At 53.8% G+C, this 137,044-nt stretch overlaps 6 protein-coding genes and 1 long non-coding RNA gene across 19 annotated transcripts; 6 read left to right on the plus strand and 1 right to left on the minus strand.

The window, feature by feature from the left end:
* Window positions 1-6,259: 6,259 nt before the first annotated feature.
* Window positions 6,260-31,956, plus strand: CORO2B (coronin 2B). Of its 4 annotated transcripts, XM_053988645.1 has the most exons (14): window positions 6,260-6,355; window positions 12,440-12,528; window positions 14,892-14,945; window positions 17,780-17,980; window positions 24,266-24,382; window positions 25,270-25,419; window positions 26,561-26,725; window positions 27,213-27,329; window positions 27,629-27,733; window positions 28,111-28,207; window positions 28,695-28,807; window positions 29,273-29,363; window positions 29,449-29,588; window positions 30,487-31,956. In XM_053988645.1, the coding sequence occupies exons 3-14, from the start codon at window positions 14,898-14,900 to the stop codon at window positions 30,616-30,618; spliced, it is 1,476 nt and encodes a 491-aa protein (XP_053844620.1). In that variant the 5' UTR covers window positions 6,260-6,355; window positions 12,440-12,528; window positions 14,892-14,897; the 3' UTR covers window positions 30,619-31,956. The 4 variants fall into 4 exon arrangements, with proteins under 4 accessions (XP_053844620.1, XP_053844622.1, XP_053844621.1 ...); XM_053988647.1 differs by lacking the exon at window positions 14,892-14,945; XM_053988646.1 differs by lacking the exon at window positions 12,440-12,528.
* A 1,624-nt stretch (window positions 31,957-33,580) lies between these two features.
* On the minus strand, window positions 33,581-47,301 carry ANP32A (acidic nuclear phosphoprotein 32 family member A). 5 transcript variants are annotated; one of them, XM_053988658.1, is made up of 8 exons: window positions 47,106-47,301; window positions 39,700-39,849; window positions 39,464-39,586; window positions 37,916-38,114; window positions 35,674-35,760; window positions 34,755-34,852; window positions 33,985-34,045; window positions 33,581-33,864 (listed from the first exon to the last, which is right to left on the minus strand). In XM_053988658.1, exons 1-8 carry the CDS (start codon window positions 47,157-47,159, stop codon window positions 33,803-33,805), a joined length of 834 nt encoding a protein of 277 aa, XP_053844633.1. In that variant the 5' UTR covers window positions 47,160-47,301; the 3' UTR covers window positions 33,581-33,802. The 5 variants fall into 5 exon arrangements, with proteins under 5 accessions (XP_053844633.1, XP_053844632.1, XP_053844630.1 ...); XM_053988657.1 differs by having other exon boundaries at window positions 35,674-35,772; XM_053988655.1 differs by lacking the exon at window positions 47,106-47,301 and adding an exon at window positions 45,303-45,487.
* Window positions 45,532-49,715, plus strand: LOC128813483 (uncharacterized). 4 transcript variants are annotated; one of them, XR_008439050.1, is made up of 5 exons: window positions 45,532-45,841; window positions 46,533-46,913; window positions 48,766-48,856; window positions 49,009-49,121; window positions 49,319-49,715. It is a non-coding gene; the product is annotated as an uncharacterized LOC128813483 (long non-coding RNA). The 4 variants fall into 4 exon arrangements; XR_008439053.1 differs by lacking the exons at window positions 45,532-45,841; window positions 46,533-46,913 and adding an exon at window positions 47,330-47,540; XR_008439051.1 differs by lacking the exons at window positions 45,532-45,841; window positions 46,533-46,913 and adding an exon at window positions 47,548-47,651.
* A 3,662-nt stretch (window positions 49,716-53,377) lies between these two features.
* Window positions 53,378-65,743, plus strand: NOX5 (NADPH oxidase 5). The gene is made up of 16 exons (XM_053987917.1): window positions 53,378-53,497; window positions 54,233-54,383; window positions 55,797-56,007; window positions 56,307-56,811; window positions 57,421-57,574; window positions 58,863-59,035; window positions 59,526-59,708; window positions 60,274-60,406; window positions 61,055-61,179; window positions 61,805-61,900; window positions 62,108-62,149; window positions 62,449-62,573; window positions 63,348-63,432; window positions 64,081-64,180; window positions 64,277-64,443; window positions 65,528-65,743. Exons 1-16 carry the CDS (start codon window positions 53,378-53,380, stop codon window positions 65,657-65,659), a joined length of 2,502 nt encoding a protein of 833 aa, XP_053843892.1. The 3' UTR covers window positions 65,660-65,743.
* A 1,971-nt stretch (window positions 65,744-67,714) lies between these two features.
* On the plus strand, window positions 67,715-79,983 carry GLCE (glucuronic acid epimerase). 3 transcript variants are annotated; one of them, XM_053988642.1, is made up of 5 exons: window positions 67,715-67,804; window positions 68,325-68,421; window positions 69,929-70,421; window positions 74,557-74,674; window positions 75,739-79,983. In XM_053988642.1, exons 3-5 carry the CDS (start codon window positions 69,941-69,943, stop codon window positions 76,937-76,939), a joined length of 1,800 nt encoding a protein of 599 aa, XP_053844617.1. In that variant the 5' UTR covers window positions 67,715-67,804; window positions 68,325-68,421; window positions 69,929-69,940; the 3' UTR covers window positions 76,940-79,983. The 3 variants fall into 3 exon arrangements, with proteins under 3 accessions (XP_053844617.1, XP_053844619.1, XP_053844618.1); XM_053988644.1 differs by having other exon boundaries at window positions 74,557-74,805; window positions 75,739-76,854; XM_053988643.1 differs by lacking the exon at window positions 67,715-67,804 and adding an exon at window positions 67,833-67,852.
* A 5,135-nt stretch (window positions 79,984-85,118) lies between these two features.
* PAQR5 (progestin and adipoQ receptor family member 5) lies at window positions 85,119-91,275 on the plus strand. The gene is made up of 7 exons (XM_053987918.1): window positions 85,119-85,166; window positions 86,014-86,141; window positions 86,698-86,906; window positions 88,172-88,298; window positions 88,783-88,879; window positions 89,835-89,976; window positions 90,976-91,275. Exons 1-7 carry the CDS (start codon window positions 85,119-85,121, stop codon window positions 91,197-91,199), a joined length of 975 nt encoding a protein of 324 aa, XP_053843893.1. The 3' UTR covers window positions 91,200-91,275.
* Window positions 91,276-93,757: 2,482 nt separating this feature from the next.
* Window positions 93,758-117,817, plus strand: KIF23 (kinesin family member 23). The gene is made up of 24 exons (XM_053988662.1): window positions 93,758-93,843; window positions 94,014-94,077; window positions 96,141-96,269; window positions 97,308-97,413; window positions 99,136-99,272; window positions 100,062-100,171; window positions 101,823-101,993; window positions 103,080-103,121; window positions 104,223-104,335; window positions 104,576-104,697; window positions 105,081-105,183; window positions 105,489-105,568; window positions 105,654-105,773; window positions 106,413-106,572; window positions 107,309-107,476; window positions 107,707-107,864; window positions 108,121-108,294; window positions 109,434-109,613; window positions 110,571-110,858; window positions 114,472-114,702; window positions 115,522-115,604; window positions 115,998-116,079; window positions 116,323-116,393; window positions 117,170-117,817. The coding sequence occupies exons 1-24, from the start codon at window positions 93,833-93,835 to the stop codon at window positions 117,183-117,185; spliced, it is 2,919 nt and encodes a 972-aa protein (XP_053844637.1). The 5' UTR covers window positions 93,758-93,832; the 3' UTR covers window positions 117,186-117,817.
* Window positions 117,818-137,044: the final 19,227 nt, after the last annotated feature.

Consider the following 137,044-nt stretch of genomic DNA (forward strand, 5'->3'; position numbering starts at 1 on the left):
CCCTCCCTGTCATCCCAGGGAAATTTGGGAACGCTCCTGGAGCCAGGGGAAAACCAGGAGCCGAGCCAAAGGTGTCGGGTTTGCCTTTAAAATTCCCGTTGGAGCCAAGTGCCGAACTCATCCATCAAACATCGGATCCAGGCATGGAAAATGCTCCTTCCATTCCCTGGGCTGGCTTCCAACAGGATTCCTGCCAGGAGCCTTTTCCATGCTCCCCTCCGGCTGTTTTCCGAGCTGCCACCGGATCCCGCAGTCCAAATCCAGCTTTTCCCCGGCAGACGGGAACGGGGCAGCCGTCAATTCCCTTCTCGTGGAATTCCATATCCATGCAGGAGCCTGGGAAACCCCAGGATGAGGAGGGGTGGGAAAGGAGCGCCCTGTGGAATTCCAGAGGTTCAGGTGGGATTCCCGCTGGGAGGCTCCGTGCTGCCCTCATCCCCATTCCAGGGACGCCGCTCCCTACAGGAGATGAATTACGGGATATGAAAACTCTGGGAATTTCCTGGAAGCTCCCACAGCTCAGGGAGTCCATGGGATCCAAATGCTGTTGGATTGGGAATATTCCCCATAAACCTGGATGCTGGCGCAGGATTTATCCCAAAATTTTTTTCCCACTTTCCCCCTCTGATTCCTTGAGCTTTATCCATTGGCATTGGAAAAAGAGAGGAATTTTGCTGGATAATTCCAGGGCCTCACCATAACTCTCAGTCCATGAAGGATGCTGGGAAAATATTGGGAAAAGGTTGGGAAAACGTTGGATTTGGGAATGGGGATGGAGCAGAGCCACCCACACACGGAGATTCCCACCTGAGTCCAGCTGGATTCCATGGGATTTTTGTAATCTCCTTGGATTTTCCCACGAATCCCTCATTTAATCCTCTCCTGCCAGGGTTTCCCGGGATCCCACAGCTTCCTCTTCCTCCATCCCGCTGCTTTTCCACTTCCAAATAAATCCGGATGGGCGGGAAATAAGGAAGCTGGGATAGGCACTAAATATAGATACACAAAAATTATGGAATCCTGGAATGGTTTGGGTGGGAAGGAAACTTAAACCCATCCCATTCCATGGGCAGGGACAATTCCCACTGTCCCAGGTGGCTCCAAGCCTCATCCAACCTGTTCTTGGACACTCAAATTCCCCAAATCCCTCTTTTTTTCCTCCAAGATCTCTTCCCTGGATCCCTTGCCTTGCTCCCTTTCCGTCATCCTCTCCCAGGCTTTTCCCATCCTACGGAATCCACACTTCCACCCACAGCTTCCATCCCCAGGAATTCCCAATCCTGGTGATCTCCAGAGGATTGGAATCTGAGGGCACCACTTGGATTTGGGAATTTCAGCTCCCACTTCCCTCTCCCGTTCCTTTGGAAGTGATTTTTCCACTGGGAAGAGCTTCTCCCCCAAATCCACACTTCCCAGGAATTCCCAGTCCTGGTGATCTCCAGCTGTTTGGAAGCTGAGGGCACCACTTGGGATTGGGAATTTCAGCTCCCACTGGGAGGAGCTGCCTGGTCTCCGATCCCTTCTCCCCTTGGAATTTTCATTTGTGCTCCACATTCACTTCATACTTGGAATGAGTCAAGGCGGCTCCAAATTCCCCTCCCAGTGAAAAATCGGGATCTTTTCCAGGGATAATGGGAACCAGCTGCCGGCGGCAGAGCAGACGGAGCCGTTTGTTCCCGCTCCCGGTGGAACCAATGGAATCATCTCCCTTTCAAATCCCGGGATTTGGGTTATCCGTGCGCTCCCAGCGCCAGGTATTGTTATTCCAGAGGAACTTCCACCCGAAGGGACGAGCGCCCGGCCCTGGACTTCTCCATAAATTATCCACTCTGGAATCCAAACAGCAGCCTCCGGATAATTGGCGGCCGCGGATATTCCAGGACTCTCCGGGTGTTGTATCCATGGTTTTCCCGTTCCTCTGTAATTGTGGGCAGAGCCAGGGACGTGCCGGGATTCGGCCACGCGGCTCCGGAATGTCCCGGAGCAGGAATCCCTGGAAGGGTCACGGCAGTAGCTCCGGGGGTTTTTCCCTAAGGATCAGGTTTTGCCAAGGAGGATCATCCATCCTTCATTTCAGAGGGAATGGTGGCACTGAGGAAGAGCTGGAAAAGCTGGAATTGTCCCACCTGTCCCTGGTGGGGGTCGGGATTGCGGAGATAACGGATCTCCATGAAAGGTTGGGATCACCAATCCAATGGAAAGATTGGGATCATCAATCCGATGGAAAGATTGGGATCATCAATCCAATGGAAAGATTGGGATCATCAATCTGATGGAAAGATTGGGATCATCAATCCAATGGAAACACTGGGATCCCCAATCCCGCTCTGCTCTTCCCGCATTCCCAGCCAGCCAGGTGGGAATTTTCCCGAGGATTTTTTTTTTTAATTGCTCACATCCAGCCCGGCAGCGCCAGGAAACAAAATTCCGGGATAACCCCAGGGGTGGGATGAGGGAAGATGGAAAATGATCCATGGTGGATCCATGGTGGGTTGTGGATGCGGAAAACCGGGAAATTTTGGGAATGGTTTCATTCCTTATCGCGGCTCAGATCCCTGATCCTGAGTTCCTACGGAATTCCGCTCATCCCAAGGGATGTCCCGCGTCCCCGCGGTGACCACACCCGTGCTCCCGGCGAGATTCCCATTCCAGGATTTCCGCAGCGATTCCCTCCCGGCAGCGCCAGGAGAGGGAGCCCGAGGCGCTCCCGGATCCAGGAATTCTCCGCTGCACGAGGCCGCATCCAGCGGGATCCGCTCCTCCCATTCCCGGGACACGCCGCGGGTCGGGAATTCCAGCCGGGATTCTGCTGCACGACTCTGGGAATGAGGCTCCCGGATCCAGTCCCGCAGGAGCAATTCCCGTTGGCCTTCCCGTGGGAATCCTCCTGGGCTGCGGGAGACATTCCAGAGGGCGCCGGCACCAATCCGGATCTCTGCTCCTGCTGGGAATTCAGGGATCTCTGCTCCTGCTGGGAATTCAGGGATCATTGGTATTGCTGGAATTCAGGGATGCTCATGGGAATTCAGGGATCTCTGGTGCTGGTGGGAATTCAGGGATGCTGGTGGGAATTCAGGGATCTCTGGGGCCGCTGGGAATTCAGGGATGCTGATGGAAAAGCGGGAATCTCCGGTGCCGATGGAGAAGCTGCTCCAGCTGGAGGAGGCCGGGACACAGCGCCCGGATCCTGCTCGGTGCCGGCGGGAGAGCGGAACCCTTGGAATTCTTTCCAGGTGCTGAGCATCTCCCTCTCCCGGGATCACAGCAGGATCATGGATGTTGTCCAGGAAAACAAATCCAGCTGGGAGCTGGAACGGGATCCCACCAAACATTCCGAGCCAAACCTGAGGCGCAAAATCCCTGGGATGTTTCCCTGCCCTCCCCAGTATTCCCAAAGCTGGGATTTGGGATTGCAGGGCTCTCCTGGTGGAGCCTGAGCTGTTTTCCTGGCCATGCCAGAGGAATTCCCTCTGGGAAGGGAATTGTCCCATCCTCGGCAGTGCTGCAAATTCCCAAATTCCCACCCCATTCCCAGCATTCCCACTCCTCCCAGCTCGGATGAGGCTTTCCCAGCTTTCCCAACTCCCAGCCCCTTTCCCAATATTTCTGGGCTCCTCCCAAGCTGCATTTGGGATTTGGGAGATGCTGGGATTTCCCCCAACGTGGAAAATCGGGATCCATCCATCACCACATTCCCGGCATCCTCCCAGCTCCAGGCACCTTCCCAGCCTTCCCTTCCCATCCTACCTTTCCCAGTTATCCCAGCTCAGCTCCCAGTTTTTTTCCAAGTTTTCCGAGTTTTTCCAAGCAGTTCATTGGGATAATTAATTCCCCCTCTGGGATGAGGCAGCCGGGACACGGAGCTGCTCCAAGGCTTTGGAAAACCGGGATTCTCCTCCTCCAGCTTTTCCAGGCCTGGATATTCCCTGTCCTGAGCTCTGCTTCATTCCAAGCATCCTCTCGGATCCTTTGGATCCCGGGAAAACGGAGGATTTTTGGGAAAAGGTCACGGCCGGGTGGGTCGGGATTTAGCGGTGGCTGATGTCATTAATTCCCTGTTAATTGCATTAACCTTTCCCACACTTCCCAGCCCAGCTCACGTGGTTTATCCTTAAAAATAGTTGATTTTCAAGGAATATTTGGGATTTTTCCTCCTCTTGTCATCAGATCCATTGGTTTTTTACAGGGAAGCTCAGAATAAAACTCATCTTCCGTCGGATTCTTGGCGGAATAATCTCCTTATAAAAGGGAAATCTTTGGGTTTGGGGCTGTGCTTTTCTTCCAGGAGGATTGGGAGTGCCTTTGGAATTGGCCTGGAGTTGTTTGAAATAAATAAAATTAAATGGAGGAAAAAATAAATAAATAAAAAAAATTTTAAAAAAATTAATAATAATTAATCAAAATGAAAATTAATCCTGGAGATTCCAGGCCTGGGCTGCATCCTGGTTTCATTCCCTGGAAACAATGAGATTAAATGTTTATTTTTTTCCCCCCTAAATATTTATCCCCAATATTCATTTGTCATCCCAGAGATTTTTAAATACTGGGAGGAAATTCCCAGATTTGGGGCCTGCAAGGTGACACAGCCACAGGTGGCAGGGACGCTCCTCAATTCCTTTATCCCATATTAGAATCCCCCAAATTCCCCCGCATCTCTTTGGCATCGATGCCTTCGGCAGCGGGATTTCCTTGGTGGAGAGAGCAGGAATTGGGATAAAATTCTCCAGGATTTTTTCCCTTTGGGGCCTGGATTTTGGGGTTATTTGGACACAACGATGTCCTAAATTATTCCGAGTGTCACTTCCAGCTGGGCCTGGAAAACGGAGCTGCCAGCCCTGCTGGTGTCACTGTCGAGAATAAAAAAGTCCGTAAAAAAATCTCCTTTTCCAAGCGGATGGATCCTTCTGGGCGCTGCAGCAGCCTGGAATATCCCGGAATATCGAAATATCCATGGATTCTTTAATTTCCATGGAATGTCCATCCCCCTGGATCCCAGGCCTGGGATGGGATGGGCTTTCAGCTCCTTCCCAGCTCAGCATTCCAGGATTTCCTGGCGCTGTCGGGAGGGGAGGGAGCCGGGCCATGTCGCGACAGCGGCGAATCCTCGGCGACACCGCGCGTTTGTCGCGGCCCCTCCCAGAATGGCCGCGCTGGTGGCACCGGGGCGGCCGCGCGGCTCGCGAAGGGTTAAACTGAACCGGGGCAGAACCGCGGCTCGCGAAGGGTTAAACTGAACCGGGACCGAACCGCGGCTCCCAAAGGGTTAAACTGAACCGGGGCAGAACCGCGGCTCCCAAAGAGTTAAACTGAACCGGGACCGAACCGCGGCTCGCGAAGGGTTAAACTGAACCGGGACCGAACCGCGGCTCGCGAAGGGTTAAACTGAACCGGGGCAGAACCGCGGCTCGTGAAGGGTTAAACTGAACCGGGGCAGAACCGCGGCTCGCGAAGGGTTAAACTGAACCGGGACAGAACCGCGGCTCGCAAAGGGTTAAACTGAACCGGGACCGAACCGCGGCTCCCAAAGGGTTAAACTGAACCGGGACCGAACCGCGGCTCGCAAAGGGTTAAACTGAACCGGGACAGAACCGCGGCTCTCAAAGGGTTAAACCGGCACCGGGGCCGCACCAGAACCGGGGCTCCCGAAGGGTCCAATCGGAACCGGGACCGGACCCGAACCGGGGCTCCCGGAGGGTTCAATCGGAACCGGGACCGGACCCGAACCGGGGCTCCCGGAGGGTTCAATCGGAACCGGGACCGGACCCGAACCGGGGCTCCCGGAGGGTTCAATCGGAACCGGGACCGGACCCGAACCGGGGCTCCCGGAGGGTTCAATCGGCACCGGGATCGGACCCGAACCGGGGCTCCTAAAGGGTTAAACCGGCACCGGGACCGGACCCGAACCGGGGCTCCCGAAGGGTTCAATCGGAACCGGGGCTCCCGAAGGGTTCAATCGGAACCGGGACCGGACCCGAACCGGGGCTCTCAAAGGGTTCAATCGGAACCGGGACCGGACCCGAACCGAGGCTCCCGAAGGGCTCAATCGGCCCCGGGGCTGTGGAAGGGTTAAGGCGGCTCCGGGGCCGTGCCGGGCCCCCCCGCGCCGGGCCGGGCCGGGCCGGGCCGCTCCCCCCGGGGGCGGTGCGGGGCTGACATCACGGCCCCGCCGCGCCGAGCACCGGCCGAGCTGCGGGCAGCGCTCGGCAGCGGGCACACCCCACCCTCCTCCTCCTCCTCCTCCTCCTCCTCCTCCTCCTCCTCCTCCTCGCTTCTCCTCCTCCTCCTCCGGCTCCTTCCCCGTCTCCTCCGGCGTTCCTCGCTCCGCCGGCCGCGCCAGCCGCATGCCCGTGCCGAGGTAAGGAGCTGCCCTCCGCCGCCGCGGTGCCCGCAAGGTGCCGGGCCCGGCCGCCGCAGCCTCCCCCGCCCGGCCCGGCCTCCCGCCGAGCCTCCGCCGCTCCCCGCGCTTCGATCGCGGCCGAGCCCCTCCCGCGGCCGCGGCCGCTCCGGCCCCGCAGCTCTGCTGCAGTTTTAACCCTTGGAGGGGGCGGCGGTGCGGGGCGAGCACCCCCGGCGGGCGGGACAGCCCCGGAGCCGCTCCGAGCGCGGCTGGAGCCCCAAACCGGGCATCGCCCCCGGAGCGAGCATCCCGCGGACCGAGCGTCCGCCCCCGAAACGCGCATCCAGCGGACCGAGCATCCGCCCTAAACCGCGCATCCCCCCTAAACCGGGCATCCGCCCTAAACCGCGCATCCCCCGGACCGCGCGTCCCCCCTAAACCGGGCATCCCCCCTAAACCGCGCATCCCCCCCAAAACGCGCATCCCCCCTAAACCACGCATCCTCCGGACCGCGCATCCCCCCCAAAACGCGCATCCCCCGGACCGCGCATCCCCCCCAAAACGCGCATCCGCCCCCAAACCGCGCATCCACCGGGCCGAGCATCCCCCGGACCGCGCATCCGCCCCCAAACCGCGCATCCGCCCCCAAACCGCGCATCCCCCAAACCGCGCATCCCCCCCAAACCGCGCATCCCCCCCAAACCGCGCATCCCCAAACCGCGCATCCCCCCCGGCCCGCGGTCCAGCCCTCCCGGGGGTCGCGCATCCCCCGGGACCCCTCCCTAGGCCGCTGCTTCCCGGACCTCTACAGGTGGCTGGAAGGGCGTGGAAAACCTCGGGAATGGCTCCGGGAGCTCGCGGGGAGGGGCCGGGAGGCCCCAGATCCATCCCGGAGCAGCTCCCGGATTCCTGCGGGGAAGGTTTTGCTTCCTGGGGGTTGGTCCCGTCTCTTCCCGTCCCTGATCCCTGGGAGCTGATCCCGCTCTCCCATCCCTGATCCCGCTCTCCCATCCCGTGGCCGAGGTTGTGCCCCTGGAGCGGTCCCGAGCCCCTGGATCCTGCTGGATTTGGGATCAGGGAGCAAAGGGGCCAGTTCCAGAGGAGCCCTGGGATTTGGGATCAGGGAGGTCCAAGCCTGAGCCAATTCCAGACTGGGGGATCCCTGGGATTTGGGATCAGGGAGCTCCAAGCCTGTCCCAGCCCGAGGGTGTGGCCCAGCCATGACTTTGGGAGGTCACCAGACATTCCAGGGAATCAGCCTTGGGAAAGGTCATGGAGCGGGAAGGGTCTGGAATGACCTCAGTGGGCTCTGGGAATGGGATTGATGATCCCATAAAAGCCCTGGGCTGTGCCACAGACTGGGAAAGGCTGGAATATATTGGGAATGACACTGGGTTGGTGCACTGGGAATGGGAGGCAGCGGGACTGGAGCTGATCCCTCTCCAAATCCTGGACTGGGATTTGGGAATGTCCAAATAACCCCAGTGAGAACAGGGAGAATCCCTCTTTCCCATTTTTTTTCTTCCTTAGGAAAAAACCTGTGGGATGTCACCAGCGCTGCCTTTGGGGGTGGGAATTCCCAGGTGCCATTCCCAATCTGTGCCAGAATCCCTGGAAAAGTGTGTTCCCAGCAATTCTGGAGAGGGATTGATGAGCAGGCCGGAATTTGGGATATAAATCCGCAATGGGGATCAAAGAACCCCAAATTCCTGGATATCCAGGGGTGCAGTTGGAAGCCAGGCTGGGAATTTGGAGCGTTAATTCCCAGGGTTTTTTTTTTGGAGTGGGAACAGATTTATCCCAGGAAAAGGCCCCAGGAAAAGAACCTGCAGCAGGATGGGGAATTTTCTGTTGATTTTCAGGGAATGGATGAGAAAACAGAAAAGTTTTCCATCTTCTGTCCCAAAATTCCCTCTGTTTGATCCAGGCTTTCCCTATGGATTTTATCTCCTGCAACGTGGATGGATGAAATCCTAAGAAATTCCAGGAGCAGCTTCCTGACCTGGCCCAGCATCAATTCCAGGGTTTTTCCAGGCAAAACTGGGACAGAGATCCGGGGAATGTCAGTCCCTGGGCATTCCCTGGATGTGGAGAGGGAAAAGGGAAGTGGGACAAGGAGCTGTGAGAGGCTTTTCCGGGATGGACTTGGCTTTCCGGAGTCAGCGTGGATCCGGGAAAAGCTCCGGTGATCCAGAGCTGCAGGGAACGGTGGGATTTGGGGATGGGAATTGTTCCCACAGAAAGGCAGGAAAAGGGGGAGCCCCAGGGAATTCCTGGATCCGCATCCTGCCCCAGCTGCCGGCCTTATCCGGGACAGGAATTTGGGATTCTCCTGCAACAACTCCTCCCACGCCGGGGCCGCTTCCCAGCGGAGCTGGAAACCTCGGATAAGCTTTTCCAAAGTTTGTAAATATTCCCGAGCCATTCGTCCTGGGAGGAAAATCCAGCTGAAAATCGGGAGCAGGGCCCTACAGGCAGGCGGAGGCACCAAGAGCTTTTCCTGGGATTTGGAGGGCTGGGGAAAGGCTTGGAGGGGGCTGGAATATTTCCTGGATCCATCCCTGTCCCGACCACCCCCTCCCTTCCCACGGGAAGGAGCAGCCGGAGCTGCAGCTCCTGGGGAATTTGGGACCAGGGAATTAAAAATAGGATGGAGCTGGATCCATGGGAATGCTGGGAGAGCCCACGCCTCGCTCTGGGAGCTGCCCAAATCCCCTGGAATCGTGCCGTGGATACCATGGAATGGCCACTCCAGCTTTTTTTCCCCAGCTTCCAGAAGATCTGGAGGAATCCAGGATAATTCTTCCGTGCTGTGGAGTCTGGTTTGGTCTCCGTGCCTTGGAAAGGGAAAAGGATCCCAAATTTTGGGAATTCTTATCCCTCAGCCTGGATAACTCTCCCAGGAAGCTGAGGGAAGGAACGTGAGTCAGGATGGGAACGGAAATGGCTGGAAAGAGATTCCTTTGCCATGAAAATGGGAATCCTTGGGAATGTCCAGGTGGGAATATCCAGGTGGGAATTCTGCGGTCAGGGAGGGGCCGGAGAATTTAACCTTGGATCAGGAGTTCCCAACTCCCACCCATTCCAGAGGCTGCTCCCAAATCCCAAATGAACAAATTACTGGGATCTGGGGGCGTGGTCATTTCGGGAAGAGGAATTTGAGATGGTTGGAATTTTTCCCGAGAAACGCTGTTGAAAGGAGGATGGTCTGGGATGATCCCATGGCAAAATCATGGAGCCGGGATCCGAAGGAGTGGGAACATCCAAAGGAATGGGAACATCCAAAGGAAATGGAGCCAAACCCAGATCCCAGAGAGGAAATTCCAACTATTCCCTGTCGGGATCAAATAAAAGCTGCCCTACGGAAGTTCTCCATGGCTGGGAGGTTGGAACGCCGGGATATTCCCGGTGGGAATTCTCGGTGTCCTCTGCCACCTTGGAAGGGCAGATGTCGTGGCTGGAGCAAATGCTGATCCATGGAAAAGCTGATACCGGATCAATCCGCGGGGAGCGCGATGGAATGGCTGGGCTGTGCTAGCAGGGAATTGGGATTGGGAGAACACGGATTGCTTTCCCGGGAATACGGGATGAAGGCTTCTCCGGGGGCTTGCTAAAAATGGATTTGATGGAACAGCCTGTCCTTGAGAATTCCAAATATTCCAAAGGGGCTCCAGGAGAGCTGGAGAGGGATTTGGGATAAGGGATGGAGGGACAGGACACAGGGAATGGATCCCACTGCCAGAGGGCAGGGATGGGTGGGATACTGGGAAGGAATTCCTGGCTGGGAGGGGCTGGGATGGAATTCCCAGAGAAGCTGTGGCTGCCCCTGGATCCCTGAAAGTGTCCAAGGCCTGGGCTTGGAGCATCCTGGGATAGTGACAGAGAATCCATGGAATGTGGGAAGTGGGACGTTTCCTCATTATTCCTTAAAATATGGGATTATTCCTATATTTTAAGGAATAATTTTATTCCTAAAATTATTCCTTAAAGATATGCCTCATTATTCCTTAAAATCCTTTCCTTTCCTTCTCCTTTCCTTTCCTTTCCTTTCCTTTCCTTCCTTTCCTTTCCTTTCCTTTCCTTTCCTTTCCTTTCCTTTCCTTTCCTTTCCTTTCCTTTCCTTTCCTTTCCTTTCCTTCCTTTCCTTTCCTTTTTCCTTCCTTTCTTCCTTTCCTTTCCTTTTTCCTTTCCTTTCCTTTCCTTTCCTTTCCTTTCCTTTCCTTTCCTTTCCTTTCCTTCCCTTCCCTTCCCTTTCCCTTCCCTTCCCTTCCCTTCCCTTCCCTTCCCTATCCCTTCCCTTCCCTTCCTTCCTTCCCTTCCCTTCCCTTCCCTCTCCCTTCCCTTCCTTCCCTTTCCTTCCCTTCCCTTCCCTTTTCCCTTTTCCCTTTTCCCTTTTCCCTTTTCCCTTTTCCCTTTTCCCTTTTCCCTTTTCCCTTTTCCCTCATTCCCAAATTCTCCATAAAACCTGGGAAAAGCCCAGCTGGGGTCACCAATCTTTGGGACCGCTGGGGGTTGGGAACAGGGATAAGGAGCCGTTGGAATCCGGAAAAGGAAAATCCCTGTTCCAAGACAAATTCCCCTCATCCAAGGCAACTCCAGCCCTTGGCTTTTTAATGAGTTTTAATTGGGATTCCGTGCAATTAATTGGGATTCCGTGCAATTAATTGGGATTCAAAGGAATTAATTGGGGTCGTTAACGGGGCCTGGCGGGATCGCCGGGATCCGTAACTCACACCCAGCCGAGCAGGCTCATTCCCAAACCCCCTTCCCTCTCTTTTCCATGGAATTTTATCAAACCATGAATAGTTCCATTCATCCGGATTCCTATCTCCCGAGTCATTCCCTAAATCTGGCAGCTGGGGGGGAAAAAACATCTCCGGATGGAGGGAGGCAGCTGCTCCGGTGCCCCCCAAATCCACGGATTCCGGCGCACCCGGCGCCGTGCCAAGGCCGCTCCCAGAAATCCCGCGCTCCTTTGTTCGTGGCAAAGCCGCTGGCAAAGGCTCCAGCCACGGATCTCCGGCTGGAATGGGGCTGGGAAAAGCTCCGGGAGCGGAAAGGCCGTGCCAGGGAAAGGCTGGAGCGGTCAAGGCGTTGTTGGAGAGCGGAAAAATTGGGATTAAATCAGGATAAACTGGGAATAAATGAACTGGGACCTGAGCGCAGATTGGGGTCTGGCTGTGGGAGATCCGGTTTGATGGAAATGTGGGAATGCTGGGAATGGTGGCAGCCACATCCCCGTATCCAAGCTTTTCCAACCTCATCTAAAATCCAAGGAAATTCAGGATCAGGCTGGGAGCTGTGTCCGCCCTTCCCATGGATCCAGAACTCTCATGGATGAGACTGGCTCGGTCCCGCTCATTCCAATGGGAAAAGTGACTTTTCCCCTTCTCTGACTTCCCTAAAACCCCTTCAAGTTAGGAAAAATCGTGGAATATTTTTTTTCCCCGCAAGGAAACAGAATTCCACGGAGCTCAGCCCCATCCTGATGGAATCCCGACTGGGAATTTTCCCCCTCTGGAAGTGGTGGTTCCTCCAAGCAACTCCCTGCTGTGCAAATCCCAACAAATTACGCAAAATAATGATGGGAAAATTATGGAAAAAATGATGGAAATATCCTCCTGCGCCAAAAGCTTGGGAAGAGCCACGCTCCAGCAAAATTCCCTCTTGTGCATCCCGGGAAGCTGCTGGGATGTTTGGGATAGGGCGGTGCCAGGAGCAGGGATCGTTTGGATTTGGGAATGGGAATGAGCTGAAAGGCTGAGCCACATTCCAGGAACATCCAAGGAAAGCTTGGATAGGGCTTGGAGCTATCTGGGATAGGGGAAATGTCCCTGCCCATGGAATGGGATGGGGTTTAAGGTCCATTCCAGAATTCCAGGATTCCATGATTTCCCGGGATGCTGCTTGGCAAAGCCTGACCCACTGGCAATGCCGGATCCGGATCCCTGTGGATCCCAACCCTTGGAATGCCACCGGGGGCTGGAATTAATTCCCAAAGTCCTCCGGATCGTTATCCCTGTTCCCCAATTTTGGCGACGCCGCGGTTCGGGATCGATCCCATTTGGAACTTGGGATCCAAAGGGTTTCCCTCTTTTCCAGGCTCCCGGAGCAGCCCTGATTCCCTGAGCTCCGCGTCCATCCCGGGCGATCCGGAGGCGCGCCGACCAGCCCGGAGCCGAGCAGGGCAGGTGAGGATCCCGAGGGATGGGAACATTCCCGGGATTCGGTGCCAATCTCCCATCCCATCTCATCCCAAATTTCTCCACTGGAAGCTGGGAATGCAGTTCCATGGTTTTTTATCCATAGGATTGCAGCAGCTTCCACGGATTTCCTCCCAGAACTTGGGATAACTCCGTTATCCCAAAAAATCTCTGCGGATCAAATCCGTGGGATGTTCAGGTCTTTGTGGAATGAGGAAGAAGGAAATTAATTAAGGAAATCATCCAAAATGGATGGAAAAAATTGGCAGGATCAGAATTCCACGCAGGCTCATCCAGAGGGATCTCAGCTCCCGGTGGGATCATCCCAACCTCTGGAAAAGGGAATCTTGGGTGAAGAGCAGGGAACCCCGATTCCCAAAAAAAACCCAAGGAAAACCTGGGGAAAAGCGGGGATTTGAGGCACACCCTGGGGCAGGGGAGGGACATCGCGGCCGCTGCTCCCGGAATAACGAGGAAAACAAGGAGAACAAGGAAAAAAAGGAAAACGAGGCTCCCTTGCCTTTCTCCGGAGGGTTCCGCTCACGCCGGGAGCCGGAGCACAAGGAAAAGCTTGTCCAGGATTCCCGAGGCTCGGGAAGGGCGGTCGGTGCCATCCCGTGACCTTCAGCCTCCTCCGGCGCTTCCCGGGAAACGGGAATGTGCAGCCTGGAATATTGACTGGATCCTGCTCGTTTCCCTTCCTCTTTTATTGGTGGATTTGGTTGTTGTCGTTCCTTGATTTCTGCTGGAGAAGTCTGGGAGAAACTTCCCCAAAAAAATCTTTTCGGGATTTTGGGTTTGGAGCCACCCCAGGGTGCTCATTCCCGGGAATATTTGGAATTCTTTACATGGGAAGGGAGAGCTGTCCCAGCTGCTTCCCGGAGCGCTGTTCCCTGCTTTGGAAAAATCCCAGGAAAAAGAAATTTTCCAGGATAAACAAATCTCCCTGTCCCGTGCAAACTGGGGCTTGGAAAGGGATTTTTTCCAGGCTATCCCAATGTTTCTGCTCCCGGTGGATTTTTTTCCCCACAATTTTTTGATCCTCTCCCACCCAGCACCTCCCTAAGGAATTTTTCCCCATGGGATGCCTTTTCCCTGACAATTCCATCCCTTTGAGTCCCACTTTAAAGTGGCCTTTCCCCCTTTTTCCCATTAAAAAGCTGACTTTGGGAAAGGTTGGATTGATGGGATCTTCCCACCGGAGGCTTTTTTTCGGGATAGATCCAAACTGCTGGATCCCAGACGGAAAATCCCGTTGGATCCAAGGATTTGTGATGGGATGTGAAATCATTCTCATGGATGAATCCCTGGCGCACTCTCATTCCAACGGGAAAAGCGTCTTTTCCCTGTCTCTGACTTCCCAAAAAGTCGGGAAAAAGCCTGGAATATTTTTTTTCCCCTCAAGGAAACGGAATTCCAAGGATCTGGAGGAGGGAAAATTCCTGGGGGTGGTGCCCCAGGGCAGCTCCGGGGGCTGGGAATGTTTTGTTCTCCATCCGGAGCTTCCCGAGGTGGGAAGGACTCAGAAAACAGAGTGGGAGCACAACTGGGCTTGCTTCCGGAATTTTTGCCGGAGTAGGAATTTTGGGATTGTTCTCGGCACGTGGGGCCTGGGAAAGTTTGGTTTTCCTCCTCCAGAAGTTTTCCCAGAGGGAAAATGATCCAAACTCGGCTCCCTGAGGGTGCCAGGGATGCTTTTTGCACCTTTCCAAGAATTCCATGAGATCCGTGGAAACTTGGGAAGCAGCTCCAGGATCCAGGAGGGATGAGGATTCCTGGGAATAGCTCAGCTCCGTCCGGCCTCTCTTGGAGCTTTTTCCCAGCGCTTGGGAAGAGCAGAGGCCATTCCCAGGATTTCTAGGAAGTCGAAATCCTTGAAAAGTCGAAGTCCAGGGAAATCCCAGGCTGGAAAAACCTCAGCTGGGAGATTCCCAGCCGGAATTGTCCCACCTCCCACTTTCCATGGATTCTGTCGCGATCCCAGGCTGCTCTGAGCCCCAATCCAGCCTCACCTTGAACATTCCAAGGATCCAGGGGCAGCCATGGCTTCTCTGGGAATTCCATCCTGACCACTCCCCACTTTCCTAGGGAAGCATTCCTTCCCAAATCCCATAATCCCACTTTTTGAGCTACAAATCCATGATTTTTATGGAATCCCTTCGTCCTCTAGAAGGACTTTGGCAGCCATGTGGAATTCTCCAAAAGCGGGAGGAGGAAACGGGATTGGAACCACCAAAAATTCCCTGCTGGAGGTCGGATCCCGGCCCTCCGGAGCAGCAGGAAGGGTTGGGGTGTTTTCCCTGGAATTCCTGGGAAATGAATGGAATTTTTTCCTTTCCCTCTCTGCACAGAGCTCCATGAGGGACCTGCACAAGTCTGAGGTGCTGGGGAGCAAGCGCGGCCTGGTGAGTGTCCTGAGCCGGGAATTCCCACCCGGCTGCGACAAAATCCATGGAAAACTCATCCCGAGCCAGCCCAGAGCCCCCCAGGGGCCGGCTCCGCTCCAGAGATCCCTCGGAACAAAGGGAATTCACGGCATTCCCACCCCACATCCCGCATTTCTTTGGGGTTTCCCTCTTGGGTTGGAGCGTCGATCCCGTGGCAAAGTTGGATCGGGAATTCCAGACCCATGGCTGGGCTGGATTGGGAATTCCAGCCTGCTCCTTCTCCTGAGTTTTCCCCTCCCAGTGGGAAAAATTCCTGGATTGGGATGGGGACGTGGCTTTGGAGGGGCTCTCCCAGCGCGTTTTGAGGTTTTCCAGCCTGGATTTCAATCCCAAAAAATTCTAGGATATCAACCCCAAAATATCCCCGGGCTCCAGCTGGGCAGGATCTGGGATCGCCCCCAAATCCATTCCCAAACTGACCAAATCCTTTGGGATTTAATCCCTGAGGCTCCCAAATCCCTTGGTCCTGATGCTCCCAGGTGCAGATTCCATGTGGAATCCACTGGAAATTTGGGATCACAGCTCTATCCCGGGAATCCCCCCAGGAACGTGGCACGGCAGTGAGTCCAGAGGGGATTTCTCCCTAAAAATCCCAAATTTTAACTTTTTTTCCCCCTGTTTTCTGCACAAGGGAATTACGGGATGTCCGTGGGCTGGGATTGGGCAGCTCCAGCTCCTTCCCGGCAATTCCAGATCCTTGATTTTCCTCTGGAAAAGCGGCTCCTGTTTGTGCCCAGCCTTAATGAGCCATTGATGCTGGAAATGTCAAACTCCAGCATTCCTGACCTTTCCCATGGAAAAAAAATCTTCCAGGGATGCCCCGGATCCGGAGGGAGGGAGGGAAAACAACCCCACGCCCGGGGCTGGGATCGGCTTGGATTTGGGATTTCTACAAAATCCCCAAATTCCTACAAAACTCAGCCTTGATTTTATCCAGAAAATCCCAGGCAGGGAATTTTTGTCACAACCTCTGTGCCAGGAGGGAGGCAGGAAAACCGGGAATAATGGGATTTGGGAAGGGCTCCGTCTCCCGAATCCCCTTCCTGAAAATCTCGGCATTTTTCACGTTGGATTTCCTTTTCCCGATGATTTTTCCAAACAAATCCCTCTTCTTTCCCCTGCTACTCAACCAAATTCATTGGAAGAACGAGGGAAGATCCCTTTATTCCCATTAAAAATCCTCAGGACTTGGGAAGTGCCACGGTGACAACACAAAAGCTGCTGGATGGGCACAATTCCAAGGAAAAAAAGGAAGGGAAGGGAGGAATTTTCCCTCCCAAAAAATTCCAGGTGGAGGCAGGAACGAATTTCTCCGTGAGCTCGAACGCTCGGGGCGGATTACCGGGAGCTATTTTTAGGATATCCAGGTTTTTTCGGGATTAGGGCCGGGGCTGTGCCTGTTGTTGTGGCCAGAGCTCCTTTCCCGATTTTTCCCTCGCTCCCGCTGTTTCCAAGACTCCCGAGGGATGAAAGGATCCTTTGAAAAGCCAAACACACGGAGACAAGAGCTGCTCCCGCTGCTGCTCCGGGAAAGGCCGGAGCTGCCAGGAACGCGGGAAAATGTCCAAGCACGGCTGGGGGGTTGTTCCTGGGTTCTTTTCCCAGTTTTCCAGGCATTGCTATTCCCAGGGAATGAGGGCAGAGCTGCTGGGGGGTTCTTTTCCCAGTTTTCCAGGCATTGCTATTCCCAGGGAATGAGGGCAGAGCTGCTGGGGGGTTCTTTTCCCAGTTTTCCAGGCATTGCTATTCCCAGGGAATGAGGGCAGAGCTGCTGGGGGGTTCTTTTCCCAGTTTTCCAGGCGTTGCTATTCCCAGGGAATGAGGGCAGAGCTGCTGGGGGGTTCTTTTCCCAGTTTTCCAGGCGTTGCTATTCCCAGGGAATGAGGGCAGAGCTGATGGAATTTCAGTCCCAGGATCTTTTTTTCCCCCTGTTTTCCAGGCACTGCTATTCCCAGGGAATGAGGGCAGAGCTGGGGATTTACTCCTGAGTCCTTTTCCAGCAGGATTCATCCGGAGCTTCCAGGATCAGCTCATGGATCCTTGGGATCCCTGCTGGATCCTGGGCTGCTCCATGCAGGAAAACCTGCGGAAAACATGGAATATCCCCAGCACTCCCTCCGTCCCCCTCCCGCCCCAATTCCCGCTCTCCCGCCATCCATTTCCAAGCCATCACCTTCCGAGCCGGAATTCCTTTGTCGTGTGCGCCCAGGCGTGTCCCAGATGAGCATTCCCGCTCCAAAGGGGAGCAGCTGGAATTCTGCGGCTTTCCCAGCCTTTGGGAGCCCTTCCAGCACCGGGGCGGTGCCGTAGGTTTTTTGGGAATGTTCCTGTTGGAATGGGCCCATCCCAATGCTTCCATGTCTCACCAGGTAAAAACAGGAAAGCAACCAGGAATGGTTTTTTTGGGAATGATTTTTTTTTTGGGAATGCTGAGCCTGCTTTTAATGCCTTTTGGGAGCTATTCCAGCACTGGGAGAATGCTTTCCAATTTTTGGGAATGTTCGTGTTGGAATGGGCCCATCCTGATGCTTCCGTGTCCATGGTAAAAACAGGAGAGCAACCAGGAGTGGTTTTTTTGGGAATGCTTGTTTTGGGAATGCTGAGCTTTCTTTTTGAGCCTGTTAGGAGCTATTCCTTGCTCCAGGGGATGCTTTCGATTTTTCGGGAATGCTCGTGCTGGAATGGGCCCATCCCAACGCTTCCATGTCCACGGTAAAAACGCAAGAACAACCAGGAACGTGGGGTTTGTTTTTTTTTTTTCCGGGAATGCCGATCCCTGCGTTTCCCCGCAGATGTCATGGCGGCCGCAGTACCGCAGCTCCAAGTTCCGGAATGTTTACGGGAAGGCGGCGAGCCGGGAGCACTGCTTCGACGGAATTCCCATCACCAAGAACGTCCACGACAACCATTTCTGCGCCGTCAACGCGCGCTTCCTCGCCATCGTCACCGAGAGCGCCGGCGGCGGCTCCTTCCTCGTCATCCCGCTGGAGCAGGTGAGATTCCCCACGGGAATTCCCAAAAAAGTGTCCAGATCTCCTTTTCCTGGGGTTTCCTCATCATCCTGCTGGAGCAGGTGAGATTCCAGATGGGAATTCCCAAAAAAACATCCAAATCTCCTTTTCCTGGGGTTTCCTCATCATCCTGCTGGAGCAAGTGAGATTCCCAATGGGAATTCCCAAAAAAAGTGTCCAGATCTCCTTTTCCTGGGGTTTCCTCATCATCCTGCTGGAGCAGGTGAGATTCCCGATGGGAATTCCCATATGGAGCCATCTCAAAGTGTCCGAATCTTTTCCCGGATGGGATTCCCAAAGTGTCCCAATTCCTACTGCTTTTCCTTGGGTTTCCTCTTCATCCTGCTGGAGCAGGTGAGATTCCTGATGGGAATTCCCAAAAAAACATCCAAATCTTTTCCTGGGGTTTCCTCATCATTCCCCTGGAGCAGGTGAGATTCCCCACGGGAATTCCCAAAAAAGTCTCCAGATCTCCTTTTCCTGGGGTTTCCTCATCATCCTGCTGGAGCAGGTGAGATTCCCAACAGGAATTCCCAAAAAAGTCTCCAGATCTCCTTTTCCTGGGGTTTCCTCATCATCCTGCTGGAGCAGGTGAGATTCCCAACAGGAATTCCCAAAAAAGTGTCCAGATCTCCTTTTCCTGGGGTTTCCTCATCATCCTGCTGGAGCAGGTGAGATTCCAGATGGGAATTCCCAAAAAAACATCCAAATCTCCTTTTCCTGGGGTTTCCTCGTCATTCTGCTGGAGCAGGTGAGATTCCCGATGGGATTCCCAAGGTGTCCAAATTCCTGCTGCTTTTTCTGGGGTTTCCTCGTGGCTCCTGGGAATGGGATTCCCAGTTGGAGCCATCCCAAAATATCCAAACCCCTGCTGCTTTTCCTGGGGTTTCATGTGGAGCTGGTACATTGGGAATTTTTAAGGAGGAATTCAAACATCCCGTCAAAGCATTTTTGGAACCTCTCCAGGAGATTTTCCGGCATTTTGGACACTGGGAATGTCTCCAGCCTGTCCCATCCCAGTGCCAGGTGCCACTCGGATCCTGGGATTCCAAGGAATCAGCTCCTTGCAATCTCATCCCACTGCTCCTTCCCTTTCTTTGGGTTTTCCAGGGAATGGCTGGAGGCACGCCAGGGATTTAAGGTTGGATTTTTGGGAAAGACTCCTCATCCAGAGGGTGGTTGGGCACTGGAACAGCTCCGTTCCGTGGGAAAAGCAGGATTTATCCCTCTCATCTGTAATCCAGCTGGGATCTTCCTCCTCCTCTTCCTCCCTTTCCCTTCTCCATCCAAGATTCCCCCTGCTTTTCCCAGGAATTCCCCTGGGATCTGCCCGTCTGAAGTTGAAATTCCCATCAATCCAACGGCTGCTCCGGCCGATCCCGTGGGATCCGCGGCTCCCGGGAAAAGCGGCGGCGGCGACCTTGAGCCTGGAATTTACCTTGGATAGGGAAAGGGGAGTGTTTTGACGGGAAGAGAATCCATTAAAATGAGATCAAAGGAATTTTTCCAGGGAGGGAGGCCCTGGCACAATTCCCAGGAAAGCTGTTGCTTCCCTGTCCCGGGAATGTTCAAGGCCAGGTTGAAGCAACCTGGGATGTTGGAGTGGGATAAAATCCCTTCCCACCCGACCCATTCCTGAATCCGGGGATTCTTGGATTGCTCCCAGAATTCGGGTACTCCCCTGGGATATTCCTGCATTCTGAGCGGGAATCCACATCCCATCCCCAGAAACCTGCAGCTCTGGGATGCTCCCAGCCTCATTCCCAGGAGGAATTTTGCCATGGAAGAGCTGCATTGCCAAATTCCCAGATCCCAAATTCCAGCTGGGAAGGGAAGCTGGGAGAAGGGGGAGCTCTGCCTGGTTTTTTCTCCCATCCCATCATTCCTTTGCCCCTTTCCCTGTGCAACATTCCCGCCTCTCCTGAATTCCTCGTTCATTCCGGAGGCAGCTCCAGATGGAAGGAATTCTAATCAGGATTTAATTGCAGAGCACAGCTTGAGCCTCATTAATATTCCCAGAAAAAAAAACATGGGAGCTTTGTCTGAGCACCCGGAGCGCTCCAGCTCCGGCCTCATCCCAGCTCCTTCCTCATGGATCCCAGCTGGAATCACCATCCACACGCCCTCGATCCCAAATCCAGAGGAACAACCCCGCATTCCCAGCAAATCCCACTTTTTCCCTGGCAAAATCCCGGTGGGATAAAAGCAGGGATCCCTAAAAAAGGGATCCTCCGAAATCCTGGGATATCCAGCTGGTCAATCCCGCCTGGAGTGGCCCTGGATGCTGGAGGAGTTAATAAATTCCCAATTTTTTTTTTTTTTTTTTCCGGAGCCTGATTAGCTCATTAAGGAGAAACTCATTTTCCTTGGAAATCAGCAGCTCCCTAATTAATTGTGATCCATAATTAGAAGCTAATGAAGGTAACCCAGATACCGCGGAGCTGCTCCGTGGATTTGCTGCTGTATTTTTGGATCTTTTCCCTGGATTTTGCCCTCAGCAAAGCTCCTGGAATCTGGGCCGGGCCATCTGCTCATCCCAAATCCACATCCCGGCGTTTTCATGGAGTGATCCAAGGGATGTGTGGGTTGGGAAGAGGGAGTTTTGCTCCTCCTTCCTCCCAAATTCCGGAGCCTCGGGATTGGGAATGAGCCTGTCCCCAGCACCAGGATAAAAATATCCCAAGGGAGTGGGTGAAGGATCAGGAAGAGCAGGATTGGCTCCATAGGAATGGGAGAATCCCGGAATCCTGGAAAGGACCTTGAAGCTCATTCCATTCTGTGGACAGCACAGGGCTGGATTTGGGATGGGAAAAAGGCTGGATTTGGGATGGGACAAGGACAATTCCTACTATCCCAGGATGCTCCAAGCCCTCTCCAACCTGGCCTTAAGGATTTGGTCGTGGAGGCCCCTTGGAAAATATTCCTTTCTTTTGAGTCAGGGAACAAAATCCTCGGATGCTGCAATTCCATCGGGAAGCAGCTCGGTGCCATCACATCCCATCCTTCTGGAGCTCATCCCGTTCTCCTGGAGCCAGGCTGGGAATGTTCCCCGGGAGAAGGATCCAGAAAATCCTCAGAGCCCCTTGCAGGGCCTAAAGGAGATCTGGGAAAGCTGGAGAGGGATCTGGGATAAGGATTTTGTTGGGATCACCACGGATCCCTTCGCAGGGAATCACTTCCATGGAAACAGAGGGATTTTTGTTCCCGCTGGGAGCGAGGAGTTGTTTTCCAGAGGCAGCTGATGTTCCTTCCCGATGGGAGCGGCAGCGGGAAGGGGCAGCCTCTGTTTATCCGGAGGAAGCTGAAATCCAAACTCCTGCTCCCGTCACTGCCGGGATTGTGGGAATGGCTGGATTTGGGATGGGGGAAAGGCTGGGTTTGGGATAGGATAGGGCTGGATTTGGGATAGGATAGGGCTGGATTTGGGATGGGAAAAAGGCTGGATTTGGGATAGGATGGGGCTAGATTTGGGATGGGGAAAAGGCTGGATTTGGGATGGGATAGGGCTGGATTTGGGATGGGGAAAAGGCTGGATTTGGGACAGGATAGGGCTGGATTTGGGATAGGATAGGGCTGGATTTGGGATGGGAAAAAGGCTGGATTTGGGATAGGATAGGGCTGGATTTGGGATAGGACAGGGCATGGAATTCCCAAACCTTCCCAAGTTCCCTTCCATGTTTTCTTGGGATTTTCCATCCAGGAATGGGATCCGGAGGTGCTGCATCCATCCCTGAGGTTTTCCATGTGGGATTGAAGGATGGAGTGGAATGAAGGGATTTTTCCACATTTGTGGCGCTTTCCAGGGAATGGGAGGGTTCGGAAGTGCTCCTGGGTTGCATTTTCCAAGGGAAAAGCAGGTTTGGGAAATTTCTGATATTGAAATAATTTATCCAAGATTTCCTGCTGGATGGATTTCCGGGAAAAGTGGAATTCAGCCGTGGCCAGGGCGGAGCTGTGCTGCTCCAAGGCTGGGAATTGAGGATCTTTCCCATCCCTTGGATTTGGTGCTGATGGATCCGACGGAAAATTCATCCTGGATTTCCATCAGGGAGGGAAATTCCATCCCTCCTATCCCAGGGATGGCTCTGAGTCCACTGGAATTCCCGGGATTCTCTACACAGATCCTCGGGAGATTCCACAATCCCATTCCCTGATTCTGGCATCCAGAGGGTTTCCATCCCTCTGCCTGTTGCTATTCCAGCCATTCCCAGGGAAAGAATTCCCTCTCCACCCCCCAGTCCCCAAAATTCACCATTTTTCCAAATAATTTTCCCTCTTCCCAACATAACCCAAAGGATTTTCCCTTTTCCAAGTGCTTCAGCAAAGGGAGGGGCGGGAGCTGCCGGAAGATTTCCTCCTTCCAGCCTTTTCCGTGGAAAACCTCGGAGCTGCCGGAGCCGGGAGAGCTCCAGGCTGTCCCTGCGGGGCCGGAATCTGGGTCAGCGAGCTTCCCTCAGCCGGGGATCAGGGATCCAGGGATTAGGATTCACCTTGGATTAACTCTGGCTGTCAGCAACGTCCCGCTGAAAAACGGGATAAAGGCAGCCAGAATCCTGGATTTTTTAGGGATTTTTCCCTTTTATTGCCTTTATTTTTCCTTTGCCTTTTCCAGGTGCCCTGGGAATGGCACATTCCTTGTCCTTTTCCCACTGTGCACAATCAATTTGAATCAAAATTCCGGATTTCTTGGGAAGAAACGATCCCAAATAACCAAACTCGGTGTTCTTAAAATTTTGGGAAAATCCATAAAATCTTCTGGAAAAAGGAATTCACTCGGCTGACTCCTCAAAATAAAAGTGGTGGAATTTGAATTTGTGCTGTTAAAAATTCCATCCACCTGGAATTCTGCGGTTTCTGCAGGAATTTCTGCTGAGGTCAGGGTGTGAATAAAGTCCTGGCAATGCAAATCAGAAATTCGGGAAAAGCGGGATAAGCCGAGCCTTTGGATAAGCGATGGGGGCTGGAATATTTCATATCACAAAGATAAAACCAGGAATTACATCCCAGGAATTCACTGGGAGGCAGAACTAAGGAATTGCTGACATTCCCATGTTTCCTTTTCCTTCTCTGTCTCATCTTTGGGAATTTTCCTTCCCAAATTCCTCCCTGCAGCTCGAGGGAGGAAATGAATCCCAAGAAACCTTGGGAGCGACAGCTCTGGAGCCTGGAGCCGTTCTTGGCCCTGATCCGACTGCCCGGAGCTGCTGAGGGCAGAATTCCCAGCACATTCCTTTGTTCCCAATAAACGGAGCCGGGAGCTCGGCACGGGAAAAGTCAGGAAGGAAAATCCATGAAATATTCAGCGGCTGTGCCGAGCTGACCCAGTTATTCCGCACGCTCCGAGCGCCGCTCCGGCACGGAGCCAGCACGGAGCAGGGAAGGACACCGGGGTGGCATCCGGACACGGAGCTTCCTTGGGAATGGAAAAGGTTCCCATCCCGGTGGGAATCTCCCCAGGAGGCTCCGTAAAAGCTTTGGAAATTCCGCATGGAAAGATTCCCATCCTGTGGGGTCACGGATTGAGGATTAGCAGGAGTTGTGTGATCCCAGAATCTGGGGTTTGTTCCATGGAGGAGAACCTCGGGAAAAGGTGATTCCAAAGTTTGGGAAGGAAATCCAAAATTTGGACGGGAAATTCCAAATGCTTCAACTCCAGGCTGGGTTGGATGAGCTTGGAGCAACCTGGGATAGGGAAAGGATCCTGGGCCATGGCAGGGATTGGGAATGGATCTCCTGGAAGATCTTCCCACCCAAACTGTTCTGGGATTCTGGGATTCACGTGGGATCCAATGGCTTTGGAGCTTCTGGAATCTCTTCCAGTCCTTTCGCCCAAGGATTTGGGTCACGAAAGGAGAGGTTTGGATATTGGGAAAATTCCCTCATGGAAAGGGTTTTCCAGCCCTGTCCCCATTCCCAGAGGGATTGAATATCCCTGTGGATGCAGCCCTTGGGGACATGGATCAGTGCTGGGAATGGTCGGACTCCACGACCTTGGAGCGCTTTTCCAACCCCAATATTCCATGATTCCGTGATTTCCCACTGTGCTCCCAGCTGTCCTTTCCCTGCTCCATGGAGTCTGGAGAAACCCCTTCCCATCCATGGATCAGCTGGGAATACTGGGAATACTGGATAAACCAAATCCCTGGTTTGGCCCATCCCAAACCGAGCTGGAATCTCCCTTCTCCAACAATTTCCCATCCCTGGAAACACCCATTTCTCCCAAAATTTGATGTTTTTCCCGGCGTTTTCCTTGCTTTTCCACTCCAGACCGGCCGGATCGAGCCGAACTATCCCAAAGTTTGTGGTCACCAGGGAAACGTGCTGGACATCAAGTGGAACCCCTTCATTGAGAACATCATCGCCTCCTGCTCCGAGGACACCTCGGTGAGCCGGAATTCCGGGATGCAATTCCCAGATCCATCCATCCTCCCCATCCCATTGATTGCCTGTTTCAATATTTCCATGGCATTTGTTTTGGGAATGCTGAGGGACAGGAGATCAAAGCCAATCCCAAATTGTGCCCAGCCTGGCTCCTGGGCCAGAATTCCCTCCCGTTCTTTTTTTTCCGGACATAAATCCAGAGGATCCAGAGGGTAACTCCCATGAGGAGCAGCTGAGGGAGCTGGGTAATGCTCAGCCTGGAGAAAAATGTGATCCAGAGGGAATTCCAGGCTCTCCACAAGTCCCTGACAGGAGGGGGCAGCTGGGGGAGGTCCCAGGGAAGGTTCGGGTTGGAAATCTCCATGGAGACAATGGAAAAGAGGAGCTAAATCCTGGGAAAATTCCTGGTGGTTTTTAGAGCAGCTAACCTGGAAAACCTGGGAGTTTTTATCCCAAAGGATCCCGAAATGTGGAGTTTGTAGGGTTAGGTTTGGGGGGTTTCAGGACAAGGAAGGGCTGGGAATCTGGGAATTCAGGATGAGGATTCCAACGCCCTGCCTGGATAACGCCATCTACCCTGGCTGGATTTTTCCCAAGGGATCCCAAGGATTCCTTATTTATCCTTGAGAGACAATCAGTAGCAGGGCTGATCCTGAATTCCCAAAAGCTTTTTTTTTTTTTTTTTGGGAAGGAGCTTTCAAGGCCGGGAGTTGGGATGCTCCAAACCCCATTCCAGGTGTGGATCTACCCTGGCTGGGCTTTCCCCCAAGGGATCCCAAGGATTCGTTGTTTATCCTTGAGGGACAATCCGCTGCAGGGCTCATCCTGGAGTTCCTAGACAAGACAGGAATTCAAGGGCGGGAGTTGGGACGCTCCAAACCCCATTCCAGGTGCGGATCTGGGAGATTCCGGAGGGTGGATTGAAGCGGAACATGACGGAGGCGGTGCTGGAGCTGTACGGACACAGCCGCCGGGTCGGGCTCGTGGAGTGGCACCCGACCACCAACAACATCCTCTTCAGCGCCAGCTACGACTACAAGGTCAGGCTTCCTGGGAGTGCCATTCCAAAGGGCTTTCCCGGATTTTGGCGCCTCTGGGAGTCACCCGTGGGTGGCCAGAGTGGGATCGTGGAACGCTGGAACGGTTTGGGTTGGAAGGAACTTAAAGATCATCTCATTCCGCGCTTTCCATAGGCCAGGGAGAGCTTCCATAGGCCAGGGAGACATTCCATGGACCAGGGAGACATTCCGGAGATCAGGAACAGTTGCCATGACCAGAGAGACGTTCCATGGACCAGGAACAGCTTCCACAGATCAGGAACAGCTTCCATGACCAGGGAGACATTCCATAGTCCAGGAACAGCTTCCACAGATCAGGGAGAGCTTCCATAGGCCAGGGAGACATTCCAGAGGCCAGGGAGATGTTCCAGAGATCAAGAACAGCTTCCACAGATCAGGAACAACTTCCATAGACCAGGGAGACATTCCATGGATCGGGAGACATTCCATACATGAGAGAGACATTCCACAGACCAGGAACAACTTCCATAGATCAGGGAGACATTCTATGGATCGGGAGACATTCTATAGATCAGAGAGACATTCCATAGACCAGGAACAGCTTCCACAGACCAGGAACAACTTCCATAGATCAGGAACAGCTTCCATAGACCAGGAACAACTTCCATAGGCCAGGAACACCTTCCAAAAAAACAGGAACACCTCCTGTAGACCAGGAACAGCTTCCACTGGCCAGGGAGACATTCCATGGATCAGGAGACATTCCATAGATCAGGGAGAGCTTCCATAGATCAGGAGCAGCTTCCATAGACCAGGAACAGCTTCCACCGGCCAGGGAGCCATTCCATGGACCAGGAACAGCTTCCATAAACCAGGAACAACTTCCATAGATCAGGGAGACATTCCATGGACCAGGAACAGCTTCCACAGACCAGGAACAACTTCCATAGATCAGGGAGACATTCCATGGACCAGGAACAGCTTCCACAGACCAGGAACAACTTCCATGGATCAGGGAGAGCTTCCATAGACCAGGAACAGCTTCCACAAAAACAGGAACAGCTTCCATAGACCAGGAAGCCATTCCATGGACCAGGAGCAGCTTCCACAGCCCAGGAGGACCTCCCACCATGCCGGGTTGCTCCAAAGGCTCTTCCCGCAGGTGCTGATCTGGAACCTGGACATCGGCGAGCCGGTGAAGATGATCGACTGCCACGGGGACGTGATCCTCTGCATGTCCTTCAACACCGACGGCAGCCTCCTGGCCACCACCTGCAAGGACAAGAAGCTGCGCGTGGTGGAGCCGCGCTCCGGGAGGGTCCTGCAGGTGGGATGGGGCGCTTGGAATGAGGTTTTATTGGGAAGAACCCTATGGAATGTCGGGGAACATCCACCAAGTGCTGCCGGTGCTGGTGGAATCCGGTTGCCAGCCTGGTGGTGGAGGTGGTGGGAAGGGCTTGGCCTCATCCCAAGCAGAGGAGTTTGATTCCGTTGTTAATTGAGGATTTGTGGAAAATGTTGGGAATAAAGGGGAAGGTGCAGGGGATGGTCCAGAGTTGGAGGCTTTGATTCCGTCATTAATTAAGGATTTGTGGAAAACGGTGGGAATAAAGGGGAAGGTGCAGGAGGTTTGGAAGAGGACAGTGGATTCTTCCTGATCCTCGGGAAAATGGGAATTTCGGCTTGCCCAGGGGCAGGTGCCAAAGGACAGAGCTGGAATTTCCCAGGGATGAGGCGAGGGGAGCAAGGAAAGGGCTTTCCTGGGATGAGAGCTGGATCCAAGGGGAATTCCAGAGATCATTCCTGACTTGCAGGAGGCCAGCTGCAAGAACCACCGTGTCAACCGCGTGGTTTTCCTGGGAAGCACCAAACGGCTCCTGACCACGGGAGTGTCCCGCTGGAACACCCGGCAGATCGCCCTCTGGGATCAGGTGGGTGCTGGGATCCCCCTGCTGGAATTCCTGCTCCAACCCTGCCAGGATCCTGCTCCGTCCCTGCTGGAATTCCTGCTCCAACCCTGCCAGGATCATGCTCCGTCCCTGCTGGAATTCCTGCTCCAACCCTGCCAGGATCCTGCTCCGTCCCTGCTGGAATTCCTGTTCCAACCCCAGCGGAATCCCTCTCCATCCCTGCCCACATCCCTGCTGGAATTCCTTCTCCATGCCCACCGGGATCCCGCTCAGCACCACCATTGGGATGCGGCTAACACCGGGATTTTCCTGTTTTCCAGGAGGATTTATCCATGCCCCTGATCGAGGAGGAGATCGATGGGCTCTCGGGGCTCCTCTTCCCGTTCTACGACGCCGACACCCACATGCTGTACCTGGCTGGGAAGGTAGGGATGCACGGAGCATCCGGATGTGGCATTCCCAGAAAATCCCCCAGCATTGCCCAAGGGATTGGGTGGGGCTGAAATTTGGATCCTGGGATGGTTTGTGTGGAAAGGGAGCTTCAAACTCATCCAGGTCCATGCCATGGGACACATTCCATCATCCCAGGCTGCTCCAAGTCCCGTCCAACCCAGGATATTCCAGGGATCCAGAGGCAGACACAGCTTCTCTGAGAATTCCATCCCAGCCGCTCCCCACTCTTCCGGGGAACAATTCCTTCCCAATATCCCATCCATTCCTGCCTTCTAGATGCTCCTAATCCTGTTTTTTTCCACCTTCTCATTTCCAAATCCATTCCCATCCCTCTTCCCTGCTGCTCCAGGGCGACGGCAACATCCGATACTACGAGATCAGCTCGGAAAAGCCCTACCTGAGTTATCTCATGGAATTCCGCTCGCCGGCTCCGCAGAAAGGACTGGGTAAGGCTCCACTTCCCGGAGCAGGGTGGATGGGGAAGGTGCTGGATTGAATGGCACAAGGAAATGGGGTTGGGTTGGGTTTGGATTGGGTTTGGATTGGATTGGTTTGGAATGGGTTTGGATTTGGTTTAGATTGGAATGGGTTTGGATTGGGTTTGGGATTTTCCATGCTGGAATTGCATGGATGGGTGATCCCGGTGCCTCTCCTGTTTGGGATTTTCCATGGTGGGAATTGTGTGGATGGGTGATCCCAGAGCCTCTCTTGTTTGGGATTTTCCATGGTGGGAATTGTGTGGATGGGTGATCCCAGAGCCTCTCTTGTTTGGGATTTTCCATGGTGGGAATTCGTGGATGGGTGATCCCAGTGCCTCTCCTGTTTGGGATTTTCCATGGTGGGAATTGTGTGGATGGCTGATCCCAGTGCTCTCCGGTTTGGGCTTTTCCAAGCTGGAATTTCACGGATGGCTGATCCCGGTGCTCTCCGCAGGGGTGATGCCGAAGCACGGCCTGGACGTCTCCGCCTGTGAAATTTTCCGTTTCTACAAACTCATCACCCTCAAGGGGCTCATCGAGCCCATCTCCATGATTGTCCCGAGGCGGGTGAGTCCTGGAATGTGGGAATGAGCGGGATCCGGAATGTCCGGGCGGCTCCGGAGCCGTGGACATGCCCCACTTTGGCCAATCCCATGCATGGCTTTGTTCCCACCATCCCTGGACCGCTCCATCCTTACTCATCCCATGGAATTTCAAACACAATTTAATGGGAATGTCTTTAGGGAATGTTTCTCCAAGGGGTTGGTCTCACTTGAGTTTTGGGAGTTTTTGGGAAAATATCTCTTGGATCGGGGTTTTCTGGGAAGCAAATCCAGCTGCTGGCCAGGGCTGGGTGGAGGATGTGATCCCAGGTTCTCTGCTCCAGCCAGCACTTCCCAGATTTCCTCCCTGTGCCTGGAGTTTCCTAAATGTTCAGGTCTTTACTCCCTCTGTGGAGCAGGGAATTATTCCTCAATTCCCAGGGAGCAGATTCCCAGTTCCCATTGCTCTTCTCTTCCCATTTTCTCCCAGTCGGAGACGTACCAGGAGGACATTTATCCCATGACTCCGGGGATGGAGCCAGCCCTGACCCCGGACGAGTGGCTCAGTGGGATCAACAGAGGTAAACCCACCAGGGGGTATCCCAAAAATATCCGGGACGTGGGAAAGGGACACCACACCCCGCTGATCCGCCGGCTCTCCCGCAGATCCCATCCTGGTGTCGCTGAAGGAGGGATACAAGAGGAATTCCAAGATCGTCTTCAAGGCGCCGGTGAGGGAGAAGAAAAGCGTGGTGGTCAATGGGATCGACCTCCTGGAGAACGTCCCGCCCCGCACGGAGAACGAGGTGGGGCAGCCCTGGAGTGGGAATGGGAATGGGAATGGGAATGGGATCTGGGGGATGAACCTGGAAAGGCACCGTGCTGCCCGTCTCCATCCCAATGGAGGCGGGAGCATGGGATCCCTCCAGGGATGGGATCCCAGGATCCATTCCATGACCCTTTCCTATGGTGAGAACCTGGCACTCTTCCCAGGGTGGGATCCCTGGATCCATCCCATGACCTTTCCCAGGGTGGGATCCCAGGATCCATCCCATGACCCTTTTACATGGTGGGAAACCTGGATCCATCCCATGACCCTTTCTCAGGGTGGGATCCTGGGATCCATTCCCTGACTCTCTCCCAGGGTGGGATCCTGGGATCCATTCCCTGACTCTCTCCCAGGGTGGGATCCTGGGATCCATTCCAAGACCCTTTCCCATGGTGGGATCCCGGGATCCATCCCCTGACCCTTTCCCATGGTGGGAAATCTGGATCCATCCCCTGACCCTTTCCCATGGTGGGATCCTGGGATCCATTCCATGACCCTTTCCCAGGGTGGGATCCCGGGATCCATCCCCTGACCCTTTCCCAGGGTGGGATCCCGGGATCCATCCCCTGACCCTTTCCCAGGGTGGACACCTTCCACTGTTCCAGGCTGCTCCAACCTGGCCTTGGACACTTCCAGGGATCCAGGGGCAGCCACAGCTTCTCTGGAAATTCCATCCCAGCCCCTGTCCACCCTCCCAGCCGGGAATTCCTTCCCAAAATCCCATCAAAATCTCCCGTCCTTCAGTTCAAATCCATCCCTTGTCCCCAAAACCAGCCGAGGTACAGCCCATTCCCAGCATGGATTTGGCAAAATCCTGGGATGAGCTGATGTGATCCCACCAGCCCCATCCCTTCATCTCCACCCTTGTTTTCCAGCTGCTCCGGATGTTCTTCCGGCAGCAGGACGAGATCCGGCGGCTGAAGGACGAGCTCTCGCAGAAGGACATTCGGATCCGGCAGCTGCAGCTGGAATTAAAGAACTTCCGGAACAGCCCCAAGAACAATTGACTCCAGGGACGTTTTCTAAAGGAATTCCTTTGTTTCTACTCCTGAATTCCTTGGTTCCACTCACCCAGAACACAATTCCAGAGTCCGCGGCTGCCGAGAGCCTGGAATCACGTCCTGCGTGTCTTGTCCGGCACTAATCCCACTCTAACCTGATTCCTGGGAAAGCCTGGAGGCTCCCAGTAAGTCGGAGCCGTGTCCTGTCCGTCGGGATGAGCCAGCCCGGGGCGGATTCCCGGGAAAGCACGAAGCTTCCTTGCTATTAATTTTTTTTCCTATGCAAAAATGTGACAGCGGGAGCAGAACTGGAAAAGGGGCGGGAAGTGGGAAGGGCTTGATCGTCAAAGGGGTTTTCCATGTGGGAATCTGGGATCCTTCCCATGCTGGGAAACTGGGATCATTCCCATGGGAGCAGGACAGGATCCTTCCCGTTCTGGGAATCCAGGATCCTTCCCATGCTGGGACACTGGAATCATTCCCATGGGAGCAGGACAGGATCCTTCCCGTTCTGGGAATCCAGGATCCTTCCCATGCTGGGACACTGGGATCATTCCCATGGGAGCAGGACAGGATTCTTCCACACCTTCCTGTTCTGGGAATCTGGGATCCTTCCCATGCTGGGACACTGGAATCATTCCCAAGGGAGCAGGACAGGATCCTTGCTGTGGTGGGAAACTGGGATCCTTCCCATGATCCTTTCCTATGCTGGGAGCCCACGACTCTTCCCACAGTGGGATCCCGGGATCCTTGCTGTGGTGGGAAACTGGGATCATTCCCATGGTGGGGATTCTGGGATCTATCCCATGGGAGCAGGATAGGATCCTTCCCATGATAGTAACTGGGGATCCATCCCGTGGTGGGAACCTGGGATTCTTCCTGTAGCTGGAGCCTGGGATCTGTCCCAGGATCCTTTCCCATGGTGGGAATCTGGGATCATTCCATGGTGGGGAACTGGGATCATTCCCGTGGTGGAGTCTGGGATCTTTCTCATGGTGGGAATTTGGGATCCTTCTCATGGTGGGATCCTGGGATATTCCTGGGGGTGCTGCCCCAGGGATGGATCCCAAGGATGGATCCCGAGGGATTCACCCGGAGCTTGCCAGGCTCGGCACGCTGGACAATCCCAGGATTGACAGGATTTGCCCAGAGCACAGGGAACGACACCAAACCCCGTTGGTTTTTCCTGGAGATCCCAATTCCCACTCAATCCGAGCTGCTGAAGTTGTTCCCGGTGTCCCGTCCGTGTCCTGCATTCCCCGCTGCGTTCCATGTGCTGTCATTCCCGATTATTTATGCTCCCACGGGATAGTGATGGAATAAAATCTTTTCAGGATACCAGAACCGCGTTCCTGCCTTTCCTTCTCCACCAGGGGCTGGGGGGGATCCCAAGGAAAAGTTCTTGGATGCGCTCCTCTGGAGCAGGGATGGGGGAGAGGCCGAAGATGGATCCTCATTCCAGCATTCCCAGCTCATCCCAGCATTTCCAGGATCCAACTCATTCCAGAGGGAGGAAAACACGGAGCGCTGGCTCTTCCCTGGGATCCAGGAGCTCCTTGTTCCCAGCTTGGCAAAGCCAGGAGAGGATTTTCCAGGAGAAAAGCTCCAGTTTTCCTGGGATAATCCCCCAGAACCCCCCATTCCCGAGGGAAACCATTCCAGGAGCTTCATCCAAAGAATTTTAGGGAGCCAAAGGTGCTAAAAACACCAGGAATTCCCACTTTTCCAGGGCTGCCATTCCTTCTTTTTAGGGAGCCAAAGATGCTAAAAAAATGTGGGAGTTCCCACTTTTCCAGAGCTGCAATTCCTTGTTTTTTTAGGGAGTCAAAGGTGCTAAATAGATCGGGGAATTCCCACTTTTCCAGAGTTGCAATTCCTTCTTTTTTAGGGTGCTAAAAAAACCTGTGACTTCCCACTTTTCCAGGGCAGCCATTCCTTGTTTTCCCAGAAAGAATTCCAGAGGCGGGATTTGTATCAAAAGCTTTATTGAAATTCCTCAAAGCCAAACAGACAAAAACTCCAAAGGTGGCTCTGCCGGGCCCCCAAATTCCCAAAAAAACCTGGAGCCGCTGGATTTCTACACACGGAAGCTTTCCTAGGAAATCCAAGTCACTTCCAAAGGGATTTTTCCCGCAGGATCTGTACATTCCCCAAGGATTTTCCTTGTTTTTTGCCTCCCACAAAGTACGAAAATACAATTTGCAGGAATTTCCATGGAATTTCAGGCATTGCTCCTGGAATTCCTGGCTTTCTGGGTGAAAGAATTGGGATTTTCCATGTGGTTTCTCCTGGATTAGGGGGGGAAATTCCAGAGGGAGCTGATTGGGAAAACGGGGAGGAGTTGGTTTATTCCAAGACCGGGAAATTTGGGAATTTGGGATATTTTTTTGTAGAAATCCCCATTTTTTTTTTCATGCCTGCCATTTCCAGGGATTTGGCTGCACTGGAGCCACGAAAATCCCCCAAAATTCCCCTAAAAACCCCCAAAATTAAAAAACTTCCTAAAAAACTTAAAATTCCCTCCCAAATTAAAGGAAAACTGGGAACACACAACACACAGGGATCGCAAAGTCACCAGCTCCGAACCCATCCCGAAAAATCCAACATTCCCAAAAAACCGTTTGGTCACTATTTACAAAGAGGGAATTCCCAAAGTTGGGAAAAGGGGCTGAAAATGGCAGCATTCCCAAAAAAAATAAAAAAAAACCCCATGGAGCAAGGCACAACTGCCACCCCAGGGAGAAGGCCTGGCTGCCATTCCTGAAAAAACGTGGATTTGGGAATGGCAGAGGTGGAAAAATCCCGGCTCATCCATGGATTTCAGCTCGGTTTTCTCCTTGTTTTGCTTCCGAGATGTCCAAGCTCCGCTCCGAGAATTCCCAACTCAGTTCCTACTCAACTCTTGCAGTTCCAGGGATTCAAGGAAAAGGATCCAAGGAAAAAATTCCCAAAGAATCGGAGGAGGAGCGGCAGTAAAAATAGGATTTTATTCCCTTCCCACCCTCGCTGCTCCCGCTCGGTTCCCACAGCAACGTTACAATCCGGAAAAAAAAAACCAAAAAAAAAAAAAAAAAAAAAAAAAAACCAGGAAAAGAAAAGGAAATCCAAAGGGTCGGGAGTGGGAAAAGGGGGAATTCCGGGATAAAAACAGTCAAATCACAAGAGGGAATTTTTTCCAGGGAAAAGCTGCTCAGTCGTCCTCATCCCCCTCATCCTCAGGCTCTCGTTTCCTCTTCTGACCCCGCTCTTCCTCTGGAAAAAAAGAAAGAATTCCCATTATTCCAGGAGCCACATTCCTGCTTTTCCGGGAATTCCATTTTCCATGGAATTGAGATGGTTTTTCCTTAGGATAAAGTGGGATTGGTTCCATACCAGGCTCCTCCTCGTCCTCCTCGTCATCCACCTCGCCGTCGTTGTAGCCTTCCTCATCCTCCTGGAATTCCAGGAAAAAACAGGATGTAAAGCTTGGGATCAGCCCAGGAGCTTTCCCAGTATCCCATTTTCCAAGGAGGGAAAGTCCTTGGAATGTCCTCAGCAAGGAGCCACTTCCCAGTATTCCCATTTTTAATGGAACAGCAGGAGCTGGCACTGAAATCCCAGGGAATCAATCCCTGAGCTGCAGCTGGGAATGTGGGAATGTGCCATTCCCAAGTTTAGGAAAGCTGCATTGGGATTTATGGGAGTGGGAAAAGCTGGATTGAGGAGGCCCAGGAACATTCCAGAGGGGCAGGAGAGGATTCAGGGCTGGAGGAGAGGGAAAACAAATTCCTGGAATTCTGTTTTCCCCTTTCCCATCCCACCTTCTCTCCTCCAATCCCATTTTCTTTCCTCCCACCCCACTTTCCCCTTTCCCTTTTTTTCCTCCCTCAATTCCATTTTCCCTCCCAAAATCCCATTTTCCTTCCTCCAACCCCATTTCCCCCGCTATAATCCCATTTTTCCTCCTATCCCATCTTCCCCTCCAATTCCACTTTCCCCACCTCCAATCCCATTTTTCACCCCCTCAATCCCATGCCCCCCCATCCCATCCTTCATCCACCCCAGCACAAAGTGAATCCTGAAATTCCTCAAATCCCAGATTTCCTGCCCAGCCCTTCCCAGCCGGATCCCGCCGATTCCCGAGGCGGAATTCCAAGGCTCACCTCCTCCTCTCCGCTCACATCCTCCTCCTCCCCTTCCTCCTCCTCCTCCTCATCCTCCTCATCCTCCACTACCTGAGCGTCATCATCGTATTCCTCCTCTGGAAAAACAAAATCCATGGAAAAAGTTGAGTTTTTTGGAATAATTCCACCCAAAATCTGGGAATCTGAGCAGAGAATTCCCTAGGGATAGCACAGGATTGTCGGGGAATGCAGTCGCTCCAGCTGCTCCACTTCCCACTATTCCCAAGGATTTGGGAGCTGGGGAATCCCAGCTTTTCCAGGAATGGATGGAGGAGAATTTTCCCATCATCCATTGGGAGCCTTCCCATGGACACAGAATTCCAGCCTTTTAGGCGATTCCCAAAATTCCCAGCAGAAAACCAGGAAGTGCCAAGCCCCTGGAGTGTTTTCCATGTGTTTGGGAGCTTTTGGGAACCTTCCTAGAGTTCCCACTCAGCATTCCTGGGAAAAGTGCACATCCAGCTTTTCTGCTGTGCTGCTGGGACGGGAGAATCCAGCAAATTCCCTGGGATCAGCCGGATCCTCATCCTGGGATGGCTCTAGGGGCAGCCAGGGAAAGGTGGTGCCTACAGCACTGGGATTCCCTGGAATTCCAGGCAGTTCCTGGCACAGATCCCCTGGAGCTCCCCGGTGTTTTCCATGCACTTCCCTCATCGAGCAGCTCCCTAATTCCTGCTTTTTTTCCATGCCCATGGAAAAATCCCTTTTCCATGAGGATTTCCACAATTCCAGGACATTCCTTCTTATCCCTGCTCATCCCTGTTCCCGTAATTCCTTCAGTCAATCCCAATCCCACCCCTCCATTCCCCTGATGGAGGAATGGGATTTTCCAGGCCCTGCCCCCTCCTCCCCTCATTCCTTTGGGATGCAGGAATCCCATGGAGCACATCCCACGTACCGTCCTCATCCTCCTCCTCGTCGTCCAGCCCCTCCACGTATCCCTCGGCGTCGGAATCCGGCGCTTCCTTGTCATCCCGGTCTTTCACTAGGGATAAAACTGAGGAAGTTGCTCCTTCAGGCCCTGCCTGGCTCCTTCCCACCATTCCCTCAGGACACCCAGCTCCTTCCCCTCATTCCTTCAGGTCCTTTCCCTCATCTCCTCATTCCTTTGGGACACTGAGGTCCTTTCCCTCATCCCTTCCCTCATTCCCCCATGTCTCTCCCCTCATTCCCTCACTCCTTCCCTCAATTCCCTCATTCTCTCACTCCTTTCCCTCATTCCTTTGGGAGACTGAGGTCCTTTCCCTCATTCCCTCATTTCTTCTCTCATTCCTCCCCCCTCATTCCTTCCTTCCTTCATTCCTTTTCCTCATTCCCTCAGGCCTTTCCCCTCATTCCTTTGGGACATGCAGTTCCTTTCCCTGATTTCTTCCCCTCATTCCCTCAGGACACTCAGGTCTTTCCCTCATTTTTTTGGGACACTGAGGTTCTTCCCCTCATTCCCTCAGGACACCCAGCTCTTCCTCCCACCATTTTTTTGGGACACCAAGGTCCTTCCCTCATTCCCTCAGGACATGGAGATCCTTCCCCCCATTCCCTCAGGACACACAGCTCCTTCTCCCACCATTCCTCCAGGACAATGAGGTCCTTTCCCTCATTCCCTCAATTTCATTTCCCACACTCCCTCACTAAGTTCCCTCCATTCCTTCAGTTTCATCTCCCTCACTCCTTCCCCCCATTCCCTCAGGACACAGAGGTCCTTTCCCTCATCAACTCCTTCCCCTCATTCCTTTGGGACACCAAGATCCTTCCCCTCATTCCCTCAGGTCCCTTCAGGACACAGAGGTCCTTTCCTCATCCCTTCCTCTCATTTCTCCCCTCATTCCCTCGCTCCTTCCCCTCAGGTCCCTTCCCTGGTTCCCTCAGGACACAGAGGTCCTTTCCTCATCCCTTCCCCTCATTTCTTCCCTCATTCCCTCAACTCCTTCCCTTCATTCCTTCACGTCCCTTCCCTGATTCCCTCATGACAGAGGTCCTTTCCCTCATTCCTCCCCTCAATTCCCTCAACTCCTCCCCCTCATCCCTTCCCTCATTCCCTCACTCCTTCCCCTCATTCTTTCAGGACACAGAGGTCCTTTCCCTCATTCCTCCCCTCAATTCCCTCAACTCCTTCCCCTCATTCTCACCCCTCAATTCCCTCAAGTCCTTCCCCTCATCCCTTCCCTCATTCCCTCACTCCTTCCCCTCAATTCCCTCAACGCCTTCCCCTTATTCCCTCAGGACACAGAGGTCCTTTCCCTCATTCCTCCCCTCAATTCCCTCAACTCCTTCCCCTCATTCTCACCCCTCAATTCCCTCAGGTCCTTCCCCTCATCCCTTCCCTCACTCCTTCCCCTCATTCCCTCAACTCCTTCCCCTTATTCCCTCAGGACACAGAGGTCCTTTCCCTCATTCCCTCCCCTCAATTCCCTCATTCCTTCCCCTCATGCCCTCAGGTCCCTTCCCCTCATTCCCTCAACTCCTTCCCCTCATCCCTTCCCTCATTCCCTCACTCCTTCAGGACACAGAGGTCCTTTCCCTCATTCCTCCCCTCAGTTCCCTCATTCCCTCAACTCCTTCCCCTCATTCTCGCCCCTCAATTCCCTCAGGTCCTTCCCCTCATCCCTTCCCTCACTCCTTCCCCTCATTCCCTCAACTCCTTCCCCTTATTCCCTCAGGACACAGAGGTCCTTTCCCTCATTCCCTCCCCTCAATTCCCTCATTCCTTCCCCTCATGCCCTCAGGTCCCTTCCCCTCATTCCGTCAGGACACAGAGGTCCTTTCCCTCATTCCCTCCCCTCAATTCCCTCAACACCTTCCCCTCATTCCCTCAACTCCTTCCCCTCATTCTCACCCCTCAATTCCCTCAAGTCCTTCCCCTCATCCCTTCCCTCATCCCCTCAGGACACAGAGGTCCTTTCCCTCATTCCTCCCCTCAATTCCCTCAACTCCTTCCCCTCATTCCCACCCCTCAATTCCCTCAGGTCCTTCCCCTCATCCCTTCCCTCACTCCTTCCCCTCATTCCCTCAGGACACAGAGGTCCTTTCCCTCACTCCCTCCCCTCAATTCCCTCAACTCCTTCCTCTCATTCCTTCTCTCATTCCCTCAACTCCTTCCCCTCATTCCCAATCCCTCCCGGTGCCGGTTCCCATTCCCGTACCGTCCTCATCCTCCTCCTCGTCGTCCAGCCCCTCCACGTATCCCTCGGCGTCGGAATCCGGCGCTTCCTTGTCGTCCCTGTCGTAGCCGTCCAGGTACGTCAGCTGCGGCAGCAGCTTGAACACGTTTTCTCTGTAGTCGTTCAAGTTGGTCACCTCACAGTTGAACAGGTCTAAGCTCTTCAGGTTTTCCAACTTTTTCTGGGAAAACAAAGGAATTTGGAAGGTTTGCTGGCGCAGGAATTCCCTCCAAAGGCAAGGATCCCGCGGGGAATGTGCTCAAGGGATTCCCGGGGGTGTTTTGGGCTCCCTGGAGATGGCAGGTGTGGGAAAAAAAAAAGAAATTTTTATAAAAAATATCACAAATTCCCAAATTGCCTGACCTTGGAATCAACCAACTCCTCCCCCCTTTCCCAATCAGCTCCCTCTGGAATTTCCACCCCTAGTCCAGGAAAAATCGCTTGGAAAATCCCAATTTCATTTGGGATTTGGGATGGGAAAGGCTCTCCCTGGAGTCCTGCAGCTCCCACATCCAAAGGAATAACTGATAGCCAGGAAAGTATCCCAAAGGAGCCTGATCCAGAATTCCTGCAGATGGAAGCAGGATTGGAGCATTTGGACACAAGAACTTTGCTAAGAGAGGTTTAAAAAATTGAATTATTTTTCCTTAGACTATGGAAAATGAAAAAAACACATGGAAATGGAACAGGAATTTAATTCCTGGAGGTTTTGTGGAATTTTTCTTTGGGAAGAAGTTTGCACTGCTCACAGAACTTGGAAATCCTAAAAATAAAATCCAAAGGAATTGAGTATTAGTATCAAGGCTTATCCATGGATAAGAAATATCAACTCTAAGGGAATATCTCCCTTCACTTTAATGCAGAAAGCACTCAGGGAAAAGGCCTGGGAATGGGAAAACTGGGAGAGCTGGGAGCATTTCCAGGCTTTTCCTTGAATTTACCAGCTCTGCCTTTTCCCTGTGCTGTGGGAAAGCAGATCCAGGAAGGAGCTGCTCCTGGAAGGATTTTCATGGGAATTGTGGTGCCAGGAGATGGATCCAGAGCCTGCGGAATCCTGGGAAGCTGCGGCGATTCCCGCCGGGAATGGGGGAATCCGGCCCCGGCAGCCACTAGAGGGAAGCAGCGGCTCACCGGGAACAGGGACTTGGGATGCGGCCTGGATCCCGGGATTCGCTGGGATTTTGGGAAGGAATGAGGGGGGAAAGGATCTGGCACAGATTCCAGGAGCGACATTCCCTGGAAGCGCCCAAGGCCAGGCTTGCAGCAACCTGGGATAGAGGAAGGAATTCCAAGGGTTTAGAACAGCATGAATCCCATTCCTTGGAGCAAAACCAACTCTCCAGGACTTGGGATGCAGGAATAAATGGGATCTGGGGAAGGATTGAGGGGGGAAAGGCCCTGGCACAGATTCCAGGAGCGACATTCCCTGCAAGCGCCCAAGGCCGGGCTTGCAGCAACCTGGGATAGAGGAAGGAATTCCAAGGGTTTGGAATGGGATGAATGCCATTCCCAGGAGCAATCCCGACTCACCAGAGGTTCTATTGTCCCGAGATCTTTAATTTTGTTGCCGCTTAGGTTTAGGTGCGTGAGGTTCGGACACTTCTCTGCCAACACTTCCAGGCCTCCTGAGATTCTGTTGTCGCTCAGCTCGAGCTGCAAAGGCCCAAAAACATCCTCAAAAATCCCACTTGATCCCGTTTCCAGCCACTTTTCCACACGTGGAGAAGGGGAAAAGGAGGGATTTGGCTCGGGGAGGTGGGATTTACCTTCTTAAGTTTGTTTAACTTTGGTAAGTTTGCAACTGAGGTTAAGCCGACGTTGATTGTGCTGAGGAATTCCAGCTCCTCAAACTCATCCGTGAGGCCCTCGATTTTCCCTTCGTACGACCTGCAGTTGTCCAGAACGAGCTCTTTCACCTGCAAAGGGAAGAAATCAAGGAAAAATAGAAGGAATTTCAGGGAATTGGCAAGAATCAGGAGGTTTCCAGCAGAGAAACGCAGGAGCTTGGGGTTGTGTTGAGATGAAAGCCAAGATCAAGGTAGCGCTCCTGATCCCACACACTGAGGGTAAAAAAAAAATCCCAAAATTCCCCAAATAAACTCCCAAACCACTCATTGGGCTGGAATTTCGATAGAAAACCCCCCAAAAACAAGTGGATCTTTTCCCTCAACGGTGTTTAATTATCAGGATTCTCCAGAGGATCCATTTGGAGATAAATAAAGACATTTTTTTCCCCTCATGTGAGGGAAAAAGCCCCCAAAATTCCCAAAAGAAGTTCCCAAATTACTCATTGGGTTGACATTTAGGTGGAAAATTCATGGATCTCATCCCTCAGTGGTGTTTACTTATCAGGATTCTCCAGAAGACCCATTTGGGATAAATAAAGAGTTTTTTCCCCTCATGTTCCCCACGCACACCAAGAGTTCCCGCCAAAAAAAAAAGGCGGGAAAATTGCAATGGAGGCGAATCCTCCTTATCTCTGTCCCTGCTCTGTTATCTCATCCCAGCACCCTCGGACATGGAGCTTGGGATCCTCACCAGGAAGCTCCAGGTGGGTTTTGCCTCAGAGGAATTTGGGGATTCCTCAAAGGAATTTCGGGAGCTGAGGGGAGCGGGAATGGAGGGAAGGGAATGAGCCCAGCGCTCACCCTGAGGGACAAGCAGCACTGCTCCTGATCCCACACACTGAGGGGAAAAACCCCCTCGAAATTCCCAAATTACTCACTGGGTTGACATTTAGGTGGAAAATTAATTGATCTTTTCCCTCAATGGTGTTTACTTATCTAGATTCTCCAGAGTATCCATTGGGATAAATAAAGAGTTTTTTCCCCTCATGTTCTCCACACACACCAAGAGTTCCCACCAAAAAAAAAAAGGCGGGAAAATTGCAATGGAGGCGAATCCTCCTTATCTGTGTCCCTGCTCTGTTATCTCATCCCAGCACCCTTGGACATGGAGCTGGGAGAGCTTGGGATCCTCACCAGGAAGGTCCAAGTGGGTTTTGCCTCAGAGGAATTTGGGAATTCCTCAAAGGAATTTTGGGAGCTGAGGGGAGTGGGAATGGAGGGAAGGGAAGGGAATGAGCCCAGCGCTCACCCTGAGGGACAAACAGCATTGCTCCTGATCCAGGAGGTGGGATATCCATCCCTCCATCCTCCCTCAGCACGGAAAACAGGGAACTGCACAGAAAACCAGTGAATTAGACAACAATTCCCTCAGGTGTAGAGCGGAGATTTAAGGAAGAGCTGGAAATAGTCTTGGATACAAAGGAAAACCCCTTAGCGCCAAGGCAAATGACCCAACTGCCTTTTTTTCCCCTTTTAATTTGTTTTTTTTTAGAATCGTGGAATGTTTTGGGTTGGAAGGGACTTTAAAGACAATCCCATTCCAACCTTTCCATGGAATTTTTTTATTTGTTTACTCCCCGCTTTTCAGGAAGTTTGGTGCACAAATGCCACATTCCCTCCTTCCCTGTTTCCAGCACTGGGCAAAGGCACAAATCCAACAAATCCATGGAGAAAGCTCCTGGAATCCAAGTTTGGAAAGCTTGGATGAGTTCAGAGACAGTTTGGGAAGAGCAGAGCACATTCCCAACCCTTCCCAAGAGCAACATCACGTTGGTGTTAACTCCCCGAATCCCTGGAAACAACAGCATTCCAAACAAAATTCCAGGATGGCTCCATGCCCTAAGAATCCCCAAGGAAATTCAGGTGTGCCAAAGGAGGGGGAACTGGATTTGTGGGATTTTTCCCAACACCCCACAAGCTCTCTGCCTTCCACGGCACATTCTCTCTCCATAAAAATCTTGGAATTTCAAGGAGGAGAAGCCTTGGGAGAGGCCACCACTTTCCACAGCTTCTCTAACAGGGAACTTTTCCAAGGATTTGTCTCCCCCAAAATTCCAACCAGAGGCGAGAAATTCTCTAGATTCCCCATTCCAATCCCACCTGGAAGCTTGGATGAGCTTCCTACTCAATCCCGGGATTACCGGAGCTGCTCCGAAGGCTCTGATGAGCCAATCCCTCCATCCCAAAAACCCCAAGCTCAGGAACCCAATTAAAACAATTAATTAATTCAATCCCAGCTGCAATTCCAAGCTCTCCATGATCCAACCCCAGGGCAGCTCAGAGCGGTCCCATTCCCGGTGGGAAACAGGGAAGGCTTCCATGGAATATCTCCCAGCAGCTGCTCTGTGTCCGCTCGGCCACAGCTCCGGAGCTCTTCCAGGTTTTCCAGAGCCCTTGGAATTCTGCCCAGGGCAGGGAGGGCAGCAGGTGCCGTGGCCCGTGGCCACCGGGGATTCCCATCCCATGGGATTCCCATCCCAGGGGGATCCTCAGCTGCTGCTGCTGCTCAGGAATGAGGAGCTGACCTGGAGCAGGATCGCATTCCACAGGGAAGGGAGAATTCCCAAGGTTTTTCCATCCTTTTCCTGCACCGGGATAAACAGTGGATGGAATTCCTTCCCCAAACCCCACGGGATTTGGGTATGGATACAGCCCCTCCAAGGCTTTTTTTGGGAATATCCCAAATATTGGGATGGGATAAACTGATTCCTGAGGAAAGCCAGGATCCTTGGGAATGCTCCTTTCCACCTTTCACACCAACTCATCCCAACCGGAACTCCAACCTGGAATCAGAGAATCCTTGGAAAAAACCACTAAACCATGGAATCCAGCCACCGACCCAACCCCACCACTTTTCCAGGATCAAACCTTTCCTGGGAATACCAATTTCCCATTGGGAATATCCGAGATGGCATAAATTGATTCCCAACCAGTTATCCATGAGCATCTCCTGGCTGGGAATGTACAGGGAAGAGAATCCCAAAACTCCCGGGGCAGGGAGAGACACTGCTGGAAAACAGCCACGGAACACGACCCCATTCCCGGGAAATCCAGCAGCCCAATTCCATGGAAATCCTGGGAATCATCCCACAGCAGAGGCAGGGACTGGATGGGGTTAACATGGATACTGGGATCAGGAGCAGAATTCCATTGGCACCTCTATCGGCTGCCAGGGCTTCCCGGGAATTTTCTGGGATTTCTCCAAGCTCCAGTTTATGGGAATTCCCCCTAGCCAAGAAATCCTGTTCCCTTCAGCAGTTCCCACGGGGATACGAGGAATCCAGGATTCCTGAGGAAAGCCGGGATCCTTGGGAACGCGCTCCATTCCCGCCTCTTTCACACCAGCTCATCCAGCTGGAATTCCAACCCAGAATCAGAGAATCCTTGGAAAACACTTGGAAGAATCGATGGAATGCAGCCACCAATCCAACCTTCCCCAGAACACCAAATTCCCATCCCGGGAAGCTCCAACCGGACTCATCCTGGCTTTCCCAAAATTCCCATCGGAATTCCTCCTCTGCTGCAACATCCTTGGAAAACCCCTCCAAGAATCTCAACTTCCAGCATTCCGGGATCCCGGAGGTTGGAAAAGACATCCAGGACAAAGTCCAAGCTGTGCCTGATCCCAGAGCTCCGAGTGTCACTTCCAGGAATTCCCTGGACACTTCCAGGGATGGGAATTCCACAAGGGCTGCCCCTTTCCGATGTTTATCCACCTTTTCCATGGAAAAAATTCCTGCTGATGAGCCTCCCCTGGCATTCGGATGGAATTTTAGGAAGGTTCCTCCCTTTTTTCCAGGAAAAACCAGGAAAAAAGCCGAAGTCTCTCCTTCTCCCCAGTCCATGGGATTCCATCAGGGATCAAACCTTGACTTTTATTCCTCCCAATCCTGGCTTTTAAATTCCCAATATTCTCATTCAAGGCTCTTTTTTTTTTTCCTCTGTAAATTTTAATTCCAAAGAGAAACAGTGGGAAAATCTGTGGAAAAATTCCCTTTAAAATTAATAATGGATTTTAAAAAAAGCTTTCTTCTCTCAGCTGTTTTTCCCATTTTTCCTTTTTTTTTTTTGGCATCCTGCTGGATTTGGTTTTCGCCTCCTGAGAATTCCCCTTTTTTTGGGAAATTCCAAATGTTCTGATGGAATTTGGGGCTGATCAAGGAATTTTTTCCCACATTAAATCAAATTTTCAGGCTGATTTTAACCCCCCAGCAACCCCTGCTTCCCAATATTTGGATTTTCCCTCAGATTTTCCGATAGGAATGAGCACAAAAGTGCCAAAATCTGCCCAGGTGAACACTTCCTGAAGGAAATTAAGAGCAATTAATTAATTATAATTAAAATTAGATTAATAAGAGAAGTAAAACCACAATTTTGCTGTGATTCGTAAATTGAATGGGATAAAAAGTGGGAATAGCTGAGAAAAAAAACTGCCTAAACATCCAAAAATTCCCAATTTTCCAGCAGTAAAATCCACTTTTTTTCCTGACACTGAATTAATATAAAATATAAAGGGAAAATTAAAAAGTTAAACAACAAAAATGAGATTGAGGAAGGAATTTCTCCACAGAATCCACCTGAGGATATTTTTAGGATGTGACTTTCTGGGATTATCCAGTGGAAAAAATTCAGGGAAACAATTCCCAAACTCATCCTGCCCACCCAAAACTCCCTAAAACCCAAGAATAAATGACTTTGGCATCAGTATTCCTGCCAAATCCCAATTCCAGAGGGTGGAATTAGCAGGGTTTTCCTTTAATACTTTAAAGGAACAAAATTCATCCCACAAACTTCATTCCCTAAAAAAACACGTGCTCACAGCTCAGAACACAACAACATTCCCAACTGGAATTTCCAGCTCTCTGCCTGAAAAGCCTGGAAAATTGGGATTTAGAACACTTCGGGGGGATCAAGGCACCAAATTCCCTGAAAATTCCAAGGAAAACCAAGCGGTGAAAGGTGAAATTATCCCGATTTTCCAGCTCCCTGCTGCCCATTCCCTGCCCTGAGTAGCAGGGAACTCCCTCCAGCTCCGAGTTTTCCCAACTTTTTTTTTGGCGTGAGGCAAAAGTGAGCAGAAGCAGCACACAATCCAAGCATGGAAAAGAGGGGGAAATTGAGTTTATCCCTTTGGAGGCTGGTTTTAAACAGCGTTTAAAATGGGGAAGAAACCTCCAGCGATGAGGGCGGTGAGGCGAAATGGGGGCAAAAATGAGCAAAACCAGAAAACTATTTAAAAATCAGTGGGAAAATCGGGGGGGGAAAGCAGGGGAAAATAAGAAAAAACAGGATGAAAAGCAGCAAAACACTTCCCAAGCTCAACGCTGCCTCCCCACAGGGCCCTGCCCAGGAAGGAGGCGGATTCCCCGCTCCGCGCTCCTCACCCGGGAGGACCGCGGGGCTCCTCCCGGTGCTCCCCCGGCCCCGTTCGGACCTCGCGGTGCCTCGAATAGTCAAGAAAACCCCCAATTTTTTTAAAAAAGCTTTTTTTTTTTTTTTTTTTTTTTTAAATTTTATTTTACCCCAACGCGGCCCTCACGAATCTCCTCCCGCCCCGCGGCCGGCGACAAAATGGCAGCGCTGCCCGTCATGTCGGGAGGGCCCCGCCGCAGCCTCCGCAGCGCCTCAGCCCCGGCGCCAGCGGGGCTCCCTCACGGCCCCGCGGGGCCGCCCGCGGCCGAGGCAGCGGCGGCGGCGGGAGGAGGAGGAGGAGGAGGAGGCGGCGGCGGCCGTGAGGGGAAGGCGGGGGGGGGGCAGCACAGAACATGGCGCCGCGTCCTACTTGCGCTGCGGTCGCCTCACGGAGCCCCCCGGCCATGGCGGTTGTACCGCGGGGTTTGCCGTTGAGTCGTCCCCGTTCCTCCCCCCGCTCCCGCTCCCTCTCGCCGTCCTCCTCCTCTTCCTCCTCCTGCTCGCCCAGGAGTTTTTAAACTTTAAAGCGCAGCTTCCGCCGCCCCGCGCCCGCCTTTGTCCCCCCGCCTCCCCCCTCACTCCCCGGAGCACACCGCGCTCGGTTCGGCCGCCGCGTCCCGCCGCGCTGCCCCGGGCGCTGCCCGCTGAGGTACGTTCGCCCCCCGCTCTCCCCTTCCCGCAGCCTCCGGGGGCTCGGGGGACGCGGCGGGGCCGGGGCTCGGTGAAGCCTCCCCGGGCAGCGCCGAGGGCCCGGCGGGGCGGGAGGGGGGGGATGAGGGGAAGGGGCTTCCCCGCCGCGGGTTCGCGCCCCGCCTGCCCCCGGCCACCTCCCGCCCACTCTTTTTGGGGTGGTTTTCCTATTTTTCGCTTATTTCCTCCCCCCGTTATTTTCTTGCTTGTTTTGGGGGTTTTTGTTGGGGTTTTGTTTTTTTGGTTGGCTTTTTTTTTTTTTTTTTTTGTCCTGCCAAAGTTTTTCGCCGTCCCCCGTTTATTCCGCCAGACGCGGAACAACAACCTGAAGTCCGGCCCCGGGGGAAGGAAGGGGGGGAAAAGGGGGAAGAAGGAAAAACACGCACACACATCCAGCCTTTTTGTGCGTGTGTGGGGATGGAGGGGGTGGAGAGTGCGTTCATTTCTTCCAATATTATTTTTTATTATTCTTACGATTATTAGGATTATTATTCAACGCTCGCGCTACCGGCGGCGATGCCCCATCGCCCGCAAAATTAAAAAAAAAAAACAAAAACAAAAACACAACAACAGGGGGAAAAAAAAAGCCCAAACCAAACCCAACCAACGCTAAGCGTCGGTTTCAAAATTCTTTCCTTTTATCTTCTCAGCATCTGGAGAGAGGGAGAGAGAGAGAGAGAGAGAGAGAAAGGGCGCGTTCATGAGGACTACAAAGTTACAAATATGGCTCCCCAGTCTCTCTTGCCTGATCACTGCAAAGAAATGAAGACGCACTTTAAACTAAACCATTCGCAACTCACTCGCGGTCCCTGCCTGCCTCTCCCTAGCCCAGCACCCTGCACAAATATTTGCCAACTAAACACGCCGAGAGAGAGAGCAGCGAGCAACTTATTTTTTATTTAATGCACGGCCAGCCCCTCTCCGAGGCATCGCAGCCCGGCACGGGCAGGAGCAGCCCCGGGGAGCCCCCGAACGTCCCCGGAGCGCCCCGCGCCCCCCAAAGCGGGGGGCACAGCCCCCCGCACACACAGGTAGGCACCTCAAGGGCAGCAGCGGCCCCGCCAACACCTGGCACGCTCCACCCCGCCAAAAAAAAAAAAAAAAAAAAAAAAAAAATTAACCGTGGGATGCCTTTTTATTATTCTCATCATTAGCGTTATTAGCATTAATTTTTTTTTTTTTTTTTTTTTTTTTTTTTTTTTTTTTGGCATTGCATTGCTTACATCTGAGGGCGTCCTGTTCCGCAGCTCTAAGTGGATCCTTTTCTTCATGTCCATGTCCGTGGCTGGCGGGAGGCGCGGAGGGTGCGCGGCTCGGCTGGCGCAGTGACCCCGTGCAGAGCCCCCCGATCGCGGGGCGCGGAGGGACTCGGGCTCGCCCAGCGCCGCTCGGAAGCCCGAGCGCAGCACCGCGGCGCGCACTAACCTGATAACCGCGGGGGCGGGCGCTCCGGGGGCTCCGCCGGGATTGACGGCGCGCTCGGCCAATCGGAGCGCGCCGCTGCCGCGTCTCAGCCAATCAGCGGCGCGAGGCGCGGCGGAAGCCAATGGGGGAGCGGCTGTGCCGGGCAGGGGGACAGCCCGGCGCCGAGCCCAGGCTCATTCCGCGCTGCCGCCTGATGGGGACGGAGCGGCCGCGGCTCCGCCGCGCCGGGCACGGTGCGCGCTGCGCCCTGCGCCCGCCCGAGCCTGGGGGAGGCGCCGGGGTGGGGAGCGGCGGCCAAACCGGAGCCGCCCGGCCAGGGGCGCGCAGCCAGGAGGGAGGGAAAGGTGCGGAGCGAGGCACGGGAATGGCGCGGGCAATGGCGCGGGCCCCGGCGGCGGGGGGCGGGCGGAGCGCGAGCGGCGGGCGGAGCGAGCCGGGCGAGGGAGGGAGGGGCGGCGGCGGCGCTGAGGGGAGGGGGAGCGGCCGGGCCGCCCTCGCTGGGGTCCCCGCGGCCGGGGCCGCCTCGGCGGGCTGGGAGCGGCTCCGGAGGGGAACGGGAGGCGCTGCCCGTGCCCGGAGTACCGGGAGGGTCCCCCCGGGAAGGGCCGCGGCCGGGCGGGGGCGGCGCTGAGGGGAATAGGGAGCGGCCGGGCCGCCCTCGCTGGGGTCCCCGCGGCCGGGGAGCGGCTCCGGAGGGGAACGGGAGGGTCGGGACCGCCGGGAAGGGAAGGGAAGGGAAGGGCAGGAGGATTCCCCCGGGAAGGTCCCTGAGGGGCTGCGGGGCCCGGCTGTGCTGAGGTGGAGCAGGGCCAAGGACGGGAATGCTTCAGTTCCCAGGAAAGATGGGAAGGGATTCATTTTTTTTCCATTGGAGTGCCAGGTGATGGAGTCAGGCTGGAAGAGAGCAGGGTGAGGTGGGATATTGGCAAGGAATTCCTGTCCGGGATGGAATTCCCGGAGAAGCTGTGGCTGCTCCATCCCTGGAATGTCCCAGTGCCAGGTTGGAGCAGCCTGGGATAGGGGAAGGCGTTGGGGTTGGAACTGGATGGGTTTGGGGTCCTTTCCAAGGCAACTCCCAGGAATTTTGAAGGAAAACGGGATACTCCAGGAACAGCAGAATGGGGATGGAGCCGGGCTGGGAATGCTGGAGAAGGGAAGGATCCAGGGAATCCTCAGAGCCTTTTCCAGGGCCTAAAGGAGCTCCAGGAGAGCTGGAGAGGGACTGGGACAAGGAACAGGACACAGGGAATGGCTTCCCACTGGGAAAGGGGAGATTGGGCTGGGATACTGGGAAGGAATTCCTGGCTGGGCTGGAATTCTCAGGGCTCCATCCCTGGGATGTGCCAGGTGGGCTTGGAGCAGCCTGGGATAGTGGGAATGATCCCAGCCCGTGGAACGGGATGAGCTTGAAGCTCCTTCCCATCCCAAACCATTCCCTGCTCCCGGATCCTTTTCCAGGCGCTGCAGGATGAGGATCCAAGCCAAGAGCTGCTCTTTTCCCAGGATTTGGGATTTCCAAACTGTTCCCATCAGCTGGAGCAGAACTCAGGTAAAAAAGTGGTTCCTTCTGAAATCCCTGTTTATCCCTTCCTGCTTTTCCTGGAAAACACAGGGCTGGGAAATCCCAAAGAGCTGTTGGAAAGCATCAAGGGAGCGCTGAAAATCCTTGGAAAACTTGATTTTATCCATGTAATTTTACAGGACAGGATGGGGATAAAGTCTCGGCTGTGAGCATGGAAGAATTCCAGGAATATGGATAAAACCAGCAAGAGTTGTGTTGGGAATGGGATGGGAAAAGCTGGATCCAACTCCAGGTAAAAATTCCAATTTCAGCAACAGAAAACTGCAAAATGTTCCTTTTTTTCGGGATGTTCGAGGGGGTTAGGATGGAAGTTTGGGATTGGCTGAGAAATCCTCGATTGGCATTAATATTCCAAACTTTCCGAAATGTTTGGGATTTGGGAATGAGGCAGAATTTGATCTGAGCTCTGTTTAAACTTCTCCTTTCCAGGTGTCTCCAGAAGTGGCTCCTGGGCTGAACCTTCGGGAATTTTTCATGGAATTTCTGCTCCTGTTGCTGCTGAAAACCTTTGGAAAAGGACTTTTCTCCTGGAGAAAAAAAAAAAAAAAATTGCTGGGACAAGCTGGGATTTCAAAGGAATTTCTGGGAATCCGAAGCTGCTTTTTCCTTTGTTTCTTCCAAAGAAAAATGCGGATTTTGATGGTTTGGAGGTGCAGAAAATTCCTTTTTCTTTTGTTACTGAGGGAATTTATTCCCAGTTCTAAGCCAAAATTCCACGTTTAAAGCTGCTCCTATCATTGTTTGTGTTCCAAGAGTTTGGGAATTAAAAAAAAAATCGGGAATTGTAATATTGGGAATAAATCTGAAGGGATATTTTTCCATGGTACAGCTTTCCTTTTGTGATTTTTAATTCCTGGGGTGTTTTTTTTTCCTGCTTTGTTTTTATAGGAATTTTGAATTTGTGGGGTTGGTTTTTAATGGGAATTGTTGAGATTTTTTTCCCCTTGTTTGTTTTTATCAGGAATTTGGAATTTATGGGATTGGTTTTTAGCAGGAATTTGAGGTTTTTTTCCTTGTTTTTAGCAGGAATTTGTAATGGAATTTGTGGGATTTCTCCTGTTTATTTTTAAGAGGAATTTTGAGTTTGTGGGATTTGTTTTTACCAGGAATTTTTAATGGAATTCCTGGGATTTTTCCTTGTTTATTTTACCACGAATTTTGAAATTGTTTGGATGTGTTTTTAAGGGGAATTTTCAATGGAATTTGTCCTGTCCAGTTTTACCAGGAATTCTGAATTTATGGAATTTTTCCTTGTTAATTTTTAACAGGAATTTGTGGAGTTTATTCCTTGTTAATTTTTCACCGGGAATTTTCAAACTGGGGAATTTTTCCTTGTTTATTTTTAAGAGGAATTTTGAATTTGTGGGATTGTTTTTTTTTTTTTTTTTAACAGGAATTTGAGGGTTTTTCCCCTTGGCTGTTTTAATGGGAATTTTGAATTGATGGGATTCATTTTTACCAGGAATTTCTGGATTTTTTTCCTTGTTTATTTTCCCAGGAATTTTGGTTTTTAGCAGGATTTCTTAATGGAATTTGTGGGATTTTCCCTTGTTTATTTCCCACAGGAAATGGCAAGATTTCCCTTTCTTTTCCCAGGATTCCCTCCCAAATTCCATAGGAATCCTCCTGTTCCCACCCCGCATTCCCAGGGTGCATTCCCATGGAAAATCCCTGGGAATTGTTCGTTCATCCCTTGAATGTCCCTTTGTTTTCCCACACAAAGATTTCCTTCTTTTTATTGGGAACAACTCCCAGCTCTGCACAGCTGGCAATGGAAAAAAAATTCCCAAAAATCCCCCCACTTTGGGATAAAACAAATCCCTGGGATCCAGGAATTCCGTGGAAAACACCCTTGGGATTCCACAGGAATTTCCAAGTTCTGGTTTAACCCCTTAAAATCGGAATTTTTGCAGCATTCCATGGGAAAAAAAGTGGGAAAATCCGATTTAAAAAATTGAGGAAAAGCTGATTTGAAGGTAAAAAATGAGGGGAAAAATTCCAGGATAGCACCAAAATTCCCTAAAAATAGTTGGAAAATGTTACTCCTTTTTTTTTTTTTTTTTAATTATTATTAAATTCTCTTTTCCCTGAGAAAAATTGTGAAATAATTGGAGTATTCCTGGTTTTTCTAATGGAATATTCCAATGTTTTCCTGCTTTACTGGCCTGGATTAATGGGAGAATTTGGGATAAAATCCCCCAAAAACTCAGGATGAGTTAAAAATCCAAGGAATTCTGGGATAATCCTTCAGAATTTAAGGGAGAAAGGGTGGAAAACATGGAAAAATTGAATAAATTTGAAGTAAAATCCACAATTTTTTGGGAATTAAATCACTTTAGATGTGGGGAAGGCTGGAAAATCTGGGATTTTGGGAAAATTTTGCTGTCAGAAATCCATGATGAGAATGAGAAGAAAGTGGGAAAAATTCTTGGAATCCTTGGAAAATTTGAGGGGAAATCGAGGGAGGGAAAAAGCCAATTTTTGGGATAAAAACTTCCAGGGAATTCCAGGAAATTAAAGGATAAAGAAGATTTTGGGAGTGGAGTGAGAAATGGGAAAACTGGGAATGGCAGAATTCCAAGGAATTTCTGGGATCGATGGAGCCATTCCCAAAAACTCCAAGAGGATTCCAATGGAACAGAAAATTTGGGAATTCTGCTCAAATCCCGGCTCGTTGGGATCAGTGCAGAGGTTTTTTTCCCTGGCTGTTTTTCCAGGAATTCCACTCCAGGTTGTTCTTTTTGGGAATTTTGCCCATTCCCTCCTTTTGCCAGGGATAAATCCCACGGGAATGTTGAGTTTCTCTCCTTCCCAGGATTTCCTGGAGCTGCTTCCAGGGGGTTTGGAAGAGCTCCTGGAATTGCTGAGGAGGAGGAAATCCCATGGAATCCTCGGAAAAGTTGGGAACTGGGGGAGGTTTCCTGTAAAAAACAGGGATTGAATTCCTCAGGATGAGGAAATTCCACAGAATCCAAGGAAAGCTTGGGAACGGAGCTGCCATTGCTGCTGGCTCCCATTCCCAACATTCCCACCTGGAATTCCCATTCCTTGGAGCCGGGAAAAGCCCCTTTGGAGCTCCAAATCCCACACGGAGCAGGAGAATTCCTGGTTTTCTCCCTATGGATGCACCTGGATACGGCACAAAGAGCTGGAAAGGCAGCGGGAAAAGGAGGGAACGGCTCCATCCCGGGAAAAACCTTCGGGATCCCGGAAATACCGGGATAAAGGCACGGAGATCCCGGGAAAAAGCTGGAGTTGGGATGGGGAAAAAGCTGGAATTGGAATGGGGGAAAAGGCTGGATTTGGGATTGGGAAAAGGCTGGATTTGGGATGGGGAAAAGGCTGGATTTGGGATTGGGGGAAAAGGCTGGAATTGGGATGGGGAAAAGGCTGGATTTGGGATTGGGAAAAGGCTGGAATTGGGATGGGGAAAGGCTGGATTTGGGATAAGACAGGGCTGGATCAAATCCAATTTATCCCAAGATCCTGGGGGTGTTTGGAATTCTTTGGGATCAGTTCCGTGCTCCAGCAGCTCCTGGCAGTTATTCCGGGCAGGATCCGGGGGCTCGGATGCCTCTGGAACACGGGAATTGGGAATGCTTTTACCTGGATCTGCCGCTGACATTCCCATGGCAACCTCGTCCCGGGCGGATCCGTTCCGGAGGGAATCAAAGGATGGAGGCTGCAGAAGACATTCCCGGTGTGTTCCTGACGGGCCGGAATTCGGGAGCGGATCCCGTGAATGGCGGCTCCAGATGGGTTTGGCAGGAACACAATTCCCGAGGGATGGATGGGACAGGGAACGTCCAGTGCGGGGATTGGCAAAGGGATAAACAACAGCTGGGAAAAGCGGGAGCGGGATGGGCCACGGAGCTGGGCAGGATTTGGGAAGGGAGGGATAATGGGAATGAGCAGGGATTTGGGATTTATCCCAGCTGGACCCAGCCCTCTCCTCGGGAACGCCGCGGGCTTTTCCAGGATTTCCCTTTGGATTCTCCCCGGATCTGTTGGAGGTGAACGGGAGAGGCTGGAGATGGGAAAAGGCTCCTGGAACTTGGATTTTCCTTTGGATCCTGGAGAAATCTGGGATGCTGGGAAGTGCAGATGGATTTCATGGAGCACGGGGGATTGGAGGAATTTTGGAGGGCTGGGAAAGGACGGAATGGGAATGGGGAAGGAGGGAATGGAAAAGGGAATGGGAATGGGGAAGGAGGGAATGGAAAAGGGAATGGGAATGGGGAAGGAGGGAATGGGAAATGATCCCTGCTCGGGTTTTCTGGGAAAAAGGAATCCCTGGGGACCCTCCCATGGGCCCCGTGATTATCCCAGGATTTGGGCTTGGCAGCTCCATGGAAATCTGGGATTCCACGGAATGCGGCTGATCCCTGCAGGATCCAACTTTGGGATGCTCCATGCCAGGAGCTCGTCAGAACGAGGCTGGGGGATCCCAAAAAGGGATTGTTGGGATTTAGGGATCGCTCCGGAGCCATGGGAGCGGCGGCGGACACGGAGTGGCTGCGCTGGGTGAGCAAAAGATTTGGGAATGTCGCTGGGAAGGAGAAGGAAATCAGCCTGGAAGAGTTCAAATCCGCCCTGCAGGTCAAGGAGGTCAGGGATCCGTGGGAAGGAGGGAATGGGATCCGTGGGAAGGAGGGAATGGGATCTGTGGGAAGAGGGAATGGGATCCGTGGGAAGAGGGGAGGGATCCATGAGAAAGAGGTGAGAGATCCGTGGGAAGAGAGGAGAGATCAGTGGGAATTCCCTGCTCCATGGAAGCATTCCCTGATTCTGTGATCCATTAATAACATTCCCTGCTCCATGGGAACATTCCCCAATTCCCTGATCCATGAAGAACATTCCCCATTCCCTGCTCCACGGGAACATTCCCTGCTCCACGAGAACATTCCCTGCTCCATGGGAACATTCCCCATTCCCTGCTCCATGGGAACATTCCCCCATTCCCTGCTCCATGAAGAACATTCCCTGCTCCACGAGAACATTTCCTGCTCCACGGGAACATTCCCCAATTCCCTGATCCATGAAGAACATTCCCCATTCCCTGCTCCATGGGAGCATTCCCCAATTCCCTGATCCATGGAGAACATTCCCGATTCCCTGCTCCACGGGAACATTCCCTGCTCCACGAGAACATTTCCTGCTCCATGGGAACATTCCCCAATTCCCTGCTTCATGGGAACATTCCCCCATTCCCTGCTCCATGAAGAACATTCCCTGCTCCACGAGAACATTTCCTGCTCCACGGGAACATTCCCCAATTCCCTGATCCATGAAGAACATTCCCCCATTCCCTGCTCCACGGGAACATTCCCGCTTTTCCCGCAGTCCTTCTTTGCCGAGAGGTTTTTCGCGCTCTTCGATTCCGACGGGAGCGGCTCCCTGAGCCGGGAGGAGCTGCTGGGATCCCTGCGCCGGCTGCTCCGCGGGAATTCCACGGAAAAGCTCCGCTTCCTCTTCCAGGTGTACGACGTGGACGGTGAGAGGAGAAAAACGGGATTCCTTGGGGGTTTTTTGGGATAGATTTGGGATTTGGTCTTCTCTGAGCATCCGGCTTTGGCTGGGATGAGGCTGCTGCCCTTGTTCCATGTGGGAATGGGAAAATTCCAGTGGGAAGCCAAGGATTCCATCGGTCACCCTTGAGGATTTCCCAGGATTTCCCATCAGCTGGGAAGAGCGGGATCTGCTCCGCTCCAATGCCAACTCCCCATCCCGCTTTCCTGAAATTCTGGGATCATTTGGGTTGGAAAAGCCCTCAGAGACCAAATCCAACCATTCCCACCCCCGACCCTGTCCCCAGGTCCCCTTCCAATGCCGCCCTTTCCATGAAGGAATATTCCCAAATCCCAACCTGAACCTTCCCTGGATGCCATTCCCATGTATCCTGTCCCTGGTTCCTGGGAGCAGATCCTGACCCATCCAGGATATTCCACCCTGCAAGGAAAATTCCTGGATTAGGACTGGAAAATTGGGATGGAGGTGACTCCATAGAGCTCTGGAATATCGGGATGGAGGTGACTCCGTAGGGCTGTGGAATATTGGGATCAATCTGATTCTCCAGGGAGCAGATCCTGATCCACCCACGTTTTTCCACCCTGTGAGGAAAATTCCTGGATTAGGACTGGAATGTTAGGATGGAGATGACTCCATGGGCTGTGGGATATCGGGATGGAGGTGACTCCATAAGACTGGAATTTTGGGATGGAGGTGACTCCATAGGGCTCTGGAATATCGGGATGGAGGTGGCTCCGTAGGGCTGGAATTTTGGATGGAGATGACTCCATAGGGTTCTGGAATATCGGGATGAAGGTCACTCTGTAGGGCTGAAATATCGGGATGGAGGTGGCTCTGTAGGGCTCTGGAATATTGGGATGGAGGTGGCTCCGTAGGGCTCTGGAATATCAGGATAGAGGTGACCCTGTAGGACTGGAATATCGGGATGAAGGTGACCCCGTAGGGCAGTGGGATATCAGGATGGAGGTGACTCTGTAGGACTGGAATTTCGGATGGAGATGACTCCATAGGGCTCTGGAATATCGGGATGGAGGTGGCTCCATAAGGCTGGAATATCGGGATGGAGGTGGCTCCGTAGGACTGGAATTTCGGATGGAGATGACTCCATAGGGCTCTGGAATATCGGGATGGAGGTGGCTCTATAGGACTGGAATTTTGGGGATGGAGGTGGCTCCGTAGGGCTGAACTATCGGGATGGAGGTGGCTCCATAAGGCTGGAATATCGGGATGGAGGTGGCTCCGTAGGACTGGAATTTTGGGATGGAGGTGGCTCCGTAGGGCTGAACTATCGGGATGGAGGTGGCTCCGTAGGACTGGAATTTGGGGATGGAGGTGGCTCCGTAGGGCTGTGGGCTATCGGGATTCTCCCGGTTTCCAGGGAGCGGCTCCATCGACGCCGAGGAGCTGCGGGTGGTGCTCCGGGAGTGTCTCCGGGAGAGCTCCCTGGCCCTTCCCGAGGAGCGGCTCGGGGCCCTGAGCCAGGCCCTGCTCCAGGCCCTCGACCGGGATCACAGCGGCTCCATCACCTTCCCGGAGCTCCGGGAGCAGCTGGAAGCGTTTCCGGAACTCCTGGAGAACCTGAGCGTCAGGTGGGGAGGGGAACTCTGGGATTTCTGGGAAAGGATTCCACGGGGGAGCCCACAGTGGGGTTGGGAGCAGCTGGAGAGGTTTGGGATTGGATCTGGGATGGGGTTGGGACGGGTGCAGGGTTTGGATCAGGGATGGTTTGGGATGGGGCAGGGTTTGGATTTTGGGATGGATGCAGGGATGCTGCCACTCTGGCTGTAGGGCCGGGTACTTCTCCAGCTCCCCGTTCCCCATCCAACCCCCCCCAAATTCCCATCCAAACCCCAAATTCCCATCCAAACCCCAATTCCCATTTTCCCAGTGCCGCCAGCTGGCTGAAGCCCCCCGGTCCCAGCCCTGCTGAGCCCTGGCTGTGCTGCTTTTCCCGGGAATCCCGCGGGGACCAGCGGGCCGGGATCTGCTGCTTTTCCCGGGAATCCCGCGGGGATCAGCGGGCCGGGATCTGCTGCTTTTCCCGGGAATCCCGCGGGGACCAGCGGGCCGGGATCTGCTGCTTTTCCCGGGAATCCCGCGGGGATCAGCGGGCCGGGATCTGCTGCTTTTCCCGGGAATCCCGCGGGGACCAGCGGGCCGGGATCTGCTGCTTTTCCCGGGAATCCCGCGGGGACCAGCGGGCCGGGATCTGCTGCTTTTCCCGGGAATCCCGCGGGGATCAGCGGGCCCGGCTGTGCTGCCTGGGGGGCTGGGTCGCCACCACGGCGCTCCTGCTCGCCCTGGGGGCTCTGTGGCACCGGGAGCGCGGCCCCGCCCTGGCGCTGGCCCGGGGCTGCGGGCAGAGCCTCAACCTCAACTGCGCCCTGCTGGCCGTGAGTGCCCCGCGACACCGGGGGGACACCGGGGGGACACGGAGGGGAGGGAGCCGGGAAGGCCGGGCCGGTCCCGGGGTAGCCAGGAGGGATGCTGGCCCAAAGTTTCCTGTTGTCCCCGGCGTTTTCCGTTGTCCCACAGCCTTTCCCAGTCCCCCTGGAATTTCCCGTTGTCTCCCACCATTTCCCGTTCTCCCGGTATCTCCCAGTGCCTCCCGTTTCCATTTGCCCCCCGGGATCTCGGGGTGCTCTGGCCCCTCCCCTCGCCCACTGCTCGTCCCTGTCGCTGTCCCTTGTCCCCCTCACTCACCCCTGTCCCCGTCCCTGTCCCGTCCCTGTCCCCTCCCTCGCCCCCTCTCCCCTGTCCCTGCCCTCACCCCTGTCCCCTCTTTGTCCCTGTCCCTCTCTCCTGTCCCTCTCTCCTGTCCCCTGCCCTGTCCCCTGTCCTGTCCCCGCTGTCCCTGCCCTGTCCCCTGCCCTGTCCCCTGCCCTGTCCCCTGCCCTGTCCCCGCTGTCCCCGCTGTCCCCTGCCCTGTCCCCGCTGTCCCCTGCCCTGTCCCCTGCCCTGTCCCCGCTGTCCCTGTCCCCTGTCCCCGTGGCTGTCCCCAGGCGCTGATGCTGCGGCGCTCTCTGACCTGGCTGCGCTCCACGCCGCTGGCGGAGCTGTTCCCGCTGGAGCTGCACGTGCGGGGCCACGAGCGCGTGGGACACCTGGTGCTGGCCCTGGGGACCGCGCACGCGGGGGCACACCTGGCACAGGCGGGTCAGTGACAGGGGACACAGCTGGCACAGGCGGGTCAGTGACACGGGGGCACAGCTGGCACAGGCAGGTCAGTGACAGGGGACACAGCTGGCACAGGTGGGTCAGTGACATGGGGGCACAGGGACACAGCCAGGTCAGTGACACGGGGACACAGCTGGCACAGGCGGGTCAGTGACACGGGGGCACACCTGGCACAGGCGGGTCAGTGACACGGGGACACAGCTGGCACAGGCGGGTCAGTGACAGGGGACACAGCTGGCACAGGCGGGTCAGTGACACGGGGGCACAGCTGGCACACCTGGCACAGGTGGGTCAGTGACAGGGGACACTGGGACACAGCCAGGTCAGTGACACGGGGACACAGCTGGCACAGGCGGGTCAGTGACACGGGGACACACCTGGCACACCTGGCACAGGCGGGTCAGTGACACGGGGACACAGCTGGCACAGGCGGGTCACAGACATGGGGGCACACCTGGCACACCTGGCACAGGCGGGTCAGTGACACGGGGACACAGCTGGCACAGGCGGGTCAGTGACACGGGGACACGGGGGCACAGCTGGCACAGGCGGGTCAGTGACACGGGGACACGGGGGCACAGCTGGCACAGGTGGGTCAGTGACACGGGGACACACCTGGCACAGGCGGGTCAGTGACAGGGGACACAGCTGGCACAGCTGGCACAGGTGGGTCAGTGACAGGGGACACGGGGACAGGGAGCCCAGGGATGGGGGATCCCATGGAAGGGGTGCCCGTGTCCCAGGGAGGGCGTGGATGCCCTGGAGAAAGGTGCCCGTGCCGGGGGCTGCGAGGGCACAGGCGGGGACAGGACAGCGACAAGGACAAGGACAGGGGCCAAGCAGGGGACAGGGACCGGGCAGGGCACAGGGCACGGACAGGGGACAGGGGACAGGGCACGGACAGGGCACGGACAGCAGCCGCGGGCTGTGATCCCCCTCTAGCGGCTCCCGCCGGACAGCCGAGGTGGTGAGCGGGATCCCAACTCCCAAATCCCGGCACCCCACATTCCCAAATCCCGGCACGGCACCCCACATGCTGGCACCCCTAGTCCCCGTCCCGGAGCGGGTGCCAGGGCTCTGTCCCCCCAGGGGCCACCTTTGCTCCCCCTGCCCCTCCCGTGCCATCACCCCCGGGACAGCCGGGACGCGGTGCCAGGGCCGGGCCGGGCTCTGGGCAGGACCGGGGCATTCCCGGCCGGGCATTCCCGGCGGGGCATTCCCGGCGGGGCAGCGGGGGGGTTGTGCTGAGCCGTGCCCGTGTCCCCAGGCCTGGCACGGCGGGACTGGCTCGTGGCCCTGGGCGAGTACGTGCGGCGCTGGCGGCCGGGCGCGGGCGGCGTTGGTGGCACTGCCCCGCAGACCGGGCTGGCGCTGCTGGCGCTGCTCCTGGCCATGCTCGCCTGCTCCAGCCCCTGCGTGCGGCGAGGCGGCCACTTCGAGGTGATCCCATGGGAATTCCCGGCTGGAATGCCGGGGGCGTCACGGTGGGAAAGGGGGGGCACCCGTGGGTGCCCGTCCTGGTGCTGCCCCGAGGGACCCCGGGGGCCCTGGGCACGCCACACTCGCAGTTCAGGATTCCTGGGATTTTCTTCCCCACCCAGGGAACCAGGGAATGGTTTCCCAGTGCCGCAGGGAAGTTGGGAAGGAATTCCTGGCTGGGAGGGGCTGGGATGGAATTCCCAGAGGAGCTGTGGCTGCTCCTGGATCCTTGGGAGTGTCCCTGGAGCAGCCTGGGATAGTGGGAGGTGTTGGGATTGGAACTGGACGGGTTCAAGGTCCTTTCCAAGCCAAATCCCAGAGATTCCAGGATTCCCTTGGGCTGCCTTTTCCCACTGGGGTACCCAGACAGCCCCACCAAGAAGCACCACATGGGTCCAGCACTTCCCATCCCCATTCCTGTTCCCATCCCCACTCCCACTCCCATTCCCAGGTTTTTTACTGGAGCCACCTCTCCTACATCCCCGTGTGGCTCCTGCTGCTCCTGCACGGTCCCCACTTCTGGAAGTGGTTCCTGATTCCCGGCTCCCTGTTCGTGCTGGAGAAGGTTCTGGGCTGGGCGTGGCGCCGGGCGGGGGATCTGCGCATCCTGGAGGCCAAGCTGCTGCCTTCCAAGGTGGGAGTAAATCCCAAATCCCAAACCTCCCAAATCCCACCATCCTATCCATCCCAAATCCCATCCATCCATCCATCCATCCATCCATCCATCCATCCATCCATCCATCCATCCATCCCAAATTCTTAACACTGCACATCCCATCCATCCATCCTAAATCCCACCATCCCATCCCACCATCCCAAATCCCATCCCACCATCCCAAATCCCACCTCCCACCTCCTCCCAGCACTCTGGGAATGAAGGAACAAACAAACACAGAAAAGCTGGAGGTGGCAGCAGGAGGCCAAAGGAATTCCTCTCTTTCCAAGCCTTTTTCCCTCTTTTGTCGAATGAAAACTCACAAAACAACCGGAGCAGAACGAAAACTCCTGGAACACGGAATTTTTTTCCCCAAATCCCGTAGTTTGAGCCCAGTCTGAACTGGGATTTTGTGCAACCCAAACTGGGCAGGGAATGGGGAACAAACCCAGTGGGGGGCAGAACCCGGAACTTCCGCTGCACAGAAACCAGCGGGAGATATCCTTCGGACATTCCCAGTTTTCCTGCTCCCGTTCTCCTGCAGGTGACCCACCTGGTGATCCAGAGGCCGAAATCCTTCCGCTTCCAGCCGGGGGATTACATCTACCTGAACATCCCGGCCATCGCCGCCTACGAGTGGCACCCCTTCTCCATCAGCAGCGCTCCGGAGCAGCCAGGTTCCTCGTGCTCCCGGCAGATTTCCCTGGGATTTTCCCTTAATATCCCCGGGATGGATCTGTTTCCCACCCCCGGGATCTGTTTTTCATCCCTGGAATGTTTCCCGTCCCTGAGATCTGTTTTCCACCCCCAGAATCTGTTTTCCCACTTGGGATCTGTTTCCCTCCCTGGGGATCTGTGTCCCATCCCTGGAATATTTTCTGTCCCTGAGATCTCTTTTCCACCCACAGGATCTGTTTTCCTACCTGGGATCTGTTTTCCTACCTGGGATCTGTTTCCCACTCTTAGGATCTGTGTCCCATCCCTGGAATGTTTTCCATCCCTGAGATCTCTTCTCCACCCTTGGGATCTGTTTTCCACCCTTGGGATCTGTTTTCCTACCTGGGATCTGTTTTCCTACCTGGGATCTGTTTCCCACCCTTGGGATCTGTGTCCCATCCCTGGAATGTTTCCCATCCCTGGAATGTTTCCCACCCCTGGATCTGTTTCCCACCCCTGGATCTGTTTTCCATGCCCACGGTGACATTTTTCCAGCTCGGATGGGGTTTGGAGCGAGCCGGGCTATGGAAGGCGGTTCCATGGGATGAGTTGGGTTTGAAGTTCTTCCCAGTCCAGAGAATTCCAGGATTTTGGGATTGATCCCACAGAAACCCTCTGGCTGCACATCCGGGCACGGGGCCAGTGGACCACCAAGCTCTACGAGTACTTCCAGCAGCTGGAATCGCACGGCCCGGAGCCGAATCCACCCGGGAAGAGCCGGCACTGGGAACAGGTGGGATTGTGGGATTGGGATCAGAGCGAAGGGATGGGTGCAGCTGGGTGTGGAGTGGATCCCATTGGGATCATCCCAGCCAGAGAATCCCTCGGGATGAACATTCCCTGCTTGCCCAGCCTTGAAGGATTTGTATCCCCATGGAACGGGAATTCGTGTCCCTCCATCAGGGTCACAGAGCCTTGGCAGAGGGACACGAATTCCCGTTCCATGGGACACAAATTCCCATTCCCATCGGTGGGATTTGGGATGGATGGATGGATGGGATGGTGGGATTTGGGACTGAGGGGATTTTGTGCACCATGGAATGGGATTTGGGATGGATGGATGGATGGATGGATGGATGGATGGATGGATGGATGGATGGATGGATGGGATTGATGGGATTTGGGGTGGATGGATGGGATTGATGGGATTTGGGGTGGATGGATGGGATGGTGGGATTTGGGACTGAGGGGATTTTGTGCACCATGGAATGGGATTTGGGGTGGATGGATGGGATGGTGGGATTTGGGATTGATGGGATTTTGTGCTCCATGGAATGGGAATTCCTATGACCCTGCTGGAGGCCTGGCAGATCCCGGGAGCGGTGATCCCAGCGCTGATTCCCAGCCTTTGTTCCCAGGAAGGATCCGTGGCCTCCGGCAGGGATGGAGCCGTGGAGCTGACGGCGTTCCGAGCCTCCGGAGCTGCTATCCCAGGAAAGGACCCAGAGCAGGGGGTGAGCACTGCCCCGATCCCAGGGAACAGGGACTGGATCCCAAATGGGATAAAGCTCCTTAAAAAACTCCTCTTTGGAAAGAAATTCCTTGGATATTATTGTGGCAGCTGGAATTGTGTGTGCAGCCCAGTGGGAAAGCACTTCAAATCCAGGGAATTTTGGGAGTGCTTGGGAAGGGGGGATGGTCACTGCTCCCCTCTCCTGCAGGGCACCGGGCCCGGGGAGACCCAGCGGAGCTGCAGCGTCAAGGTGAGGATGTTCCCGCCTTTCCTGGATCCTGGAAAATGGGCTGGCATCAGCATTCCCACCATCCCGTCCATCTTCCTGTCCATCCCATCCCCATTCCCAGCTGCTCCATCCCTGTGCCCGGATGATCCCACCTGGGCTGATCCAAACCCTGCCCAGTCCTTCCCACCCACTCCTTGCTCCCACAAAACCCCGGGAAGATCCCAAATTCCAGGATCCCCTTTGTGCCCTTCTCCTCCACCCGGGAGCTGCTCCAGCCCCTGGAATTGCTGGATCTGTCCCTGAGTCTGGATCTCTCCCAGTGCTTCCTGGACGGTCCCTACGGAACTCCGAGCCGGCGGATCTTCACCTCGGAGCACGCCGTTCTCATCGGAGCCGGCATCGGGATCACCCCCTTCGCCTCCATCCTGCAGAGCATCATGTTCCGGTGGGTGCCTTGGAATCTGGGAATATCCCAGGGATTGATGGGATGGATGCCTGGGTGGAGCTGTCATCCAATCCTCGGTCCTTGGGATTCTGTCCTCGGGATCCCTTTCCCATGGCCACAGGTGGGGCCTCCCTCGGTGCCAGGATTTTCCTTGGGAATTTGGAGGGAGCTTGGCCATGGGCGGGCAGCGGGAGGGAAGGGGAAGGAATGGGCTGGAAAGGGGCAGGAAAAGGAAGGAGGGAGTGGGAACGGGAAGGAAGGAGCAGGAAAAGGTAGAAAGGGACAGGAAGGAGCAGGAATGGGCAGGAAGGAGCAGGAAAAGGCGGGAAAAGGAAGGAATGAGCAGGAATGGGAAGGAGGGAGCAGGAATGGGAAGGAAGGAGCAGGAAAAGGAAGGAATGGAAAGAAAGAGCAGGAAAAGGAAAGAAGGAGCAGGAAAAGGCAGGAATGGGAAGGAGAGAGCAGGAATGGGAAGGAGGGAGCAGGAAAAGGTAGAAAGGGACAGGAAGGAGCAGGAATGGGCAGGAAAGAGCAGGAATGGGAAGGAAGGAGCAGGAAAAGGCAGGAATGGAAAGAAGGAGCAGGAAAAAGCAGGAATAGAAGGAAGGAGCAGGAAAAGGAAGGAATGAGCAGGAAAAGGCTGGAATAGAAGGAAGGAGAAGGAAAAGGCTGGAATGAGCAGGAAGGAGCAGGAAAAGGCAGGAATGGGCAGGAAAAGGCAGGAATGGGCAGGAAGGAGCAGGAATGAGCAGGAAGTGCCGCTCCCCCGCGCAGGTACCGGCGGCGGAAGCAGAGCTGCCCCAGCTGCCATTTCTCCTGGAGCGAGGAACGGCGGGATGAGGAGATGACGCTCCGGAAGGTGGGAATGGGAACGGGAGCAAGAGGGGATGTGGGATCCAGGCTTGGCCTGGGATGGGGCTGCAGGGTCCCAGGATGGAGAGCCTGGGAGCATCCCTCAAATCCGGGAGCTTTGGAAACGGGGCCTGGATCTGGTGTTGGGAGCTGGTGCTGGGATTTGGTGTCGGGATTTGGTGTTGGGATCTGGTGCCGGAATCTGCTGTTGGGATCTGGTGTCGGGATTTGGTGCCAGGATTTGGCACCAAGATCTGGTGCTGGGATTTGGTGTCAGGATATGGTGCCGGGATCTGCTGTTGGATTTGGTGTCAGGATTTGGTGTTGGGATTTGGTGCTGGGATCTGGTATCGGGATTTGGCACCAAGATCTGGTGCTGGGATTTGGTGTTGGGATTTGGTGTTGGGATCTGGTGCCGGAATCTGCTGTTGGGATCTGGTGTCGGGATTTGGCGCCAAGATCTGGTGCTGGGATTTGGTGTCAGGATATGGTGCCGGGATCTGCTGTTGGATTTGGTGTCAGGATTTGGTGTTGGGATTTGGTGCTGGGACCTGGTATCGGAATTTGGCACCAAGATCTGGTGCTAGGATCTGATATCGGGATCTGGCGCCGGGATCCGGTGAGTGCCCGAGCCGAGGCTTTCCCGCCCTGCCAGGTGGATTTCATCTGGATCACGCGGGCCCAGCAGCACCTGCAGTGGTTCCTGGGCCTCCTGGCCAAGCTGGAGACGGAGCAGGCAGAGCTGGAGCCGGGAGGTGAGCGGGAGCGCCCGGCGTCATTCCCGGGAAAACCCGCGGGCCCTGGCGCGGGGCCGGATCCCGGCGGGCAGCTGGAACCCCTGGGATCGCCAGGGAAGTTCCTGGAGCTGCACCTGTACATGACCTCGGCGCTGGGCAAGGGGGACGTGAAGGCGCTGGGGCTGCAGCTGGCCCTGGACCTGCTGGCGGCCCGGGAGCAGCGGGATTCCATCTCCGGGCTCCGCAGCCGCACCCAGCCCGGCCGCCCCGACTGGGACAAGGTCAGGGAACGCGGGATCCCCGGAACGGGAATGCTGGGGGTGTGGAGAGGGGGAGCGGCGCCAAGGGAGGGATCAGAGAATGGGGGAAATGGGACCATGGAATGGGATCATGGAACTGGGGAATGGGATCATGGGATCAGGGAATGGGATTGGGGAATGGGATCATGGGATCGGGGAATGGGATCATGGGATCAGGGAATGGGATTGGGGAATGGGATCATGGGATCGGGGAATGGGATCGGGGAATGGGATCGGGGAATGGGATTGGGGAATGGGATTGGGGAATGGGATCATGGAATCAGGGAATGGGATCATGGGATCAGGGAATGGGATTGGGGAATGGGATCATGGAATCAGAGAATGGGATCGGGGAATCAGGGAATGGGATTGGGGAATGGGATCATGGAATCAGGGAATGGGATTGGGGAATGGGATCATGGAATCATGGTATGGGATCGGGGAATCAGGGAATGGGAACATGGAATGGGATCATGGAATCAGGGAATGGAATAATGTTCCATGTATGGGACTGGGGAATGGAATCAGGGAATGGGATTGGGGAATCATGGTATGGGATCATGGAATGGGATCAGAGAACTGGGGAATGGAATCATGGTATGGAATCATGGTACGGGATCAGGGAATGGGATCATGGGATGGGATCAGAGAATTGGGGAATGGGATCATGGGATCATGGTATGGGATTGGGGAATGGGATAATGGGATCAGGGAATGGGATCAGAGAACTGGGGAATGGAATCATGGTATGGGATCAGGGAATGGGATCATGGGATGGGATCAGAGAATCAGGGAATGGATTGGGAGAGAATGGGAAGATGATCTCATTCCAAGCCTCTGATCTGGGTCAGATTGTGGAATCGTGGAATGGGATCATGGGCTCATGGAATGGGATCAGAGAATCATGGAATGGGACCGGAAGATCACGGAAGGGGTTGGGTTGGAAGGGAGCCCAAAGATCTCCTCATCCCAGCTGTCCCAGCTAGCCCCGGGACCATGGGCCGGGGTCACGGAAGGACGGAACGGGCGGGGCGGGAGTGGCGGATCGCGGGTGCTCCCGCGGCAGGTGTTCGGGAAGGTGGCGGCGGAGCGGCGCGGGAAGGTGGCCGTGTTCTTCTGCGGCTCCGCGGCGCTGGCCAGGGTCATCCGCGGGCACTGCCGCCGCTTCGGCTTCCGCTTCTCCAAGGAAAACTTCTGACCGGAGCCGGTCCCGGGGCGGCCCGGCTCGGAGCCGCTGCGCCACGGAGCTCCGGGAATGTTCCCTTCGGATCTGGGGAGTGAATCAGGAAAAGATGGGAAACTTCCCTTTGGATCTGAGCAATAAATCGGGAAAAGATGGGAATGTTTCCTTTGGATCTGAGCAATAAATAACAAAAGATGGGAATGTTTCCTTTGGATGTGAGCAATAAATAACAAAAGATGGGAACGTTTCCTTTGGATCTGGGGAATGAACCAGGAAAAGATGGGAAACTTCCCTTTGGATCTGAGCAATAAATCGGGAAAAGATGGGAATGTTTCCTTTGGATCTGAGCAATAAATCGGGAAAAGATGGGAACGTTTCCTTTGGATCTGAGCAATAAATAACAAAAGATGGGAACGTTTCCTTTGGATCTGAGGAATAAATCGGGAAAAGATGAGAAACTTTGGATCTGAGGAAAAGATGGGAATGTTTCCTTCGGATCTGCGGAATAAATCAGGAAAAGATGGGAAACTTTGGATCTGAGGAAAAGACGGAAAACCTTCCTTTGGATCTGAGGAAAAGATGGGAAACCTTCCTTTGGATCTGTGGAATAAATCAGGAAAAGATGGGAAACTTTCCTTTGGATCTGAGGAATAAACCAGGAAAAGATTGGAAAAATTGGATCTGAGGAAAAGATAGGAATGTTTCCTTTGGATCTGAGGAATAAATTGGGAAAAGATGGGAAAATTTGGATCTGAGGAAAAGATGGGAATGTTTCCTTTGGATCTTAGCAATAAATTGGGAAAAGATGGGAAAGTTCTCTTGGATCTGAGGAAAAGATGGGAATGTTTCCTTTGGATCTGAGCAATAAATAGGAAAAGATGAGAAAATTCCCTTTGGATCTGAGGAATAACTGAGGGAAGGATGGGAATGTTGAGGTCGATGGAAGCAATTCCAGCTCCTTGGCAAAACGAAGGAAAAACTGGGATGGGAATCGGTGTCCGAGAGGTGCCGCTGCCCCCAACGCGGAATCTGCGCCGGATTGGGATCGGTTTTCCTGGTAAATCAAGGGAATCCAGGAATCAGGAGCTGGCGAGGCCGTGGATAACAATTCCTCTTGGGATTCCCGATTTTCCAGCCTTTTCCAGGCCTGGGATCCGCTCCTCCTGGTGGGCAAGGCGCAGAATTCCCGGGGTTAGCGACGGGTCGGGATTGAATCGCGTCCATCCTGCCTCCGTCGCGTTTATCCCCAGCTGGGTGGTTTTTAGGGATGCAGGGTCTGGAATTTGTTTGGAATCACGGAATTGTTCCCGTTGGAAAAGCCCTGGGAGATCCTGGACTCCAACCAAGCCGCTGTCCCCAGGTGCCTCATCCGAAGGGTTTCAATCCCTCCCGGATGTGATTCCAGCCCTGCCTGGCAGCTCTTCCATGCCTGGGGCTTCTCCAGGTGGGAATTTTCCAGGTGGGAATTATCCCAACATTCCCAAGCCTCCCCTGGCGCAGCCGCTCTCCCGGAGCCGCCGTGCCCAGCCCGCCGCTCTCCCCGTTCCTTCCATCGATTATTCATCAATTATTCATCAATTATTCATCAATTATTCATCAATTAGCCATTAATTATTCATTAATCCCCGTTAATTATCGCGATCAAAGCCGGCGCCTCACGCGGCCTCGCCACGTGACCGCGCTGTGGGCGCGGCCTCAGCCAGCCAATCAGCGGCGCGCTCCTCCCGGAAGCCCCGCCCCTTAAACGCGCGCTTCTGATTGGTCGCCGCCGCTCTCGCGGGAAGCCGGGGCGGGGCCGCTCCCGCCGCTCCCCCCCCGGTGCCAGCGGGGGCTGCGGCGCTGCCGGGGCCCCGCGCGGGTGCGAGCGGCGACCGCGGCGCTCCCGGAGCCGCCGGGGCGGCGGCGGCGGCGGCGGCGGCGGCGGCGGCGGCGGCGGCGGCGGCGCCTCCTCCCCGCCCCGCCCCGCCCTACCCGGCGCCGTTGTGGCGGCGGCACCGCCGCGCCGCGCTTCCCTATTGGCCGGCGCCCGGCGCGCGCGCCGCCCCCCGCGCGCTCCCATTGGCCGCGGCGCGCGAGGGCGGGGCCCCCGGCGCGGCCCCTCCGTGCTGCCCCCCGCTGCCCCGCGCGGGGGTTCCGCCGCCCGCCAGGCCCTGGGCGCCGGTGAGGAGCGGGCCGGGATTCCCGGGAATTCCCGGGATAACGGCAACGGTGGGAATCACGGCAACGGTGGGAATCACGGCAGCGGGGGAGACACAGGGCGGCGCGATTACCCGGGGCCGGGCGTGCTCGGACCGCCTCGGGGCTGCTGCCAGAGCCTGGAATGAGGGAATGGGAGCGGTGGGAATTTTTTGGGAATACGGGCTGGGAATTTGGGAATACGGGATGTGGGCTGGGGGAATGCGGAGCGCTGGAATCGCGCCTCTGGGGTTCGGGAATGCGGGATCTGGAATTCCTGGGATTCCCTGAGGGTTTTCCTGGAATTCTGAAGCGTTTCCTGGGAATAGCAGGATTTCCCTGGGAATCTGAAGATTTTTTTTTTTTCGCGATTCTGAGGATTTCCATGGGAATGTCAGGGTTTTCCTGGAATTCTGAGGAGTTCCCTGGGCATACCAGGAATTTCCCAGGAAAAGCTCCATCTGGGGGCTGCTCCAGCTCCATTTTTTCCCGGTTTTCCCTGCAGGAATCCCAAGAGGAATCCGTAAATCCCGGGATTGTTGCCTCTGGAAGCTCGAGATGCGTTAGAATTCCAAGAATTCCCAGAATTCCCTTTCCCAAAGGTAAGAGCAGAGCTGCTTTTCCCCGTTCCCGTTTATTCCCGGCTCTGCTGGGATCCCTGGAGTTCCTCTCCCGCCTTGGATCCCACATTTCCCTGATTCCCGGGAATGTTGGCGCTCACCCTGGATCTCCATTCCCGGCCGGGAAATCCCAAACCCCCGCCCTGATCCCGTTTTTCCATGGTTTTCCCAGGAATATTCCACCAGGAGTGCCATTCCCATCCAGGACATCCCAAATCCCTCTCTCCTGATCCCGTTTTTCCACATTTTTCCCGGTTTTTCCCGCTTTTTCCCAGGAATGCAGCACCATGCACCGCCTGGCCCTGTCGCCCTGACCGTTCCCATCCGGAACATCCCAAATCTCAATTTCCTGATCCCATTTTTCCACATTTTTTCCCCTGTTTTTCCAGGAATGCTGCACCCATTCCCATCCAGAACATCCTGAATCCCTTTCCTGATCCCGTTTTTCCCTGTTTTTCCCAGGGATGCCACACCATGTGCTGACCATTCCTATCCAGGAAATCCCAAATCCATTTCCTGATCCCTGTTTTTCCCGGAATGCTGCACCCATTCCCATCCAGAACATCCCAAATCCCTCTCTCCTGACCCCATTTTTCCCTGTTTTTCCCCATTTTCCCCCGTTTTCCCCCATTTTTCCCCATTTTTCCCAGACTGCAGGACCATGTGCTGACCATTCCGATCCAGGAAACCCCAAATCCCTTTCCTGATCCCGTTTTTTCCCCGTTTTTCCCCTGTTTTCCCCCTGTTTTTCCCCATTTTTCCCCATTTTCCCCCATTTTTACCCATTTTTCCCTGTTTTTCCCCATTTTTCCCAGACTGCATCACCGTGTGCTGACCATTCCCATCCAGAACATCCCAAATCCCTTTCCTGATCCCGTTTTTCCCCGTTTTTCCCCATTTTTCCCAGACTGCAGCACCGTGTGCTGACCATTCCTATCCGGGAAATCCCAAATCCCTTTCCTGATCCCGTTTTTCCCTGTTTTTACCCATTTTTCCCCATTTCCCCCCATTTTTCCTGGACTGCAGGATTGTGTGCTGACCATTCCCATCCAGGAAATCCCAAATCCCTTTCCTGATCCCATTTTCCCCCATTTTCTCCTGGTTTTCCCCGTTTTCCCCCCGTTTTCCCCCATTTTCCCCATTTTTCCCGGACTGCATCACCGAGTGCTGACCATTCCCATCCAGAACATCCCCAATCCCTCCCTCCTGATCCTGTTTTTCCCCGTTTTTCCCCATTTTCCCCCACTTCCCCCATTTTGCCCCATTTTTCCCCGTTTTTCCCAGACTGCAGCACCGTGTGCTGACCATTCCGATCCGGGAAATCCCAAATCCCTTTCCTGATCCCGTTTCCCCCCATTTTCCCCCATTTTCTCCCATTTTTCCCGGACTGCATCACCGAGTGCTGACCATTCCCATCCAGAACATCCCCAATCCCTCTCTCCTGACCCCGTTTTCCCATTTTTTTCCCCCCCCTCCTCTTCCTCCCCAGGAATGCAGCACCATGCGCTGCCTGGCCCGCCTCAGCTCCAAGGCTCTCCTGGCTCTCTGCTCCCTCCTGGCGCTGCTCTCCCTGCTGCTCTGGACCCGCTGCTCCCGCCACTCGGGGAGCGCCTCCGGAATTCCCCAGGGCGAGGAGGCCTCGCCGCAGGGCGCGCCGAGAGCGCCGGGAATGGCGGGGAGCGCCGGCAGGGCGCCGGGGCCCCGCTACGAGGAGATCGACTGCGTCATCAACGAGGAGCACACGGTGAAGGGGCGGCGCGAGGGCGGCGAGGTGTTCCTGCCCTTCAGCTGGGTGGAGAAATACTTCCAGGTGTACGGGCGCATCGCCCAGGCCGACGGCGCTGAGCGCTTCGAGTTCTCCCACAGCTACTCCAAGGTCTACGCCCAGCGCGCGCCGTACCGGCCCGACGGCGTCTTCATGTCCTTCGAGGGCTACAACGTGGAGCTCCGCGACCGGGTCAAGTGCATCAGCGGCGTGGAAGGTGGGCGTTCTTCCCGGGATGGGAGGGTCCTTAAATTGTGCTGGAAGTGCTCCTTGAAATGTGCTGGAAGTGCGGAGTGACCTGCGTGTTCTGGTGGGAATGGCGGTAGGGTCAAGTGCATCAGCGGCGTGGAAGGTGGGCGTTCTTCCCGGGAGTTTTCGGGGTTGGGAGGATCCTTAAAATGTGGTGGAAGTGCTCCTTGAAATGTGCTGGAAGTGCAGAGTGACCTGCGTGTTCTGGTGGGAATGGCGGTAGGGTCAAGTGCATCAGCGGCGTGGAAGGTGGGCGTTCTTCCCGGGATGGGAGGGTCCTTAAATTGTGCTGGAAGTGCTCCTTGAAATGTGCTGGAAGCGTGGAGTGACCTGCGTGTTCTGGTGGGAATGTGGGAATGGTGGTAGTGGCATGGAAGGTGAGAGCCCAGGGATTCACAAGAATTTTTGGGGTTGGGATGATCCTTAAAATGTGCTGGAAGTGCTCCTTGAAATGTGCTGGAAGTGTGGAGTGACCTGCGTGTTCTGGTGGGAATGGTGGTAGTGGCATGGAAGGTGAGAGCCTAGGGATTCATGAGAGTTTTTGGGGTTGGGGTGATCCTTAAAATGTGCTGGAAGTGCTCCTTGAAATGTGCTGGAAGTGCAGAGTGACCTGGATGTTCTGGTGGGAATGTGGGAATGGTGGTAGTGGCATGGAAGGTGAGAGCCCAGGGATTCACAAGAATTTTTGGGGTTGGGATGATCCTTAAAATGTGCTGGAAGTGCTCCTTGAAATGTGCTGGAAGCGTGGAGTGACCTGTGTGTTCTGGTGGGAATGGTGCTAGTGGCATGGAAGGTGAGAGCCCAGGGATTCACGAGAATTTTTGGGGTTGGGATGATCCTTAAAATGTGCTGGGAGTGCTCCTTGAAATGTCCTGGAAGTGTGGAGTGACCTGGATGTTCTGGTGGGAATGGCGGTAGGGTCAAGTGCGGTAGTAGCATGGAAGGTGGGGATTCTTCCCAGGAATTTTTGGGGTTGGGGTGATCCTTAAATTGTGCTGGAAGTGCTCCTTGAAATGTGCTGGAAGTGCGGAGTGACCTGCATGTTCTGGTGGGAATGGCGGTAGGGTCAAGTGCATCAGCGCCGTGGAAGGTGGGGGTTCTTCCCGGGATGGGAGGATCCTTAAAATGTGCTGGAAGTGCTCCTTGAAATGTGCTGGAAGTGTGGAGTGACCTGCGTGTTCTGGTGGGAATGGCGGTAGGGTCAAGTGCGGTAGTAGCATGGAAGGTGGGGATTCTTCCCAGGAATTTTTGGGGATGGGAGGATCCTTGAATTGTGCTGGAAGTGCTCCTTGAAATGTGCTGGAAGTGCGGAGTGACCTGCGTGTTCTGGTGGGAATGGGGGTAGGGTCAAGTGCGGCAGCGGCGTGGAAGGTGGGCGTTCTTCCCGGGATGGGAGGATCCTTGAAATGTGCTGGAAGTGCAGAGTGACCTGGATGTTCTGGTGGGAATGTGGGAATGGCAGTAGGGTCAAGTGCATCAGCGGCGTGGAAGGTGGGGATTCTTCCCAGGAATTTTCAGGGTTGGGAGGATCCTTGAAATGTGCTGGAAGTGCAGAGTGACCTGCGTCTTCTGGTGGGAAATGTGGGAATGGTGGTAGTGGCATGGAAGGTGAGAGCCCAGGGATTCATGAGAATTTTTGGGGTTGGGGTGATCCTTGAAATGTGCTGGAAGTGCTCTGTGGAATGTGCTGGAAGTGCGGAGTGACCTGCGTGTTCTGGTGGGAATGGGGGTAGGGTCAAGTGCGGCAGTGGCATGGAAGGTGGGATTCCCGGGAGTTTTTGGGGTTGGGGTGATCCTTAAATTGTGCTGGAAGTGCTCCTTGAAATGTGCTGGAAGTGTGGAGTGACCTGCGTGTTCTGGTGGGAATGGCGGTAGGGTCAAGTGCATTCAGCGGCGTGGAAGGTGGGCGTTCTTCCCAGGATGGGAGGATCCTTGAAATGTGCTGGAAGTGCTCCGTGAAATGTGCTGGAAGTGCGGAGTGACCTGGATGTTCTGGTGGGAATGGCGGTAGGGTCAAGTGCATCAGCGGCGTGGAAGGTGGGGATTCTTCCCAGGAATTTTCAGGGTTGGGAGGATCCTTGAAATGTGCTGGAAGTGCAGAGTGACCTGCGTCTTCTGGTGGGAAATGTGGGAATGGTGGTAGTGGCATGGAAGGTGAGAGCCCAGGGATTCATGAGAATTTTTGGGGTTGGGGTGATCCTTGAAATGTGCTGGAAGTGCTCTGTGGAATGTGCTGGAAGTGCGGAGTGACCTGCGTGTTCTGGTGGGAATGGGGGGTAGGGTCAAGTGCGGCAGTGGCATGGAAGGTGGGATTCCCGGGAGTTTTTGGGGTTGGGGTGATCCTTAAATTGTGCTGGAAGTGCTCCTTGAAATGTGCTGGAAGTGTGGAGTGACCTGCGTGTTCTGGTGGGAATGGCGGTAGGGTCAAGTGCATTCAGCGGCGTGGAAGGTGGGCGTTCTTCCCAGGATGGGAGGATCCTTGAAATGTGCTGGAAGTGCTCCGTGAAATGTGCTGGAAGTGCGGAGTGACCTGGATGTTCTGGTGGGAATGGCGGTAGGGTCAAGTGCATCAGCGGCGTGGAAGGTGGGGATTCTTCCCGGGAATTTTCAGGGTTGGGAGGGTCCTTGAAATGTGCTGGAAGTGCTCCTTGAAATGTGCTGGAAGTGCAGAGTGACCTGGATGTTCTGGTGGGAATGTGGGAATGGCGGTAGTGGCATGGAAGGTGAGAGCCCAGGGATTCACAAGAATTTTTGGGGTTGGGATGATCCTTAAAATGTGCTGGAAGTGCTCCGTGAAATGTGCTGGAAGCGTGGAGTGACCTGGATGTTCTGGTGGGAATGTGGGAATGGTGGTAGTGGCATGGAAGGTGAGAGCCTAGGGATTCATGAGAATTTTTGGGGTTGGGATGATCCTTGAAATGTGCTGGAAGTGCAGAGTGACCTGTGTGTTCTGGTGGGAATGGCGGTAGGGTCAAGTGCATCAGCGGCGTGGAAGGTGGGGATTCTTCCCGGGAGTTTTCAGGGATGGGAGGATCCTTAAAATGTGCTGGAAGTGTGGAGTGACCTGGATGTTCTGGTGGGAATGGCGGTAGGGTCAAGTGCGTCAGTGGCGTGGAAGGTGGGATTCCCGGGAGTTTTCGGGGATGGGAGGATCCTTAAAATGTGCTGGAAGTGCTCCTTGAAATGTGCTGGAAGTGTGGAGTGACCTGCGTGTTCTCGTGGGAATGTGGGGATTCCCGGGAGTTTTTGTGGTTGGGATGATCCTTAAAGTCTCCTGGAAGCGCTCCGTGAAATGTGCTGGAAGTGCAGAGCGACCTGGATTTGGTGATGGGAATGTGGGAATGGGGGTGGCACGGCAAGGTCCGTGACAGGCTCCAGGGTATCAGTGGAGTGGAAGGTGGGATTTTTCTGGGAAGCAGAGGATTCCCAGGAGTCTTCGGGATTGGGATGATCTTTAAAATGTGCTGGAAGTGCAAAGTGACGTGGATTTGGTGCTGGGAATGTGGGAAGGGAAATCTCATGTTTTGGGATTGGGGTGATCCTGAAAATCTGCTTGAAGTGCTCCTTAAAATGGTCTGGAAGTGGGAAGTGACCTGGATTTGGTGCTGGGAATGTGGGAATGAGGGAATGTGGGGATGGGGTTTTGTGGTGGCACCTCCGGCCTTGGGATCACCAGGGATGGGTGGGACAGGACACAGGGAATGGCTCCCAGTGCCAGAGGGTAGGGATGGATGGGATTTTGGGAAGGAGTTCCTGGCTGGGCTGGAATTCCCAGAGAAACTGTGGCTGCCCCTGCATCCTGGCCAGCTTGGAGCACCGTGGGATCGTGGAAGTGGCTGGAATGGGATGGGATTGAGGTTCCCCTTGCACCCAGCCCATTCCACAATTCCATAGAAGTCGGGAAGACCATGCCAGGGATTCCTCTGCCAGCTAAAACCAGGGAATTCCGGATTTCAGTGGGAAAAAGGGCCCAACCCCCTCCTTCCCCAGGACTTCCCTCTAACCTCCAACCGCGTTGATGGCGCTCCCGGAATTCTGGGGTGCAGAGGAGGAATTTTCCCCTCGTTCCAACGCTTTTTTCCGTGTTTTTTTCTCCCGGGCAGGAGTTCCTCTCTCCACGCAGTGGGGCCCTCAGGGCTACTTCTACCCCATCCAGATCGCCCAGTACGGGCTGAGCCACTACAGCAAGAACCTGACGGAGAAGCCGCCGCACGTGGAGGTGTACGAGACGGCGGGGGACGGGAACGGGAACGGGAACGGGAACGGGGAATGGACGGTGCCCAAGGGCTGCTCCCTCACCACCGTCTGGGACAAGTCCCGGCTCACCGGAGTCAAGCAGTTCTCCTGCCCAGGTGGGCGTTGGGAATTCCGGCGGGTGGTGGAGCAGGGAATGGGAGTTGGTGGGTGCTGGGGTTGTGTTTGGCCTTTGTTCCCAATCCTTGTTCCCAGTCCTTTGTTCCCAGTCCTTTGTTCCCAGTCCTTCATTCCCAGACCGTTTCATTCCCAATTCTTCGTTCCCAATCCTTTTCATTCCCAATCCTTCCATTCCCAGTCCTTTGTTCCCAATCCTTTTCATTCCTTATGCTTCATTTCCTGACCCCTTCACTCTTCATCCTTTTCATTCTCCATCCTTTTTCTTTCCCATCCTTTTTCTTACTAATCCTTCCTTCCCAGTCCTTTTCATTCCTTATCTTTCATTCCCAGTTCTCCATTCCCCATCCTTTCATTTCCCCATCCTTTTCATTCCCAGTCCTTCATTCCCAGTCCTTCATTCCCCATCCTTTTCATTCCCAGTCCTTCCTTCCCAATTTTACATTCCCCATCCTTTCAATCCCCATCCTTTTCATTCCCAGTCCTTCCTTCCCAATTTTACATTCCCCATCCTTTCATTCCCCATCCTTTTCATTCCCAGTCCTTCCTTCCCAATTTTACATTCCCCATCCTTTCATTCCCCATCCTTTTCATTCCCAGTCCTCCATTCCCCATCCTTTCATTTCCCCATCCTTTTCATTCCCAGTCCTTCATTCCCAGTCCTTCATTCCCCATCCTTTTCATTCCCAGTCCTTCATTCCCAGTCCTTCATTCCCCATCCTTTTCATTCCTTGTCCTCCATTCCCAATCCAATCAGGTGAAACAGCCCAGAAACGTTGAATTATTGAAGGGCTGCTCTAAAAGCTTTGGAATCCCTCCCGGGAGCGGGGCCGGCCTCTGGAACCCGCCCCAACCCTTTGGAAAGGGGAATCCTTCCGTGCTGAGCCGGCCTTCTCCGGGCTTGCTTTTTGCAGAGAGCTCCGAGGGCGTCTCCCTGGAGCTCAACAACGGCCGGGATTTCATCATCTCCTTCGACCTGAAGCTGCTGAGCAACGGCAGCGTGTCCGTGGTGCTGGAGACCACGGAGAGGAACCAGCTCTTCACCGTGCACTACGTGTCCAGCACGCAGCTCATCGCCCTCAGGGACAGGGACATCTTCTACGGCATCGGCGCGCGCGGCAGCTGGAGCACGCTCACCCGGGACCTGCTGACGGACCTCCGCAAGGGCGTGGGGCTCTCCAACACCAAGGCGGTGAAGCAAACCAAGATCATGCCCAAGCGGGTGCTGCGCTTGGTGGCCAAGGGCCGCGGCCTCCTGGACAACGTCACCATCTCGGCCACCGCCCACATGGCCGCCTTCTTCGCCGCCAGCCGCTGGCTGCTGCGCAACCAGGACGAGCGCGGCGGCTGGCCCATCATGGTCACCAGGAAGCTGGGAGAAGGCTTCAAATCCTTGGATCCGGGCTGGTACTCGGCCATGGCGCAAGGCCAGGCCATGTCCACGCTGGTCAGGGCCTACCAGCTGACCAAGGAGCCGGCGTTCCTGGGCGCGGCGCTCAGGGCCACGGCGCCCTTCAAGCTGCCGGCGGAGCAGCGCGGGGTCAAGGCGGTGTTCATGAACCGGCACGACTGGTACGAGGAGTATCCCACCACGCCCAGCTCCTTCGTGCTCAACGGCTTCATGTACTCCTTGATCGGCCTCTACGACCTGAAGGAGACGGCCGGGGAGAAGCTGGGCAAGGAGGCGCGGCTGCTCTACGAGCGCGGCATGGAGTCGCTCAAGGCCATGCTGCCGCTCTTCGACACCGGCTCGGGCACCATCTACGACCTGCGGCACTTCATGCTGGGCACGGCGCCCAACCTGGCGCGCTGGGACTACCACACCACCCACATCAACCAGCTGCAGCTGCTGGGCTCCATCGACGACGCGCCCGTCTTCAAGGAGTTCGTCAAGAGGTGGAAGAGCTACCTGCGGGGAGGGCGGGCCAAGCACAACTGAGCTCTTCCCCGCCCTTCCCGCGCTTCCGACGGGTCCTTCCCAAAAAAAAAAAAACCGCGGGCCTTAAAACTGCTCCGTCGGAAGGTTTGGGATCGGGGCGCTCTCCGGTGGTTGAGGCTGGGTTTTGTTGGGATTGGTTTTTCCTTTTCCAAGGAAAAGGTTTGCAGAAGCCATAGAAGTCTTGGAAGCGCGGTCGCTGCCTGGAGAGCTCGTCCAGGGCCTCTTAAACCGGGATTTTGTGTCCGTGTTGGAGCAGCTCCCGTGGGATGAGCGCCGTCCACGGGAATCACTCGGAGCCTGGGAGTGCGAAGTGTGGCTTTAAAGGGAGGGGGGGGTTTCCTAGGGATTCGCTTTTTTTGGGATGGAAAATCCGCGGTTGGAATTTTTTGCCAGTTCTCTGCCTGGAGATCCTGGAGCTGGAGGGTTTTTTCATGGAAAACACGTGCCCGGCATCATGGAAGCACAACTGGGAGCCTGGAGCACAACAGCCCCAGGCCACCAGCACCGGTGTCCCCTCGGAGCTGGGATCCCCTTTCCCGGTCACTGGAATTCCCTCGGAGCTGGGATCCTTATCCCAGTCACTGGAATTCCCTCAGAGCTGGGATCCCTTGTTGGAGTCACCGGTGTCCCCTCGGAGCTGGGATCCCCTTTCCCGGTCCCTGGAATTCCCTCGGAGCTGGGATCCCTTGTTGGAGTCACCGGTGTCCCCTCGGAGCTGGGATCCTTATCCCAGTCACTGGAATTCCCTCGGAGCTGGGATCCCCTTTCCCAGTCACTGGAATTCCCTCGGAGCTGGGATCCCCTTTCCCAGTCACCGGTGTCCCCTCGGAGCTGGGATCCCCTTTCCTGGTCACTGGAATTCCCGCGGAGCTGGGATCCTTATCCCAGTCACTGGAATTCCCTCAGAGCTGGGATCCCTTGTTGGAGTCACCGGCGTCCCCTCGGAGCTGGGATCCCCTTTCCTGGTCACTGGAATTCCCACGGAGCTGGGATCCTTATCCCTGTCACCGGTGTCCCCTCAGATCTGGGATCCCTTTTCCTGGAGCTCCGTGTTTTCTGTGGGATTTTGCAATTCCATCTGGGATGTTCCTCAGAGCACTGGGGGCATTTTTGGGAATTGCTGAGCGGGACATGGAGCTCGTCCAGAGTTCCTCAGGAAGTTCAAGAATTCGGGAATTTTCATTTTTCTCCTGCTCCAGCCCATCCGGCATTTTAACAGTTCCATCCCAGAGGGTTTTCCCAGCTCTCCCTGGGCTGGAATTCCCAGAGAAGCTGTGGCTGCCTCTGGATCCCTGGAATGTCCAAGGCCAGCTTGGAGCAGCCTGGGACCGTGGAAGGTCCCTATGGAATGGGATGAGCTTTAAGGTCCTTCCCACCAAACCATTCCATGATTCCATGATCCCACTGGCTGCGTGATCGCCAACTCCTGGATGGACTTTGGGAATTCCCACTGCTCCCATTCCATGGTGGAGCTGATCCCCATCCCAAAATCCCGGGCACAAGGACAACACCCATCTCCATCTTTTTATTGCTTTCATTTTTTGAGGCTTTTCCCTCATTTCTCACCGATCCCGGAGCGACTTTTTCCGCGTGCTCCGGTCGGATCCACCCATCCGATGGATGGCGGAGGAGAAATTCCAATACCAAAGGTAGCAGAGGGGAATTTTTTCCATGCCCATGGAAACGCAACGGACACAAACCCACCCCAAACCTGGGATTCCTTCCCAAAAATCCGCTCTGTCCTCCCCCCGCGTGTCCCTTCCATCGTTTTCCCAGCTGGAAAACCCGGAGGGCCTCCTTGGGTGCTGCTCCAGGATGGTTCTGGTGCCTTACAGAGGCCGGAATTCCTCTTGGTTGGGTTTTTTGGGAATCGATGCCGATGGTGGGGTTGGAGCGCGGCAGATTTTCCCGCTCCGGAAGCACTCGGAAGCGCGGGATGGGCATTCCAAGGTTGTCCCTCCTGTCCCACCTCTTGTCCTTCCATCACCTTCTGGTGGCCTTAGACAGGTGGAGCTTCCAGGAATCCCCAGAGGCTGTAAATCCATGGAGAATCCATGGGGATATTCCTGATATTCCTTAAATTCCGTTGTGCATTGGAAGAGGATCCTTGACCATGCCAGCAGTGCCCAAAACTTCATGGAATTCATTCCAGTTTGGGATCTTTTTGTTCATTTTCCATCTTCAAGCTCCCAAAGATCTTTGGGACCAAGATCAGCTTCGATCCCAGATTTTCCTCTGGAGATCCATTGGCCCTTCCCATGGGATCCTTTCTCCATGGACACCGCTGGAAGTTTGGGATGGAGCATTCCAAGATTGTCCTTCCATCACCTTCTGGTGGCCTTAGCACAGCTGGAGCTTCCAGGAATCCCCACCAGAGGCTGCAATTCCATGGAGAACCCGTGGGGAATTCCTGATATTCCTTAAATTCCATTGTGCGTTGGAAGAGGACCCTTGGCCATGGAGCCGACCCCCAAAACATCTTGGAATTCTTTCCGGTTTGGGATTTCTTCGTTCATTTCCATCTTCAAACTCCCAGAGATCTTTGGGACCAAGATCATCTTCGATCCCAGATTTTCACCCGGAGATCCGTTGGCTCTTCCCGTGGGATCCCCTCTCCGTGGCTCCCCCACCCCAACAACACAAGCACAACCTTCCCTGGGATCCGGCATTCCCTGGGATCCGGCGTTCCCTGGGATCCAGCATTCCCTGGGATCCGGCATTCCCTGGGATCCGGCGTTCCCTGGGATCGGGCGTTCCCTGGGATCCGGCATTCCCTGGGATCCGGGCGTTCCCTGGGATTCAGCGTTCCCTGGGATTCAGCGTTCCCTGGGATCCGGCATTCCCTGGGATCCGGGCGTTCCCTGGGATCCGGCATTCCCTGGGATCCGGGCGTTCCCTGGGATCCGGGCTTTCCCTGGAAGCCGCTCATTCCCGTTCTCCTCCTCCCCGGGCGTGGCTTGGCTGGGATTTTGTTGGATTTTCCGGGATTTTCCCGAGGATCCCGATGGAAAATATGCAATAATTTGTTTACAGGATGCTCCGGGCAGGGCGCTCCTTTAAGCACAATGTGCACAGGATAGTTTTGTATTCCGCCCCTCCGGAATTTTTGGCGGGAAGAGGTTCTCCTACGTTTCTATGGGACATTGGGAATGCTTGGAAAGCTTTCTAAGACTGGGAAATAAATTTTTTTATCTTAAGAAAAAAAAAAAAAAAAAACAAAACCTTGGGATGTCTTCCTTATTTGGGGATTTTCCAAGTATTTTATTTTCCAAACGTATTCCAAGTTTTTTTTTTTTTTTTTTTCCCTGTGGTGGCTTTGAGGTGTCGTGGTTTTAAGGAGGTTTTCTTCTGGAAAAGTGGGAAAATGTGGATTTTTCCCGTTAATTAAGGGTTTGGTGATTAAGGGAAGGAGCACGAGTGGTGGATTCCTGCTGGGAATTATTCCTGGTAAATCCAGCTCCTTTGGAGTTTTTTGGGATTTGTTAAATGAGGATTTTAACGGAGCGGTCACTAAAAATATCCCAGTGTTGGGAATGGGGAAATGCAGCTCCAGGGAATCCCAGAGCCCCTTCCAGGAATCCAGGGAGAGCTGGAGAGGGATTGGGATCAGGGATGGAGGGGCAGGACACGGGGAATGGCTGGAAAAGTGGAGATTTAGATGGATCTTGGGAAGAAATTCCCAGCTGGGGTGGAATTCCCAGAGGAGCTGTGGTTGCCCCTGGATCCTGGGAATGTCCAAGGCTGGATTGGAGCACCCTGGGATAGGGAAAGGTGTCCCTGCACATCCCACCCAAAATATTCCGGGATTCTCCCGAGTGCTTCCCGTTCCTTGGCACGCTGGGATAGAAAAAAGCCTTGGGGCATCCCTGAAGGTGGGAACGGAATTCCAGAGCCCTGGGAAGCCTTGTCCAGGGAAAAGCCCTGTCCCAGTGCCGGCAGGACGGGGTTAATTCCCAGGAATTCCCAGGACTTTCCTGCGGGATTGAAGTTCGGGATAGAGCTGGGAATCCACCAGCCCTGCCCGGCTCCGCTTCTCCCACTTCCTGAATAACTAAGGGATAATAATTAATAATAATAATAATTAATAATAATAAACGAAGCCCGCTCGTCCCTCTCCATCCCGCTGAACTCTTCTGCTCTCTGAATTTGGGGAAAGCCATTCCCAGCGGGACACTGCAGGAAAAGCAGCAGGGATTTTTGGGAAGCAGAACGGGGAAAACCCGCCGGGCTGGGATTTATTCCCGTCCAGCTGGGAATAATCTGGGAATGAGCAGCCGCGGGAGGGCTGGAATTGCCAGGCTCCTCTGGAAGAGCTCCGGGAGTTTTCCAGAGGCGCTGGGAGCAGGGCTGGGAATTGATATTTTTTCCTGCTTTTTTTCCACTTCCTCGCCGCTGGATCCGATCCCGGCCGCGTTTGGCCGCGCTGATTTCCGGGTTTATCTGGGAACCTTTTTTTTTCCCTTGGACGAGCCAGGGTTCATTCTCTCCCAAAACCTGGGAATTGCCGGCTCTGGGATCATCCCTGTGGGCGCTTCCTGGCGGGATCGTGCCTCTGGAAAAGCCGCGCCCGCCCGGCCGGGTGTTCCATGTGGGCAGTGTTTGTTCCCAGCTGAGTAATCCCGGGATTTGGAGGCAGCGCTGGAAAACGCCGCATCCAGCGTCCCGTAAGTCCCGGCTTTTCCCCCGCTCCGGCATTCCCAGCTTCTCCCGCTGATCCCGAGGGTCGGCTCCCGGGAAGTTCGGGAATGCGGGAATGGGAATGGGGATGGGAGAAGTGCCGGAGCACCGGGAGCATTCCCAGCCCTCCCACGGCTCCCGGCGCGGGGGATCGCGGAATTCCCGGGAAGTTTCACTCGGGAGCGGGATGGGGTCTGGGATCCCCCAATCCCGGCTGGGAGCGGCGGATTTCTGGCATGGAAAAGCTGCTGCTCCCGGCGGATCCCGGCGAATTCCAGCGGCAACAACAACAACAACAACTCCCACAAAGGCGCCGTTGTCCCGCCGGGAACGGTCCCGGCGCGGCCCGCGCTGCTCCCGGCCGCTCCCGGAGTTTTCCAGCGCTGCTCCCGCTCTCCCGGCGCCGCTGGAAACGCGTCCAGGGCCGCTCGGGAATTCCCGAATATTCCCGGCCCGTGGGAAAGCGCCGCTGGAGCTGGCACGGGGCGAGGGATGTGCCGGGGTGTGCCAGGGAGAGCCGTGCCAGGGGGTGGGGTCTGCCGTGGGGAGGGACATTCCATAGGAAAGGACATTCCATAGGGAAGGACATTCCATAGGGAAGGATGTGCTGTGGGGAGAGGGAAGGGAAGGGAAGGGAAGGGAAGGGAAGGGAAGGGAAGGGAAGGGAAGGGAAGGGAAGGGAAGGGAAGGGAAGGGAAGGGAAGGGAAGGGAAGGGAAGGGAAGGGAAGGGAAGGGAAGGGAAGGGAAGGGAAGGGAAGGAAGGAAAGGAAAGGAAAGGAAAGGAAAGGAAAGGAAAGGAAAGGAAAGGAAAGGAAAGGAAAGGAAAGGAAAGGAAAGGAAAGGAAAGGAAAGGAAAGGAAAGGAAAGGAAAGGAAAGGAAAGGAAAGGAAAGGAAAGGAAAGGAAAGGGAGAAGGAAAGGAAAGGAAAGGAAAGGAAAGGGAGAAGGGAAGGAAAGGAGCCATGGGAGCTGTGCCATGGGCAGAGGACGGTGACAAGGTGACAGGGCCGGGCTCCTGGCACCAGGGCGGGTGGCAGTGGTGCCAGGTGGGGACATTGGTGCCAGGTGGGGACATTCCCCAGCGGAGCCTGGGGCCAGCCGGGAGCTCCCGGGCCGGGACAGCCTCGAGAGGGGTCGGGTGGGGCTGGGGGGAACCGGCGGAGGGAGAGGAGGAGGAGGAGGAGGAGGAGGAAGAGAAGTAGGAGGAGGAGGAAGAGGAGCTGTTGGAGCTGGGTGAAGCCGCAGCGCTGGCAGAGGTGACTCACAGCGGTCACAGCCCCGCCGTGTCCCCATCCCCATCCCAATCCCATTCCCGGCTGGGAAGAGCCGGAGGAGGAGGGAGAGGAGGAGGAGGAGGAGGAGGAAGAGGAGGAGGAGGAGGAGGAGGAGGAGGAGGAAGCCGGCCGGGCCGCAGGGAGGGCCTGGTCCCGGTGACTCACGGCCCTCACTGCGCTCCCAAACCACAAATTCCTGCCTGAGGCCCGGCCTGGAGCCTCCTCCTGCTTCCCACTGGGAACAGGGAATTGGGAACTGGGACAGGGAACAGGGAATGGGAACTGGGAAGAGGGAACAGGGAACGGGGAATAGGGAACTGGGAATTGGGAACAGGGAATGGGGAATAGGGAACAAGGAACAGGGAATTGGGAACTGGGACAGGGAACTGGGAATGGGGATTAGGGAACAGGGAATAGGGAACGGGGAATGGGGAATAGGGAATAGGGAACAAGGAACAGGGACAGGGAATTGGGAACAGGGAACGGGGAATAGGGAACAAGGAACAGGGAATAGGGACAGGGAACAAGGAAAAGGGAAGAGATCCCTGCTGCAGGAATGGCTGGGCCGGGATGGATCCGGGTGCTCCCAGCTCGGGGATCCCATCCAGGGGCTCTGTGCACAGGGGGATCCTGCACCTGGCAGGAGCGGGATCTCTGGAATGGCTCGTGCCTCTGGAATGGCTCGTGCCTCGGGAATGGCTCATTCCTTCGCCCTCTGAGAATCCCAGAATCCCAGGTCGGAAGGACCCTTAAATCTCATCTCATTCCAACCTCGGCCATCGCAGGGACCCTTCCATGAACAGATCCCAGCCTGGCCCTGGGCACTGCCAGGGATCCGGGGGCAGCCACAGCTGCTCTGGGAATTCTATCTCAGCCAGGAATTCCCAATTCCCAATCTCCCACCCATCCCTGCCCTCTGGCAGTGGGAGCCATTCCCTGGGTCCTGTCCCTCCAGGTCTTGTCCCCAGTCCCTCTCCAGCTCTCCTGGAGCCCCTTCAGGCCCTGCCAGGGGCTCTGAGGATTCCCTGGAGCCTTCTCTGGATTCACTGTGGAAAACTGCAGGAATTCTCTGGGATCTGGGGGCTGCAGGCTCCGTGGAGCTTTGAGGCAGCACCTCGGTGCTTCCAGAGCCCTGGGAAGCCCCGGATTCCCAATTCCCCATTCCCAGTTCCCAATTCCCCATTCCCAGTTCTCAATTCCCAATTCCCCATTCCCAGTTCCCAATTCCCCATCCCCAGTTCTCAATTCCCAATTCCCAATTCCCAGTTCCCCATTCCCAGTTCCCAATTCCCCATTCCCAGTTCCCCATTCCCAGTTCCCCATTCCCAGTTCCCCATTCCCAATTCCCCATTCCCCATTCCCAGTTCCCCATTCCGAGTTCTCAATTCCCCATTCCCCATTCCCAATTCCCCATTCCCAGTTCCCCATTCCCAATTCCCCACTCCCTATTCCTGATTCCCGTCTAATCTTTAACCGGAGGCGTTTCCAGCTGGGTTTTGTTGGTTCATTGCTCTCCTGCCTCATTAATTTTCCCCTCCCTCTCCGGCCATTCCCAGTGTTCCGGGGCTTTTCCTGGAGCTGCCTCACACCGGAGCTGGCAGAGGTAGGGCTGGGATAGGAGGGAATCCAGGGAATTCCAGGGGCTGGGAAAGGGGTTCTTTGGGAACGGCCCTGTGGCACACCCAAGGGCTGGATCCCGCTGGGAATTTGGGATGGCTGGAGCAGCTGGAATGGCAGCCCAGGATGCTGCAGAGCTCCGGAATCCTCCGGAATCCCTCCGGATCCCTTGGGATCCCGGGAATCCAGAACCTTGGATCCCTCTGGATCCTGGTGGGACTGAGCTGAGCAGGAGCTCCCTTCCCGCTTTTCCTGCTCCGGGCAGGAGGGAAGGAGGGATTGTGGATTTTTCCCTTGATTTCCCAGAGCGGAGGCGGCGCTGCCAACGCCAGGATCGGGTAAGAGCCGGAGCCGGGATATTCCATGGGAGTGGGAAAGGGGATCCAGCCAGGATCCCGTGTCCCTCCCGCTTCCCGAGGGACCTTCCTGCATCCAGGGATCCCGAGGTGATCCCGAGGTGATCCCACATCCCTCTGGATCTGTTGGAATTCCCGTCCCTCTGGGAAGTGGGATCAGCCTTCTCCCGCTGCTCCCTTGGGATCCCAGCAGCCCTCAGGGGATGGATGCTCCCCATCCCCTTGGGATACAATTCCCTTTGGGAGTTGGGGTTTGGGGTTTGGGATGGGACCCCGCGCCGCATCCCAGGAATTCTCATCCCCTCCAGGCCGTCCTGATCCTGGGAATCGCAGCGGGAGCAGCGCCATTCCCGCGGGATGCAGCCGGGAGGGCTTTGAGGCGCCATCCCAAGGGAAGCCGAGCTGGAAAAGGCCCGGATCCGGAGCCGGCCATGCCGAGCCCCACGGCCCGGCTGCTCCGCGCCCACCAGGTGCCCGAGGTCAGCGGGAATTCCATCCCTGATCCCGGGGATCAGCGGGATTTGGGATCTGGCACATGGGAACAGCGGGGGGGTCACTCCAAGGGGGCCACAGCTGTGTCCCGACTCTGGAATTTTGGGGGTGTCCCCCATCCATTCCCATTCCCATTCCCGTTCCTGTTCCCATCTCCATTCCCATTCCCCATTCCCGTGCCTGTTGTCATTCCCATCTCCATTCCCATTCCTGTTTTCATTGCCATTCCCATTTCCCATTTCCATCCCCTGTCCCATTCCCATTCCCATTCCCATTTCTCATTTCCCATTCCCATTCCTGTTCCCATTCCCATCTCCATTCCTGTTCCTGTTCCCATTATTCCCATCCCCATTATTCCCATCCCCATTCCCGTTATTCCCATCCCCATTATTCCCATCCCCATTCCCGTTATTCCCATCCCCATTATTCCCATCCCCATTCTGTCCCCATTCCCGTTATTCCCGTCCCCATTCCCATTATTCCCGTTCCCGTTATTCCCATCCCCGTTCCCATTATTCCCATTCCCATTCCTGTTATTCCCGTTCCCGTTATTCCCATTCCCATTCCCGTTATTCCCGTCCCCGTTCCCGTTATTCCTGTTCCCGTTATTCCCATCCCCGTTCCCATTCCCATTATTCCCATTCCCATTCCCATTATTCCTGTCCCCATTCCCGTTATTCCCATTCCCATTCCCGTTATTCCCGTTCCCATTATTCCCATCCCCGTTCCCGTTCTTCCCGTTCCCATTCCCGTTGTTCCCGTTATTCCCGTTATTCCCGTTGTTCCCGTTATTCCCGTTGTTCCCGTTGTCCCCGTTATTCCCGTTATTCCCAGAGTTACCGGGAGCCGGGGATCCTCTCCGGGTACCGCCCCCCCCGGAGCTCGGCCTGCGAGTGCCTGCTCAGCCTCTTCGCCATGAACAACGAGACCCTCAACATCTGGACACACCTGGTGCCCGCCGGGTGAGTGCTCTCAGCCCTTGGGCACACCTGGGCACACCTGGGCACACCTGGGCACACCTGGAGGTGCCCTCAAGACACACCTGGGCACATCTGGGCTCACTTGGACACCCTTGGGCACACCTGTACACCCCTGGGCACACCTGGGCTCCCCTGGGCACACCTGGGGGTGCCCTCAAGACATACCTGGGCACCCCTGGGCACACCTGGCACACACCTGGGCACACCTGGGCTCCCCTGAGCACACACCTGGCACACACCTGGCACAGACCTGGGCACACCTGGGCACCCCTGAGCATACACCTGGCACACACCTGGGCTCCCCTGAGCACACACCTGGCACACACCTGGTCACACACCTGGGGACACCTGGGCTCCTCTGGGCACACCTGGGCACCCCTGGGCACACCTGGCACACACCTGGGCACACCTGGCACACACCTGGGCACACCTGGCACACACCTGGGCACCCCTGGGCACACCTGGGCACACACCTGGCACACACCTGCCGCCCCACCACGTGCTCTGACGCCCCTGTCTCCCCCACCTGACCCCGCAGGTATTTCCTGTGGCTGCTGCAGGCGCGGCTGCGGGATTCGGGGTCTCCGGGCGGCGGGGCCGGGGCGGGGCCGTTCCTGGCCTACCTGGGCACGTGCGCGCTCTACCCGCTGGCCTCGAGCGCGGCGCACGCGCTGGGCGCGCTGGGCGGGCGCGGCCGGCACCGCGCCTTCTGCTGCGACTACGCCGCGCTCAGCCTCTACGGCCTGGGTGGGACACGGCGTCACGGGGATGGGGGATTTGGGGGTTTGGGGGGTTATGGGGGGTTTTGGGGGTTATGGGGGATTTATGGGATTTTGGGGATTATGGGGGATTTGGGGGATTTTGGGGGTTATGGGGATTATGGGGGTTTGGGGGATTTTGGGGGTTATGGGGGGTTTGGGATTTTGGGGGTTATGGGGGGTTTGGGGGGTTTGGGGGGTTATGGGGGTTTGGCGGTTATGGGGGGTTTATGGGATTTGGGAAATGCTGGGGGATTGTGTGATTTTGGGGGTTATGGGGGGTTTATGGGATTTTGGGGGTTATGGGGGTTTGGGGGATTTGGGGGGTTTGGGGGTTATGGGGAGTTTGGGGGGTTTGGGGGTTATGGGGGGTTTATGGGATTTTGGGGGTTATGGGGGATTTTGGGGGGTTTGGGGATTTTGGGGGTTATGAGGGTTTGGGGGATTTGGGGGTTATGGGGGATTGGGGGGTTATGGGGGGTTTATGGGATTTTGGGGTTATGGGGGTTTGGGGGTTATGGGGGGGTTGGGGGATTTGGGGGTTATGGGGGATTGGGGGGTTTATGGGATTTGGGGGTTATGGGGGTTTGGGGGGTTTGGGGGTTATGGGGGGTTTATGGGATTTTGGGGATTATGGGGGGTTTGGGGGGATTTTGGGGGTTATGGGGGGTTTGTGGGGTTTGTGGGATTTTGGGGGTTATGGGGGGTTTGGGGGATTTTGGGGGTTATGGGGGGTTTATGGGATTTTGGGGGTTATGAGGGGTTTGGGGGGTTTATGGGATTATGGGGGGTTTGGGGGATTTTGGGGGTTATGGGGGGTTATGGGATTTGGGGGTTATGGGGGATTTGGGGGATTTTGGGGCTTATGGGGATTATGGGGGGTTATGGGGGTTTGGGGGATTTTGGGAGTTATGGGGGGTTTGTGGGGTTTGTGGGGTTTGGGGGTTATGGGGGTTTGGGGGGTTTTGGGGTTATGGGGGATTTGGGGGTTATGGGGGTTTTGGGGGGTTTGGGGGATTTGGAATAACGAGAATGAGGAAAAAATCCCAGATTTTTCCCATCTGGAGGAGCCTCACTGGGAGCACGCGGCAATTCCAGGATATTCCCACTCCAGTCCCTCTGGAATGCCGCCTGTTCCGGAGATTCCTGGCCCTTCCCGGAGCTCAGAGCTGAGCCCAGGAGGATGAGGAATTCCAGGGGAATTCCAGCCTGGAATTCCGGGATTTGGAGCTGACGGCCCCGCTGTGCTTCCAGGCTCGGCGCTGGCGTATTCCGCCTACGTCTTCCCGCTGGAATGGGTCGGGAGCACATTCCACGATTTCTACGTTCCCGTGGCCGTGCTCAACTCCGTGCTCAGCACTGGCCTGTCCTGCTATTCCAGGTGGGATCCAGCGGCGCCGGGAATTCGGGATGAGGGGTTTGCTCACGGATTGGGCCCAGCCGGGAGGTGGGGAAGGGGAAAGAGGGAATTTTCCCGTTGGGAAGTGAGGAGAATTCGATGGTGAAAATGTGGAATAACGGCAGGAGTTTCAATCTTTGGGAAGCTCCAAAGGGGGTTTGTGGAATCCTGGAATGGTTTGGACTGGGAGGGAACTTGGAGATTGTTCAGGTCCGCTATCCCAGATTCCCGGAGAAGCTGTGGAATTCCCTGTGTATCCCATGTGGAATTCCCGGTGTATCCCATGTGGAATTCCCGGTGTATCCCCTGTGGAATTCCGGGTGTATCCCATGTGGAATTCACAGTGTTTCACGGTGTATCCCCTGTGGAATTCCCAGTGTATCCCATGTGGAATTCCCAGTGTATCCCATGTGGAATTCCCTGTGTTTCCTGGTGTATCCCATGTGGAATTCCCGGTGTTTCCCAGGTTTCTGGAGGCGGAGCGGCCCTGCCTGAGCAAAGCTTTCCGAACTTTGGCCTTCGTGTATCCCTACATTTTCGACAGCATCCCAGTTTTCTACAGGGTGCGTATCCCACAAAATCCCGGGAGATTTCAGCTGCCTCAGCCTGGAATTCTTTGGGAAAACAGGCCCGGCTCGGGGTTTGAAAGGCAAACAAACTCCGGCAGGAAAAGGCTCTGGGATATTTTTTCCTGCTCCCATTGCCGGCGGATTCCTCCCACTTCAAAGGGCTGGAAAATTCCTGCCTTGGGAAGCTGGGAGGGGCCTTTTCCAGGGATTGAACTGGAGCAGGGCGGGAATTTGGGCCGGCAGGAGTGGAGGTGATGGCTGTGGGGGGCTGGGATTGATGGATCAATCCTGCTTTTTCCTGGGAAGCGGGGTTGGAGCGGGGCTGAGAGGAGTGGGGAACTGGGAGTGGCTGTGGCTCCTTTGGGATGGATGGATGGATGGATGGATGGATCCATGGATGGGATGGGATGGGATGGGATGGATCCATGGATGGATGGGATGGGATGGGAGGGGATGGGATGGGATGGATTCATGGATGGATGGATGGATGGATGATGGAGGGATGGATGGATGGATTCATGGATGCATTCATGGATGGATGGATCTGTGGATGATGGAAGGATTCATGGATTCATGGATGGATTCATGGATGGGATGGGGTGGGATGGGATAGGATGGGATGGATGGATGGATGGATGGATGGATGGATGGATGGATGGATTCATGGATGGATGATGGATGGATGATGGATGTTTTCATGGATGGATTCACGGATAGATTGATGGATTCATGGATGGATGGATGGATGGATGGATTCATGGATGGATCATGGATGGATTCATGGATGGATGATGGATGGATGGAAGGTTTCATGGATGGATGGATGGATGATGGATTCATGGATGGATTCATGGATGGATGGATGGAAGGTTTCATGGATGGATGGATTGAAGGATTCATGGATGCACTGATGGATGGAGGGATGGATCATTCCCGTTTCTGCCGGCAGCTGTCCCGGAGCGCGGCCGGGAGCTGCTCCGAAGGCTCGCTCCCGCTGCATTCCCGGCACAGCCTCTGCGCCCTCCTGACCTTCCTGAGCTTCACCTCGCGCCTGCCCGAGCGCCTGGCGCCGGGGAGCTTCGACTTCATCGGTGAGCACTGCGGGAATGCCGGGAATGAACCCTGGGAATGCCGGGAATGAACCCGAGGAATGGCAGGAATGAACCCTGGGAATGCTGGGAATTAACCCAGGGAATGCCAGGAATGAACCCAGGGACTGGCAGGAATAAACCCTGGGAATGCTGGGAATGAACCCAGGGAATGGCAGGAATAAACCCTGGGAATGCTGGGAATTAACCCAGGGAATCCGGGGAATGAACCCAGGGAATCCAGGGAATAAACCATGGGAATCCAGGGAATAAACCCTGGGAATCCCAGGAATTAACCCAGGGAATCCAGGGAATAAACCGTGGGAATGCTGGGAATGAACCCAGGGAATCCAGGGAATGAACCCAGGGAATCCAGGGAATAAACCATGGGAATGCTGGGAATGAACCCAGGGAATCCAGGGAATGAACCCAGGGAATCCAAGGAATAAACCATGGGAATCCAGGGAATAAACCCTGAGAATCCCAGGAATTAACCCAGGGAATCCAGGGAATGAACCCCAGGGAATCCAGGGAATAAACCCCGGGAATCCCGGGAATGAACCCCAGAGAGTCTAGGGGATGATCCCAGGGGAATGCTAGGAATAACCCCATGGGGTCCCAGGAATGAACCCAGGGAATGCCGGGAATAAACCCCATAGAATCCCAGGAATAAACCCCCCGGAGCCAGAGCCATTGGGAATAGGAATTATGAGGATAAAACCCCGGGAACTGGGAATAGGAATTCTTAGGATGATAAAACCCCAGGAATCAGGAATTTGTGGGATAGATATTCCATGGATGCCAGGTGAAGTGGGCTGAGTGTGAATCAGTCCTGGAATCCTGGAATTCCGGGATGTTTGGATGGGCAGGGGCACCTCCCACTATCCCAGAGCGCTCCAAGCCCCCGGAGCATTCTGGGGATGAGGAACCCACCTGGGCCAGCTGAACGCCCATGGAATTCCCATGGAATTCCCATGGAATTCTCGGAGTTTTCTGTCGCAGGGCACAGCCACCAGGTTTTCCACATCTGCGGGATCCTGGGAACGCTCTTCCAGCTGGAAGCCGTCTCCGTGGACATGGCGGAGCGGCGCGGCCGCCTCCCGCTTCCCTCTTCCCTGGAAACCTTCGGATCCCTGGGAATGGGAGCGGCCGCCAGCCTGGCCATCCTCGGGGTCTGCTTCCGCAGCCTCCGCCCGGAGCCTCCTTCCCGGGAAAAATCCCACTAGAATCAGGGATTGCCTGGGATTTCTGGGAGCAGTCCCATTCCAGAGGTGTTCCCATGGGGGAATTGGATCGCCTGGAAATATTCCTTTGGGAATTTCCCAAGGGAAAGCTGCACCGGTTTTATCCACGGATGGGCTGGGAAACGCTTCCCATCCCGTTGTTACCCACAGGGAAAGCGTCAAATAATCGGGATTTGATCCCTGAAGAGGGAGGGAAGCGCTCCTGCTTCCCAAAGAATCCGGGATCCCTCAGGTCTGCCACGGGGAGAAATCCAGGGAATGTTGGCATCGCCAGCTGGGAGATTCCCGGTGGAGCCAAGCACTCCTCATTCCCGTTTTCCCCCTTGGATGTGGCATTCCTTTGGAATTCCAAGTCTTGCGCTCAGCCCAAGTGCCTGGAAGGGTGGGGTGGAGGGACTGGAGTTTTAATTCCCACCGTTTTCCCTCTTTATCCGGGAAAAGGGGTTCCAGGAGAGCTCCAAGGGGATGTTCCCGCAGGAAAGCTCTTCCAGGGTCTCATTCCGGGAAATCCTGAGAAGTTCATTCCCGTGGGAATTCCGAGTTTCCACAGAGGGGGGATGGAATTAAGGAATTCCGTCCTGTCCTGGGTATTCCCAGGATGGATCCCAGGACTGGGGGTGGGAGACGGGAGAGCTCCATGCCCCAACCTCCCAGGATTTGGGATCCTTTAGGAAAAGGTTTTGAATATTTTGGGGATTGGGATCCGCAGGGAGATGCCAGGAGAAAAGCAGGATTTGGGACAGCTCAAGGGTTAAAAGCCCCCTGGAATTTTAAAGAATTCCCCGGATTTTCCCTCTGTTGTTCCTCGTTTTCCTTCCCTGCTGCTCCTGGATTTTGCAGGGAGAGCCTGGAGCTCCAGGCTTTTCCAGGATCCAGGTTTCCCTCTTGGATTTCCCTGCAGGAACACGGCACACACTTTATTCTTTGGGAATATTTTCCTGGATAATCCCACGGCTCTTCCATTAATTTCCTTTTAATTGCCTTTGCCGAGGTCTGACTGCTGCACTTTGGGAGCTGCTGGAATTTGGGATATCACAATAAAATCTGGGATGAACGGGTGAAATACGGGATATAAATCAATCCTTGGGAACGCTGACCGGGATTTTCGGGATATTTATAAGCACTGGAATTGTTTTTTCCGACGGTTTTATTAAATTAATATAAATCACTGATTTTAATCTGCTTACTAATAAAAATATTCCTGGGAAAACAAATTATCATTGCTGATAATTCCAGAGTTTATTTACTTTGGGAGCGGCCGTGACCGGGGAGGAATCCGGCTGGGATTTGAGAACCCGCGGGAAAAACATCGGGAATCATCCCGGAATGATTCCAGGTCGTTCAACTTTTGAACCAAAATCCTCCCGTCCTCTCCAGTGCCTGCCGGGAATTTTGGGAAAACTGCATTCCAAAGGGGATGGAATGCCAGAATTCCACGGGATCCTCTGGCTGAACCCATGGAATGGGTGGTGCTGGATCTTGGAGCGGCACAGGGAGAGGATTTTTCCTGCTTTTTACCAAAAATCTCTGGATTTTACCTCAGTTCCCTTCCCAGGAGGAAGGAAAACTCCGCGCCCAGTTGTTCCAAGGAAATAAACCGGGATATTTATTTGTGGAATGTTGATCCACACCAAATGCCAAAGGAATTTGGGATGAAGTTCCAGCAAAACTCCCTCATCCCTCCTAAGCCACGTGGATTTGGAAAAGCTGGGAAAAAAGCAGGAATTTCAGGCTCCTCCAGGTGATTTTACCCTTTTTTTTTTTTTTTTTTTTTTAATAATATCCTTAAAGCGCCTTGTGGAAACATTCAGGAATTTGAACTAAAAATGGGAATTCCCTGGGATTTAAAAGGAATTGAATCCCTCTCCCCAGTTCCCCATTGGAAAAGCAAGTTTGCTTTTCCCTGGACTTGTTCTGCTGGATTTTTCCCACGTGTCCCAACACCACATTTCCACGGTTATTTTCCACCACGGATCATTTCCCACAGGTTGGGAATTAACTCATTTCCATCGGGTTGGGAATTAACTCGTTTTCCTACAGGTTGGGAATTATTTCCAAGTGGTTGGGAATTAACTCATTTTCCAACAGGCTGGGATTTAGCTCATTTCCATCCGGTTGGAAATTAACTCCTTTTCCACATGTGGGGAATGAAGCCGTTTCCACAGTTTGGGAATTATTTCCGACAGGCTGGGAATTCACTCATTTTCCCCAGACTGGGAATTCACTCGTTCCCATCGGGTTAGGAATTAACTGAGTGACTGATCCACCTCCAGGCAGGCACCGAGGGAAGCCGTACCCCTGAAAACGCTCTGCATCCCACCGATTTTCCTGAAAGATTGGAATTAAGCCGATAAAAAGGGAATAATAAAAAAAAAAAAACAAACAAAAAAAACGGGAAAACCGGGATCCGCCGGGGCCGGGATTCGAACCCGCGGCCCCGCCAGCACCGCCACCAGCAGGGGGCGTGCGCGCCGTGCGTCATGACGTCAGCGGGCGCCGCGCGCGCTGATTGGTCGGTTTTGAATCGCGGCGGGCGGGCGCGCAGCCGCCGCCCGGTGCCAGCCCCGCCCGCCGCGAGCCCCGGGCCCTGTCGCGACAGCGGCGGCACCCGCGACATGAAGGCGGCGTGAGTGGCTCCGCTGCCCCCCGGGAGGGGAGGGTGAGGGTGAGGGTTTGGGGTGGAGGCCCGGGGCCGCCCCGCGTGGCTGCCCCTCAGCTCCCGGCGCTCGCGTCCCCTCGGTTGTGGCCGCTCTGCCCCGGCCGCTCCCGCTCTCCCCTGACGCTCTCTCCCCGCAGTAGGGCCAGGACGCCGCGGAGGCCGCGGAAAGCCACGAACCCCACGCTGAAGGACCCGGTGGGGGTGAGTGCGCGGCTCGTCCCGAGCTCATCCCGAGGTTCCCGCCCCGCCGAATTCCCGGTTTTAATCCCGAGCTCATCCCGAGGTTCCCACCCCGTCGAATTCCCGGTTCTAATCCGGGCTCATCCCGAGATTCCCACCCCGCCGAATTCCCGGTTTTACGGCCGGGATCATCCCGAGGTTCCCGCCCCGTCGAATTCCCGGTTCTAATCCGGGATTTCCGAGGTTCCCACCCCGCTGAATTCCCGGCTTTAATCCGGGATCATCCCGAGATTCCCACCCCGCCGAATTCCCGGTTTTAATCCGGGCTCATCCCGAGATTCCCACCCCGCCGAATTCCCGGTTTTAATCCCGAGCTCATCCCGAGGTTCCCGCCCCGCTGAATTCCCGGTTTTAATCCGGGATTTCCGAGGTTCCCACCCCGTCGAATTCCCGACTTTAATCCGGGATCATCCCGAGATTCCCACCCCGCCGAATTCCCGGTTTTAATCCGGGCTCATCCCGAGGTTCCCACCCCGCCGAATTCCCGGTTTTAATCCGGGCTCATCCCGAGGTTCCCGCCCCTCTGAATTCCCGGTTTTAATCTGGGCTTCATTCCCAGGTTTATTCCCGGGTTTATCCCGGTTCCCCCTCATTCCCACCTCTCATTCCAGCTGTATCGCCGGGTTTACTCCCGGGTTTGTCCCTGTTTCCCTCATTTCCAGGTTCATTCCCGGTTCATTCCCTTTTTTTCCCCCCATTCTCCCAGGTGTACTGCCCGATTCATTCCCGGTTCATTCCCGGTTCATTCCCGTTTTTTCCCCCCATCCCAGGTGTCCTGCCCGGTTCATTCCCGGTTCATTCCCGGTTTTTCCCCCCATCCCAGGTGTCCTGCCCGGTTCATTCCCGGTTCATTCCCGGTTCATTCCCGGTTTTTCCCCCCATCCCAGGTGTCCTGCCCGGTTCATTCCCGGTTCATTCCCGGTTTTTCCCCCCATCCCAGGTGTCCTGCCCGGTTCATTCCCGGTTCATTCCCGCTTCATTCCCGGTTTTTCCCCCCATCCCAGGTGTCCTGCCCGGTTCATTCCCGCTTCATTCCCGGTTTTTCCCCCCATCCCAGGTGTCCTGCCCGGTTCATTCCCGCTTCATTCCCGGTTTTTCCCCCCATCCCAGGTGTCCTGCCCGGTTCATTCCCGGTTCATTCCCGGTTTTTCCCCCCATCCCAGGTGTCCTGCCCGGTTCATTCCCGGTTCATTCCCGGTTCATTCCCGGTTCATTCCCGGTTTTCCCCCCATCCCAGGTGTACTGCCTGGTTCATTCCCGATTCATTCCCGCTTCATTCCCGCTTCATTCCCGGTTCATTCCCGGTTCATTCCCCATTCATTCCCGGTTCATTCCCCCCATCCCAGGTGTCCTGCCCGGTTCATTCCCGGTTCATTCCCGGTTTTTCCCCCCATCCCAGGTGTCCTGCCCGGTTCATTCCCGGTTCATTCCCGGTTTTTCCCCCCATCCCAGGTGTCCTGCCCGGTTCATTCCCGGTTCATTCCCGGTTTTTCCCCCCATCCCAGGTGTCCTGCCCGGTTCATTCCCGCTTCATTCCCGGTTTTTCCCCCCATCCCAGGTGTCCTGCCCGGTTCATTCCCGGTTCATTCCCGGTTCATTCCCGGTTTTTCCCCCCATCCCAGGTGTCCTGCCCGGTTCATTCCCGGTTCATTCCCGGTTCATTCCCGGTTCATTCCCCCATCCTAGGTGTCCTGCCCGGTTCATTCCCGGTTCATTCCCGGTTTTTCCCCCCATCCCAGGTGTCCTGCCCGGTTCATTCCCGGTTCATTCCCAGTTTTCCCCCCATCCCAGGTGTCCTGCCCGGTTCATTCCCGGTTCATTCCCGGTTTTTCCCCCATCCCAGGTGTCCTGCCCGGTTCATTCCCGGTTCATTCCCGGTTCATTCCCGGTTCATTCCCGGTTTTTCCCCCCATCCCAGGTGTCCTGCCCGGTTCATTCCCGGTTCATTCCCGGTTTTTCCCCCCATCCCAGGTGTCCTGCCCGGTTCATTCCCGCTTCATTCCCGGTTTTCCCCCCCATCCCAGGTGTACTGCCGCGTGCGGCCGCTCAGCCGGGCAGAGCAGGAATGCTGCATCGAGGTCGTCAACGGCACCACGGTGCAGCTCCACCCTCCCGAGGGCTACCGCGTGTTCCGGAACGGCGAGTACCGCGAGGTAACGGCATTCCTGCCGGGAATCCGCCCGGAATTCCCGCCCCGTCCCTGCAAGTGCCGTTGGAGCAGCCTGGCTCAGCGGGAGGTGTCCCTGCCCTTGGCTGTGGGGCTGGCTTTGAGTCCCTTCCCACCACCCAAAGTTCTGGAATTCCATGAATTCCATCCAGCTCCTGCTCTCCCAAGTTTTCCCATGATTCGTGGCACTTGCAGAGTGCAGAATCCCAAGGTTTTCCACCCAAAAAAAACCCATCTGGGATAAAAAGCATCGCTTCCTGATCCGTCAAATATGTGGGAAGGACCTTGAAGCTGATGCCATTCCATGGGAATTCCCCATCCCAGATTGCTCCAACCTGGCCTTGGACATTCCAGGGAAAAGGAATCCACAGCTTCTCCGGGTGGGAATCTTAGCTGGGATGTGGAATGTTTTGTTTCCAATTTGTTTCCAAAATTCCTATGGGAAGGGCATTAAAGGGGTCTTCAAAGGTTTAAATAAAACAGGCAAAGCTTAATTAATGGAATGTTCATTTAATTACATTTTAATTAAAATTATTTTTAAATTAATAATAATAAAATATATAATAAAAATTAATTAAAAATTAAATTTGTTCAGAAATTTGGAATTCAGGTATTTCCCTAAGGAAGAGTTTTGGTGGGAAAATGGCCATCAAAAATTAAAATTTGTTTAAAAATTTATTAAAAGAATTCATTAAAAAAAAACACCAGCTTGAAATTTAGGACTATTAAAAGCCATTTTAAAATTCATTAAATAATTCACTAAAAAAAAAAAATAAAACCAGCTTGAAATTTAGGACTGAAAACTGAGGCTGGACTGGAAAAAGGCCCAAAATAAACAAAATTCCATGAGGGAACAGCTCCACTTTGGCCACGCTGGATGTTCCCTTGCTTGGATTCTGGCGGGGAGCTGAAAGGAAATTCCAGCTTTTTGCTGTCCTTTGGGAATTCCCCGCTCCGTGGGATCCTTCTGGCCACTCCAGGCCGTGGAGCTGGAATTCCAGGCTGGTTTTCCCTCTCTTGGCAGACCCAGTATTCCTTCAAGGAGGTCTTTGGCACGCTGGTGGTGCAGAAGGAGCTCTTTGACGTGGTGGCCAAACCTCTGGTGGAGGATCTGATCCGGGGCAAGAACGGTGAGCAGAGGTCTTCTCCTGTGTCCCCATTCCCAGGATTTCAGTGCTCCCGAGGTTTGGTTGGAATTGTGGCTCAGCTCCTCACACCACAGCCCTGGAAGCTCTTTCTGGAATGGGAATCCTGGGATGGTTTGTGTGGGAATCAGTGACCCAGGGCTCCCGAGGTTTGGTTGGAATTGTGGCTCAGCTCCTCACACCACAGCCCTGGAAGATCTTTCTGGAATGGGAATCTTGGGATGGTTTGGGTGGGAATGGGTGATCCGGGGCTCCTGAGGTTTGGTTGGAATTGTGGCTCAGCTCCTCACACCACAGCCCTGGAAACTCTTTCTGGAATGGGAATCTTGGGATGGTTTGTGTGGGAATCAGTGACCCGGGGCTCCTGAGGTTTGGTTGGAATTGTGGCTCAGCTCCTCGCACAAAATGGGATTTAACTCCTCTTGGGATCTTCCCGTGAGGAAATGAAGGAAAAATTGGGAGAAAAAAAAGGCAAATATTTAATTAACGAGGTAATTGTATCCCACTGAAATTCCCAATCTGTTCCTGCTGTTCTAACAAGAGATTTCAGCTTTGGGGGAAGCCATTCCCCTGGAAGCTCTTTATTCCCAGGAGGAATCTTGGGATGGTTTGTGTGGGAATGGGTGATCCAGGGCTCCCGAGGTTTGGTTGGAATTGTGGCTCAGCTCCTCACACCACAGCCCTGGAAGCTCTTTCTGGAATGGGAATCCTGGGATGGTTTGGGTGGGAATGGGTGATCCCATGGAAGTGCCAACTCTCCTGGCTTAGCAGGAGGTGTCCCTGCCTTTGGCAATGGGATTGGCTTTAAGTTCCCTTCCCACCCAAAGCGTTCTGGAATTCCATGAATTTCGCATCCAAATCCTTCTCCCTGCTCTCCCAAGTTTTCCCATGGTGTGTGGGAGTTGCAGGTTGCGAAATCAGCATTTTGGGCTTTCAGCAAAGCACGTTTTGAGCTCCCAAAAAAGCAACAAATGGCAAGAAAATCATCAAATCTATGGGAAGGACATTAAAGCTCATCCCATTCCTTGGGCAGGGAAACCTTCCAGTATCCCAGGGTGCTCCAAGCCCCATCCAGTCTGGAACATTCCAGGGATGGCACAACCAGTGCCAGGGCTGGTCTGTGGCTCTTGGAGAGGATGATGGATGTTCCCAGCTGTGACCACCAGCCACAGCTGCCAGCACTTTGGATGGTGTGGAATATTGGAGGCGGGTTGATGTGGCAGGCACATCCTCCTCTCTCTCAGGATTTTTTCATGGAGGAGCACAGAGAGAAAGAAAGAGAAAACAATTTCCATTCCTGCTCCTTGTTTTTCCCATGTGGAATGTGTCTGGAGAATTGTTTCCCTGGGGTGATGCTTGGTTGGGTTCTGGTGAGGATTGTTTGGGGCTGGTGGCCAATCCAATCCAATCCAATCCAATCCAATCCAATCCAATCCAATCCAATCCAACCCACCTGTGGCTGGGCTCTCAGAGAGGGGCACCAGTTGTGAGGAGTTTAGATATAGCAGAAAAAGTAGGTTTGAGTTTTAGTATCTCCTTTAAATAGTAAATTAATGTGTTACAGCATAGTTCTAATACAGAAATCATTCAGCCTCTGAGCTGGAGTCACACATCAGCATTTCCCCCCACCGGGTTCACCTGCGTTCACAACAGGTTGGTTTTGTTTTCCCAGTCCCGTTGATTTCTCCCTTTTCCCTGCATCCCCAGGTCTCCTGTTCACCTACGGAGTGACGGGCAGCGGGAAGACCCACACCATGACAGGGTCTCCTGGGGACGGGGGGCTCCTGCCCCGCTGCCTGGCCATGATCTTCAACAGCATCGGCCCCTTCCAGGCCAAGAGATTCGTGAGTGGCTCCCCTGATCCTCCCCACAGCCCCCAAATCCATGGATTTCTGCTCCAAACCTGCCCACTGGAGGGCTTGGAAGAGAGGGAAAAAAAAAAAAAAAACAACCCAACGCCAGGGTCCTCCTTCCAAAAGGGTTTGAATTTCTGGGAATGCTTTTAAAGCATTCAGTGGTTTGGTGCTTGTTGCCCAAGCCCATCCTGGGAAAAATCTGTTAAAAACACATGGGAAGGAATCCAGCCAGGAATATTTCAATACTGATGGCCAAGGTGTTCCCTTCCTCGTTAGGATGAGTGATTAATAAGCATATCTTTAATTAATTAGGCAGTTGTATCCCTCCGAAATTCCCAATCTATTCCTGCTGTTCTAACAGGTGATTTCAACACGGAGGAAGCCATTCCATAGCTTTTATTTTTTTCCCTGGAAACAGTGGAAAACATTGGTTTGGTGCTCCATATTTCCATATTATTCCACTTCATTTCAGTAATTCCCATAAAACCAAAAATTAATTGTCTCCTCATGAAATTTAGGGATATTTTTCCAAAGGCGTGCCCTTGTGGTGCCTAAAATATACTGAAATACTCCTGGAATTCTCATCCTTGGGAGCTTTTCTAAAACATTATTTTGCAAATTCTTTTTGTCAGATCTTGCTGGGTCGAGTGCCTGTGAGGGGCGTGGTATTAATAAATTAATACCAGTCTAATCAGATTAATTAATTAATCAAATAATGCTTTGTTGGCCAGCACCTGGATGTTGGAATTGGCTGAAATTCCTGTTTTTTTCCCTCAGGTTTTCAAGCTGGATGACAAGAACGGGGTGGATGTGCAGAGCGAGGTGGAGGCTCTGCTGGAACGTCAGAGGAGAGAGGCCCTGCCCACCCCAAAAACTCCAGCTGGGAAGTGAGTGACTCTGGGAATAGCAGAGGGAATTTATTCCCTAGAAACGAGGTTTAACATCTCTTGGGCTCTTCCCTTGAAGAAATGAAGGAAAAAATGGGGAAAAAAAAAATGGCAAATATTTAATTAATGAGGTAATTGAATCCCACTGAAATTCCCAATCTGTTCCTGCTGTTCTAACAAGAGGTTTCAGCTTGGAGGAAGCCATTCCATAGTTTTTTTTTCCCTGAGTTTTGGGCCTTTTTCACCCTCAGAATTTGTGGCCCTTTTCCCCCTCAGAATTTGTGGCCCTTTTCCCCCTCAGAATTTGTGGCCCTTTTCCCCCTCAGAATTTTGGCCCTTTTTCTCTCAGAATTTTGGCCCTTTTTCTCTCAGAATTTGTGGCCCTTTTCCCCCTCAGAATTTCGGCCCTTTTTCTCTCAGATTTTTGGCCCTTTTTCTCTCAGAATTGTGGCCCTTTTTCTCTCAGAATTTTGACGTTTTCCCCTCAGAATTTTTGACCTTTTCCCCCCAGAATTTGAAAGGGATCTTCAAGTTGATATTGTCCCATGGGCAGGGTTATTAACAACAACAGTAATAATAATAATAATTAGTAAAATATTAATGGGAAATGAGTGTGTTCCATGTGGTTTGAGCAGTTCTGTCGATGAGCAGACTTAGACTCGGCCCATTCCTTGTACCTGTTAAGCCAGGATTAAAACCCCAGGGTGCTGAGTAGGAATCCAGCTCTGTGAGGCCTCGCCAGCCAATTCCAGTGAAGTTCAATTTGGAGATATTTCCACAGAACCACAGAATTCCCTCCGCTGGATCATGGAATTCCAACTGTGGAATTCCCTCGGTTGGATCCTGGAATTTCCACCGTGTAATTCCCTCCGCTGGATCATGGAATTCCAACAATGGGTGTTTCTCAGTTGGATCGTGGAATTCCAGCCATGGAATTCCCTCAGCTGGGTCATGGAATTCCAGCCATGGGTGTTACTCAGTTGGATCATGGAATTTCCACCGTGGAATTCCCTCAGCTAGATAATGGAATTCCCTCAGTTGGATAATGGAATTTCCCCCATGGAATTCCCTCAGCTGGGTTATGGAATTCCAGCCATGGAAGTTCCTCAGTTGGACCATGGAAGTTCCTCAGCTGGATCATGGAATTCCCACCATGGAATTCCCTCAGCTGGATCATGGAATTCCCACCATGGAATTCCGTCAGTTGGATCATGGAATTCCAACCATGGAAGTTCCTCAGTTGGATCATGGAATTCCCTCAGTTGGACCATGGAATTCCTACCATGGGAGTTCCTCAGTTGGATCATGGAATTCCTACCATGGAATTCCTCAGTTGGACCATGGAAGTTCCTCAATTGGACCATGGAATTCCTACCATGGAATTCCCTCAGTTGGATCATGGAATTCCAACCATGGAAGTTCCTCAGTTGGATCATGGAATTCCCTCAGTTGGACCATGGAATTCCTACCATGGAATTCCCTCAGTTGGATCATGGAATTCCAACTCCCGGCCCTGCAGAGGACCCCCCAGGAACGGGAATTTTGCCGCGTGTCGCGCGTTTCCCCGCCCAGCCCTGCAGCTCCGCGCTGAGCTGCCCCGGCGCCTCCTGGCTGCCGGGAATTCCATCCCAAACCCCTCCGTTTCCCGCAGGAGACAGCTGGATCCCGAGTTTGCCGACATGATCGACGTGCAGGATCACTGCCGGGCGGAGGAGGTGGACGAGGACAACGTCTACGGCGTCTTCGTGTCCTACATCGAGATCTACAACAACTACATCTACGACCTGCTGGAGGAGGCTCCCTGTGACTCCATCAAACCCAAGTGAGTTGGGAAATCCGGGATTTTCCAGGGCTTAGGAATCGGCGCCAAGCCGCTGGAAGAGGTTTGGGATGTTTGGGATGAGAGCAATGGCTGCAGGGTCTCTGTGTCCTATTCCCACGTCCACCATCTGCTCTGAGCCCACCAAACCCAAGGGAGCTTGGGAATTCCCGTATTCCCAGTGCTGGGAGGTTTTTGTAGGATCTCCACCCTGGATTTTTGGTTCTAACCTTAGGGGAGCTTGGCTCAGAATTCCTGGGAATGGCTGTTAAAAACACATGGGAAGGAGTCCGGCCAGGAATGTTTCAGTACTGATGGCCAAGGTGCTCCCTTCCTCGTTAGGCTGGGTGATTAGTGAGCAAATATTTAATTAATTGGGCAATTGTATCCCACCTAAATTCCCAATCTGTTCTAACAGGTGATTTCAACTTGGAACAAGCCATTCCATAGCTTTTTTTCCCTGGAAAAAGTGAAAAGCACTGGTTTGGTGCTCCACATTTCCATATTATTCCACTTGATATCAGTAATTCCCATAAAACCAGAAATTAGGGATATTTTTTCCAAAGGTGTGCACTTGTGATGTCTAAAACCAATAGGAAAAGTCTGCAAATTCCACTTGGAATCCATGGATTGAAATTCCAACTCCATTAAAGGATCCCCCTCAGTCCTGTGTTAATTAAGGAGTGGTTGATTAACAAAGACTAACGAGGGCAAAGCAAACTGGGAGCTGTCTCCAGGGTCCCCATTCCAGAAGGGTTTGAATCTCTGGGAATGCTTTTAAACCATTCAGTGTTTGAACGGTTTAAAAGCATTTTAAAATAAAATGGTTTTTTAAACATTAAAATTTTAATTAAATTTTTAAATTAAATTTTTATTTTAATTAAAATTTTAATCAATTTAATTAAAAATTTTAATTAAAATTTTAAACATTAAAATAAAATTTTAAAAAACTTTAAAAATTAAAAGGTGTTTATTCCCAAAGCCCATCCTAAAAAAGATCTGGGATGATTTCTCCCTCTGGATGCTGCAGCATGGAAAGATTTGAGGCAGAAATCAAGGATTTAATATTTTTCCCCATTTTTTTGGTAGGTGGAACAATTGCAGCACTCCTGTGAGAAATGGAGACTTTGTGTATGTGTCCAATGTCTTATTCACATTATTCCAGTGCTGTTTTCCTTGAGTAGAAGCAGAAAATTCCCTGCCTTTCCTTGCTTTCCTAGGACATCTAGGATGCTCTCCTTGCTTCTGCGTGCTTGTAGAACAGCAATAGCTTCCACCAAAGCAATTAATTGCAATTAAATAGCTGCTAATTAGAGCAGTAGCTGGAGTGTCACTAATCCTGGCTGTGTGTCCATGTCCTGTATTTCCTCTTCCATCTTTTAGATGGATAATTGACCTTTTCCCTCTGAATTTTTGATGTTTTCCCCTCAGAATTTTGACCTTTTCTCCCTGGATTTTGACCATTTTCCCCTCAGAATTTTGGATGATTTTCCCTCAGCATTTTTTCCCCTCAGATTTTTTCCCCTTAGACGTGTGACATTTTCCCTCCAAATTCTGAGTTTTCCTTCTGAATTTTGTCTGTTTTCCCTCTGAATTTTTGATGTTTTCCCCTCAGAATTTTGACCTTTTCCCCCTGAATTTTGACCTTTTTTCCCTGAGAATTTTGGATGATTTTTCCCTCCAAATTCTGAATTTCTTCCCTCTGAATTTTGTCAGTTTTCCCTCAGAATTTTTGACCTTTTCCCCTCAGAACTTTGATCTTTCCCCTCAGGATTTTTGGACATTTTCCCCTCAGAATTTTTGGATATTTTCCCCTGAGGATTTTGGACATTGTCCCCTCAAGATTTTGGACATTTTCCCCTCAGAATTTTTGGACATTTTCCCCTCAGGATTCTGACCCTTTTCCATTCAGGATTTCGGCCTTTTTCCCTCAGGATTTCGGCCTTTTTCCCTCAGAATTTCGGCCTTTTTCCCTCAGGATTTTGACCTTTTCCCCTCAGGATTTTGACCTTTTTCCCTCAGAATTTCGGCCTTTTCGCCTCAGAATTTTTGGACCTTTTCCCCTCAGACTTGTGACGTTTTCCCTCCAAATTCTGAATTTTTTCCCTCCGAGTTTTGACCTTTTCCCGCTGAATTTTGCCCTCCAAGAAAATCTGCATGGCAGGAAGCTGCACGGGGAGCTCCCCTCCAATGGGATTTTCCTTGTTTTCCCTCTTTCCTGCCATCCCAAAGACCTCCCCAGTCCAAAATCCTTCGGGAAGACCAGAACCACAACATGTACGTGACGGGCTGCACCGAGGTGGAGGTCAAATCCACAGAGGAAGCTTTTGAAGTCTTTTGGAGAGGTAAAAATCTTGGGATTCAGGGCTGATCCCACATCCCAGCACCTTGGGCCAGGAAATTCCGCTGGATCAGCTCCATCCTTGGGACGGAGCACCCACAGCCTCTGTGGGCATTTAGGGCCTCCCCTTTCCCAACCCTTCCCAATATCCCACGGCTGTGAAATCCCTCGCACCCTGATGCTGGAGGAGGTGGGAACTGTGGGGAAGCAGCAGGATTTTTGGGAATTTGGGCTGTCTGAGCAGGGCAGAAGAAGCGGCGCATCGCCAACACGCAGCTGAACCGGGAATCCAGCCGCTCCCACTCCGTGTTCATCATCAAACTGGCTCAGGCTCCTCTGGATGCTGATGGGGACAACGTGCTCCAGGTGAGTTCCAGGGAATTCCAGGAGAATTCCAGGAGAATTTAACAGAGTCTACCTTGGAAACAGCTCCTGTGCCTCAAGTTTGGAGGTGACAGAGTTAATCAGAAAGTTTGGTGTTAAAACAGGGGGTGAAGCTGCTGGTTCCTTTGGTTTTCACCTCTTCCTTTGTTTGGGAATGTAAAATTTGGGGGATGACCCAACGGCTTTCAATGCCGCGGCCGAAGGCAGAAGGGATCTGCCAAACTTCCCAAAAACAGCTGTACTGGGCTGTACCAAGCCCTCTGAGCTCGTATCCGACACGTTCTTTGGGAGTGGGTTTGGGGTGAGGTGTCCCCCAGCCCTTCAGGGGGAATCTGGAGGGATCCAGGATTTCTTGTGTGTCCCAGGAAAAGGAGCAGATCACCCTGAGCCAGCTGTCCCTGGTGGATCTGGCGGGAAGCGAGAGGACCAACAGGACCAAAGCCGAGGGGAACAGGCTGCGGGAGGCAGGTAGGAACCCCCTGGAGCACCCTGCTAATTAACCCTGCTAATTAAGCTCCTGCTAATCCTGTCTCCTAGCGAAGAGTCCCAGGAATTCTTGAGGCGCTCTGCTAGGATCAGTTAGGATTTGATGACCTCAAATTGTGTTTGGAAACCACAAGTTTGCTGCAGCACTTCTGCCACTTCAGTTAATTAGAGCAGTTATTAACAAATATTGTTAATTAGGCAATTTATTCTTCTGAATAATCTGGGAACGTGATCCAAGGGCTGCTCATGGAGTGATTTTTTTTTTCACTTGTGTTTGCTTTTTTTAGGGAATATCAACCAGTCATTGATGACATTGAGGACGTGCATCGAGGTTCTGCGGGAAAACCAATTGTACGGAACAAACAAGGTGAGCAGCCCTTCCCTAATTATCCTTGGATTTCATCACCTGGGTAGGGAAAACTCACGGGATTTTCCCTGGCCTTTATTCCCAGATGGTTCCATACAGAGATTCCAAACTGACTCATCTCTTCAAGAACTATTTCGATGGAGAAGGGAAAGTTCGGATGATCGTGTGTGTGAATCCCAAGGCTGAGGACTACGAGGAAAGCCTGGTAAATTCCCTTTTTCCATTCCCTCCTGCTCTTCTTTTCCTGTTTTTCTCCTGGATTCTTGTACTCCAAGAGATATAAGGAATTATAATTGTTGTTTGAGCGCTTCAATTTTGTGGGATAAATCTGCTCTCCAAGTCCTGTTTTTCCTGTTCATATTACACCTGCTCCTTGCTTGGAAAGTGGGAAAGGTTTTCCTTCCTCACAGAATTCTTGGTAAATTCCCTTCTGCCCTTCTTTTTGTGTTTTTCCCTGTTTTTTTGTACTCCAAGAGATGTGAAGAATTATAATTGATATTTGAGCACATCAGTTATAATTCTGTGGGATAAATCTGCTCTCCAAGTCTTGTCTTTCCCGTTCATATTACACCTGCCCCTTGCTTGGGAAGCGGGGAAGGTTTTCCTTCCTCACAGAATTCCACGGAGCCATATTTGGGTGTTTAATCCCTCCTATTCCAAGAATTCCACCTGTCTCTGCCCAAGCTTTTGTGGCACCTTGTGGGGAGGTTTTCTGGAAGACCCCGAACCGTAGCTGCTTGCGATTTCAGCCGGATTAATTCCTCCTTTCCCCCTTCAGTGACTCAACCCCGCTCCCAGTCCCAGCTCCGGGTGCTCCTGGTGGTTTTTCCCTGTTTTCTTGCAGCAAGTGATGCGTTTTGCAGAGATGACCCAGGAGGTGGAGGTGGCCAGGCCCCTGGACAGGCCCCTGTGCGGGCTGACCCCGGGGCGGCGCCTCCGGAACCAGGCATTCCGGGAGGAGCTGTCCCGAAAACTGGAGCTCAGGGGCGGCCCCGTGGGAGCAGGTGAGGGCTGCAGGAGTTGGATCCTGCTCTGGGAATGTTCACCTGGGAAAAGGGAAGGATTCAGGGAAAATTTAGAGAGCCTTCCAGGGCCTAAAGGGGCTCCAGGAGGGCTGGAGAAGGGATGGAGGGACAGCACACAGGGAATGGCTTCAAACTGGAAAATGGGAAATTTGGATGGGGTATTGGGAAAGAATTTCTGGCTGGGATGGAATTCCCAGAGTATCTGTGGCTGCCCCTGGATCCCTGGAAGTGTCCAAGCCCAGGTTGGAACACGAGACAGTGGGAGGTGTCCTTGCCCATGGAACAGGATCACTCTGAGGTCCTTTCCAACCCAAACCATTCCACGATTCCAGCAGAGTTTTCTGTTAGGAATTAAAGGCTGGGAATTAAAATTTTAAATCAATTCCACTGAGCCTTAACTGTGCCAGGCTGAACCTCGGGGAGCTGCTGCTCTTCCCTCTTCAGTGTCCCTGTGGAGGTTTCCAAGGAATTCCACGGGATTGGGATGAATCCATGGCCCCAGGAAATTGTGCCAAGGAAATTATGGGATGTTTCTGGATGTTCAGGACCTGCTTTTAGTAAAACAAGAAATCAAGGATGTCACATTTAATCCTTTCCCATCCATCACCTCTTGGGAAACCAGTAGCTCCCATCACAATCATTCCCAGTTTTCCACCATCCTGCCCCTCGTCCGTTGGAATTTTCCCGTCCTGCTGACGGATTTTCCATCCTGCAGGACCAGAGGAGCCATCTGCTGCTGAGCTGTTCTTCCAGAGCTTCCCTCCCCTGCCTTCCTGCGAGCTCTTGGATATCAACGACGACCAAACGCTCCCAAAACTGATCGAGGCCCTGGAGCAGCGCCACAAAATGAGGCAGATGCTGGCTGAGGAATTTGGCAAAAACGGTAGGAATTTGCCCCAAATTGGAACATCAGGACAAAACTCAGATTTGGTGCCCTTATTATTCCTCAAAGGATCCCCCTTGCCCCATTTTCTTGTTTAGATTGGTTGTTTCAAGCTTTTTTTTTGAGGAACTTTCGGCTTTAAATCTGTTGGGACAAACAGATGTTTGGATGTTCTGGGGATAATGGAGAATATTCAAGATAAAATATGAAATATCCAAATTCTCTTCCAGTTCTTGCCTTTAAAACAATGCTGCAAGAATTTGACTCCAGTGTTGCATCCAAGGAAAATTATATCCAAGGAAAACTGGCTGAGAAGGAGAAAACCATAACGGGGCAGAGGACGGAGCTGGAACGGCTGGAGAAGAAGATTAAAACCTTGGAGTACAAGGTCAGTTGGGTCATTTTGGAGCACAAATCCCATTTTTTTTTAATGGATCGTTTGGCAAATTCCTCGCCATCGGGAATAAATATTTTGGTGGAGGAACTTCTACTGAAAATCTGTTGGCTTTTTTACAAGGCGAGGCTTTTAAAACAGCAAAACGAGCGATTTAGAACCGAAAATTGAGATTTCCTGGGAAATACAAGCAGGAATTCCTGGATTAGAAGGTCGTGTTCCCACCCAAATCCTTCCTCTCTTCCTGCAGATTGAGATTTTGGAGAAGACGGCCACGATTTACGAGGAGGACAAGAGGAACCTGCAGCAGGAGCTGGAGAGCAAGAGCCAGAAGCTGCAGCGGCAGGCGTCGGACAAGAGGAGGCTGGAGGCCAGGCTGCAGGGAATGGTGACCGAGACCTCCCTCAAGTGGGAGAAGGAATGTGTGAGTGCAGGAATGGGGTGAAAAGCAGGATCAGGTTATCGGGGATTTGGGGATTTGGGGTGTGGGGCGCTCTTAAGGAGGGGGTTTGTCGGTCTGGTTGGTGTTTGTGGGAGTTCTGGGCTGGGGAAAGGAAAAGAAAGGAATTTAAGAGAAGGGAAAAAGGAAAGGAAAGGAATTTAAGAGAAGGGGAAGAAGGAAAGGAAAGGAATTTAAAAGAAGGAAAAGAAGGAAAGGAAATGAATTTAAGAGAAGGGAAAGAAGGAAAGGAAAGGAATTTAAAAGAAGGAAAAGAAGGAAAGGAAATGAATTTAAGAGAAGGGAAAGAAGGAAAGGAAAGGAATTTAAGAGAAGGGAAAGAAGGAAAGGAAAGGTATTTAAGAGAAGGGAAAGAAGGAAAGGAAAGGAATTTAAGAGAAGGGAAAGAAGGAAAGGAAAGGAATTTAAGAGAAGGGAAAGAAGGAAAGGAAAGGAATTTAAGAGAAGGGAAAGAAGGAAAGGAATGGAATTTAAGAGAAGGGAAAGAAGGAAAGGAATGGAATTTAAGAGAAGGGAAAGAAGGAAAGGAAAGGAGTGGAATTTAAGAGAAGGGAAAGAAGGAAAGGAAAGGAATTTAAGAGAAGGGAAAGAAGGAAAGGAATGGAATTTAAGAGAAGGGGAAGAAGGAAAGGAAAGGAATGGAATTTAAGAGAAGGGAAAGAAGGAAAGGAAAGGAATTTAAGAGAAGGGGAAGAAGGAAAGGAAAGGAATGGAATTTAAGAGAAGGGAAAGAAGGAAAGGAAATGAATTTAAGAGAAGGGAAAGAAGGAAAGGAATTGAAGAGAAGGGAAAGAAGGAAAGGAAAGGGAGGGCGTTGGGCTCTGCTTCCAGGGAACAAGATCAGGAGGAGAGGGAACGGCCTCAGGCTGTGCAAGGGCAGGCTCAGGGTGGATACTGGGAAAATTCCCTCGTGGAAAGGGTTGTTAACATTGGAACTGCGCAGGGAGGTTTGGAATCCCCATCCCTGCAGGTATCCAAGGAACACCTGGACGTGGCACTCAGGGCTCCAGGCTGGGTCCAGTCCCAGCTTGGCCTCGCTGATCCTGGCGGCTTTTCCAGCCTCAGCAGTTCCATGTTTTCCACTGCTTTCCCTGTCCCTGCAGGAGCGGCGGGTGGCAGCCAAGCAGCTGGAGATGCAGAACAAGCTGTGGGTGAAGGATGAGAAGCTGAAGCAGCTCAAGGCCATCGTCACCGAGCCCAGAGCCGAGAGGCCAGAGAGGCCATCCCGGGAAAGGGAGCGGGAAAAGGCTCTCCCGAGATCCGTGTCTCCTTCCCCTGCGCCCGTGAGTCACTCCCAAACCTGCTGGATTTAGGAAACAGCGTTTTTAAGGGATGCAGCACAGGGATTTTAGTCATTAGTAGCCCCCAAGCATAGAGTTGGAGCAGCTTGCTTTGAGTTCCTTGTCTGCTGTTTGTTCTTCATCTGTTCTCCCACCTCCTGATATCTGTAGGAACAGGAAATGCCTGGATTTTTCTGTCCCTGTTTGCTTGGAGTCTCCTGTGTCTCACTGCTCTCTCCCTTCTCCCCACAGCTGAGGTTTCAGCCCAGAGTTGGAGCAGCTTGAATTCCTTTTATTCTGTTTGTTCTTCATCCCTTTTCCCACCTCCTGATATCCATCGGAACGGGAAATCCCTGGATCTGCCTGTCCCTGTGTCTCACTGATGTTTCCCTCCTTCCCAGAGCTGTGATATCCCTGCTGAAGTTTGAGCCCCGAGTTGGAGCACCTTGAATTCCTCATCTTGTCTGTTCATTGTTTATCCATTCTCCCACCTCCTGATATCCATAGGAACAGGAAATCCCTGGATCTGTCTGTCCCTGCATGGCATCCCTGTTGGATTGCTGGACACCTCCTGTGTCTCACTGATGTTTCCCTTCTCCCCAGAGCTGTGGTGACCCCGCTGAGCATGGGGACAGAGTTGGAGCAGCTTGAATTCTTTGTGTCCCGTTTGTTCTTCATCCAGTCTCCCACCCCCCACATCCATAGGAATTGGAAATCCCTGGATTTGTCCCTGTCTGATCCCTCCTGCGTCTCCCTTCTCTCTTCCTTCTTCCCAGAGCTGTGATGTCCCTGCTGAAGTTTGAGCCCTGAGTTGGAGCAGCTTGAATTCCTTGTTCTTCTGTTTGTTCTTCATCCACTCTCCCACCTCCTGATATCCACAGGAACGGGAAATCCCTGGATTTGTCTGTCCCTGTTTGCTTGGAGTCTCCTGTGTCTCACTGCTCTCTCCCTTCTCCCCAGAGCTGTGGTGACCCCGCTGAGCTCGGGGACAGCCGGGTGGCCCCGCGGGTGCCCAGGCGCTCCAACTCTTGCAGCAGCATCTCTGTGGCCTCCTGCGTGCTGGAGTGGGAGCAGAGGGGCCCTTCCTGCGAGCCAGCCAGCATTCCCAAAGCCAGGAATAAAGCGGGAGCGGAGCCGGGCTCGGCCTGGCCCAGCCCTGCCAGGAGGAGAGGGATGTGCTGGAGCCGAGTGCTGGAGGTGCCCAGGGATAGAGAGGAGCTAGAGCAGGAAGAGGATCCGTGCTGCAGGGTTAGTCCTGGCCTAGTGGGGCTGAGCCTGGCTTAAAGGTTCTCTGTCCTCGAGCCTAACGTAGAGTAGAGCTGTTCCTAATGTGTCCTGCTGGTCCCAGACTGAGCCTGGCTGCTCTCGCCGCCCTCTTGGTGTCTGGAGCTTCCTCGGAAGTTGAGAATTCCCACTTTTAGGGAGCTCTGGGGTGGCCACACTCTGCTCTAGCCATGGTTGTCCTCATGTTTTCCCTGGTGTTTCCCTTTTCCCGGTGTTTCTCTTTCCCTGGTGTTTCCCTTTTCCCGGTGTTTCTCTTTCCCTGGTGTTTCCCTTTTCCCGGTGTTTCTCTTTCCCTGGTGTTTCCCTTTTCCCGGTGTTTCTCTTTCCCTGGTGTTTCCCTTTTCCTGGCATTTCCCTTTTCCTTTCCCTCTCGCTCGTGTCTCCTCCAATCCCTCCTGCAATTTCCCAGCTTCCAAGGTGCTTCTGGGAGCTTGTCCTGCCTGGAAACATCCCTTGGACAAACCTCACGTGTGCCTCAGCTTTAACTCTCTTCCCTAATTCCCATTAAACTGGGAGCACTGATTCCATGAATAATTTGGCTCCTGATGGTGTCTTCAGGATTCAGTCCAAGAGCACTTCAGGAAAGCAGATGGGGACAATCCCTTCCTTTGTCCCCTCTTTCCTATGTGTGGAGTGCAACAGATTGGACCAAAATTCCCAAGAAATACGACTTGACATGCAATATTCCATGGATAATTTGATGCCAAGCTCATGGTGGTGCCTTCAGGATTCAATCCAAGAGCACTTTAGGAAAACAGAACAGGACAATCCCTTGGGCTGGTGCTGTGGATTTGGAAATTTGGGAGGAGCTTTCCCAAACTTGAGGAAACTTAATGGAATGTGGCAGATTGGACAACACTGGGATTGGGAAAATTTCCATGAAAAAGGAAATAATAATATGAATAATTTGATGCCCAAAAAATAGGAGTTGGCCTGGAATGTTCCACGGATAATTTGATGCCAAGCTCTTTGTGGTGCCCTCAGGATCCAACCCAACAAGCAAACCATTGCCTTTCCCACACCCATCCCACCCATTCCCAGTGCCCATTCCCCGTTCCCATTCCTGTTCCCATTCCCCGTTCCCATTCCCCGTTCCCATTCCCCGTTCTCACTCCCCGTTCCCATTCCAGAGCGCTCCGGTGGCGCCGCTGCGGCCGCGGCGTTCCCGCAGTGCCGGGGAGCACTGGGTGGATCACCAGTCCCCATCCCTGCCATTCCCAGTGCCCATTCCCATGTTCCCATTTCCAGTGCCCATTCCCCGTTCTCATTCCTGTTCCCATTCCCCATTCCCATTCCCTGTTCCCATTCCTGTTCCCATTCCCCGTTCTCACTCCCCGTTCCCATTCCAGAGCGCTCCGGTGGCGCCGCTGCGGCCGCGGCGTTCCCGCAGTGCCGGGGAGCGCTGGGTGGATCACCGGCCCCTACCCCTGCCATTCCCCATTCCCATTCCTGTTCCCATTCCCTGTTCCCATTCCCCGTTCTCATTCCCCGTTCCCATTCCAGAGCGCTCCGGTGGCGCCTCTGCGGCCGCGGCGTTCCCGCAGTGCCGGGGAGCGCTGGGTGGATCACCAGTCCCCATCCCTGCCATTCCCAGTGCCCATTCCCATGTTCCCATTTCCAGTGCCCATTCCCCGTTCCCATTCCTGTTCCCATTCCCCATTCTCATTCCCCGTTCCCATTCCTGTTCCCATTCCCCATTCTCATTCCCTGTTCCCATTCCCCGTTCCCATTCCCTGTTCTCATTCCCCATTCCCATTCCAGAGCGCTCCGGTGGCGCCGCTGCGGCCGCGGCGTTCCCGCAGTGCCGGGGAGCGCTGGGTGGATCACCAGTCCCCATCCCTGCCATTCCCAGTGCCCATTCCCATGTTCCCATTTCCAGTGCCCATTCCCCGTTCTCATTCCTGTTCCCATTCCCCATTCCCATTCCCTGTTCCCATTCCCTGTTCCCATTCCCCGTTCTCACTCCCCGTTCCCATTCCAGAGCGCTCTGGTGGCGCCGCTGCGGCCGCGGCGTTCCCGCAGTGCCGGGGAGCGCTGGGTGGATCACCAGTCCCCATCCCTGCCATTCCCAGTGCCCATTCCCCTGCCCATTCCCCATTCTCATTCCCAGTGTCCATTCCCATGTTCCCATTCCTGTTCCCATTCCTGTTCCCATTCCCCGTTCCTATTCCTGTTCCCATTCCCTGTTCTCATTCCCCGTTCCCATTCCAGAGCGCTCCGGTGGCGCCGCTGCGGCCGCGGCGTTCCCGCAGTGCTGGGGAGCGCTGGGTGGATCACCAGTCCCAATCCCTGCCATTCCCCGTTCCCATTCCCTGTTCTCATTCCCGTTCCCATTCCCCGTTCCTATTCCTGTTCCCATTCCCCGTTCTCATTCCCCGTTCCCATTCCAGAGCGCTCCGGTGGCGCCGCTGCGGCCGCGGCGTTCCCGCAGTGCTGGGGAGCGCTGGGTGGATCACCAGTCCCCATCCCTGCCATTCCCCATTCCCATTCCCCGTTCCCATTCCCCGTTCCCATTCCCCATTCCCATTCCCCGTTCTCACTCCCCGTTCCCATTCCAGAGCGCTCCGGTGGCGCCGCTGCGGCCGCGGCGTTCCCGCAGTGCCGGGGAGCGCTGGGTGGATCACCAGTCCCCATCCCTGCCATTCCCAGTGCCTGTTCCCCTGCCCATTCCCCATTCTCATTCCCAGTGCCCATTCCCATGTTCCCATTCCCAGTTCCCATTCCCCGTTCTCATTCCCCGTTCCCATTCCAGAGCGCTCCGGTGGCGCCGCTGCGGCCGCGGCGTTCCCGCAGTGCCGGGGAGCGCTGGGTGGATCACCAGTCCCCATCCCTGCCATTCCCAGTGCCTGTTCCCCTGCCCATTCCCCATTCTCATTCCCAGTGCCCATTCCCATGTTCCCATTCCCAGTTCCCATTCCCCGTTCTCATTCCCCGTTCCCATTCCAGAGCGCTCCGGTGGCGCCGCTGCGGCCGCGGCGTTCCCGCAGTGCCGGGGAGCGCTGGGTGGATCACCAGCCCCTACCCCTGCCATTCCCCATTCCCATTCCTGTTCCCATTCCCCGTTCCCATTCCAGAGCGCTCCGGTGGCGCCGCTGTGGCCGCGGCATTCCCGCAGTGCCGGGGAGCGCTGGGTGGATCACCAGCCCCTACCCCTGCCATTCCCCATTCCCATTCCTGTTCCCATTCCCCGTTCTCATTCCCCGTTCCCATTCCAGAGCGCTCCGGTGGCGCCGCTGCGGCCGCGGCGTTCCCGCAGTGCCGGGGAGCGCTGGGTGGATCACCAGTCCCCATCCCTGCCATTCCCCATTCCCATTCCCCATTCCCATTCCCCGTTCCCATTCCCCATTCCCATTCCCCGTTCTCATTCCCCATTCCCATTCCAGAGCGCTCCGGTGGCGCCGCTGCGGCCGCGGCGTTCCCGCAGTGCCGGGGAGCGCTGGGTGGATCACCAGTCCCCATCCCTGCCATTCCCAGTGCCTGTTCCCCTGCCCATTCCCCATTCTCATTCCCAGTGCCCATTCCCATGTTCCCATTCCCAGTTCCCATTCCCCGTTCTCATTCCCCGTTCCCATTCCAGAGCGCTCCGGTGGCGCCGCTGCGGCCGCGGCGTTCCCGCAGTGCCGGGGAGCGCTGGGTGGATCACCGGCCGCCGTCCCACGTGCCCACGGAGACGCTGCTGCAGCCGCGCGTGCCCCGGGCCATCACCGTGGACGCCCCCAGCGAGCGCGCCCTGGCCAGGTGCGACCGCTACCTGCTGACCCACCAGGAGCTCGCCTCCGACGGGGAGATCCAGACCAAGCTCATCAAGGTGACCCCGGGAATCTTGGGAATACTGGGAAGGTTGCGTTGGAATTGCCGGAGTTTTGTTTAAGTTGCCCAGGGAATGCCTGGATGTGGCACTCGGTGCTCCAGGCTGGGGGCAAGGTTGAGATCCAGAGTGAACTCATCAAAGTGACCTTGGGAATGTTGGGAATGTTGCGTTGGAATCGCCGAAGTTTAGTTTGGATCTTTCGTGGTTGGGTCCAAAGGTTTTCCATGGAAATTCTTGGTTTAGAGCTTGGCTGATGTGTGCTTGGGGCCATTCCAGGCTCATTTAGCTCAGAAATTCAGTGGGAATTTTTTCATGGAAAATGGTGGTCAGGCATCGGAGTTGCCCAGGGAGGTTTGGAGTGCCCATCCCTGGGTAATTCCCAAGGAATGCCCAAGGAATTCCTGGATGTGGCACTCGGTGCTCCAGGCTGGGGGCAAGGTTGAGATCCAGAGTGAACTCATCAAAGTGACCTTGGGAATGTTGGGAATGTTGCTTTGGAATCTCTGAAATTTAGTTTGGAGTTTTCACAGTTGGGTTCCACAATTCAGAAATCCCATGGTTTGCGGAATTCCATGGTTTGAGGGATTCCATGATTTGTGAATCCCATGATTTATGGGGTTCCATTATTTGTGTGGATCCCATGATCCGTGGATCCCATGATTTATGCATTTTCCTGTGGAAAAAGGCAACAATCCTTGGGCAGTGAAATGGGAGGAGCTCATTTGTGTCCGTATCTCTTTGGGCTGGAATTCTGGGATGAATCCCGGTGTTGTTCCTGTCCCAATCCCGCTTTTCCTTGTCCTTTTCCCATTCCAGGGGGACGTGTTCAAGACCAGGGGTGGGGGCCAGGCCGTGCAGTTCACGGACATCGAGACCCTCAAGCAGGAATCTCCCACCGGGTGAGTCCAGCCTCTGGAATCCTGGAATTCCCAAAATTCTGCTTGTGGAACCTTGAACTTGAGCTTCTGGAATCCTGGAATTCCCAGAATTCCAGTCGTGATACCTTTTCATTTGAGCTTCTGGAGTCCTGGAATTCCCAAGGTTCCAATGATGGAACCTTTAATTTTGAGCTTCTGGAATTGCGGAATTCCAGGTGTGTGCATGGAACCTCTTCCAGGCCAGATGATCCAATGGGAAAATCCAGCTTGAAATCCCATAAACTCGGAGAAATTTATGGATGCTGGAGCTGCTGGATCCAAGATTGGTTAAGGAATACTGGAGAGGTTTTCCAGTGTTGGAATGTGGCAAATTCCATGAGGTTTGTGCTGTAATTCCACAAATTCCCGTTCCAGGCGGAAGCGCCGCTCGTCGCCTTCCAATCCCGACCCCGCCGGGGACGCCGCAGACTCGGAATGGACGGATGTGGAAACCAGGGTGAGCCGGGAATGTCATCCTGGATCCTGGAATTCTGGCCTGGGTCGGGTTGGGAGGGTGCTTCAGCTCATCCCAATCCAGCCATTCCATCACGGGCGCTTCCCGCTATCCCGGGCTGCTCCGTCCAGCCTGGCCTTGGACATTCCAGGGCTGAGGATCCAAACCCCTCTGGATGAGGATTTGGGAATGCTGGGAGCTGGGAAGGGTGGGAAGCAGCGGATCCTGACTTTGGTGTATTCCCAGTGTTCCGTGGCCGTGGAGATGAGGGCGGGATCGGCGCTGGGACCGGGATTCCAGCACCACGCCCAGCCCAAGTGAGTGCCCCTGGAATTCTTTCCCGACAACTTCCAAACTTCAGGAATGCTTTCCCCCCTTGATTTGCTGCCCTTCCCACATCAGGTTTGCATTCCAAAGTGGAATATCAGGAACGGCAGTGGGAATGCCCTGGATTCTCTCTCCCTTTAACCTCTTGCTCACGTTATCCATTGGGAAGTTCCAGTTTCTTGGGACTCCAATTCCCTGTGGGAAGAGGGAATTGCAGTCAAATTCCTGCTAAAATTCCAACTGCATAATTATGGAACCACTAAGGAAGCCTGGAGAATTCCCTCTTTCCCAAATTATTCATAAGGCATCCCTGGGAATTCCAGCTCCATGCCCAGCTCGAGAAAGTGCTCCTGGAATTCTTTCCTGACAACTTCCAAAACTGAGGAATGTTTTCCCAACTTTACTGCCCTTCCCACTTTGGGTTTTCATTCCTGACTGGAATAGGGTTGGGAATGGCAGCAGGCATGGCCTGGATTCCCTCTCCTGCCCCTTTAACCTCTTGCTCACGTTATCCATTGGGAAATTCCAATTCCCTGTGGGAAGAGGGAATTGAGGAATTGGAATCCAACTTCATTTGCTGCTCCTGCTGCCTAAAAATCCAAGGAAAACACTGGATTTTATGGAGTTTCCTTGGATTAAATGTTGGATTTTTTAGGAGATGTGTGTGGGAATTGGGAGTGCCAAAACCTGGGAATGGGGGGTTGGCTGCTCCCAAAATTCCTCTGGATGAATCCTGAAAGTTCTCTGGGGCTCTTTCCCGTTGCAGGCGCAGGAAACCCTGAATTTTTCCTGCTGGAATCCCGGATTTTCCCAGCCTGAGGAATGCTCTGCTGCCACTGCTCCTCAGGACCTGCTTTGTGCTCATTCCCGGAGGTTTTTAGGGAAGCTGGGAAATGGTTCCATGGGTGATCCCAAAGAACTTCTGGATGGATCTGTCCTTTTCCATAGATTTAGGGAAATCCAAAAGCTCCCTCTGGAGTCCCAAACGGAGCTGGATCATTACAGACAGTTGCCAGCAGGCTTTTCCCTGGGAGGCTTTTCCAGTGTTTCCCCAGTTTTTTAATCCCAAATCCATCTTTTCTGGTCATTCCCTCTCTTTTGGGAGACCCAACCGCTGCTATTCCGAGCTGCAGTCCAGCACTTTAAGGGTGTTTTTTGGCCATTCCCGATTTTACTGGAACCAGGAAAACCTTGGGAATACGGATTTCTTCTGGCAAGAATGAGTTTGGAATATTTAAGTGTGTCACTGAGCTGTCAGAACGTTCCAGAGTCACCCAAAATCCTGGGAGCAGTGGGAATTCGCATCCCAGCTGCTTTGGGGTGTGAGGGAATTCTGGAATGTTTTCCATGTGGGAATGGGGGGGAAAAGGGGATTTCCTCACGGGTAGGGTGGGAATTGGCTCTCTGTGTGTCCCTGCAAGGTGATAATAAATCCTTTTATTCCAAACCCTCTTCCTGGTTTTCAGGGAATTCCAAGGGGGGCAGCTTCCCTGGCTTTGCAGAAAGCTGGGATCTGAGGCGTTTTTTTGGGATGGTAAATCCTGGGATCTGCTTGGATCCTGTGATGGGGTTGGGACAGTTTTACCCTCAGGTCTGCAAAGGGAATCTGGGGACATTTGGGGCCATTTTAAGGGATTGCCTCAATCCAAGCCCATGGAAAAGCTTTTCTTCCCGAGGTTTGGAATCCTCAAATCCCAGAATGGCTTGGATTGGGATTGGAAGGAATTTTAAAATGCATCCCAAGGCCAGGGACACCTCCCACTATCCCAGGGTGTTCCAAGCTGGCCTTGGATATTCCAGGCATCCAGGGGCAGCCACAGCTTCTCAGAATTCCATCCCAGCCAGGAATTCCCAATTCCCAATCTCCCATCCATCCCTGCCCTCTGGCAGTGGGAGCCATTCCCTGTCTCCTGTCCCTCCATCCCTTGTCCCCAGTCCCTCTCCAGCTCTCCTGGAGCCCCTTCAGGGCTCTGGAATGGCTCTGAGATTCCCTGGATCCTTCCCTTCTCCAGGGGAACATTCCCAGCCTGGCTCCAGAGCAGAGCAGCTCCGGGACCTCCTCTGGAATTTCTCCAGCAGCTCCAGGTCCTTGCCCTGCTGGGATTCCAGAGCTCAGTGGTGGGGACAAAGAGAGAGCTTTTCCAGCCCCTCAGGAATTCCACGAGCTCCAGAGGCCGCTCCTGGCTGGATCCGTGGGAAGCAGCTCTCCCGGAGCGCCGCTAGATGGGGTAGGAAAACCACGGGAATGGCGCCGCTTCCCGAGCCTTCCCCTGCCCTGGCACAGGGAATGTCCTGGGAATATCCCCACTGCCTCTTGCTGCTCTCCCGCGGGAGAGTCGGGATTGGGATGGGGATGGGATGGGGATGGGAATAGGGATAGGGATAGGGATAGGGATAGGGATAGGGATAGGGAATGACATCGCTTCCCGAGCTTTTTCCGTCAGGAATCAGGCTCTGCCCTGGGACAGGGAATGGCTCCTGGGAATATCCCCGCTGCCTCTTGCTGCTCTCCCGTGGGAGAGTCGGGATTGGGATTGGGATAGGGATAGGGAATGACATCACTTCCCAAGCCTTTCCCATTGGGAATCAGGCTCTGCCCTGGCACAGGAATATCACAGCGGGAATATCCCCGCTGCCTCTTGCTGCTCTCCCACGGGAGAGTTGGGATTGGGATTGGGATTGGGATTGGGATTGGGAATGACACAGCTTCCTGAGCTTTTCCCGTTGGGAATCAGGCTCTGCCCTGGGACAGGGAATGTCCTGCGAATATCCCAATATCCCGGCTCCCATCCCTCCTCCTGCCTCTTGCTGCTCTCCCGCAGGAGAGTCGGGATTGGGATTGGGTTTGGGATAGGGATAGGGATAGGGATAGGGATAGGGATAGGGAATGACACCGCTTCCCGAGCTTTTTCCGTCAGGAATCAGGCTCTGCCCTGGGACAGGGAATGGCTCCTGGGAATATCCCCCCTGCCTCTTGCTGCTCTCCCGTGGGAGAGTCGGGATTGGGATTGGGATTGGGATAGGGAATGACACAGCTTCCTGAGCTTTTCCCGTTGGGAATCAGGCTCTGCCCTGGGACAGGGAATGTCCTGGGAATATCCCGGCTCCCATCCCTCCTCCTGCCTCTTGCTGCTCTCCCGCAGGAGAGTCGGGATTGGGATTGGGTTTGGGATAGGGATAGGGATAGAGAATGACACAGCTTCCCGAGCTTTTTCCGTCAGGAATCAGGCTCTGTCCTGGGACAGGGAATGGCTCCTGGGAATATCCCCCCTGCCTCTTGCTGCTCTCCGATGGGAGAGTTGGGATTGGGATTGGGATTGGGATTGGGATTAGGATAGGGAATGACACAGCTTCCCGAGCTTTTTCCGTCAGGAATCAGGCTCTGCCCTGGGACAGGGAATGTCCTGGGAATATTCCGGCTCCCATTCCTCCTCCTGCCTCTTGCTGCTCTCCCACGGGAGAGTCGGGATTGGGATTGGGATTGGGATTGGGATTGGGATTGGGATTGGGGTTGGGATGGGGATGGGGATGGGAATAGGGATAGGGATAGGGATAGGGAATGACACCGCTTCCCGAGCTTTTCCCATTGGGAATCAGGCTCTGCCGTGGCACAGGAATATCACAGCGGGAATATCCCCGCTGCCTCTTGCTGCTCTTCCACGGGAGAGTCGGGATAGGGATAGGGATAGGGATAGGGATAGGGAATGACACCGCTTCCCGAGCTTTTCCCGTTGGGAATCAGGCTCTGCCCTGGGACCGGGAATGTCTCCTGGGAAAATCCCAGCCTGGGCAGCTTCCCTGCTCCCAAACCTCTTCCTGCCCCCGTGGGGAGGATTGGGATTGGGATTGGGATAACCACTGGGAAACTCTGGGAAGGGCTCTTATTTGTGGGATTTAATGAGTTCATTAATCGCTAATGAGGAGCCGTCTCTCGGATTTGGATTCCATTATCCCGGTGGCAGGATCAATCCCATCAGGAATATTCCTGTGGAAAACTGGGATACACGAGGAACTGATGCTCATGGAGATGGTTTGGATGCAGAAAAGGGTTGAAAAGCACTGGGAATTCTGAACCAGCTCCCTTGGATTTGATAATTTTATTTTTCTTTTCTTTTTTGTTTTTATTTTTATTTTTAATTCATTTTAAATTTTAGTTTTCTTTTTATTTTAATTTTTTTTATTTTAATAATTTTAAATTTTGTTTTATTTCTATTTTTATTGTTATTCTTATTTTTAATTCATTTTAAATTTTTTTTTAATTTTTCTTCTTATTTTAATTCTTTTAATTTTAATTTTGATTTTATTTCTATTTTAATTTTTATTTTCCTCCAAAGCCTCAGCAAAGGGCGGAGGTTGAAGGGGAAATGTTGGACTTGCAGCTCCAAGATGTCCAGGTTTTCCCAGTCACATCCCGGTCCCAATCCCTTTAACTCCATGGAAATATCCCTTTATCCCAACCTCCTTTATCAGGACAAAGTGGGCAGCAAAATCCAAGCGTTTATCCCAAAATTCCATCCCTGGAGAGCTGGAAGTGCAAGGAGTGCTTTCTCCATGAGGTGTCAGTGTGGCACCGGCATTCCCATCCCTGTTTTCCAGCAAACCATGGAAAAACCCTCCTTGGATCAGCAGCGATTCCCGGCTCATTCCCAGCTCACGGCATTCCATGGATGGAGGGAGGCTTTGATCCCATTCCATGGGAAGGGATCGCTCCTCTCCGGAGTCAATCCCAGTGTGGCTCTTCCCACCTCCGTGTCCCAAACTTCCATCCCGCTGACTCCTCTGGGCTGCACTCACATCCCAACATTCCAGCTGGGAATGCTCTTTCCCTCATCCTGGAAAAAACAAGCAGGGAAAAGGAGTGACCTGGGACAAGGGATGAAGGGACAGGACACAGGGAATGGGAAAGGGGATTTGGATGGGATACTGGGAAGGGATTTTCCCCTGGGAGGGGCTGGGGTGGAATTCCCAGAGAAGCTGGGGCTGCCTCTGGATCCTGGGAATGTTCCAGGCCAGGTTGGATGGGGATTGGAGCACCCTGGGATAGTGGGAGGTTCCCTGCCCATGGAATGGGATGGGATTCAATCCCTTCCCACCCACAGCATTCCATGACATTCCCATCCATGGATTTGTCCCCAGTGTCCTTAAAATGCCTTCAAGTGTCCCAGATCCACTGGGAAGGATTTTCACATTCCAGCCGAGCTGCCCTTGGCCAGAATTCCACTCTTTTCCTAAGATCCCATCCCGAACCTTCATTCCCAGTAGGATTTCTTTAAAATCCCATCCCAAGCCTTCATTCCCAGTAGGATTTCTTTAAAATCCCATCCCAAGCCTTCATTCCCAGTAAGATTTCTTTGAATTCCCATCCCAAGCCTTCATTCCCAGTAGGATTTCGTTAAAATCCCATCCCAAGCCTTCATTCCCAGTAGGATTTCTCCTTGGTGCCAACAAATGTCACCATCCCGGCTTTTCCCGCATTCCCTGAACTCTCGGGAAGCAGCCGATTGCTCCAAGGAGTCGGGAGCTGGGAGCGCCTGCCGGAGCCATCCCGGTGTGAATTCCCAGAAATAATCCTAATGGGAAGCGACGCTGTCGGCTCCCATCCGTCAGCCCTGGCAGAGGCAATTGGCTCCGTCCTTTGGAATTATGGAAAGGACGGAGAAAATGGGAATATCCTCAGCTGTTGGGAGCTGCCAAGTGGCTGCTCCATGGGAACGGAGCACCGGGATGCGGCCGGAGCTGGGAAACCCCTGGTGCCCCTGGCAGCTCCGAGGGCTTGCTGGAATTCCACATTTTCCACCCGGGATTCCTTCCTGCTCCTTGTTTTCCCAGCCACTTCCATTGGGTTTTCCAGATTTTTGCACTCCGGAATCCCAATTTTAACTCCTAAACTTTTGGCTCCTGATTTTTGCTCCTCGGTTTTGTTCCTAAACCTTGGGCTTGGAATTTTTCCTACCAAATCTGGGCTCCAAATTTTTCCTCCAAACTTTTATTCCTAAACCTTTGGCTCCTATATTTTGTTCCTAAATCTGGGATCCTAATCTTTTATCCTAAACCCTGGGCCCTTAGTTTTTCTTCCTAATCCTTGGACTTCTCCTTTTCCTTCCTAAATCTGGGATCCTGATTTTTGTCCCCAAATCCTGCCCTCCTGATTTTTACTCCCAAACCTTCGATCCCATCCAATTCCTGTCCCTGCCATGGGCAGGGACACCTTCCCTTATTCCAGGTTGTTCCAATTCCCATCCAGCCTGACCTTGGACACTTCCAAGGATTCATCCACAGCTTCTCTGGGAAGCCTGTCCCGGTTTTTCCAAGGTTTCCCTCCAGTGGATATCCTGGGTGAGGATTCTCCTGCCTGGCCGTGACCCCTGAGCATCCCCATCCCTCTCCAGCTTCCCTGGGATCCGATTAATCCATGGAACGTTTCATGGATTGCTCATCCCTGCCCTAGGAGTGTTTTCCTAACCCTTCCCCTTCATCCAGCCGCGTTTTTTCCATGCTGGGCTTCCCCCCCTTCCTCTGTGCTCCAGCAGACAGAGCGGCTTATCTGGAAAAGCAGGAAAATTTTCCCTAATCCCTCTAGAATCCTGGAATATCAGCAGGTAACAGCTTCAATATGGCACCAGGGCCCTGGCCCGGGGTCACGGGGGGAGCGATAAACAAAGCCTGGATTGAATTACTCCTGGGAAATTCCTTGATCCACACCTGATTAAAGCCTCATCCCGTGGAACCAGACGGTTCCTTTGGATGTGGATCCAGGTTAGATGGAGCTGGAGCCCTGCCCACCCCACACAGCTCGTAAATTCCTTGGGATGTGCCGCAGCTTTGGAGATTTTCTTCCCTCCTCTCCTCCCTCTGCTCATCCCATTTGGATCCCAAGACTTACCTGGGATGCACCTGGAATCTTTTCGGGTGGGATTTGGGGGGGAAAACCCCCTCTGATCCTTCCTGGATGGGAACAAAGTGACTCCGAGACCTTGGTTTTCCAACCGGCTCCTTTGGCAGCGTGTCCAAGAAGGAAAAATATCCCTGCTTTTCAAGTGGAGCCAGGGCCAATGTAAATATTTATGGAATATTTTATTACAATCCCAATTTACTCCTTGATTGGAAACATTTCCTAATAACCCTCTGGAAAATCCAATTAAAGTGCAATTTAAGGGTTTTGCTTTGGGGTTTTTTTGGAGTCGCTGTTTTGCCAGGAATGCTGATCCGTAGGTCGGGTGGAGAGGTTGGAACATCAGCGGCGTTGGATGTTCATGGATTTAAAACCAAGGGAAAAATAGCGGCTTCCTTGGGAAATCCTGGTTTTCCTTGGGATGGGGCAGCTCGGCCTTTCCAAGTACAAATCCCTGCTGCTTTTTGTCCCTTTTATCTTGGTTTGGGGCACATCCCAAGAATCCCAGCGGCTCCGGTGGGATCAGGAGTGTGGAAGTTCTTGGAAACCCCCTCGGTGTGAGTGTGGGAGGCTTTGGGACCTTTATCCTGATGGGAATCCCAAAGGATAACAATTCCAAAATAATCCTTGGGGTTTGGGATGCCCAGCCAGGGCACGGAGCTGCTGCTCCAGGAACTGTGGGATTTATCCTTGGAATTGTCCAGTTAGTTCCTGGCTGAATTCCCAACTTCATTTAGCCAGCCCAGAACTTGTTCCCTGATATCTCCCATGGCAGCAGCTCCTATCAAACCTTCCTCTGCCTTCCCCCTTTTCCCTCTGAATCCCGCATTCCGGATTTTCCCATCCCAACAAAAGGATGTTCCATCCAGTGAGGATGCCAGGAATGCTTAGGAAGTTTTATTTTTATTGTACAGGACAAAAAAAAAAACCTCCTCAGGAATTCTTTGGAGACCCAACACTTCAGGCAGGAGGCACAGAGTCCTTTTAAATCCAGGGAATGCTGGAATTCTAACGAGGCACTAAACGCTGGGAAAGGCAATTATCTGCCTGGAAAACATTGGATTCATTAGGATGAACATAAAGGCAAACTTTGGGAAGATAATTGGATCTTTTAAATCTCCATGTTCTTGATCCCTGCTCGTCTCATAAATATGGATTTTTATGTAATCCCTAAAAAAAAAAAAAAAACAGGCTTCCGTTAAGGAGCACACGAAGTGCGATAAATGCTGGAATTTTTGACATGGAATCAAACAAAAAAGGAACAAAAGGGAAGAGTTTTGAGTCCAAAGGCTCCTCCTGGCACATCCTGGCTGCTCCCGGTGCTGGAGGGGATGGATCCGTCCAGGAGCTGGATGAGCATTGGGAATCATCTGGGTGCTGAGGTCAGGGATTTCCATCACCCATCCCAATCCCATCCCATCCCAGTCCTGTGCCCTCTGGGAATGCTGCAGCTGCTGATCTCTACTGGTGATGGGAAAAGGCTTTTCCCAAAAACCCCGGGGTGATGTCCTGCTCCGTGTGCTCCTGGTGTGGCACCGGGAGCTGCTTTCCATGGAAAAATTATCCATGGCTGCACAAGGCCGGGAATGCCTTTTAATCCTTGTCCTGCTGTGGGGAGCATTTCCACATTTTTGTGCTTCTGTTCCCGGAATCCCAAACTGGTTTGGACCGGGAGGGACACCTCCCACTATCCCAGGGTGCTCCAACCTGGCCTTGGACACTTCCAGGGATCCAGGGGCAGCCACAGCTGCTCTGGGAATTCCATCCCAGCTCCTCCCCACCCTCCCAGGGAACAATTCCTAATTCCCAGTATCCCATCCATCCCTGCCCTCTGGCAGTGGGAGCCATTCCCTGTGTCCTGTCCCTCCATCCCTTGTCCCAGTCCCTCTCCAGCTCTCCTGGAGCCCCTTCATTCCCTCCTGGAATGGCCCTGAGGATTCCCTGGATCCTTCCCTTCTCCAGGGGAACATTCCCACCTCTCCCAGCCTGGCTCCAGAGGGGCTCCAGCCCTGGAGCAGCTCCGGGGCCTCCTCTGGAATTTCTCCAGCAGCTCCAGGTCCCACTGGTGCTGGGATCCAGAGCTGGAGCAGCTCTGCAGTGGGGCCTCACCTGAGTGGACAGGTGCCACGGATTTTCTGACACCAAGGATTCCTCTGGGATCACTGGAATTCCCCTGGTGCTTCCATGCAGCTGGATGTGACCCACAGGAGTGAGGAGCAGGGCGGGGACAAAGATCCAGGCACGGAAATGCCCTGGAAAGGTGAGGCCACAAACTCCTCCAGCCCTTCCCAGGATTTGTGCCATTGGAAATGGAGGCAGGTCAGGCTCAGTAATTAATCCAGGCTTAATTAATCCAGGCTTGTTTAAACCCGCGGCTCCTCTCAGTGCAGCAATGATCCATCAGACACGTTCTCCTCGTGCTCCCAGGGTCATTTTTAGTGGATACTTCTGGAGCAAAAGCTGGCTATTCCCTGTTTAATTAACGCCGTCATTAGTCTCCGGATCCTGGGTCAATCCTTGGGAAAATCCAACGCCTTTCCCTCCCTTCCAATGATTAAACCATCGATCAAGAGCGGCTGTTTAATCTCTCTCCCCATCAGCAGCCGTTCTTCGCAGGCCCAGCCAGATGGGCAGATAATTTCCAACATAACTTGGAACCTATTGGACTTTCTGGAAGCCTGGCTTGGAAAAAGCCTGGAATATCCCAGGGATGCCCATGCAATCACACGGCCAATTTGCGGGAGTAATTACCTCCATTCCGTGTGCGCTCCCGGTAATTGGCGCCCCAGATGGCGTCGGGATGCATGGATGGCCACTTGTGCACGGAGAGCCACGCCACGGGAATTGCACGTGCAAATCCAGCGAGGACCCTGAATATTCCGCGTATCCCATCGATCCCAACTATTCCATGTATCCCGCGTATCTCCCTGGAGCAGGAAGTGCCGTGGTCCAGGTGGGCGGTTGAGGCATTTCCATAGGATATGGAACATCCTCGGTTGGAAGGATCATGCAAGTACAGCCCCAAGAATTTTGGGAAGTGCCCTGGAGAGAGGGAGGAGCCTGGAGGGCATCCGTAAGTAACCGGAATCCGGCCGCGCTTCCCGGTTGGGGAATGCCATGGGCAGCAGGAAGCCAGAGGGTGTTGGAGCAGTTCTGCCAGCTGTGATTCCCACAGGATAAATCCACCTTCAAACGCCTTTTCCAAGGCTGTCCTGTAATGAATCCATGTGCCATTCCAGAGGCGTATCCATGTTCTATCCCATTAGTGCATCCGTGTGCCATCCCATCAGTGAATCCGTGTTCTATCCCATCAGTCCATCCCTGTGCCATCCCATCCACGTTCCATCCCATTATTTTATCCCTGTGCCATCCCATCCATGCATCCATGTTCCATCCCATTGTTTTATCCCTGTGCCATCTCATCCATGCATCCCCGTGCCATCCCATTATTTTATCCCTGTTCCATTCCATCCATGTTCCATCCCATTATTTTATCCCTGTGCCATCCCATCCATGTATCCACGTTCCATCCCATTGTTTTATCCCTGTTCCATCTCATCCATGCATCCATGTTCCATCCCATTATTTTATCCCTGTTCCATCCCATCCTTGTATCCATGTTCCACCCCATTATCTTATCCCTGTGCCACCCCGTTATTTTATCCCTGTTCCATCCCATCCATGTTCCCTCCCATTATTTTATCCCTGTGCCATCCCATTATTTTATCCTTATTCTATCCTATCCCTGTGCTACCCCATTATTTTATCCCTGTTCCATCCCATCCATGTTCCATCCCATTATTTTATCCCTGTGCCACCCCGTTATTTTATCCCTGTGCCACCCCATTATTTTATCCTTGTTCCATCCCATCCATGTTCCATCCCATTATTTTATCCTTGTTCCATCCCATTATTTTATCCCTGTTCCATCCCATTATTTTATCCTGGTTCCATCCCATCCATGTTCCCTCCCATTATTTTATCCCTGTGCCACCCCATTATTTTATCCTTGTTCCATCCCATCCATGTTCCATCCCATTATTTTATCCCTGTTCCATCCCATTATTTTATCCCTGTTCCATCCCATCCATGTCCCATCCCATTATTTTATCCCCGTGCCATCCCACCCGCGGCTCAGCATTCCCAAACCTCCATCTCCCCGCTCTCCACCAATCCCTGCCGTGGCCGCAGGAGGCTGAGCCCTTCCCGGGAGGAGCCTCCGGAGGAGCAGGCCCATCCCGAGCCGTTATCCCTTTTTATTGCGGCGCCGCGGCTCCGGAGCTCCGGCAGAAGATAAATTCCAAGGAGCGCCGGGTGCCGGAGCCGCCGGCGGGGCTCAGCGCTAACATTTACACTGCGCCGGGGTCGATATCCCGCTGATCCCACTCAATCTGCTCCCTGTGCAAACTCCGGGCCGCCTCCCCCCGGATCAATCCCTCCTCCAAAGGTTACGTGAAGGTGGCCGGATTCTTCTAAGCTGTTTGCAGAGCCTCCGTTTGCTCTGCTAACACAGCCTGGAACTGCTTCCAAGGATTCTGTTTGCCTTGGATTAGGGCTGTTTGCCCAAACACCTTCCCGAATCCAATCGAGGCCAGGCTTTCCAAACATTTGGGCACATCTGTCAATCAACAGCAGCAATCGGGTTCCTGATCCAAACAGCAAACTCGGCCAAATCCAATATTTATCCAAACTTTTACTGACTCGGGCTGGTTTTAAACAATCCAAAGCCACGGAGCAGCCGTTGGTGCCGAAAGGTCCTGGATAATGTGTAACTCCGGGCAAACAGAGCCCGATTCCAGCAAGGAGCAGAGCGAAACTAAACACTGGAATTATTGTCCCACTTTTATTGCGGATAATTTGCTTAAATGTCCAGCGATTATCTACTAATAAGGCCGGGGGTTAATTAGGCGGGGCCTAAGAGGGCTTTGGCTGAGCAAAGGGCAGGGTGCAATTCCCGGACTTTGGCCCGCGGGATGGGAGCGTGTTTGGGCAGGTGACTTGGGGGTGGTATCGGGGTGGAAAACACCTGAGTCCAGACAAAAAAAAAAAAAAAAAAAAAAAAAAAAAAGGAAAATATAAATCCTGGGAGGACTCCAGGCAGAGCTGGATTGGGGCTTGAAACAAAGAGGAACAGGAGATGCCAAATGTTTTTCGGGAGACGCTGCCAGGCGGGAATGGCCGGCTGGGAATTGGCCCAAGGAGCTGTCGTAAAACTGGGAGATGTTTTTCATCTGCAGCCCAAAGGAGCAGGAGACGCCAGGAATGACACCCAAACATGGGCAGGGCCTGGGTCCAGCCCCTGGGGGGGATCCGAGGAGGGAAAGGGGTGGAAAAATCTTCCCAAAGTCATGGAATCACAGGGTGGTCGGGGTTGGAAGGGCAGGGACACCTCCCACTATCCCAGGTTGCTCCAAACCCTGTCCAGCCTGGCCTTGGGCACTTCCAGGGATCCAGAGGCAGCCACAGCTTCTCTGGGAATTCCAGCCCAGCCCCTCCCCACCCTCCCAGCCAGGAATTCCTTCCCAATGTCCCTTCTAAATCTCTCCTTTTTCCATTTCAAACCATTCCCCCTTTTCCTATCACTGTCGGAATTCACTCTCCGTCTTTTTTGGAATTCCCTTTTAGGCACTGGGAGACTAAAAAAGGAGGGAGAGCATTCGTCTTAAATTCCTGGTGTATGGAAGGAGAAAAGTGGGACAGAGAATGATCCACTCAATTTTCCCTTTGGATACCCAAACATATCCCCGTGACAAGCGACAATCCTCATTCCAGAAGCTTTTTTCCAGGTGAGATGCTCCAGCTCCGTCGTTTTCCCAGGAAAAGGAGCTTAATTGGGCTCTGATCAAGTGCAAAGAGCACATAAAAGGTGCAGGGAGCGATGTTTTCCCTGAATAACAGCATCTGGAATTCGGGGAGGAACAATGGATGAGGCATGTTATCCATCTCCAACGCTTTGTTCCTGGCAGAGGGGATAAATATTGGATAAGGGCACTTAGGGAACAATTTGGGAGGGAAAACAGAGGGAAAATAAAGGAGAGGCTCCTGCAGGCAGCAGGTGGATTCTGGTGGAATCTGGTTATTTATGGAACAGCAGAGAGCAAATGGGAAAATTCCAGCTTCCTTCTAAGCTGGAGAAGGGTGGAGGGATGGGACACAGGGAACGGCTTCCCACTGCCAAAGGGCAGGCATGGATGGGATATTGGGAAGGAATTCCTGGCTGTGAGGGTGGGAAGAGGCTGGGCTGGAATCCCCAGAGCAGCTGTGGCTGCCTCTGGATCCCTGGAAGTGCCCCAGGCCAGGCTGGACAGGTCTTGGAGCAGCCTGGGACAGTGGGATGTGTCCCTGCCCATGGCAGGCGTGGGATGGGATGATCCTTAAGGTCCCTTCCCATCCAAACAATTCCAAGATTCCATGAAAACCTTCCCAAACCTCTTTTGAAGTGGATCCATGCCATTCCCATCAGCGGAGCGGTGACAATTCCAGCACCACATCCCAGCTCATCCCTGCTGCCGTGGCCTTGCTCCATCCCCATTTTTGACCCCATCCCTTCTCCCTGCAGAAATCCCATGGATTCAGGCGGATCCGTTGGTTCCACCTGTGCCAGATCCGTGGCCACCCGCGGGCCCTGAACATTCCCAATCCCACAATCCCTGGACACATCCCGAGGGAGCCGGAGGGTGGGGGCAGCTCATCCCCGGGGAGCAGCCACGTGCGCCATGCCCGGCAGAAGGGCCACGGAGGGACACACAATTCCCAAAATCTGGCGGATCCGAGGCTCTGGAGCAGCCGCAGCCGGAGCAGATGGCGGTGGCTCCGTGCCCTGCCGGCCCTGGCAGCTGATGAACAAATTCAATCCTGGGAGTCTTGGAAGGTTTGGGATTTGGGGACCTGGGATGAACTCCCTGCTTTTTGTTCAATGTCACCTGGAAGGGTTTGCGCGTGACGGTGTCGGAATTCCGCCTGGGAGGCGGGAATTCCACAGCGGCTGTGTCCATCCTGTGACCATCCCTGCGGGGGTTTGGCTCCATGGGAATGCTGGGCGGGATCCACGAGGGTGGAGGATGGAGGGGACGCTTTGGAAGCTCAGGAGATGCTCTGTGTGGATCCTGGCTGGCTCTGGAATTCCAGGGGGGAGCAGGAAGTAGAACCCGAGGTGTGACGTGTGCCCACGGTGCCATGTCCTTGGATGGCAAGACTTCCCAGGAATCCGTGAGATTTCCAAGCCTTTCCATGCCCTTGGAAAGCAGGTCTGCTGTTTATTTAGTCTGTTCCAGATATCCCAGGGGTTTTCCACAGGGATCAGCTCCTGCCTGGCCAAGGGCAGCCAATGTGGGTGGAGAGGACATGGAATGATGCTGGAAAATCCCTGGAAGTAAATGACAGGAGCTCTTCTGTGAGGGACTGAGCTTGGAAAGAGGGAATGCTCCAGAATCCATTGGCTGGGAATGCTGGAGGTCAGGGCTGGACCCCACCAATGTGGGGACACAAAGGGCTGAGCTGGAACCATTCCCTGGAAAAGGGGATCCATGTGGGGGAATTGTGTCCAGGGAAAACCCAGGTGGGAGCCACGGCAGAGTCTCCTGGAGGAGCACTTCCAGGTGAATCCCTGGCTGAGGCTCCCATTCCAAGGAACAAATTCCAAGGACTGTTTGGCATTCCTTTGTCCCACCACAGAGTCCTCCTTTTCCTTTTCCTTTTCCTTTTCCTTTTCCTTTTCCTTTTCCTTTTCCTTTTCCTTTTCCTTTTCCTTTTCCTTTTCCTTTTCCTTTTCCTTTTCCTTTTCCTTTTCCTTTTCCTTTCCCTTTCCCTTTCCCTTTTCCTTTTCCTTTCCATGCTGGCAAGCACCAGAATCCTTGGAATGGGGCCCCATCCCACACAAAATCCTTGGAATGCCACCCAAGGTGACAGGCAGCAGCGGCGCCGTTCCGAACTATTTACGGAGCACACAATTCCACAACCTTGGGATGTTTGGAGGAGCCCGGAGCAGCACTGCATCCCCCTCTCGTAGGGGATTTTCCCAGCGGCATTCCGGCGTTATCCCGCGTCGGGAATGGGTGGGATGGGCGCTGCACACGCCGTTATCTCCGCGTTGTCCCGATGCTCCTCGGATCCCGCTGGGAACGCCCGGCTCCGTGGGAGCCGTGCTGGGAGCAGAGTCAATATTGGCTGAGCAAACACCGCCGGGAAAGAGCCGCTGTTTGCAGAGCCGCGGGATTCGGAGGCTTGGCTGCCACTTGGAAATCAGAGTAATCCCAGGAATCCAGGGGTTTTCCAAGGCACGGAGTGGTTTTTATGGAGGGGGCAGCGGGCAGCTCCGAGGGAAGATCCTGGTTGCTCCGCTCGGGGTTGGAGTGGGAGGCGGCTGCACTGTGGGGTTCCCGACCTTGAATCCATTAAAAAAATGTGGGAATCCACCAGAGCCGAGTGCTGAAGCAGGAGGTGGCATCGAGTTATCCACGGAAAAGCAGCTTCTGGAGGAGCCGGAGTCTCCCGGCGTTGCCGGAGTCGCTCCGGAGCGTTGTTCTTCCAGTGATGGATCCCTGGAATGTCCAGGCTGGATGGGGCTTGGAGCAGCCTGGGATAGCAGGAGGTGTCCCTGCCCATGGAATGGGATGAGATTTAAGGTCCCTTCCCACCCAAACCATTCCAGGATTCTCCATATCCAAGGAAGCTCTTCTGGCGTGCATGGGAGCACTTGTTCCCATTGGATTCCCTTTGCATCCCCCCTGGAAAACGGGAATGCCGTGAGCAGCCACCCAATTGAGGCAGAAATCCCAAATAAAAATCCACGTTTAACCATAAATTTCCATAAATGTTCCAAGGTGGATCTTTCCTTCTTTTGTCCTGATGTTTCCCTTCAGTTTAAAAAGTGGGAAGAGGAAAATAGAAATCCAGGAAAAGAAAAAAGAAAAAAAAAAACAGGAAAAGAAAAAAAAGGAATACAAGGAGGCCTTGAGAAGAAGGGATTTGCCTGTTTGTTTTTCCCTTTTTTCAGGAAGGAAAGGGCAGGAAAAGGGTTCAAATCAGGGGAAGAAAGGATCAAATGAAAGGAAATGTTGGAATTTCCTTGGGAAGTGCTGTGGGAGCAGCAGGATTGTGATCCCAATCCCTGCCTGCTCCAGTCCGGGAGCATCCCATGTTCCTGGGATGCTGATTCCCAGATTCCCAAGCCTGGATTTTTAACCCCACAGAGGCCGGAGCTCTGCCCTTTTCCAGCCGTATTCCTGCAACTTCCTGCCTCCCACCCATCCCGTTGTGCAACGTTCCCTCAGAACCCACCAGCTCCTGGCATCTCCTGGATGTTTAATTCCATTTGGATGAAGGAAATGGAAAAACTGACCAACAATTCCATGCATCCAAGGCCGGCCTTTGGAGCGGGTGTTTATGGAAAGCTCCCGTGCCAACCTCTCCTCATTTTTCCTGCTGCTCTGGCACGGGTAAGGACAAATATTTATATTCCAGGCTTTTCCGATTGTTTCCATGTTGAACCTCTTTCCAAGGAACTCTTCATGTGGTTCCAAGGATTTGCTGTTAATTTTCACTTGCAATTGGATCCAGCTTTCCTCCAAGATTTTAAAGTTGGGAAGGATTTGTTTTGGGAATGTGGTGTCGGATTGGCACCACTCAGAGGGTGGAAATGTCACATTCCTGTTTTATTTAAAGGATAATTAAGCTTGGAATATTATATTCCCAACCCCTGGAAGTGTTCCAGGCCAGGTTGGAACAACCTGGATTAGTGGAAGGTGTCCCTTAGAGGGTGGAATGGGATGAGCTTCAAAGTCCTTTCCCAAAAGAATTCCATGATTAAAATATTGGTCCTCCTTTGGAGAAATGAATTCAGTGGGAAAATCCAGCTGAATGTCCCTCCAGCACCTCCAAATCCCGGGAAATGCTCCATGGGATGCTCAGGCCCATCCCATCCCATCCCATCCCATCCCATCCCATCCCATCCCGGGATTTGCCTTTCCCTCCTCTCCGCCTCTTTTGGGAAAGCAGGAAGAAGGGAAGCAGCTCCCTGATCCCTGACTTCCACATTTAATAAAGGGAATAAAAGATCAGAAACCTGGGTAAAATCCTTAATAATTCACCAGCCTGGAGCTGTTTCATTACTTTGAATTTTCGAACATTCCGGCAGATCCTGACACCTTCCCTCACTCATGATCCGGTCCCAAAAAACCCTGGGAACGTTGGCTGGATCCGCCTGCCCTCGTTACGTTCATCAGGGATGTGCCTGGGAGAGGCCACACTCAGGAAACGGGAAAACGCAGCGGATTTGACCCGGAACCGTTGGTAGGAAGAGAAAATAATTCCAGGGCTTTTCCCACTGCCTGCCGGAATCCAGGGATTATTGGGCATCCATTCCTTCCGGGTGAATCCGAGCTCCGATCCAGGATTCGATCCCGCCCCGCCTCTCCAGGGGCTTTTCCTTGCTGAGTTCGGGTCGGGATTGGGGCAGCACCGGAGCTCGGCTCCTTTTCCTCGGGCTGTTCCCATTCCCGGTGGTTTCAGGAGCTGGGGGTGGATCCCAGCTCCCAAGGTTGCCTTCCCCAGCTCATTCCAATGCCTGGCAGGTGCCGGAGCTTTGGGATGCGGGAGCTTTGGGCTCGGGTAATTATCCTTGGATTTTAAGCTGATTACGGCGACTTTGGAGCGGTGTTTGTTGGATTTCCCCACACTCGGTGTTTGCTCAGCGGCTCCCAAAGTCAACACGGGCCTGATCAAACATCCCCGATTCCCCCCGTGGCCCTTTTCCCAAAGATCCGCTCCCAGGAACGGCCAGGGGGGGCTGGGAATGCGCTGTCCAGGTGGCACAGAGGAATTTGGGATCATCCCGAGCTGAGGAGGCCGGGATGGAGGTGCGGCCCCGCTCAGGGATGTCACCGAGCGAGGCACAGACTCTTCAGTGGCTCCTGGAAAACCAGAGGATTTAAACCCCGAAAAAAACTCCTGGAAAACCAGAGGATTTCCAGGAAGGGAGCAGGGATGCTGGACAAGCCCGCTCAGGGATGTCCCTGCAGATCCACGTGGCTCCGGAAGGAAGCTCAGGCTCCCAAAATCCCGGGGCCAGCTGCTGCGGTTTGCCAAGGTGGGAAGGGGCTGGCAGGAGCCCAGAATTCCCGTGGGATCCCAAGACTGGAAAAGCTCCTGGTTCCCGTGGGTGGCTCCCCCTGCTCCTCCCACTGCCCGGGATCCCGGGATGTGGCTCCAGCCCTGTCTTGCATCCCATGGATTGGCCACTCAGATTCCAAAGGAAAAGCTGCTCCTCCTGCCGCCATCCCAGGCTGCTCCAACCCAGCCCTGGACATTCCAGGGATCCAGAGGCAGCCACAGCTTCTCTGGGAATTCCATCCCAGCCCTTCCCCACCCTCCCAGCCAGGAATTCCTTCCCAATATCCCATCTCTCCCTGCCCTGTGGCAGTGGGAAGCCATTCCCTGTGTCCTGTCCCTCCACCCTTTATCCCAAATCCCTTTCCAGCTCTCCTGGAAGGTTCTGGAAGTGGCTCTGATCTCCCTGGAGCTTCTCTCAGCAGGAATTCACCTTCCGATGGTCAACCACAAACCCCGAAAAAAATCCATCAAAAAGCCAGGAAGCAAGGAACCAACCCCTCCAGCGCTCCGGGAACATCAGCTCCCCGGGATTGGCAGGGAATGAAAGCATTCCCTGCTCCCTGCCAGCGCCGCTGCTGCCGAGTGAAATCCCGGCCCCGCTCCTGCCATGCATCGCTGATGAGCCAAGAGCCCCGAGGAGCCGCAGCTTTCCCTCGTTCCCACTTTGGAGCCGCATTCCCGCTTTTCCGTGTTCCCTGGCACATCCATGAATATATATTGACCTTATTAGAGCAGCAGGCTGCCAGCAGCGCCGAGGCCTCGTTTGCACAAATTAAAGCTGTCAGCGGGTAATTTATGGAGCAGCGGGAACGCGGAGCGGCGCTCGCAGGGAACGAGCCTGGATTGGGGAGCAGGTGGGGAAAGGGGATGGATTGTGGGGTAAAACTGGATGGGAACAGCCTGGATTGGGGAGCAGGAAGGGAAAGGGGATGGATTGTGGGGTAAAACTGGATGGGAACAGCCTGGATGGAAGGGAAAGGGGATGGATTGTGGGGTAAAACTGGATGGGAACAGCCTGGATTGGGGAGCAGGTGGGGAAAGGGGATGGATTGTGGGGTAAAACAGGATGGGAAGGGGCTGGATGGAAGGGAAAGGGGATGGATTGTGGGGTAAAACAGGATGGGAACGGCCTGGATTGGGGAGCAGGAAGGGAAAGGGGATGGATTGTGGGGTAAAACTGGATGGGAAGGGCCTGGATTGAAGGGAAAGGGGATGGATTGTGGGGTAAAACAGGATGGGAAGGGGCTGGATGGAAGGGAAAGGGGATGGATTGTGGGGTAAAACTGGATGGGAAGGGCCTGGATTGGGGAGCAGGTGGGGAAAGGGGATGGATTGTGGGGTAAATATCCCGCTCAGGATGGGATGGTCGTGCTCACGTGGGGCTGGGCATATTTTTAGTGTTTTTTTGCTCAGGATAGTTTTCTCCCTTTCCCTTTCCCTCCTTTCCCTTCCTCCCTTTCCCCCTTTCCTTCTCTTATTTTCCTTTTCCTTTTCCTTTTCCTTTTCCTTTTCCTTTTCCTTTTCCTTTTCCTTCATTTCCCCCTTTCCCTTCTTCCCTTTCCTTTCCTCCCTTTCCTGTATTTTTCACCTTGGGGCACATCCAGGGGTGGCACATCCATGATTTTCCCGGAAAAGCTGTGCCAGGGCCTTCCCACCCTCACTGGAAGGAACTTGTTCCTCCCTGCAGAGTGAAAAGAGACACAAAATCCAGACCTCCATCTCCCAAATCCATCCAATCCCGGTGGATCCCAATCCCTCCCTGCTGGAGCCGCACTGATCCCGCGGAGCCACGGCCGGAGCAGCTCCGGGGTTGGATTTGTGCCCTGGGATTCGAGCTGGGGCTAAATTTGTCCGGCTGACACTCGGGAGTGGTGACAGGCACGAGGAGCGGGAAGAGCCTTCCTTTTCCAGCGCCAGAAAGATCGGCTGGAAAAAACTTTCCCGCTGGATTAGCACCCTGAGGCCCCTGGAGCTGTCACTTCCAACGTGTGGGATCCACGGATCCACCTCTGACAGCTGCTGGACTGAAAAAAAAAAAAAAAAAAGGGGGGAAAAGCCATTTTTTAGGGATGGCAACACGTGACAATCCACCAATCCCGCCTGGAACTTGCCAGGAGCTCCCTTTATAAACACCCAATCCCGTGGCTGTCCCAAAAGCCGGAATTCCAAGTTTCCCAGCAGCCTGGGGGTTATTTATAGCAGGGATAAGAGTTGGTGTTTCCTTCTCCAGGAAACTTGGGAAGGGGACAAATGACCTCAGCGTGAAGCAATGGGATTTTGTGGATTTCTGTGGGAATCTGGAGCGGGATTAGCGCCTCTCCTCCATTCCCGGGCGGGCTGGCAGCTGCTGGAGCAGGGAAGGAACCTCGGGAAGCAAAGAGCTCCAAAATTCTCTGCCAGCCCCGGATCCGGAGGCAGCTGCCAAGCTCCTCTTATTCCAGGCATGAGGAGCGGGATAACGGGAGCAGGAGTGGTGGGAATGGGATGGGAGCACCCCCAGGGTGCCTTTCCCTTGGAAAGGGATCCGATCTTTATGGGATCAGCTCTTCCTGCTCAGTGGCAGAGATCCCTGCTTTTCCCAGGGATATTAACGCAGGAATGGCTTTGGATCCAGCCCTTGCCATGGATTTCCAGGGGAGA

Source organism: Vidua macroura, chromosome 12 (genome assembly GCF_024509145.1).
Source record: "Vidua macroura isolate BioBank_ID:100142 chromosome 12, ASM2450914v1, whole genome shotgun sequence".
Taxonomy (NCBI): domain Eukaryota; kingdom Metazoa; phylum Chordata; class Aves; order Passeriformes; family Viduidae; genus Vidua; species Vidua macroura.

What these genes read in the sequence shown, in the direction of transcription:
- CORO2B (XM_053988645.1), top strand. Translation starts at nt 14,898, where the DNA reads ATGAGGGACCTGCACAAGTCTGAGGTGCTGGGGAGCAAGCGCGGCCTG. An exon ending in GCGCCAGCTACGACTACAAG is followed by an intron (nt 25,420 to 26,560) that starts GTCAGGCTTCCT and finishes CTCTTCCCGCAG; the next exon opens with GTGCTGATCTGGAACCTGGA. An exon ending in GCTCCGGGAGGGTCCTGCAG is followed by an intron (nt 26,726 to 27,212) that starts GTGGGATGGGGC and finishes CCTGACTTGCAG; the next exon opens with GAGGCCAGCTGCAAGAACCA.
- ANP32A (XM_053988653.1), bottom strand. Translation starts at nt 45,371, where the DNA reads ATGACGGGCAGCGCTGCCATTTTGTCGCCGGCCGCGGGGCGGGAGGAG. An exon ending in CGAGGAGGAGGATGAGGACG is followed by an intron (nt 35,773 to 37,915) that starts GTACGGGAATGG and finishes CAACTTCCTCAG; the next exon opens with TTTTATCCCTAGTGAAAGAC. An exon ending in ATGTGAGCGGAGAGGAGGAG is followed by an intron (nt 34,046 to 34,754) that starts GTGAGCCTTGGA and finishes CTGGAATTCCAG; the next exon opens with GAGGATGAGGAAGGCTACAA.
- NOX5 (XM_053987917.1), top strand. Translation starts at nt 53,378, where the DNA reads ATGGGAGCGGCGGCGGACACGGAGTGGCTGCGCTGGGTGAGCAAAAGA. An exon ending in CCAGGTGTACGACGTGGACG is followed by an intron (nt 54,384 to 55,796) that starts GTGAGAGGAGAA and finishes CCCGGTTTCCAG; the next exon opens with GGAGCGGCTCCATCGACGCC. An exon ending in GAAAGGACCCAGAGCAGGGG is followed by an intron (nt 61,901 to 62,107) that starts GTGAGCACTGCC and finishes CCTCTCCTGCAG; the next exon opens with GGCACCGGGCCCGGGGAGAC.
- GLCE (XM_053988642.1), top strand. Translation starts at nt 69,941, where the DNA reads ATGCGCTGCCTGGCCCGCCTCAGCTCCAAGGCTCTCCTGGCTCTCTGC. An exon ending in GTGCATCAGCGGCGTGGAAG is followed by an intron (nt 70,422 to 74,556) that starts GTGGGCGTTCTT and finishes TCTCCCGGGCAG; the next exon opens with GAGTTCCTCTCTCCACGCAG. An exon ending in AAGCCGCCGCACGTGGAGGT is followed by an intron (nt 74,675 to 75,738) that starts GTACGAGACGGC and finishes TGCTTTTTGCAG; the next exon opens with AGAGCTCCGAGGGCGTCTCC.
- PAQR5 (XM_053987918.1), top strand. Translation starts at nt 85,119, where the DNA reads ATGCCGAGCCCCACGGCCCGGCTGCTCCGCGCCCACCAGGTGCCCGAG. An exon ending in GCGCCCACCAGGTGCCCGAG is followed by an intron (nt 85,167 to 86,013) that starts GTCAGCGGGAAT and finishes CGTTATTCCCAG; the next exon opens with AGTTACCGGGAGCCGGGGAT. An exon ending in GCATCCCAGTTTTCTACAGG is followed by an intron (nt 88,880 to 89,834) that starts GTGCGTATCCCA and finishes TTCTGCCGGCAG; the next exon opens with CTGTCCCGGAGCGCGGCCGG.
- KIF23 (XM_053988662.1), top strand. An exon ending in TTTTGAAGTCTTTTGGAGAG is followed by an intron (nt 104,336 to 104,575) that starts GTAAAAATCTTG and finishes CTGTCTGAGCAG; the next exon opens with GGCAGAAGAAGCGGCGCATC. An exon ending in GGACGGATGTGGAAACCAGG is followed by an intron (nt 116,080 to 116,322) that starts GTGAGCCGGGAA and finishes GTGTATTCCCAG; the next exon opens with TGTTCCGTGGCCGTGGAGAT.